This window comes from Typopeltis vanoorti, chromosome 9, assembly GCF_054136105.1.
Source record: "Typopeltis vanoorti isolate ZY-2024b chromosome 9, IOZ_Tvanoo_1.0, whole genome shotgun sequence".
NCBI lineage: Eukaryota > Metazoa > Arthropoda > Arachnida > Uropygi > Thelyphonidae > Typopeltis > Typopeltis vanoorti.
Window position 1 is genome coordinate 7812945 of NC_143557.1, and position 144179 is coordinate 7957123.

General features: G+C 38.3%; 2 protein-coding genes across 2 annotated transcripts; both read right to left on the reverse strand.

Moving 5' to 3' along the window:
- Window positions 1-47087: 47087 nt before the first annotated feature.
- On the reverse strand, window positions 47088-98850 carry LOC150102872 (short stature homeobox protein 2-like). Its single transcript, XM_090397963.1, has 4 exons — window positions 98694-98850; window positions 88735-89012; window positions 53447-53504; window positions 47088-47437 (listed from the first exon to the last, which is right to left on the reverse strand). Exons 1-4 carry the CDS (start codon window positions 98848-98850, stop codon window positions 47088-47090), a joined length of 843 nt encoding a protein of 280 aa, XP_090254089.1.
- Window positions 98851-116900: 18050 nt separating this feature from the next.
- LOC150102873 (zinc finger BED domain-containing protein 5-like) lies at window positions 116901-117473 on the reverse strand. Its single transcript, XM_090397964.1, has one exon. It carries the CDS (start codon window positions 117471-117473, stop codon window positions 116901-116903), a length of 573 nt encoding a protein of 190 aa, XP_090254090.1.
- Between the last annotated feature and the right edge of the window lie 26706 nt (window positions 117474-144179).

Here is a 144179-nt window from a genome sequence, read left to right on the forward strand (position 1 = left end):
ACCAATTTTGGAATGGAAAATCCGCTGTGGATCGAGTGTCGGAATCCACGACACTTTACTTCTTGGCGTTACACACATGTGCAGTTTCGCTGGACTTGTATAGTTCTTCAACTTCCATTTCGTTGTTACTGTTCAGACTTGCGCAGCAGCTGTCGACTACAACACACAGAATTCAGTTAATTAATTAACCTAACTACTTTCACGCTTTTTCATTCATCTCATCTGCATGCAGTTTTTTCCTTAATTTCGTGGGTATGTCTCCCAAATTAGAATCTAGAGTTTTTTAAATCAAATGTAAGAAGTTTCCTTTTCTTTTTCCTTCCTAACCTTTACTCTCTTCTCGGTCTTGATATACTGTAGAGCTCTAGAACACCCCAGTTGATAATAATAAAAAAAAGCAACTGAGCAGTTAAAATATCGCAATTTACTTACCACAGCTTTCAAAAGGAATTAATTGTAATGTCGGTTTGAATTTTTTAAACTTGTTGTTCTGTATACATGTTGATCCCATAAATGAGAGGTTGCACAACTTACAGCACATCAGTGCAGTGTGGGAAAGAGCAAATGAAGCCCTCTCGATGTTCTTCTTGGTCAGTGGGAAATTGCTGCCCTTGAGGAGCACTATACGACGAAGGCTGTTTTAGGCGGGGGGAAGCCAGTGGAATAAAATATAAGTTAATTCGGTTGGTTTGAAGTTGGATTATGATTGGATGTTGACCAGCTTCCAGACACCACTTCGCACCAACCTGAAGTGGGGTTGAAGCAGATGAACCTACGTAAGAACAGAAATCGTGATTTCTGGTCTTTGGCGAAAGGACTAACAAGCAAGTACTACTTTAACTTTAGAGCAGGGAACGAATTTTCGACTCGCTGCTCTTTTAATGTCGGATTTGGATTAATGTACGCTGAGAGTGAAACTCGAGTTTGCTTCAAGTAGTTCGACACAAACTCCAGTTTTTGTGAAGCTACTTGCGACATTCTCGATATTTTTGCTGCGACTACTTTGCCATACTTGGAGAATCTAGGCTGCGTACGGAGTATGGATTTTAAGTGATATGCAGGAAAGGAGGTCCTTCATTCCTGAAGTAATTATTCGATCAGAGCAGAGATTTGGATCAGAACATTGTGAACAGTAATTCGACCAATAGAAAGAAGAGCATAAATTATGGAGATTACCCCACTTACCATTGCAGCACCACGTCAGCTGTGTAAACAACATCCAGCGTGATTCCATCTCAGGAGGATGGTAATCTTCGCGATTCTGCGAGTAAGTACTGAGGGAAGAGCGTTCCGTAGAAAAGGAAGCGTGGACGGGTTACCATTTGAGTTGCCAAGAGTGCAAATGCGAGTATTGGTGAAGATTATCTGATAAACTGGTTGGTAGGTCGACAGTTTATTTACCTGAGGCCACTGTCACAATTCGGACACCTGAACTGCAGAAAATCACACTTCAAGAGTAACTAGATGCAGAAGTTGGAGTAACTGAGAATTCGAAGAGCGACAAAGACAAATAACGAATGTGATAGAAGGGAAAAAGAAAAATTTTGAGACAGAGAGGGCATCGACACAAGGCCATTCTAAGCGTTGCATTTTCTTGTGGTGTTTGTTAGTTTCTGGTTCAGTCTCTGGAATAGAGAATTAGGATCGGATGTCTGTAAGTGGTGGTGCACATGTTTGTATTAAGGTCATAAATATTGTTAAAGTGCGTTTGGAATTTTTTTCTTACACTTTATCAATCAGTTAAGCAATTCTGTCATTCTAAATTCCAAATGATTGTATAAAATTTTGGGAAATCAAGAGTCAGTCAATCATCCTTTTATGCAAATACATACCGAAGAGAAGCGCACATACCATACAATAACAGGATTTTCCTCTGGAAAATCTGATTTTTCGTTTCGCGAACCGACCAGTAGAACACGCGCAATTTACAGATAAAAGAATTTTTACAGGCATAGGATTAACCATCTTATCCCTCGAATTACGGTTACGAAATCCAAGGATACGTGGAAGGTCGTGTGCGCTTAAGTGCCTGTTAGAGCCACTGATGATGTCAATTTCAGTAAACAGATATCCAATTTACTCGAATTATTACCTTCTCACTAATTTATAAATTATTTTGAATAAACTGTCGTTTCAGTAGAATGGCAAATATTTGCTGATCAAGTTCTTATATTTGTTTGAAATGTTTTTTTTTTATTTATTTTTTTATGTGACTCACACAAACTTTGTAAGCCCAGGCTATGTTAGTGCCGTGAGTGAGTTAAGGTTTTTGACACTACGTCAGTGGAGTGTTACTTTGTTTTAAATGTAATTTGCAAACCGTGTATTCCACGCTCTGTTGTCTGCCACAGAAACCAGTTTGTTTACCATTCATATGTTCAGTATCTTCTTTTAGGAATAGTAGTAACATATAAGCACGTACAATTATCTAAGAGGTATTTATTACGGTATGTTTAATGCACGTTGCTATCTTTATTTATATTTAAGATCTAAATTACTTTATTTTGAACCGGAACTAGGGGGTTCCGTGTAATAGAACAGATTTCTCCGCAGCCTAGAACTTTGTGCTAGGAAACAGTTTGAATTCAGGTAAAATATAACATTTTTGACGGTTTTAAGTTTCAAGAAATGCGGATAGTAAAGTGTACTTAACATAACTCGTGCTCTAAACTACATCATGGCGTTTTTAAATAAATACAAATAGTAAGATTTACTCAACCTGCTGTTTTGAGTATATCAATAGCATAAGGATTCCAGTTTAAATAAAACCAATTTCTAAATTAGTTACGACATTCAGAATTTCTATTTCGACGTTTGGATTTGCTCCTCCACAATTCCAATATTTTAAGAGTCTTCGGTTGGAAAATTTCGGTTTTCATTTCGTCAGTTAAAAACTACGTATTATTCCTTTCTTTTTCTTTGTTTTTTGGGAGGACATTTAAACTAAAATTCGACTAGTGGAACCGTGGTCTTCATTTTCCAGAAATGTGCCTGAAGGGAAAATTAGGCATCGTTGATATTTTTTAATTTTTTTTTTTTTACTGTTTAGCTTTAGTTCACAGAAACGATGTGCAATTGAAATGAATACAATTATCTCTAGGACAGATCACTGTGGTACACCATAATGTTTGAAAACGACTATATTTTTATTTTTATTGTTTGAAATTTACCATTTAAGTAACTTTTAAACCAATTTAAGGCAGTGCCTCATATTCGCATGAGCACACTCAGTTTTCTTCTTAAAATTACGATGGGATTGAGGATTTATGAAAATTCTGTTGATGTAAGTTCGCGGTCATCCAACGTCGTATAAACTGGGTTTGTAAAGTTCAGTAAAGCATGCCCAGTGCTAAACTCTTATCTGCACCCAGTCTTGATTCTTTGAAAGCAGCCCCCCCCCCCAAAAAAAAGAGAGAAAGCTTTCATTAGCCTAATTTTTAAAATAATTTCAATTTTCCTTTCTTTATAAATCGGTGGGTTTTCAAATGAAGGCCAGTTAGCCTGTCTCGTACGAAGGGTTTGCCCTCCTGGAATAACGAGGTTTTCATTCTACCAAAGCAAACCGACCAGAACAGTCTACTCGATCAAACCTCATAATCTTGGTTTCTCCTGCCGTAACTCCAAAGAAATCTGAATAAAACGGTTGTAGAATACTACAGCCGTCTTCTTAATCTCCTCTCGAAGCAGGTCATTCATCAGCATAAGTTAAAACTCGTAAAATCTGGCATTCCTTGCCATCGCCCTCTAAGCTGTACTAGCTTTTAGGTTAGTTACAACACTTCTGATTTTATTTTCGTAACGGGAAGAGATGCGCACGGAGTAATTAATTCTTTAATTTAAACTGGAGTAGTTTTAACATTTCCATTCGATTTTCGCAAAATGAGACAAAATCATTACTGAATTCGTCAGTAAATCTTCTGTCTTAATTATTCCACTTTCATCAATATCTCGAAGTGTGTAGGAAAAGTTCTGAGAGCCTCCGTAGCGCGGGTTTCGATGAAGTCTTTTGGTTTGAATCCCGTCTAGGACGCGAATAACCTTTAGCAGGGCTGTTTAGTTGAAGGTGAGTTGGCCGACATCACAGCGTGTTTGCCTTCCAAAAGCTCGGGTTTTTCACCCCACTGATCGGCCAGGAGAATACACGCAATTTACATACAAAAAAATGTATTTTTCTTGTGAGAGTGGTGATGGATATATTAACATATTGCTCAAACAGCACGTATCTCCACATTGCCTTCATTAGCAAGTATATATTTATTTCGCCAGTTATGAAAACATTGTCAAATTTAGTTCTTATCTAGGATACTCCCCAAGTCTTGTATAAAGTACCGCCCAATAACTCGCTTTCCTATAAACGTATTTAATATGATGATAAGGTGCATATTATCGTATTAATTCTCTATCCATAATCTGCTTATGTGCGTGCTTTTTGTCTCGTGTGTGCTTCTTTGCAGAGAGAAACCAAGTTTCCTCTAGGAAAGAAGCCCACTATGGGGCGGTGATTCGTAATATACAGCCTCTCTTGACGTTGAGAAGCATGCCACACCTCCTTCGTGAGGTGTGGCATGTTTCTACCAAAGAGGCTCTGGCATGCGATAAAAGGATATCGTGTTCTAGTTGGAGAACTGCCAAATATATCTACTAGGTGATAGATGAATTTCATCTATCACCAAGATGGTGGTAGTCAAACACCTCCCGTTTACTTGGGCCTGAAGTAGTTGTTACCCCACGTTTGGTTCCCAGAGCAGGGATTCTGGTTTCTGTCGCACCACACGTCTTTCAACATGCCGTGTGAGTTCCAAAGTGCCTTTCATTGACATGCCAAATAAATAAAAAAATAAAACTTAAATCTTACAGAAAAAAAGTTTCCACATTCAATGCACTGCACCAACATTCATGGTATAAACAACATCACCTGCAGACATCCAAACGTGATCTGTTTTTGACCGAACTCATATCTCTGCTACAAACAATCGCCCATGTTAACTGTCCACATTATACCCTGTATGATTCCTTTCACCACCAGAGTAGTATATTTGCGCATTTCTGGGACTTGATATTTCTTTACGGAGGATGCCTAATCTTGAATCTCCGTTTCTACGTGAATTTTGATTTTATACATTTGAAGTTCATAACAGCGAAGTCATCTTCCATGGTCGTTTTTTAACGCCTGCAATTCTAACGCCTGACTCCTGGTACGGTACTTCTTCTTCCATAGAAGAAGAAATACCGTACGACCTCCCCTTCGATTGGGAAGGACCTGAGTTCGATTCACGTCAGTGACTAGAGGAATAAGTATATGCGCTTTTATCGTATATGGAGGTGAGATAAAGGTATATCGGACAGGAAACCACCCTCCATTGGTGGTGTTGGTAGATGACATAATGTATAGTTGGTGGATTAAGTGGAGAGGTGGATTAAGTGGATAAACTATGTGCAACAGGGAAGAATACTGTCCTTCGATCAGGCCTTGGAAATGTGACGTAATAGTAATAAACACGAATGGAAGCGACGGTGTTCACTCTAAGTAAAGATCTAAAACAAATTGACCATTTCCCGCCTAGAATTTATGGTAATCTCTACACAACGAACACCTTGGATCTTTTCTTAACCAGATTTCTTTCCAGGTATATTGTTGAGGTAAATGCTCATCTAGGTAATTCAGATAATAAATCTCATCTAAGTTTCAACTCTCGTGGAGCGACTTCCCCTCAGCCATTCGCAACCTGGTGTATTTGGCATTACAGCCACGCCCAGTGGGAAGATCTCTGATCTCTTTTACTCCTCCTTTCCATGGTAAGATCTGAGAGAGGACTTGAAAGTATTGTTAAAGGTAGCGAAAGAAAAGAGTGACAGAGTTAGAATGGTGAGTCTGTTACCGCGGTATGACAGAGAGGAGTTTAGAAGGAGGGCCAAAATCGCAAATGATATTATGCGCAGGTTATGCGGACGGTGTGGTGTGGAATTTGTGGACGTGTGGAATGAGTTTGATGGGCGAAAGGACTTATACAAGATGGATGGACTGCATTTGAATGGACTTGGTGTGCGGAGACTGGAAAAAGTGTTGCTGAATGAAGTGAAAATGGATGTGCAGAACCAGGGAAACTAGAACTACCAAGGAGGGGGGGGAAGTGGATATCCAGACATCAGTGAGACAGTTGAGTGTAAAAATGTATATAATGTACCTGAGCCAGCAATAAGGACAAAAAATGAGAATGGGATATTTAGAATAACGCATCAAGATAGGGGTGGAACAAAGGGAACACTGCAGTTCATGTATACTAATGCCAGGAGTATTAGGAACAAGAAGGAAGAATTTTTGGCCTTGATTGGCTCTTCCTGGCCACAGGTTATTGGCATTAGTGAAACATGGCTGACGGAAGATGATATAGTTAGTGGAATAGATTGTGTAGGTTATAGTATGTTTAGGAGGGACAGAGAGAATAAAATTGGGGGAGGGGTGTTATTGATGATAGCTGATGAACTGCAGCCAAGGAGAATTGAAGTATTGCAGGATAGTGAAAGGAGCTCATTTGAGGCTATTTGGTGTGAGATTGATACTGGCAGAATAAAATATACAGTTGGGTGCTGCTATAGACCAGGTGATGGAATAGATGGTGGAGATGGTATGCATGAACAAATTGATGAAATGAGTGGAAGGAGGGTAATTAGTATGGGGGATTTCAACTATGGTAACATTGATTGGAAGGAGGAGAGGACACATGTGAGGAAGGAAATGGATTTTATTCAATTATTAAGGGATAACTATCTGAAACAGCATGTAATTGAAAATACTAGGGGTGCGAGAGTGCTTGACCTGGTAATAGTATCTGAGAATTTGACTGTAATGAATATGACCATGTTGCCACCTATTCGTGAGAGTGATCATAAGGTCTTGACCTGGGAGGTGGCTAAAGGTGTGAAATTTGTGATTAAGACAGGGCATATGTGGAATTACCGTGCTGGCAAGTATGACAAGCTTAGGAGATTGCTTGGATCAGTGCCATGGCATGTACAACTGCAAGGGCTGGACGTCGATAGAGCATGGGAAGTGATCAAAGAGCATTTACAAGAGGTTATGGCTGATTGTATACCTAAGGTCCGAATAGTGAAACAAGGAGGGGTTAAATGGATGAATAACACTATTAAGCTTGAGCTGCAAAAAAAGAAACAACTATGGAGGGAATTTAAAGAAAGGGGTGACCTGCAGGCACACGAACGGTATAAAGTACAGGCTAGAAGGGTAACGAGTGTGGTAAAAACAGCAAAAGCTGATTATGAAAGGAAACTAGCTATGCAAGCAAAAGAGAATCCCAAACAGTTCTTTCAATATGCTGCAAGCAAGAGAAAAACTGTACATGGCAAAATGATTTTAAGGAATGACGATGGTAAAGAGTTCACTGAACCAGTCGATATAGTGGAGTTACTGAGCGCGCACTTTGCAAAAGTATATCATCCAGGTGGTGACGTTGAAAAAATGAAGGAACCATTAGTTTATATGGGAATTTTGATGAATGAAGTGGAGGTGAATAGTCTATTACAGAAACTTAATGTGAATACATCTGTGGGATTGGATGGTATACCGGCACGGGTCTTGCATGAAGCGGCTAATGAATTATCAGTGCCCTTGACCATGTTGTTTAATCTGAGTCTCAGGTCTGGTTTAGTCCCGAAGGCGTGGAAAGAGGGGAAAATAGTTCCACTGCATAAAGGAGGATCCAAGACTATGGTTGCAAATTACCGACCGATCAGCATATCAGGAGTCGTTGTCAAGGTCTTGGAGAAAGTAGTCAAGGGAAAAATACAGGAATGGATTGATGAAAATGAGATACTGTACAGAGGATAGCATGGCTTTGTGAAGGGTAGATCATGCCTCAGTAACTTGCTCAAGTTTTATAACAGGGTGACGGCTGAACTGGATAAGGGAAATGGGTTTACAGTGATACTGCTGGACCTGGCAAAGGCGTTTGACAGGATACCACATGGAATTCTAATCCGTAAACTACAACATATGGGAATGGATATAGGGTTGGTGAGATGGATAGCTGGGTGGTTGATGGAGAGATATCAAAGAGTAGTTTATTCAGGAGTAGAGTCCAAAAAACGGCCTGTGACTAGTGGTGTGCCACAGGGTTCTGTTCTTGGACCAATGCTGTTTAATCTGTTCATTAACGATATAGGGAATGGTCTAAGTGGGACAGTTCATTTGTTCGCTGATGATGCAAAGTTGGGTAGGGCGATAGTGAATGCAGAAGATGTCAAAGTCTTGCAAGATGACTTAGATAGATTGGAGTTCTGGACTAAGGAGAATGGATGTCAATTTAATGTGACAAAATGTAAGGTTATGCATTTCGGAGTGAAAAGATTAGCAGCAGTATACCACATTGGTGGAACTGTACTCCAAGAGATTGATGAGGCCAGGGACTTGGGAGTGTTGGTGGATAGGGAGATGAAGTTTAGGGGGCACATTGCAAAAGTGGCTAAATCAGCTCATCAACTCACTTGGTTGTTGAAAAATACCTTGACGAGCAGAGAAAAACAAGTTATTGTACCTCTGTACCTAGCCCTGATAAGACCTCATCTCGACTACTGTGCCCAGATTTGGTCACCTCGGTTCCTTCTTGATGGGGAGGAGGTTGAGAGGATCCAGAGGCGAGTGACTAAGATGATAACAGGTCTATGGAATGCACCATATGAGAATAGGTTGAAGATTTGTGGGTTGCAGAAACTAGTTGATAGGCGAAAAAGGGGAGATATGATTGAGACATTCAAATTGCTAAAAGGATTCTATAGGATTAATTCAGATGATATTTTTGAGATCAGGACTGGTGGTGGGAGAACTAGGGGACACCCATGGAAGCTGGGCAAGAGCGTGGTTAGCAGGGGTGTTAGAGCTGGGTTCTTTACTTTTAGAGTGGTAAATGAGTGGAATAAGCTGCGAGAGTCTGTTGTGGGTGCTATGACAGTGAGCGAGTTCAAGGCAAGGTATGATAGATACTGTGAGAATGTTGAACAGCTGTGTGAACATGATGTTTAGGGCTTCCCTCGATGAGTCTAAGGACTCCTGGAGTAGCCCGTGGTAATAATAATAATAATAAAAAGATTACTGTTTTTATTCCTGAAATCCAAAGACTTATTGGCGTTTTATAGAAGTTGTCCATGTTGAAAGGAATGTTTTCATTCCTCTCTTTTCAAAATTCCTACTCTATTCCTAAGACATGGTTTTCAAAAAAGTTCCAAGGCAGCCTAAAAAAAAAGAAAGAAAACAGCTTATTGTAGATTTGAGACAAATTCCGGTTTTATTCACAGCCTATACTGAAACCCGCCATTCTTGCAAAACCATCATTAATGAGATTAATGATCTAAATCTGACTTTGATTGTAGAAAACTGTGCCAATATTAGTCGAGTACCAGAAGGTCCCTCGCAAAAGCCATTGGGCGTGACTTTTGTCCATCTGTGCCTTTTTCTTATCCAAATAGTAGAATTGCAACATCACCTAAGACTGAACTCCTGATCATTCTTCTATCCCAAATCCTACATAGATGATGAAGACAATTCACTTGCTTATTTACCTAGGACATTGCATCACATGCCTTTTGTAGCCTTCCTCCAAACAAAGACAGGATACCAAAAAAGATCTCTGGTCCTGATGGAATCCCACCAGTTAAGCTTACGAGATTTATCATCTGCACACTAAACTCTACTCATCTGTCAATTCACCCGAAAGCAAGCCAACATACAGCCATTTCCAAAATCAACAGCCAGTTTCTTCAATATTGGGGTGGCAACTAATCAGTGATCTTCATTATGGATTTCGCCAATCAAGATCCTGTGGCTTACATCACTCACCTCTGGACATGTGCCGTGGCAAAGTTTGCAGAAACCTGTGCTGTTGCTCCTGACATGTCTACCGCATTCATTTGTTGCTGCTCATCTTACTCACCCGACAAACCTTGCAATGCTCAAGCTTCAAGGTCATGTGCGATAATCTCCACACCATTCTGTAATGCAGTAGCATCGACTTTGTCACCGTCAATGCTTTCTAAAAGAGGGGTCTCAGGTCTCTTTTAAAAACTTATTTTTTAAGAACTTATTTTTCCTCCACTTAATTTTTGGTAATGCTCAACTTAACTGTCAAAGTCGGATTTCTTTTCTCTGACTGACTCTCCTAGTCATTCCTGCATAATCACATCACTGCTGTAACATCTGCTGTAAAAATTTAGCATGCTTTTTCAAGACTTTACTTTACATCTTTCCAGTTGCTTATGCTTACTTTGTACAGATCTCAAATCCTCCCAGCTCTCAACCTTAGAATACTGCTCTGACGTTTTGGGTAGAGTCCCCAAGACCTCTCTTAAAATTATTGATGCAGTTCAGAGAAGAGCGGTTCGGTTCTACTGATTGATGATCCCTCTCTCTCGCAGATTCTCTTCAGCCACTCCATCATATACTATTAATTTCCACCTTGTGTTTCTTCTAAAGGTATTTCCACGAGTATTGTTCGAGAGAGAACTATCTTCCATTATGGCCTCATTTTTGCTAAACCTACAGAAATAGGAGCAGCGGATGCTCAGCTTCGTTCTACAGGTGAAGTGCTAACTCGCCGAACCTTCCCATCTCCTATTATCCCACGTGTCTCAGTTCTGTGGGACGGTCTTCACTATGAAGTATTCCTCAGTGACTATAACCCCCAGCTCTAAGAAGAATATCAACAGTAATATTACTTACTCTTGATCCCAGCCCACACATGGCATTTGTTTGCTATAGACTTTCATGTGTAGGAATGATATATATATATATATATAAATTGAAAGATCCTCTTTTTCCTTCTGTTGTGTGATAATCTATTTTCTGTTTTCCTTTACGAAAATTGACTTCGCGAACACAAACAGTTTAAGGATGTTTGTTATTTAGGATCACAATTCGAACTGACTATTTAATAGAAAAATTACGCTAAAAAAAGAATGCTCCAGATTCAACTAGGATAATAAATTTCCCCACTTTACCAGATGGTGTTGCAAAATGCAACTTTATTGTCTCCAATAATTTTCTTACTTGTTTAATTATTTTAAATAATGGATTTTTATTTGTGCCATGAAACGCGCCACTAGTAAGACGGTTTTATAAAAATTCGCAATGCACTGCTCGAGCTGATTTCTCCGACAAACTCACGAGTAGGATTTTATTATTTACGGAAACGAAATCAATAATAGTGAATTGATTAACTCCTGTTTTTTATTTATAAAAACTTGATTTCTAACAAAAATTTATCTGAAATTTAAGTTCAAATTATACTCTGCACAAACGGAAAGAATTTCGCTTTTGTAATAAAGCAAGAAAAAAAAGTATTCATACTTCTCATGGGCGTCAGTCGACCCAAAAAAGCAAGTTGAATACTGAAATAATCAAGCACTAACCAAAACTGCTTATTTATTGGGTGAAATTCCTAAAACAATCCAAAATTTGTTTTGCTGTCCTTCTGAAAGACTTGTAGTTATTTAGCATTGTGAGCTCATTGAAACAACTGCAAGAAGCTTTTCCCCTCTTCCATCCACAGATAATAATTAACTAATTAATTGACTTCATTCAATATTTCACCTTGTTTACTTCTTTAAATACATGTACATATTTTATTTATTTAAAAGAAAATGAGCCACCCGTATTTATTTAAATAAATATGGCTGCCTCATCCTCCTTTGAGGATGTGACTGACGGCTCTTACTCTTCATATTACTTTTATTTTTTAAATACGAGGGTGGTCTGAAAAGTTCTCGGCCTGACAATGAAAAAACGAATTTATAATTTCAAAATTATTTTTATTTTTCAACATTATCTCCCTTAACACTAATACGTTTATTCCGGCGATGCTCCAGCACCATTATCCCGTCGCTGTAGGGGGTCTCAGTAAGATCTGCAAAATACCCCTCTGCAGCTGCAACCACCTCTTGATTCGAAGAAAAACGCTGACCAGCGAGTTTTAGTTTGGGGAAGAGATAGAAGTCAGAGGGAGCCAAATCTGGGGAATAGGGTGGATGTTCCAACAATTCATAGTACAGATCCCTTAATTTCCCCATTGCCAAAACGCCTTTGTGGGCAGGTGCATTGTCCTGATGAAAGATGATTTTTCTTCTGCAAATCGGGTCTTTTCTCACGAATGTTTTTGTCTAGTCTGGTTTAAAGATCTAAATAATATTCCCCGGTTATTGTTTTACCGTTTTCAAGCTAATTAATAAACGAAATGCCTTTACCATCCTAAAACACCGATGTCATGACCTTTCCTGCTGATGGAACCGAATTTGTCTTCTTTGGGGCTGAACAACCGGCTTCTGTCCACTGTTTTGACTGCTGTTTGGATTCTGGTGTGTAATGGTGAATCCAGGTCTCATCCATAGTAATAAATCGACACACAAAATCAGTTTTGTTATTATTAAAACAATCCAAGCACTGTTCAGAATTTTTCATGCGAGTGCGTTTTTGATTTGCTGTGAGCAAGCGCGGCACCCTTCTTGCTCAAAGCTTTTTCATTTGCAATTCTTCATGCAAAATATATCCTACACGTTCTTTTGAAATGCGTATAGTCTCATCAATTTCACGCACTTTGACTCGACGGTCATCCAATACTATATCGTGCACCTGATCAGTGATTGCACGATATAGTATTGGATGACCGGCGAGTCAAAGTGCGTGAAATTGTTGTTATGGTCGTCGTGTTGTTATTATTACACTTTTTGGACTTCCTTCACGTGGATCATCTTCAACGCTGGTACGGCCACGTTTAAACTCGGCAGCTGATTTCGTAATTGTCGAAAACGAAGGAGAAGAGTGCTCATAAACTTTTATTAACTTCGAACGAATTTCTTTTGCATTTAACCTTCTTTTACAAGAATTTTATAAACGCACGATACTCAATTTTATCCATTTCAAGGGATACAAACAACACTTTGGATTCTGACAGCTATATAAAAAAAACTATTTCATAGAATGACTTGCAATTTTACAGGGATGCTTATGAGAGATAACAACTTAGAAAAAAAATATCTTGTTTATAGTGTTGCCATCTATGGTCGAGGCCGAGAACTTTTCAGACCATCCTTGTATTAACTTGACCCGCGACACACTGAAATACCTCAGCACATCATGCCGCTTGTAAGCGAATGGTTATGAATATTTGAAGGTTCCAGTCTGTGGAGGGAATAACTGTCTGCAAAAAAGTGTTCCAGTGGAGTAGAACAAGTTTGAAGGTGAGTTGTATGGATGGTCAACACCCATACAACTCACCATCGTGGCTTTACAGCTTTAAAGATAGGTGGTGAGTGATGGTGACCATTTCATTTGAACATTGCCCATATAGAAATACGTATACAAATTGCACCAGGCAGAAAGTCCATTGGAAAATGAGTAGAGTGGGTTTACGAGAGAAGATCATTTATTAAATGATTTTCTTCTATAACGAGACCAGTGGAATTTCCATCACTGTAAATCACACGTGTACCGCAGCGAAAATTATTTATTGCACAAACATTTCATCTTAGATATCGTAAGCCGTCATCAGCATGAGCGAAGAACAGAAGCGAGAAAATTTCTTCCAGAATTATTTTGATTTCCATCATGTGAATCTCCTCAAACTTCCCACGCTGTCCCGAATTTTTTCTATATTTTAATTCTTCTTCACATATAGGTGCATTTTAGTATTGTTCTCGTTTTCTTTTGTTAATGGTGATATTGGTTTTTAATGTTATACTTCGTAAATATTTTTTTCTGGAAATACTTTAACTGTATTTTCATCCACAATATCATCATTAAATTCCTGATATATACTGTCTGGGAAGTGGGGGTTGGTGGTGCAGGATAATTACGAGAGTACTACATGAAAAAGTTACAAAAAGTTTCATCACTACTAACTTTTGATCAACAATTTCTCTAAAATTAATCTGTTACCTGTCAAAACTCCAACTTTATCAGATCTTAACTGTCTGCCTTCTAAGGTACTTTTTACCGTATCCATCCACCTATATCTTGGTCTTCCTCTGGGTCTTTTCCCTGTCAACCTGGCAGAGAACACTTGTTTGGCTAATCTTTCCTCGCCCATTCTGTTTAAGTGACCATACCACCTGAGATTAGCTCTGCTAACGCATTCCTGGATGCTGACAATGTCAAGTTCTTCCCTAATATCCTCGTTTTTAATTCGATATTGCCATTGATGCCATCTGTTCACCCCATAATCTTTCTGAGGACTCTCATATCTGCGGTATCTAGTCTTTGGTCAAGTCTTTTATTTCTAACCCAACACTCTGAGATCCCTAAGATAAAATTGGTTTGAACACCGTCTTGTATACAGCTAATTTAGTGTCTTGGATAATTTCTCTCTTATTCCATATGAATTTATTCAGTTGACTTCCTACCATACCAGCTTTGTTGATTCTGTTGTCTATTTCCATATTTAATTTACCATCTTCACTAAAAATCGTGCCTAAGTAGCTGAAGTGTTTTACTTGTTCCACAGGTTCTCCATTAACAGCAGTTGATATTTTCAATACTTCTGCCTGTTTTCATTGTCTTTATCTTCATATTGCTGATTTTCATACCAAATTTAATACAGAAGTTATTCAATTTGGTAAGGGAAACTTACAGACCTCTAACGGATTTATTTAGCAGGATAACATCATCCACATAAACTAAAGAACGAATATTAGCATCACAAATTTGATATCACGTTTAATACCATTTTCCTTCATAATATGATTTAATTCATGAGAAATGATATTCCTGATAATATGTATGCTAGTCTTACACCTGGGTTTATATCCAACAGTCAAACCCTCTTTCCTTTAGTGTTAACTCATTAGAGCTCAATACTTGGTTTTAATCCTTTACAGAAGGGAGCAAAATAATGTTTTGTACGTGAAATATATTCACATTTAAACTACTGGTATAGAGAGGCTAAACACTTCACATCACTTGCCATAGTATCATCCCCATAAAGAAAAGCACACAACATTTCCGACGTGTAAAATACTATGTATAATGGGAAGGGTCACTACTATGAACGGACTCCACCATTGTTGAGCTCTAATCAGTGGAGGCCAGACCCGGGAGAGATACTAAGTAGTTCAACCGTGAACTTATTTCACGCGTAAAACATTAGTTTTCTTCCTTGGGAAAAAGGATAATTAACAGCAAGTATATAATATAATTCCTTCGTATATTCAATGGGTAATAGAACCATGGTGATAACCTGAAACATCTTTCTATCATCCAGATGTTTTTTTTATTAATACGTTCTACCACCTTTTGGATACTTGTATATGAGATGTCTCTGATTTCTGCTTAACTTCAACTTGGAATCAATCCCTGGTCTAATTTCCACTGATGAGACCTCAAAGAAGGTCGAAACCGGTTTCGGTAGTGGCCCTTCCCATTATACATAGCATTTTACACTTCCGACTGGGCGTGTGCTGTGCATTATGGGATGTACACTATGGAAAGCAAAGTGAAGTCATTCCTCTCTATATACAGGTAGTCCAGATGTAAATATATTTCACGAATGAAACTATGTGCACCCTCTTTGGCGAGAGAATTAAAGCCAAGTTTATAATTTCTTGGCGTCGTCAATATGTAATACAGCCATGTAGAAAACTTGCACCATTTTCTTCATATTCAGGGATTATTTATTAATAAGGTCTTCCACCCTTTCGAGACTTGTATATGAGATGTCTCTGACTTCTGCATAACTTCAACTTTGGTATCAATCCCGAGTCAAGCTTCCACTGACGAGACCTCAAAAAAGGTCAAGGCTGGTTTGGGTAGTGGTCCTTCCGATTTTGTATAGCATTTTACACTTCCGACTGGGCTTGTGCTGTGCATAAAAAGATGCATACTATGGAAAGCGATGTGAAGTACTTTCTCGCTATATACAGGAAGTCCAGATGGGAATATATTTCACGAACGAAACATCGTGCTACCTCGTTGGGGAAAGAATTAAAACCAAGTTTAAAATTTCTTGGCGACTTCGTGTAATAGAACCATGTTATAAACTTGCACCATCTTCAAACCATTCATTAATAAGGTCGCTTTATTAATAAGGTCTACCACCTTTTGGAGACATGTATATGAAAAGTCCCTAAATTCTGCATAACTTCAACCTTGGTATCAATACCGGGTCTAGCTTCTACCGATGAGATCTCAAAGAAGGTCAAGACAGGTTTGGGTAGCTGCCCTTCCCATTATGTAAGGCATTTTACACTTCCGAATGGGCGTGTGTTGTGCACTATGGAATGCATACTGTGGAAATCAATGTGAAGTCATTCGTCTCTATATTCAGGTAGTGCAGATGTGAATATATTTCACGAACGAAACATTGTGCTGCCTCGTTGGGGAAAGAATTAAATCCAAGTTTATAATTTCTTTGTGTCTTCAATGTCTAATAAACCATTTTCCAAACTTGCACCATCATCCTTTCATTCAGGGATTTTTTAATTAATAAGGTCTACCACCTTTTGGAGATTGATATATGAGATATCTCTGACTTCTGCATAACTTCAACCTTGGTATCAATCCCGGGTCTAGCTCCCACCGATGAGACCTCAAAGAAGGTCGATACCGGTATGGGTAGTGGCCCTTCCCATTATGTATAGCATTTTACACTTCCCAATGGGCGTGTGCTATGCATTATGGGATGCATACTATGGAAAGAGAAGTGAAGTCATTCATCTGCATATACATGTATTCCAGATGTGAATATATTTCCCGAACGAAACATTGTGTTGCCTCGTTTGGGAAAGAATTAAAACCAAGTTTATAATTTCTCGGCTTATTCAATGTGTAATAGCACCGTGTTGAAAACTTGTATCATTTCCCTCTCATTGAGAGATTTTTTATTAACAAGGTCTATTACATTTTGGAGATTTATATATGAGATGTCTCTGACTTCTGCATAACTTCAACCTTGGTATCAATCCCGGGTCAAGCTTCCACCGATGAGACCTCAGAGAAGGTGGATACCGGTTTGGGTAGTGGCTCTTCCCATTATGTATAGCATTTTACACTTCCGAATGGGTTGTGCTGTGCATAATGGGATGCATACTATGGAAAGAGATGTGAAGTCATTCATCTCCATATACATGTATTCCAGATGTGAATATATTTCACGAACGAAACGATGTGCTGCCGAGTTAGCGAAAGAAATAATGCCAAGTTTATAATTTCTTGGTGTCTTCGATATGTAATACAACCACGTACAAAACGTGCACCATCTTCCTCTAATTCAGGAATTATTTATTAAATAAGGTCTTCCATCATTTGGAGACATGTATATGAGATGTCCCTGACTTCTATTTAACTTCAACCTTGGTATCAATCCCGGTCTAGCTCCCACCGATTCGTCCTCAAAGAATGTCGATACTGGTTTGGGTAGTGGCCCTTCCCATTATGTATAGCATTTTACACTTCCAATTGGGCGTGTGCTGTGCATTATGGGATGCATACTATGGAAAGATATGTGAAGTCATTCATCTCCATATACATGTATTCCAGATGTGAATATATTTCACGAACGAAACATTGTGCTGCCTCATTTGGGAAAGAATTAAAATAACTTCTGCATAATTTCAACCAAGTTTATAATATCTTTGCTTATTCATGTGTAATAGAACCGTGTTAAAAATTTGTTTCATTTCCCTCACATTGAGAAATTTTTTATTAACAAGGTCTACCACATTTTGGAGACTTGTATATGAGATGGCTCTGACTTCTGCATAACTTCAACCTTCGTATCAATCCCGGGTGTAGCTCCCACCGATGAGACCTCAGAGAAGGTCGATACCGGTTTGGGTAGTGGCCCTTCCCATTATTTATAGCATTTTACACTTCCGAATGGGCGTGTGCTATGCATTATGGGATGCATACTATGGAAAGAGATGTGAAGTCATTCATCTCCCTATACATGTATTCCAGATGTGAATATATTTCACGAACGAAACGATGTGCTGCCGCGTTAGCGAAAGAAATAATGTCAAGTTTATAATTTCTTGTTGTCTTCGATATGTAATAAAACCAAGTACAAAACTTGCACCATCTTCCTCTAATTCAGGAATTATTTATTAATAAGGTCTTCCATCTTGTGGAGACATGTTTATGAGATGTCTCTGACTTCTGCATAACTTCAAACTTGGTATCAATCCCGGGTCTAGTTCCCACCGATTCTTCCTCAAAGAAGGTCGATACTGGTTTGGGTAGTGGCCCTTCCCATTATGTATAGCATTTTACACTTCCGAATGGGCTGTGCTGTGCATTATGGGATGCATACTATGGAAAGATATGTGAAGTCATTCATCTGCATGTACATGTATTCTAGATGTGAATATATTTCACGAACGAAACATTGTGCGGCCTCGTTTGGGAAAGAATTAAAACCAAATTTATAATATCTTTGCTTCTTCTATGTGAAATAGCACCGTGTTAAAAACTTGTATCATTTCCCTCACATTGAGAGATTTTTTATTAATAAGGTCCCACATTTTGGAGACTTGTATATGAGATGGCACTGACTTCTGCATAACTTAAACCTTGGTATCAATACCGGGTTTAGCTCCGACCGATGAGACCTCAGAGAAGGTCGATACCGGTTTGGGTAGTGGCCCTTCCCATTATGTATAGCATTTTACACTTCCGAATTGGCGTGTGCTATGCATTATGGGATGCATACTATGGAAAGAGATGGGAAGTCATTCACCTCCATATACATGTATTCGAGATGTGAGTATATTTAACGAACGAAACATTGTGTTGCCTCGTTTGGGAAAGAATTAAAACCAAGTTTATAATATCTTGGCTTATTCACTGTGTAATAGAACCGTGTTAAAAACTTGTATCATTTCCCTCACATTGAGAGATTTTTTATTAACAAGGTCCCACATTTTGGAGACTTGTATATGAGATAGCACTGACTTCTGAATAACTTCAGCCTTGGTATCAATCCCGGGTTTACCTCCCGCCGATGAGACCTCAGAGAAGGTCGAAACCGGTTTGGGTAGTGGCCCTTCCAATTATATATAGTATTTTACACTTCCGAATGGGCATGTGCTGTGCATTATGGGATGCATACTATGGAAAGATATGTGAAGTCATTCATCTCCATATACATGTATTCCAGATGTGAATATATTTCACGAACGAAATGATGTGCTGCCACGTTAGCGAAAGAAATAATGTCAAGTTTATAATTTCTTGTTGTCTTCGATATGTAATAAAACCACGTACAAAACTTGCACCATCTTCCTCTAATTCAGGAATTATTTATTAATAAGGTCTCCCATCTTTCGGAGACATGTATATGAGATGTATCTGACTTCTGCATAACTTCAACCTTGGTATCAATCCCGGGTCTACCTCCCACCGATTCTTCCTCAAAGAAGGTCGATACTGGTTTGGGTAGTGGCCCTTCCAATTATATATAGTATTTTACACTTCCGAATGGGCATGTGCTATGCATTATGGGATGCATACAATGGAAAGAGATGTGAAGTCATTCATCTCCATATACATGTATTCCAGATGTGAATATATTTCACGAACGAAACAATGTGCTGACGCGTTAGCGAAAGAAATAATGCCAAGTTTATAATTTCTTGGTGTCTTCGATATGTAATAAAACCAAGTACAAAACTTGCACCATCTTCCTCTAATTCAGGAATTATTTATTAATAAGGTCTTCCATCTTTTGGAGACATGTTTATGAGATGTCTCTGACTTCTGCATATCTTCAACCTTGGTATCAATTCCGGGTTTAGCTCCCACCGATGAGACCTCAGAGAAGTTCGATACCGGTTTGGGTAGTGGCCCTTCCCATTATGTATAGCATTTTATACTTCCGAATGGGCGTGTGCTGTGCATTATGGGATGCATACTATGGAAAGTGATGTGAAGTCATTCATCTCCATAAGCATGTTTTCCAGATGTGAATATATTTCACGAAGGGAACATTGTGCTGCCTCGTTGGGGAACGAATTAAAACCAAGTTTATAATATCTTTGCTTCTTCAATGTGTAGTAGCACCGTGTTAAAAACTTGTATCTTTTCCCTCACTTTGAGAGGTATTTTATTAATAAGGTCCCACATTTTGGAGACTCGTATATGAGATGGCAATGACTTCTGCATAACTTCAACCTTGGTATCAATTCCGGGTTTAGCTCCCACCGATGAGACCTCAGAGAAGGTCGATACCGGTTTGGGTAGTAGCCCTTCCCATTATGTATAGCATTTTACACTTCCGAATGGGCGTGTGCTATGCATTATGGGATGCATACTATGGAAAGAGATGTGAAGTCATTCATCTCCATATACATGTATTCCAGATGAGAATATATTTCACGAAGGGAACATTGTGCTGCCTCGTTGGCGAACGAATGAAAACCAAGTTTATAATATCTTGGCGTCTTCAATGTGTATTAGAACCATGTTGAAAACCTGTATCACTTCCCTCTCATTGAGAGATTTTTTACCTTAACAAGGTCTACCACATTTTGGAGACTTGTATATGAGATGGTTCTGACTTCTGCATAACTTCAACCTTGGTATCAATCCTGGGTGTAGCTCCCACCGATTCTTCCTCAAAGAAGGTCGATACTGGTTTGGGTAGTGGCCCTTCCCATTATGTATAGCATTTTGCACTTCCGAATGGGCGTGTGCTGTGCATTATGGGATGCATACTATGGAAAGAGATGTGAAGTCATTCATCTCCATATACATGTATTCCAGATGAGAATATATTTCACGAAGCGAACATTGTGCTGCCTCGTTGGCGAACGAATTGAAACCAAGTTTATAATATCTTGCCGTCTTCAATGTGTATTAGAACCATGTTGAAAACCTGTATCACTTCCCTCTCATTGAGAGATTTTTTACCGTAACAAGGTCTACGATATTTTGGAGACTTGTATATGAGATGGCTCTGACTTCTGCATAACTTCAACCTTGGTATCAATCCCGGGTATAACTCCCACCGATGAGACCTCAAAGCAGGTCGATACAGGTTTGGGTAGTGGCCCTTCCCATTATGTATAGCATTTTACACTTCCGAATGGGCGTGTGCTATGCATTATGGGATGCATACTATGGAAAGAGATGTGAAGTCATTCATCTCCATATACATGTATTCCAGATGTGAATATATTTCACGAAGGGAACATTGTGCTGCCTCTTTGGGGAACGAATTAAAACCAAGTTTATAATATCTTGCCGTCTTCAATGTGTATTAGAGCCATGTTGAAAACCTGTATCACTTCCCTCTCATTGAGATATTTTTTATTAACAAAGTCTACCACATTTTGGAGACTTGTGTATGAGATGGCTCTGACTTCTGCGTAACTTCAACCTTGGTATCAATCCCGGGTGTAGCTCCCACCGATGAGACCTCAGAGAAGGTCGATACCAGCTTGGGTAGTGGCCCTTCCCATTATGTATAACATTTTACACTTCCGAATGGGCGTGTGCTATGCATTATGGGATGCATACTATGGAAAGAGATGTGAAGTCATTCATCTCCATATACATGTATTCCATATGTGAATATATTTCACGAACGAAACAATGTGCTGCCGCGTTAGCGAAAGAAATAATGCCAAGTTTATAATTTCTTGGTGTCTTCGATATGTAATAAAACCACGTACAAAACTTGCACCATCTTCCTCTAATTCAGGAATTATTTATTAATAAGGTCTTCCATCTTTCGGAGACATGTTTAAGAGATGTATCTGACTTCTGCATAACTTCAACCTTGGTATCAATCCCGGGTCTACCTCCCACCGATTCTTCCTCAAAGAAGGTCGATACTGGTTTGGGTAGTGGCCCTTCCCATTATGTATAGGGTTTTACACTTCCAAATGGGATTGTGCTGTGCATTATGGGATGCATACAATGGAAAGAGATGTAAAGTCATTCATCTCCATATACATGTATTTCAGATGTGAATATATTTCCCGAAGGGAACATTGTGCCGCCTCGTTGGGGAACGAATTAAAACCAAGTTTATAATATCTTGGCGTCTTCAATGTGTATTACATCCATGTTGAAAACTTGTATCACTTCCCTCTCATTGAGAGATTTTTTATTAACAAGGTCTACCACATTTTGGAGACTTGTATATGAGATGGCTCTGACTTCTGCATAACTTCAACCTTCGTATCAATCCCGGGTGTAGCTCCCACCGATGAGCCCTCGGAGAAGGTCGATACCGGTTTGGGTAGTGGCCCTTCCCATTATGTATAGCATTTTACACTTCCGAATGGGCGTGTGCTATGCATTATGGGATGCATACTATGGAAAGATATGTGAAGTCATTCATCTCCATATGCATGTAATCCAGATGTGAATATATTTCACGAAGGGAACATTGTGCTGCCTCTTTGGGGAACGAATTAAAACCAAGTTTATAATATCTTGGCGGCTTTAATGTGTATTAGAGCCATGTTGAAAACTTGTATCACTTCCCTCTCATTGAGAGATTTTTTACCTTAACAAGGTCTACCACATTTTGGAGACTTGTATATGAGATGGTTCTGATTTCTGCATAACTTCAACCTTGGTATCAATCCTGGGTGTAGCTCCAACCGATGAGACCTCAGAGAAGGTCTATACCGGTTTTGGTAGTGGCCCTTCCCATTATGTATAGCATTTTACACTTCCGAGCTGGCGTGTGCTATGCATTATGGGATGCATACTATGGAAAGAGATGTGAAGTCATTCATCTCCATATACATGTATTCCAGATGTGAATATATTTCACGAACGAAACAATGTGCTGCCGCGTTAGCGAAAGAAATAATGCCAAGTTTATAATTTCTTGGTGTGTTCGATATGTAATAATACCACGTACAAAACTTGCACCATCTTCCTCTAATTCAGGAATTATTTATTAATAAGGTCTTCCATCTTTTGTAGACATGTATATGAGATGTCTCTGACTTCTGCATAACTTCAACCTTGGTATCAATCCCGCGTCTAGCTCCCACCGATTTGTCCTCAAAGAAGGTCGATACTAGTTTGGGTAGTGGCCCTTCCCATGATGTATAGCATTTTACACTTCCGAGCTGGCTTGTGCTATGCATTATGGGATGCATACTATGGAAAGATGTGTGAAGTCATTCATCTCCATATACATGTATTCCAAATGTGAATATATTTCACGAACGAAACATTGTGCTTCCTCGTTTGGGAAAGAATTAAAACCAAGTTTATAATATCTTTGCTTCTTCAATGTGTAATAGCACCGTGTTAAAAACTTGTATCATTTCCCTCACTTTGAGAGATATTTTATTAATAAGGTCCCACATTTTGGAGACTCGTATATGAGATGGCAATGACTTCTGCATAACTTCAACCTTGGTATCAATTCCGGGTTTAGCTCCCACCGATGAGACCTCAGAGAAGGTCGATACCGGTTTGGGTAGTGGCCCTTCCCATTATGTATAGCATTTTACACTTCCGAATGGGCGTGTGCTATGCATTATGGGATGCATACTATGGAAAGAGATGTGAAGTCATTCATCTCCATATACATGTATTCCAGATGTGAATATATTTCACGAAGGGAACATTGTGCTGCCTCGTTGGCGAACGAATTGAAACCAAGTTTATAATATCTTGCCGTCTTCAATGTGTATTAGAACCATGTTGAAAACCTGTATCACTTCCCTCTCATTGAGAGATTTTTTACCGTAACAAGGTCTACGACATTTTGGAGACTTCTATATGAGATGGCAATGACTTCTGCATAACTTCAACCTTGGTATCAATCCCGGGTATAACTCCCACCGATGAGACCTCAAAGCAGGTCGATACATGTTTGGGTAGTGGCCCTTCCCATTATGTATAGCATTTTACACTTCCGAATGGGCGTGTGCTGTGCATTATGGGATGCATACAATGGAAAGAGATGTGAAGTCATTCATCTCCATATACATGTATTCCAGATGTGAATATATTTCACGAAGGGAAAATTGTGTCGCCTCGTTGGGGAACGAATTAAAACCAAGTTTATAATATCTTGCCGTCTTCAATGTGTATTAGAGCCATGTTGAAAACCTGTATCACTTCCCTCTCATTGAGAGATTTTTTATTAACAAAGTCTACCATATTTTGGAGACTTGTGTATGAGATGGCTCTGACTTCTGCGTAACTTCAACCTTGGTATCAATCCCGGGTGTAGCTCCCACCGATGAGACCTCAGAGAATGTCGATACCGGCTTGGGTAGTGGCCCTTCCTATTATGTATAGCATTTTACACTTCCGAATGGGCGTGTGCTATGCATTATGGGATGCATACTATGGAAAGAGATCTGAAGTCATTCATCTCCATATACATGTATTCCAGATGTGAATATATTTCACGAAGGGAACATTGTGCTGCCTCGTTGGCGAACGAATTGAAACCAAGTTTATAATATCTTGCCGTCTTCAATGTGTATTAGAACCATGTTGAAAACCTGTATCACTTCCCTCTCATTGAGAGATTTTTTACCGTAACAAGGTCTACGACATTTTGGAGACTTCTATATGAGATGGCTCTGACTTCTGCATAACTTCAACCTTGGTATCAATCCCGGGTATAACTCCCACCGATGAGACCTCAAAGCAGGTCGATACAGGTTTGGGTAGTGGCCCTTCCCATTATGTATAGCATTTTACACTTCCGAATGGGCGTGTGCTATGCATTATGGGATGCATACTATGGAAAGATGTGTGAAGTCATTCATCTCCATATACATGTATTCCAAATGTGAATATATTTCACGAACGAAACATTGTGCTTCCTCGTTTGGGAAAGAATTAAAACCAAGTTTATAATATCTTTGCTTCTTCAATGTGTAATAGCACCGTGTTAAAAACTTGTATCATTTCCCTCACTTTGAGAGATATTTTATTAATAAGGTCCCACATTTTGTAGACTCGTATATGAGATGGCAATGACTTCTGCATAACTTCAACCTTGGTATCAATTCCGGGTTTAGCTCCCACCGATGAGACCTCAGAGAAGGTCGATACCGGTTTGGGTAGTGGCCCTTCCCATTATGTATAGCATTTTACACTTCCGAATGGGCGTGTGCTGTGCATTATGGGATGCATACAATGGAAAGAGATGTGAAGTCATTCATCTCCATATACATGTATTCCAGATGTGAATATATTTCACGAAGGGAAAATTGTGTCGCCTCGTTGGGGAACGAATTAAAACCAAGTTTATAATATCTTGCCGTCTTCAATGTGTATTAGAGCCATGTTGAAAACCTGTATCACTTCCCTCTCATTGAGAGATTTTTTATTAACAAAGTCTACCACATTTTGGAGACTTGTGTATGAGATGGCTCTGACTTCTGCGTAACTTCAACCTTGGTATCAATCCCGGGTGTAGCTCCCACCGATGAGACCTCAGAGAATGTCGATACCGGCTTGGGTAGTGGCCCTTCCCATTATGTATAGCATTTTACACTTCCGAATGGGCGTGTGCTATGCATTATGGGATGCATACTATGGAAAGAGATGTGAAGTCATTCATCTCCATATACATGTATTCCAGATGTGAATATATTTCACGAAGGGAACATTGTGCTGCCTCGTTGGCGAACGAATTGAAACCAAGTTTATAATATCTTGCCGTCTTCAATGTGTATTAGAACCATGTTGAAAACCTGTATCACTTCCCTCTCATTGAGAGATTTTTTACCGTAACAAGGTCTACGACATTTTGGAGACTTCTATATGAGATGGCTCTGACTTCTGCATAACTTCAACCTTGGTATCAATCCCGGGTATAACTCCCACCGATGAGACCTCAAAGCAGGTCGATACAGGTTTGGGTAGTGGCCCTTCCCATTATGTATAGCATTTTACACTTCCGAATGGGCGTGTGCTATGCATTATGGGATGCATACTATGGAAAGATGTGTGAAGTCATTCATCTCCATATACATGTATTCCAAATGTGAATATATTTCACGAACGAAACATTGTGCTTCCTCGTTTGGGAAAGAATTAAAACCAAGTTTATAATATCTTTGCTTCTTCAATGTGTAATAGCACCGTGTTAAAAACTTGTATCATTTCCCTCACTTTGAGAGATATTTTATTAATAAGGTCCCACATTTTGGAGACTCGTATATGAGATGGCAATGACTTCTGCATAACTTCAACCTTGGTATCAATTCCGGGTTTAGCTCCCACCGATGAGACCTCAGAGAAGGTCGATACCGGTTTGGGAAGTGGCCCTTCCCATTATGTATAGCATTTTACACTTCCGAATGGGCGTGTGCTGTGCATTATGGGATGCATACAATGGAAAGAGATGTGAAGTCATTCATCTCCATATACATGTATTCCAGATGTGAATATATTTCACGAAGGGAAAATTGTGTCGCCTCGTTGGGGAACGAATTAAAACCAAGTTTATAATATCTTGCCGTCTTCAATGTGTAATAGGTCTGTTGTGACCTAATACACCATTACTGTGTAATTGTGTAATAGGTCACAATTACAATATAATAATATTAATATATATATATATATATATATTAATATAAATATAAAAAATATATATATAAACGTTTTTACTGTCTTTTCCTGTACGCTTGCTTAGATTTTACTTCCCCCTCTCCCTTTTAATAAATCAGTACTATAAGACTGCAATTATCTAGGAATTGACCGTCTGATTTTGATTTTTAAATTATGCAATGCAGCTGCTGTATAACCTTTGTATTTGAGCATTACTGTTAGAATATCATCTACTGAAGATGACATTTTGTGGCCTTTTGTTCCATCCATATTGATGTTTACTCCTGAGTGTAATTGCTGTGAACTTTTTAAATTTTTCTACTTCTGTTCTCTCAGCGCTTGTTTCATGAATTTAATGGTCTTTCAGAGTAATTACTTTTCATATAACCTTTTTAATCTTTGATTCCTTTTACAGGACTACCCTTTCCTCCATTTCTAAGCTTTTGCAATTACTTCCAGAACAAGGTTATGATATTTAATTTTCTAGGTTTAATTTTATGTTTAATTTTCTATTTGCTTCTATGACTGCCTCTTTAACTCCTTGTGTTCACCAAGGAATTCCGCTTTTTATATTCTCGAATGCAAATTCGCCCATATGCCTTTCTGGCTTTACCTTCAGAATAAAAAAAATAGATGGATATATATTTTTTTCATTTTTTTCACGCAGAACTAATTCAGTGTGCTGTTATCATTTATACATTGCTATATTTGTGAGCAGCAAATTCGAGAGATAATTAATTGTAATGTTAATTAAATGGTAGACTCTTAGGACAGTTGATTTTCAGTAAACTTGGTCTTCCTTCCCTTAATGTGTTAGGCTAATTTGTTCGTCACTGCGGTTTATTCTGCATGCACTTTCCGTATATCTGTTATATACGGAAAGTGCTATTACCAAAACGCTATTACATCCATGCGAGGCAAGCTGACTGACTTGAATGGTCTTCTAGATTAATAACCTTATAAACCTTATTTATATCCTATACGGGAATCAGATCTTTCCGATGAGAGGCATTGAACTATGTAGACTTACTTAAAATTAATCATAATTAGTAATAAATAATTTGATTGAGAAATTATGACTGGATATGCTTACAGAAATAATGCGATCTAAATGAGTGTTTAAATTTAGCATTTTTTTTAAATTAGAAAACTAGTGGACGCGATGCATGTTAGTTGGGTTTGCTGATATATCAAAACATCTTATTCCAAGAGGGATGCTTATTTGCCTCAATAAATTGCTTGTATTCTCTGCGTGTTTGGTTTTTTTGCTGGTTGAAACACCCGGGTTTCCTCGAAAAAAAATCCTTCCACCTGTGCATCTGTATGAGGATTGGCTAACTCTTCTTCAGCAGTACAGCTCTAACGAAGTTTGTTTCCGTCCTTGGAGAGATTAGGAATCAGTCCAAAACGGCGTCGTGGTCACTTTCTGCGCTACGAAGGCGCTTTTATTAGTTGGTTAATATTTTTTATTTACAGCGACAGCTTTTAAGTACGAGAACTGTGAATATCTCTTTCTTTCATTTTTGAATATCAACGAAACGCATAACACTCACATTCTGTTGTCCACCCTATGAGAATATTATGGGAATGCAACACTTAAATGTCATTAATTGCAAAAATTGAGTTCGGAATGATTAATTACGAAACTCATCTTTTAATTCAATCACGATAATTAATCTAAGGTTTTATAATTACACCCGGCCTGGTTAGCCGAGTCTCTTTCTCTCTCTCTCTTTCTGTAACGACTATAATTCTGGAATCCCATGTAAATTACATATTTAAATGTTTGTGATTTTCTTTATTAGAGTCCTGAAGTGGATTGAAAAAGTTCCACGTTCGTCTCTAGAGCAGGGTTTCCGGAAGATGTAAAAATATATAAAATTAATAAAAAAAAAATCCTACCCTTATTCAACCGATGATATAAACGAAAGTTATAAATGTAATGAACTATAGATTTATAACCTTTCGTGGATGGGAGTCACACTAAAAAGAATAAATAAAATCATGTCGTTACTGTGCGTGTGTGTCAGATTTATAAACTAACTTACTTCAAATTAGAAAAATAATTGTACTTAATAATATGACAATAATGACCATTCTGTAGGTTCCCCTTCCGTTCATTAGTGGCTGTTGTAATATTTGTATCGAGCAGAATCACATAATGTAATGTTACGTAAGCATTTTGGAAAATCGACTTCTTTGAACAGCGCTTGTGAAGGAGTTTCCTTTCTTTGGAAAGTCGGATTTTTCATCCTCCCCAAACAGGCTGATAGCAGACAATTAACTACTAATGTAATCCAGATCAATAATAGCTCATGTGGCCTGATGCACGCAGAAATCGTAACTGTAAGAGGTGCTCTTTAAATCTGTGTTCGCCTCTGTTTAAGTTATTAAGGTATTTATTTGCATATTTTGCATGTTATTGAAAATCAAAGTCGTTTTTCTATTCACAAAAAGAACGCCAGTTTATTTACGTTCAAGGGGGAAAAAATGTTAGGGGAGGCATCGTTTTCGAAGCAAATTTTTGTTAAAGTTTGTGTTGAGATTTAATCCTATGAAGACGACCTTACCGTTCTTTCCGCTGTTTTTACGTTCTGAGAACAACGAAAAGGATGTTCACATCACAGATTGCGTGTTTATCAAAAACGGCTCGGTCATGATCTTTGTCATTTCTTTCTCTCTATCGCCGAGAAATTTCTTTCCTTAAGTGTCCGAGTGTGAAGCAGTGGTGTGGACACGCCGCTTTCTACTTACCCTTCGACAACGCGAGGATACTCGCAGTACATGCTTCATCTCAACACGTCGGAAACGATGGTCCAGCAGAAAGATATCTCTTTGAAGAAAACCTTCCCGAGGGGTGACGTTACGCACCTGTAGCCACGTGTGCTACATTACTGATATTAAAGACACTCCGCCAGCCATTCCATACGCGGCTTTAGTGCGGAGCTTTCCGTCCCGCTAGAGTGGAGTCAAATGGTGCATATCAGGTCAAGCGTCGCGGGACCTCGCGTAGTCAGCGCATTTGGCACCTCGCTATCGAGGGTTCGGGCTACGGTGGAAGTTTTCAATCTAGCACCACGGAACAGACTGACGTTATCCCAACTCCTCGGGGCCACAACTATCTATTATCGAGTAGAGAATAAATTAAGACCATCCCCCGAGGAACGGGTAGTTTGTGGATTACGTGGCTCACAAGCTAGCGGATTATGAATGTCTTATTTTCTTTCGTTCGTTCGATTCCACCGCTTTCCACGTTACAAAAATATTTTCGCTTAATTTCGTTACACAAATTTAATGTACGGACTAATTGTTACATTGATATTTTCACGCCGACTTTGGCGATAAGTTAACATTATATACAAACAGTATGTATTATATTGCATGCTGTATTTAGACACTTTGGTGTTATTCATCATGCGCACAACATACATAGTATGTATCGACATCTGAGGCTTGGGAATAAAGGTATACACATTTTATTTAAATTAATTTATTCTCAATTCATAAGAAAACACATGTACATGAGTTTCCGGTATTATTTAGAAAATGGCAATAGCAGTTTTGATAGCAAAAATATATTTTTAACTTAGTTTTTCAAGAGAAGCGAAAATTGCATTCCCTTCCCCTTTATTTAGAATTATTATTCCTAACAAATTATTATACATTGTTCACGTGACACTTCGGTCCTTTTTCAGCAAATCAGGCTAAAGTAACAAAAATTAAAAAAAATTGCCAAGTTTTCGATTAATTCAAACTATCTTTTTTCATTTAATTAGTTGAATTAAATTGTAATGAAAGCGCACTTCCAAGCTTTGCTGTGATGGGGTTGCTAGAGAAATTGTTCAGAAACTCCAGCATTTTAATAATAATAATAATAATAATAATAATAATAATAATAATAATAATAATAATAATAATAATAAAATTATTATTATTATTATTATTAATTTCATCTTTACCGAAACTTATAATATGCAGTTGCGCGCTGTAGTTGCTTGCTTTGAACTTACGGCCGAAGATGATTCCGGCGTATTTACAACTGCTGTTCTTTAGGCCGATTTGTCTTTTATGCGGAATGAAAACTCCGAGTTTCCGGGAGTGAAAATCCATCCATCTTCGTACGAGACCGATTAACTCACCTTCAGCTGAAAAGCCCTAATAAAGGTTCTTCGCGTCCTAGACTGGATTCGAACCCAGGTCTTTCAAACCAAAGGAAATCCGGATACTGATTGAGCATCAGAGGATGTCATCTTGTGGAATACTAAACTGTGATCGAAAGAGTTTGTGCTGCTCATTGATTTTTTTTCTTCCCCAATGAACCAGTTGATAAAGGTGTTGTCTGATGAACGTACGCTGGAAGTAACGCTTGGATTCATAACCATTGTAGTAGGTTATAAATAAAACTGGTGGTCGGCTCTGCGAGATGACCAGAACTAGCGTCAAGTACAGATCTTTTATTTAATCTATGATTATTTTTTGTTGTTGTTCTCTTACGCGAATGTATTTCTCACAAATTGTTCAAAGTATTTCAAAAGAAACAAAATTTCCAATAACTTCCTCTCGCTGCTGATGACTAACACTGATTACCCTTTGCTGCACAATCTGCCCCAAGATTGATTTTCGTTCTTTGAGAAAAATAATTGCTTATTGGTCCATAGCGTAATATATTTTTAAATCAGCAATCTGAAGATGCTACAAGCGTCCTTTTTCGATGTTTGAGTTTCATAAATCCAGTTACATTATCCAGATGCGTGGATGTTTGAATAGAATACAAAGGAGTTTGTTGTTTTTAGACGATACTTGCTTGAAATGGAATTCTAATTTATGTGAGAATTCAGTGAATTTCTCTGAGCATACTGACTGCTTAACAAGGAATTCATTTCGTTGTTGTTCTTATTAAAATATTTTGGACACATTTAAAGGATGGTAGCAGGACTTCTCAGAACTGTAATAGAAGGTAAAGATCCTGGAAAAAGAGGAAGGGATAGACCATCAATGAGATGGATGGATGGATGGATGGTGTGTGTGTGTGTGTGTGTGTGTGTGTGTGTGTGTGTGTGTGTGTGTGTGTGTGTGTGTGTGTGTGTGTGTGTGTGTGTGTGTGTGTGTGTGTGTGTGTGTGTGTGTGTGTGTGGAGTGACTGATCCTCAGAGAGTTGAGGTCTTTAGAAAAGCAAACAACAGGACTACATGGCGAGGCCTGGTGTGGCACATGACCGAGCATCGGAGTGACCATGCGTGACCTGCTGATGCCCAGTGAACATATAGATAGATGTAGACAGTTGTTCTTATTCGAAAACAGTGTACACTGGAGACAAAATCGAAATATAAGTTTGATAAAGAAACTGAAGATAATAGCAACAACAAAAGCAAACACTTTCATACAGTTATTATTTATTTATTTTGAAATTCAGAAACACGAAACATCTGGAAAGTCCATTTGACGATTTTGAGGAATTTAAATTTTGAAGTTTGAAAATATTCTCCTGGATTACATTGGTGCCTTGAATGGCGCGTGTAGAATCAAAGTGAATTCCTCGAAAGATGGTAGATCAAAAATCCACAGATCCAACAATCCGCAGTTGTCGAATAAAAGAGTACAAAAATGAGCTCACCAAAGCATCCATTGATTAATATCTGACGAGATAATCAGGGTGAAGTAATGCGTTAATAAAGTACTGCACACGGATTAAGGGAAGACAATATAGTACAGGACTTCAACACGAAATTAGACTGCTACATTCCAGTTGAATCATGTCAAGCATTACATATGTAAATTATTAAAGTGATTGCTCCAAATCTTTTAGATGACGCTGAAGAATAAGTGATAGTCTCTCTCTTAGCTCAATAGAAGATCTTTGTGCGTAAAGGAACAAAAGAAAGCGGATGCAGCAAGGGATTCTTGAGTATGTTTTTAAATTTCGAACGCGTACGAAAACACAATTTGAGGACCTAACTAGGCTAAATCTTGAAGGATGAAAATACTGATGGAACGTTCTTGACACCACCATGATGGTGTGTATACTGAACTTTGGAATCCTGTGATCTGGGTAGGTCTCTAACAACCAAACCACTTCCTATACGCTTTCATGTTGGTGGGAGTTTACGTAGAGAGACCAGTCCGTAACGATGGCGCCCTAAGGTTGGAATTCTGTATTTTAGAATTCCGTCTGGGATATGAATAACCTTTAGAAGGGCTCTTTAACACGTTCGTTGACAATCACGCGATATCGCGCGATGCGAGTTCTCACCAAACGGCCGATCACGCGTTATCGCGTTAACGTCGCTAACTAAATAAAAAAAAATAAATAAAATTTGGCCGCCACACGAAATTCCAATTTTCAGCTTGGCAATGAAAGTGTTAACTGAAGGCGAGTTAGCCGGTCATATACAGGGACTTTCTTCTCGTAAATTCAAAATATTCATCCCTCAAGGGGAAAACAAACTTGGAAGAGACTATAAAGTTGCCTTTGCTTTCATAACCATTCTGGGTTTGATAGCAGCCTGGAATGTATTATTCCACGATTAACAAGCATTACACAGTCAGACTGAATCCAACTCTCTCGGAGAGAACTAACGCAGGCTGGAGTCGCAGTGTGTCATCTACTCTCCTCAGAGGAAAGCCTTTATGGTAATAGGCATCGCAAGTAGTAGATGAGATTCATCGCGCAATGTCATATCACCATTTTGTTTATTGGGGACTTGAAGTGGGCCAAACACGATGTTTAGATTCCAGAGGAAACTTTTGGTTTACTTTTCTCCCACATCTTTTACATGCTAGTCAACTGGCATGTAATCCAGCATACTGTCACTATTTTGCCAAGTGCGTCTGGAGGGATTCCGAGCAGTGGTATATTGCAGAATACTCGATATATTTACAAAGAATCTGTCATTGTCTTTTCTGCTAAACTCGGCCTATTCAGACCATTTTTGGACATCCCGTGTCTGAATGTTCAACTTAAATTCTTAAATTCTGTTGAGGATGTTTTTTTTTTTTTTTTTGATAATCTTTGGCTACAACCTCTGCCTAGTTCTACAGAATTAATGTAAATTAAGGAAAAGAGGTGTGCTGTTTATTTCGTTCTTCTAATGCCAACCCAAGGATTCTGTATCTTTGATTTCCTTTCTTTGAATGATAAATTCTTCCACATATTTAATGTTCGATCAACTTTCGTAATAGTGAAGTTATCTTAGACTTAGAATTAAATTATCATCGTTCCAACTCACTTTCCTGTTCCAACCGCACGGATTCAACAGGCAGAGATACTAACGGATTTGCTATCACACAACTCGGTCACATGTCTTCTATAATCCTAAACATGCTGTAAACACTTTTGATTCCTTTTCCCCACTGGTGGTAGATTGTGTGCATTGTTTGTTTTCTGTACACATCAGATCAGAACCTGGTGTTGATTTCTTTTCCTATGGAGAAGCACAGCTACTCTCATCTGCTTGTTGTCTGGCATTATAAGAATGTGAAATGGAATGACCTTTGTGGCCTCGTTTCTCGATTGGATTAATGTTTTCAGTCTTCGTTTTCAGATGCAAACATTTTTACCGAACTCTTCACGGGTACAATTTTTGGTATTGAAACACTTTAGAGGAGGATTTGGTTTGGCTTTAATATCAATACCGAATCAACTTGGGCTACGAATCCAGTATGTTTCGTAAGTTAATCGCTTGTGTTTTCTTCCGGTTCGTTTTCTTGGAACGAAAAGTTCCTTGGGAATGATTTTATTTATTTTTTTAATTTCAGTTTAAATTTGCTTCTGAAAGATTTTACTCTTCCTTCATGCGGAACTGCAATGTTCGTTATACATTTCATCTGTAAAAAATCTTATAAATGTTCCTCTGGTCGTAGATAGGATTCTGGCCTTGGTGTTTTCCAAACGAAGGGCAAATGTCGCGACATTTTAGAGATTCGGTACTGTGACTTCCCTTTAATGGTATCACACAGGTATTACGAATACGGCGGTTGAAGATGTCGAAATTCTTTGCGGAACAAAAATTGAACTTAGACGAATTGGTAGGTATGTTACTCCCCGATCCCCTTGTAGGTGTAGAGATTGTGTAATAGACTCTGGCGAATGAATTCGAATATTCCACTGTCAAAATAATAAAAAATAGTCTTGAGCTAAGTAGAAAACCGAAGAATATATTTTCTGCATAATTACCGAATCTCGGTGCAAATTTCAACGAGAGTTAAAAAAAGACAGAAAAGAAAAACCAAACAAAATCTTTCTTCACGCAGCCTTAAACAACGAAATGTACTACGAGATAATTTTGACAACTTTGATGTTGCGATTAATTCCTCTTACAGTTGTTTATATAAGAGGTCCAATATACAATATCGGCAGTTTCTTCTCCTGGAAAATAGGGTTTTTATCATGCAAAACAGTAAACCGGCGAGAAAATAATCACATGACATTGCACATGGGATTAATCTCTCTGTCATAAGCATAATCTGATTTCTTCTTGTTGTGCTATCTTCTATCGAAGGTCAGCTACCATCTTGGCGAACAAACTGCGCTCTTGTACTAATCTGAGCAGTTGTGCACTGCTCTTTCCTGTCCACGTCTTGATGTTGTCATACCATGATATTCTTTTTCTTCCTCTAGTTCCTTTGCCATCAATTCTTCCTACCAAAATAGTTTGTAGAAGTTTTGGTATTTGCTATTTCTCATGATGTGGCCAAGATATGATGTTTTTCGTTTCTTGATTATTTGTATAAGATGTTTAGCTTTGCCAATGGATTTTAAGACATCTTCATTGGTAATTTTTTCTGTCCATGATATCTTTAGCATTCTTCTGTATAGCCACATCTCAAAGGCTTCGATTTTCTTGATGGTTGTCGCCTTCAATGTCCATGTTTCAACTCCATAGAGCAGAATAGACTACACGTAGCATTTCAGCATTTCTATCTGATTTCTAAGAAGCCAAATTACTTGGATCTGGCGGGCTCTGCGTGTGTGTCTGAATCAGGGGCGAAAATTAATCTGTTATTAAAAATATTTCAAATGAAGGTAACCCAATCAAAAGGTCGCGTTGGGATCGAGAATCGTGGTTTGATTCGCCCTCATACAATATAGAAGTGATGTTTACCTTACATCTCGGACTATTCAAGAAGCCTTCGTTAGCTCAAACTGCTCCTAAATTCACCGTGGTACTCTCCGACAGCGAACGTAGAAGCTGGAAATAGATGCTCTTGGCATGTGACAGTCGTTAAGTATCTGTTGATTTCTACGTTTTCTATGTGTCCACCGACGAGAATCCAAATAGCATGAAATGTCCACGTAGATAGTGAAGCCCATAACAGGAGACAGGATGCTGATTTCAATCATGTCTGCTGTTACGGCAGATCAGGATCGCTACTTGTTGAAATAATGAAGCTTTAATTGGCTTAAAATGCTATTAAAGTAGTAAATAAATAAATCGCTGTGTGTTCGATGTGACATCTGTTCTGATGAAAGGAAGGATTGCGAGCGAGTAACAAGTTAAATATAAACGTATTTTGTGGATAGAAGAACAGCCTGTTACAAATGGAAAATGCGGTTTGTGATACTTAGTGAAATATCGCTGATTTTTAAATTGACCTCGCTTTTTTTTAGGATGTTTTTGTTGTCAACCGGATGAACACAAACGAAAATCAACATTTCCTCTCCTCCCTACAGCTCATTAACGATGGTGGATATCTCCAACATGGTGAGATAGCAACTCCAGTAGACGTGCCTTCGAAAAACGCACTCGTACAGAATCTCTGGATAAGATACCAGATTATATGCCCTGGTAAAATGTCTGCTGTCCCTGATCGAATATTCACATTTTTCGGGGGTATATGGGGGTGGAATCACTGAACTTGAATGCTTTATCTGAAGAAACCATTTTGTCAGAAATCATTGACCCCCCCCCCCGCTTCTCTTGTGTCTTTGCTAAGAACCCTTCGCCATAAGACTTTTGTTTTAAGTGTTGGCCTGTTGATTCCAGTTTCATGTTGCCTTGTGAATTTTTGGAGTGAATTGCTCTAAAACCGTGACGCATGTCTTAAACTTGTCGCGAAGTCTTCATGATCAGAGTTCACTGATGATTCCCGTTTCCCATTGTCTTTGCACACCATTCCCATACGATTTTGAATTTCCAACACTCTTCAAAATCACTCCTTCTTTTTACACTTTATATTTTATTGTGTTGTTTTTATTGTTTCCGTAATGGGTAAAATAACCTTAAATGGAATACTGAACTCCACCATTGAACAGTCGCTTTCTTTGAAAGAAATTTTAAAATTAAGAAAAACGAAATAATAGAAAATTTCAACATAATTTTCAGCGTGAAATCATAATTTTGAAACCAAACATTTGGTTACGAAATTTCTCGCCATATTGCCACTTGCAGTGTTTACAGATTCGCAGGTTGCAGCGCCCCCTTGTGCGATTTCTTTTACCGGTATGCATTTTCATTACCTTTGCAACCTTGGATGGGAGGGGGGACATATGCATAAAAAAATACATAAAAAATGCATATGACGCTAAAGTGAAGATGAAGACTGTGAAAAACGACACGAGCAATGGCGATGAAACTTGAAAAAAAAAAAGGGAGATTCAAATTTTCAAAATTTCTGAGATAAGAAAAACTGTTTATTGAGTTTTCATCATTCAACTCTCAATGATGCATTCGTCTACCTTTTGTGCTAGAGGAAAAGGTGGGGGTTAATAAGCAGGGAAGGAATAATCTCCCATTATGTAGTCAATAATTGTAAGCTCGATGCGTTGCTAAATCAGTCGATTTTAATTGTCGTTTTTTTTCTCTCGATATTTTGTTGATTTCAAATTCGCCACAACAGAATTTGCCTTCAGAAATATGTCTGCATTTTCTCTTGAAGTTTATTTATTTATTTTTTTTATTTCAGTTTACATTTGCTTCTGAAAGATTTCCTTCGGTCTTCCTTCAATGGTGTTATTGCAGTGTGCTTGAAGCAAGATTTAAAGGGCTCACAACAGGAATTTAAACATGCATTTGCTGTTCGCATGTCTGGTTATCTTTTGTTTCGATTAACTCTGTATATTGTGCAATTGATAATTATATCTATTAGTAGAACGAACAACATAAATATTTTTGTAATTTTTTTATGTGACTCTCGCCCGTGAAAGATTTTAAACGTACAGTATATCAGTAGCGTGGGGAACTATGGATTTTTTTTTAATTTTTATTAATTTGCATATATTTTTGTATTTTTAATTAAATTTTCACCTGGTCCCGAAACGTTGTTGTAGAGACCAAACACTGAACTTTTTCAAGCCTCCAATAAGCGGTATGGTGGGCTCACATCGGGCGATGAAATTCATCCCTCATCTAAAGACAATCACAAACATCCATGTCGATTCTAACCCAAAACTTGGTTGGAGAAAGAAATGCTATTCGCTCGGCCAATGAAATAATAATAGATAATGTAATTACAGCCACAGCAGTTTTTAATTTTCGGGAAGTTGTTGATACTTAATTGTTATCCACTTAATAATTCACACCGTTTTTCTTTGTTATTTATTGGAATGACTTAATGGCTTGTCCGTTTATGCAGTTATTTGGGTATAAGTACGGGATTGTGCTTCATTTCTTCAGAAGTGCATTTCCACGAGAGAGCGTAGTGGGAAATGAATTATAGCTGTCGCACACTGTCGACTAAGTCACGTGCTAGAAGTCTTCACTTTGAAAAAAAAAAGTTGTATGGTAGAGTATACAAGTTTGCAATTGTATACTCTACTATAAAACTGCGAAATGTTTTTTTTTTTTTCGTTTCTTTGTTCCTTGTTCATACATATCAGTACTGTATGTGATGGGTCCATAGAGATTACGTAAAATCGATGATTAATTAATTCATTAATTAATTCAGAGCACACACACACACACACACACACACACACACACACACACACACACACACACACACACACACACACACACACACACACACACACACACACACACACACACGCATTAAAAGGTGTTGTTCCAGTTGTGGTACTGTTAGATAAATTTTCTGTTGCCTTCTTTAGAGAAAACATTGAGGTTGTCAACATTCGCATCACATCACATCCGTAACCTGAAACTCACAGTTTTGTATCCACACTAAATCACTTTTGCTGTTTTCATCTGTTGCAAGCCTTGTAAGAGTGCTAAAAACACGGATGGGAGTCCGCTATGAAAATTATTCGAAACGGTAATAAAAAGGTGTATTTCGCAATGAGTACAGTGAACTTGAATTATGCGCTCTGCACAATGTATTTATTGTCACTTGTAAAAGTTAATTTTCTTTAAATTCTTGTTGCTGCTCAGCTGGTCCAATTTAAACCCAAATTCGAGAGAACACCACTTATTTTAGTAGCGATCCCGAATACCAAACTTACTTAAACGTTGTCCATCCAGGAGTATTTTTTGCAATCACTTCGAAATGTGTAGCTTAATTTCACAGACTTTAGTGTAGACAATCTTTTTTAAGTATACCGAATGCCAAATTTCATCAAAATTCCTCCAGAGAGCAATGAGTTGTTACGTAATTATGGATGGACGAACAAAACAAATCTAACGGATGCGTGTGTATGTTGCAAAACGCAGCTGGTTTGAGATTTTTATTTCAGATGAATCCTCTAAGGTTCCTGCTTATCCCATAAACTTTTGGGGTTTTAAATCTTCAGCCTGAACTCACCTCCTAAACACTTCAAGTTAGCATTTAGGATAATGCAGCGGCAGTAGTTGTATGCCATGAGCAGCGTAGTCTAATCGAATCATCGTTAGCCGAGAGTTTGGCTATCAGTGACGGGCATCGGGTGCCCATCAATTTCCAAAGGTTGAAGTAAAGACTTTTCGACTTTTCCTTTAGAGAATAAAAAGAAGTTAGAGAGATTTTTGTTTTAATTTTAATTAAGTTACCAATCTTGTATTTCTCATTTAAGATATTGCAGTAAAGATCATGCCACCATTCTGCTATTGGCTCTAGTTCAGTCGGTTTGGATGATGCCCTTTTTTGGAAAGACTTGGGTTCGAATCCCATCAATGAATGTGAGTTAGCCGGTCTCGTTCGGCGGCGTCAGGATTTTTCCTACCTGAAAAGTTTGAGTTTGGTTTTTCATCCGGAAAGCGGCCATTAGAACACACGCAATTTACAGCCATAATCCACTGGCCTCACAGCCTGAGTCTTTGGCTGTAAATGCAAAACAGCAACTGCTATTGGCATTCCTTTGCTGCTTTTCCGCACAGTTCGAAAGTTGCTTAAGTATTTTTTGTTTGTTTGTTTGTTTGTTTTCGCTTGTATTCTGATCTGGCCAGATGGAACGAAATTTGGCATTTTCGTGATGTGTAATAAAATTCGTTGTCATCTCAATTTCAGGTTTAAATCTGACCCCAATTTTTAGTTTTTAGTGATGAAATTAGGTGAAACCATTTGAAACGATGCAAGATTAAAATCACAGAAATAAATGTCAGGAAAGACAGTAGTACAAACCTACTGTAGTACACAGCAGGTGTAAATAAAGGTGCATGTAGTCAACAGTTATCACAGTACCGAACTAAAGTTTCTGGTTCGGTCACTGCAAAAATGGAATAAACTTATTACCACAGTAGAATACTACAGCCGAAAGTTCTGCGTTGTTTCGAATACCCTGTATGGACAGGGTATTCGAAACGTGCTTGATAAACTAAATCGAGTGTGACTTCAAAATGAAATCATATTTCCTGTTTTTACTTTGGCCAATTATTATTATTATTAAAATATTTTGTGCATAATTATCGTGAATATGGACTAATGCTGCTGCTTATTTTGTAACTTTAACTGTGATTTAATGTTACGCTTTTTTTTTGGGGGGGGGGAGAGGGAGGTGAAAGGCACGGTAACTGAAATATCGTGTTATTCACTTCAATAATATTTCGTATTCGAACCATTCTTGAACAATGAAGTCTTGTGACAATGGCACGCTGTCTTGCTGGAAGAGTCCAGAGATCCATCGGTCCATGTAAGACAATATCTGGTCTGAGTAATCCACAGGTAAGAATTAGAAGTCGAGATTTGTTTATTGGGAACGAGAAGATGCAGTGATATCTAGGAGAATAAATCGGCCAGAATGCCATCACCACAGGCCTGTTTCCGGCCAGCCGTACAATCCGGTTGGCCCGAAACAGGTTGGGTTGAAATAATGTTTTGACTCATGAGTCACATAAAAAAAAAAAAGAAGAGAGTGAAGCAAGGAGATTTTTGCTTTCAGTTACTTCTGCTTTCCAAATGTTTCGCTTTCGTCAGGGGAAGGGGGATTCATTTTCGCTCCCTTTTTTATTGCTGACACAAAACGTTGTCTCGGCATGGCATATTAATTTACTTCTGTTAACTGATTTGCTAGCATTTGTTAACAAATGTTGCACAATCATTCAGTTTACGTTTGTAGGATTCCCCCCCCCTCCCCCCTCTCTCTCTATGGATGGCTGTGCAGTCTTGAGGCAAATCAACAAATCAGTCACTTCTTTCATGGACTGATCTTCAACAACTACTCCAATGGATCACTCGTGTGTTCCCGTACTTTTTTTCGTACCTTCTGGACAGTCATTTCGACAACGGATAATTTTCAAACAGCACTCTTTGTTTGTTGAAGCTCCAAAAAAGCACTAGTGGATATTTGTTAAGACACATTTGATCGTGTCTTTTATCGTGCATTTCTGTGTAGCAGTCAGCAAACGGCTGACTATCCTTATTATCAGGGATAGTCCGCCGTTTTCGTGGTATGGCAAATTGAAAACCCTCATTGCGAGCAAGAATTCTGACGATTCGAATTATAATATTTCAAACTGAATCTGATTAAGGCATCAGCAGAGCTCCACTGGCCATCCACATTTCGGTTATCTCTACATGGCATCGAAAATGTTAGGAGGTCATAATACAGTTCGCGTGCCACTTATTGAGTTCCTTGGTTAGTTTCCTATTTTTTTTTTTTAATAGAGATATTTTTTCAGTTTTCACTCAATATTAAAAACTACTAAATGGAGGTTTTTTTTTTTTGAGGCTCCTTTTTAAAGAAATATTTTATAAACTTGATGCATTATTAATTCATGAATAACGCATTGGGGAGATGTTTAGGACTCACTGGATGCTGATTCACCAATTGTGATCGTGAGCTACAAAGAAAAAATAAAGTCGGTCCGCTCCACATCACACTCAGCATATCTTGCACACACTCTCTGCTCCTGAAGCTGAAATAGCGCCCAACAGGACCGTGTAAGCCCCGCTATAGTGTGGATGATGTAACGCTTGGTTAGTCAGTTTTGTACAAAAGAAACGACTCCATCCCGATGTCTCCAGATTTGTCGCTGCAGATTTCCTTTTGTGAGGACCATTCGGAACGGGATTTTTTTTTTTTTTTTTTTTTGCCGGACTCATGGAAACATTTCTTAGCCATTCCCCCTTTCGTTGCCTTTTGCATTTTTAACTTAAAAAATTAAAAATTAAAAAAGAAAATATAAAATTTATTAATTTCATACTAATGTAGTCATTTTACATAATTATAATACTGAAGAGTTCAGAATAAAAATATTGATTTTTGTGTATCGATGGAATGCTGTCATTGGTGCCTGGATCCTTCCCTGGCAGTACTGGAAAATAAGGGATGCAGAAACATCCCTTATTTTTCAATTAACTCATTGAAATGTATTTTGTAGGTGCAACTGGTGAACATTTCCTTTGCACAAAACCCCGTAAAAAAGAGCTAAAGAAAAACAAATACTTCCAACAGATTGTGGAATAGTATCCCATGCCATGTGGATGTCTGGCGATTTAAAAAAAATATGAAATATTCTATAATGAAAAATCTTCAGCTTAGCGGTTACAGTGATGTCCTTTATTTGAAAACACGAATTTCGAATTCCGTTTAGGATTCTAAGCACACACTGTTCGGAAAATAAACTTAACCAACAGACAGGGAGACTACGAAGTATTAACTGCCTTGCATTAATATGAAGTCAAGGTATTCGGTCCTGATAGGTTGTTGAGATTAACACTTCAAGGGAATGGAATGGCTGGAAAAAGTACCGTGTTTGGCCTCTAGTACAGTACGATCAGATTATTTAATCCTTATCCCCGTATCGATGCGCAGTGGATTTCCAACCTTTTGTGAGTTTGGATTGTCATGAAAAGAAATGCGAAGCAAATATGGAGTTGCACCGTAAGGTCGATATCTCCATTTTCAACTCCCTTTGTGGTGTAGTCAGCTACTACAAACGGAGATCAGACGTATCTGACGTAATGTGGTTGCAAAATCACACCTTGCCTAGTTGGCGGAAATGCCAACTAAACCTCAGATGTCTTCCATCGCCTGTGCCACAGGCTTTGCTTTTTAGAGCCCTAAATGTCTTGTTTCCATCATTGGTCTCCGTGCAAGGGCTGTGGAGACTTCCACATTCTCTTCTCAAATGCAGCGCGGATGATAATCCTAAATGATATGCCAATCACACTGTAGGGACCCGAACCCTCCTTCATTAACGGTTTCTCAGGCCCCAGTCATATAATTCTGTTGCCACTTTTTCTGCCAGTTCATGCCCGGAGGGAGTGCAGGTCATGGTGAGGTCATGGGTGAACAGGAGACGGGATTCCCGCCGTGTGGACAGTATCTGCGCGAGTCTCTCTCGCTTCATATTGCATACCGTTATTTATCTTTTCTTCTCGGATAGAATGAAGAACAACTTAATGAAGTACAGTTTTACTGAAGATCACAAAAAATCTCCCACAAAAAAAAAAAAAAAAAAAAAACAACGAACAGCAAACCTAAGCTCAAATTCATCAGCATTAATATCTCTTGCATAAATAAAAGGTTACTTATCTACTTTACCACCATTTGCAGTTTGAAAAGCAATATGAAGGATACATGCCACCACAATGCGTCATCCAAAAAGATATTATTCTTAGCGAAACCTCAGTTGGTTGGCAACCTTAACAGCTATGTTCACTTCATCTACCCAAACTACACATTACAAAGTTCATCTGCCACAAGAGCAGTCACCGATCAAAATTGACTTTCCGTATTATTATGCCATCCCTGGTCGCTACCCCGATTGTGGTAGCGATCAGAGAACAAAAAGACTCATAACCCCCCCCCCCGCCCCTTACCACTCCACATGTGATTGGTTTGGCTCAAAATTTACCAAACTATGTCGTATTTATTGCAGGGATATTTGCTATTAGTGATGATAACACAGATAGCCGGTCGTCTACCCACCAGAATATCTGGCACTCATCATCATCCTGTTAACACACTTCTCTCTTCCTTAACAAGCTCTCCAAATACACTGTAGAGGTCAGCTCTCCTTATACTAACTCGTATACAACCTCATCCAAGTTTTCTTCACCAAAATAGCCTATACTCGATAATTCTTAATCTGGTGTCCTTTGGAATTACAAGGGTGCCAATGAGATGACCTCCGTGAGGTCCCGTTTCTGTGGTTCAACTTCTGCTTCGGTTTCAAATGCCTGCTCAGACCGAACAATAGAAATAATCCCATTGGAATGAATGAAGTCTTTGTACTGAAGCAGTAGAGAGGTGCAGAGAAACTCTCTTAGTTGCTCTGGACATTTCCAAGGCAGATTCCAAGATCGGGTCTGGAATAGAGCTATCCTCAGCAAACTACAGCCCTCGTAAGCGATCTGCTCTCACTGACTTCAAAATCCGATCAGTGGCTTTCCTGATGACAACAGTGTCCATTTCTCTTCTTCATTTGACAAACTCCTTGTCGTACGCAATCATTAGAAGCCAGTGTCCTAAACTTGTGTTCTTCAGTGAGGGGAGGATAATCTTTTAAACTTCAGTACTACCAAAACTCAGTTCTGTCATTTTTGATTTTTGCAATAAAGATTTCATGTAATTTCCCGTACCTCCCAATAATACGTAAATATCCAGACATCGCTTGATCTCTCTTCTTGGGCTCATTATACCTCCAGCCTTTCCCGACACATAACTTCTGCAGTGGCAAAAAAGAACTGTTGCTCTCTTCTACTCAAGGCGCTACTTCTCGCTTCTTCCACGACTGCTAATAAAATCACAAAATCCGTCCATTCATGAAATACTGTTTACACATTTGGGGCGGTGTGTCTAAATCTTAAGATTACTCGATGCTGTTCATAAGAGGACAGTCCACTTAACTGATGATTCCTCTCTGAACAGACGTTCAGTTTTTGCCTTGCATTTGTCTTATAGATACTCTCGTAGACAATGCTGTGCTGAAAGTGGCAACGGTCCTTTCCAAAACCACACAAAAGAAAAACAGCTGCTGGTCAACATCCATTTGCACTTTGGCCCCAAACTTACCGAACCAATTCCTCCTCCTGCTCTCTCTTTTCATCCACATCTGTTCTCTTCAGCCGTCTTCCTAACCCTATTTTCTCCAAGGCTACAGTCTTCAGCTGTTCAAAAACACGTGAACAGATTCTTCCTTTACTTTTACCCTCTTTCACATAAACAGCACTGATGTTCTATAGCCGTTCTGAAAAACTGTCTAGAAATATTTTTCTATAAAACCAGAGCTTCGGAAAGTGCTAAAATATCTAGTAGCATCTAATATCTAAAATGTCTAGTAGCAATGTTATGTCCCTAGATTCAAAAGTGAAAACATTTATAATAACTTTTCCAGTGTGTTACGCGATCTCATATGGAAGTGGCAGGAAAATTCCTGTTGTTTATCTCGCCAAACACGCAAACTAGTCAGAGACACACACACACACACACACACACACACACACACACACACACACACACACACACACACACACACACACACACACACACACACACACACACACACACACACACACACACACACACACACACACACACACAGTTAGCAAACATAATGTTCTGGTGTCACAGTGTTAGTTGATTCTGCCTTAATTCCAACAGACCAAAAGCAAACTGTTTAAAGCACGATTCCCACCTTTGTAGAATAAATCGGACTGGGATGCAACATGCCTGAAAGTAGTGGCCAGCATCTTACCACTGATCTGCGGATAGCATTCTTGTTTTCGTTCTCGAGTGTGATGCTTCTAAGCTGAAATACTGACTAGCTACTCCGCTACTTGGCATACTCAAGCAGATTTTATCATTTCAACCGAAAGTTGGAACCTTTGCTTCATCCATGGCGTGAGCGTTGTTGCTCTAGCTTTGCAGTATTCTGATGACAGTGTGGTTTGATGCTCAATTTGTTATTGTCCTTTGATTTTGGAGGTGGGCGATGTGACGGCAAACTTTTGTACAAAGTCTTATCTTTAACTGTGACACGGTTTCTGGGGAACAGTTGGTACCACCTCCCATACATCGAGTAACCCATAGAGTACGTTAGCATTCTGACATATTTCCGGCACTATGTCATTAGGTGTATCTCACGAATGATTTGACCGCAGTAGAGGCCATATATTAATCAAGAGTATGTGAAATATTTTCAAAACTGAAATGACTTTTAGGGTTATTTCGTATCCGGAAGGTACAGTGAAACGTTGACGAAGAAGGGTATCTTTATGCATGACATGATACGGTATTGAAAGAATGCCTTGTTATTTAAAAATCTTTTCCCTTCCCTTGTGGGAATACGTGTCCTTCTTTTAGCCCTTACGCTTTGAAATTCGATTGGCTGTTTTTCATTTTTCACATCTCTTAAGTTAAGTACATTTCCCCCCGCTTTCTTGAGTGCTAGACAAAAGGTTACGAGAGAACAGCTGATAACTGCTCCTACGTACTGTTTCTAATTTCGACTAGCATAGTATATGCGTATATCGTGTGAGCTTTGCATTTTTCTCAGTTGAGGTTAAAACCATAGTTTCCGCTGGGCCAAAAACTTACCTACAACTAAGATACATTAACTCAGGAATTAGTTTTAGAAAAGGTTGTATTAATGACAATGACCAAAATCGAACTTGTAGGTCTGTTCCGCTAATTACGTATCATCCAAGTTACCACGAGGCCACGCAAGAGCGTTTATCATTATTATTATTATTAAAAAGAAAGAAAACAACAACAAGAGCGCCTTGGCACTGTGACTACCATTTATTGGAAGCATTGGTTACACCAATGTCGGGAGTGACAACTAGGTAGGTGACAAACAGTGGTAGCATTCTCCTAGCTCAATCTGTGTTCTTCTCGGTGTAGGATCAGATACCTTATTGCATGTCGAAATTATTAGATCTTTCCTCTTACAAACCTCGTAGAAAAATGCAGTTGGACTGCTGTGAGGAGCAAAAGGAGGAGGAGGAGATTCCATTGGATCTGCACGATGCGATTGTGTGAACTTAGGACCGTACCAATATATATTGCTTAGTCATTATTACTGTTGCTCTAATTACAAATAGGTGGATGTGCAGCCACTTCGCGACGCTCTGCTGCCAGCTTGACCTAGTCGACACTGCTATTCCTAAAGATTTCTGTGGAGGTCTTCTTCACAATGTAAATTCTAAAATTAGTCTTTTTTTTAATTATGTATATATACAGCGGTGTACTAGGAACTGGTCACTCAAGTCCACTATCTCCGCACGGCTCCTAGAGCCCTAATGCTGCCGCATGTTTTTGAGCCTTCAGACGAAGATCTGCGATGCTAGAGTTTTTATTATTGAGTCTTTCTGCTGCCATCAGCGCAGACAGACTAAATGGGTGAGTTGGGGTCGGGTAAAAGAGAAAGCTTGGGTGCGAACTCTGGGCAGCTGCAGCAGCAGCAGCTGCAGCACTGTAGTGTTGAGCGGCAGCTAGAAATGCAGGATCGGCGTATGGAAGGTAGTGCGTATTGGGAACGAGATAACGGTCTTGAGGAAGCCTTGCGACTGCGCTGCTGACGTTGATGTAAGGAGCGATGCGGGATGACTCTATAGGAGTACTAGCAGCCATCATCAGATCTATAAAGAAAGAGAAAAATGCTTTGAGAAAAAGGTCCAGAGGAAGTCTCCCTCCTCTAATATCTGAAGGAGGGTGACAGGCAACATCGCGATGAAAACAATGCATTCATCAAGTTGCATGCAGTTATTGTAATATTAATCCGCATTATTATCAGAATAGCTATTAGGTAACTCACATAATTAACATGCTTCCACTTTTCGGGTTGTAATAAGATTAGAGTATACATTGTGCGTACGTCTCATTTTCTTTTAAATCACACACACACACACGCACGCACGCAAGGCCAGTTCTACTAGAAAGAGAAATGGTTGGCCATTCCCTTCTGAGTTCATTCAGATAATGGTTTGTCTGCTGGTCATCACAATGCTGCGATGTTTTTCTCTCTTCAAACTGCATTCTTGTTTTGAGCATTTTCGTGCTGGAAGATGCAACTGCCAATATTAAGAGTTCTCCAGACATGCTCCAATAGAAGGAATGGATCGAATGGAGGGAATGACATCGCTCCGTACGATCGATGTCATTCCAGGTTCTTCTGTGTTCCATGGTAAAGGTGTTTGAGCTGCCGCTGTTCTTTGAAAATTCGTGACATGCAGCTTTGTCCTTATTGTGGAAGTAGAAATGGAATTTCTTCGCATCTACACACACACACACACACACACACACACACACACACACACACACACACACACACACACACACACACACACACACACACACACACACACACACACACACACACACACACACACACACAGATTCTCGGTGTCTGACGGCGAGATGATAACCAGCCTTCTCAAGGAGCTTCTCCTCCTATAAGTTAGTGTTTTAGACGTACCTGGGCGCATATAGAAGTCACCATCGGACGGCCAGACAATTAGTTGGCATTGCTTCAGCACGTCGCAAACCGTGGACTTGGGAATGCTAAAAAACTGCCGAATTATTTTTGAAAGTCCACAGGATTCATTCTGCACATAACATTGCAGAGTTACTGGCATTTCTGATGTTTCCTGCAATCTTTCATTTCTGTTTCTCTCTCTCTCTCTCGGCATCGTTCACTAATTAACATCAATCCATTAAAATAAATTGGATTATTCTATTATTTTCTGTACTTTCTGAACATGTTTGGTCTGTTTTGGGAATGCTAGAAGAAACGCGAAGATATTTTTAAAGGTTTTCTAGGCGTTCTCGTCTATTTGAGTGGCACAAGTTCAATATTTCTCGCGAACGATTCCCCCTCACCTCACCCAACAACTGCACGGCCCTTTTTCTTTCTTTGCATCTTAGCAAGCACCGCAATGCACAGCGGAGTTCTTAACAATCGGAAAGAAATTCGTAATATTTTAATTACCAATCAACTGTTTACTTTCTTTTCTTGTCGACCTTCCAACGTACGATTCCTATAAAAAAAGTGCGGCTTTCTGATTTTCTGTTCCAAAACATTTATTAAAACCGATGGCTCTGGCTGTCATCCAAGGCATTCTTAATGATTTCCTGCTTCGTACCATCTTTTCTCAAGGTTGATGTCGAGTACCCCCCCCCCCCCGTCTTTTTCGGCATTCTGGTATACAAACCCGCAATATGGCTCCCACTGTAAAGCTTGATTTGATATAATCTTAGTTCAGGTTTTGAACTTGTACTTTCTGTATTTTCAATTTCAAACCCACTTCGAAATTTTATCTCAGCAATTATATTTATATTGCGTATAACTTACATAAATCAGGGACAAAATGCGTGGCGGTTACATTTAATACGAACACCCACTAATGTCTAACGAATTGGAATGTGTGTTTATCCAAAGAAATTTCAACGACCACCGGAGAAGTCTTTTTTTTTAAGTTCTGAAAATGGGGGCCGTATTATGGCAGATGCATGAAATGATCAGCACATTATTCTTAATATTGCATATTGAAAGGGGTGGGTATCTGAATAAATAATCGGACTTTGCCTCGCATGTAACGCTGCATCATAAATGACCATCCTCTCTCTTCCTTCGCGTGTTAGGAATGCAAGGTTTGCACTGAAAAATTCGCGCTGGCACCTGCAAGGAGGCTTTTTTTTTTCGCACATTCCTTAGATGATTCCGAATCTACAAAAACGCTGGAAAGTAATAGTTTAGTTGCCGCTGCATCATTTCTTTTCTGGAGGGAAGAATATTTGAAAAAGACGAGCTCCTCGCAACCAGGCTTTCTTTTTGAGGGGATGTAATTATTGAATCTGCCACGTTTGTTTATTTCTGGGCCGAAAAAAAAAGTTTTCTCCATCTGTGAGCTTCGTCACATGATTGGCCACCAATGGTTTGGGGAAGATCGTGGATTCCTCGCATTGATTTGGTGTGTAAAGATGGAATGACATTCTTCGGAAAGTGTAAGCCAATTTTTCCTGTTGCAGTACTTGAAAGAGCGTGCCTAATGCATTACACAGACGGGTCCTCATAAAAAAGCAGTTTTGGAAACATGTTTGGTCATGTACAATACATTCATTCATACGATTTCGATGTGAATTGCGCAGACACGACGCATGTTCAGGCGAGCAAAGCCTGGAGGTTTCCATATGAAGTATTCAACGTCGATCATGATCGATGTGTACTAGCAGAGCATCGACTGCACAAGTTTTGAGAATTGCAAGAGCGTCGAATCCCAATACCATCTTCAGGGATCTCTCGACTTTCTGATCTAAATCTGTAAAATTTGCACGGATTAGGGGTCCTACCGCTCTCCCTTTCGCCATCTCGTAATGTTTGTTGGTGATTTCCGCAGTTTACCACAAAATTTGACATTCTTCTGTGTTTAACATCATTGCAACGACGCAGCGATGGTTTGTACAGAGAAGCCTTTCGATTAATCATCTGATTCAATGACCTCCAGGGTCCAGAAATTACGTTTCAGTTTGGAGCATTGTGCTACCAAACATTCCGTTTCAGAAATGTTTTCAGTGTGATGAGCAGTGCTGTAACTAGGTGGGTGCAACGGGGATGCACAGGTGTAGGACCCACGAAGAAGGGGGCCTGAAATGGGGTATCAAAAAGCTTTTTATATTTTCATTTTCAAATTTTGCAGCCGTGGGGACTGATTCTGTAACGTTTTTGGTTAAAGTTAAAAATTAATTGATCTATTTCTATCGTATTTGTTTTTTTATTACCCCCCCCCCCCCCAAAAAAAAAGAGGAGGTAAAAATAAAATCTTGCACAGGGTTAAAATATAGTTACGGCACTGGTGATGAGAATCAGACGCGTAAGAAGTATTGGTCCGTAATTCAAAATTTTGTTTTATTAAAAATCATTATAGTAATCTTAACAATCCAATGAAACTTCTATTATTAGTGTTTAGAGCAGGCTTTTCAGGTTATGTAATACTTCACTCACTGACGCTCTGTGTATTGTTCGCCACCTTTTGTGATGGGAGTGTCATAAGAAAAAAAATGGTGGGTCCTGTCCGTATTAAAACGAAACATTCACTTTCATAGTTTGTCGTGTTAATAGGGATTTTCTCCTCTGTCCCCCAAACATGCACGTTCATGATCATGAAGGTATAGCACGCACAGTGAATCATTCTTAATGGGACACACGTTTCTAGACGTGAAACTTCTGAACAAATCCCATGAAGTCAGTACGTTGAGTGCTGAACCGAGAATGTCATCGAGGATTGAACTGAAATTATTGTTTCATCGACTGCATATTCCAATTCACATAGCACAAGAGAACCAGTGGAATTTGTTTAATTCCCTTTTTCCAGTGATGGACTTTCGTTCTTTTCTAGCACATGTTCTCGAGAGAGTCCCGCGGAGAAATGCCCAGCATCACTTTTGAACCTGAGCTGTTGCATTACTCAGTGCATTAACAAAAATAAGCGGAGATTAGAGAAGGAAGGACGAAGTACTTTAAAGCCAAAATATGAAATGCAAGTAAAGGCAGAATGTCTTGCTTTTGTTAGTCATCCTCACTTGCTTTGTTATTTCTGATATTTTTTTTTTTTCTTTTTGACTTTGTAGCTACTTCTGCAATGTCTAGGTTTCTTTTCTCTCCAGACTTCTTCGATATAAAGTTATCCTCTTTTTAACTACAATCCCCGATGTTTTCCTCGTTTGTGTTGATTTTTCCTCTGAACATGTACGAATCCGAAATTCACCACAGTCCTCTCGAGGGTGGGTTCTTCTTCATCCTGATGCTTCCCTTAAATCCCTATAAGAATCCACGTGGCCCTGTGCCGTAAAGAGAAAGCAGGTCAACCTTGTACTCTCGCCTCCTCTCTTCTCATGGATACCTTAACACTTTATCATTAAAAGGGTGGTTTCATTTCCCTTGCATCCCTTTTTTAAAAATATTTCCACGGACACAGTTTATAATTCTCTACTAGCATTAGAACCTGTTTTAGAAATCCAACTTATTCAGAATCCACCTCAATTGATTTTTCTTACTATTCTCTTAATCCATTCTCTGAAACGCAATGCCTGCGCATTTCCTTACATAATCACTTTTTTTTTTTAATCCATAAGTAAATTTGTTTTAGTGAGAGGAGGGTGCGTCCCTGAACAAAGTGTAGCATCTGTTAACGAAAGCACTGTTTGGTCGATCGTATGACTGTTATGTGAGATCTGGTTGACTTTCCATAAGTTTGGTTTTGTGGTTCTTTTTAAAATATTCCGACACTAATTTTGATTTAAATTGGACAACTTTTGGCGTGTAAACGTGTGGCTCCAAGTACACCTAAAAATTCTAAATTATACAATAGCAGCTCTGAGCGTTAAACGTTGTGATAATCAGTCCCATTACCGTGCAACAATCTGCCATAAATTATGCAGTAAACTCAGACTTAGCGGATGCTCTGACTCTCCACACTATCTCTGAAGTTCACGATGTTCGAACTTGGTTATAAATAGACTCTTGAGAAATGTTTCATCCCTGTGGTCAAGAAACGAAAAAGTTTGTTTCCTTGGGATCAAACTTCAAGCTTCATTACAATACTTTAAACACATTGGAAAATGGAATAAAAAATATGTAGAAGAATGCATAAAGATAAGAGATGGGTAAAAAAAAAGTAAAGTAAAGAACTGGATTCCAAAGGGAAAGAGAGGTCTTGCAAGACTAAACTGAAGATGTAGGGATGGTCTTGAAAAAAAAAAAAAGAAAAAAAAAAGCAACTAAACTTAATAGTTGCAAAGAAGAAGAAGGAAAATGCAACCGAGGAGGTGATTTTAGCCACTGTACGTATTCGTGGTTAAATTTCGATTCATCCCTTCACGGAATTGTGCAAACACATCAAGACCTTGTCCTACCGAGTGTTCAAAACCAAAAGTAAATCTTCCAAAAAACGACTTTATTTTCGAGATCAGACTTATTCGATGGCTAAAATGGTCCGAATAACAGTTCCAGGGTAATCTTCCTCCATTCACCCGACACACACGATGATCAACAGGAAAACACCGCTAACCAGATGTCGTTTATTTCTTCTTCCCACTCATTTTCTTTCTTATTTTCATCTACTGTCTCGAAGAAGAAGTTTCGATTGATTTGAAAAACCGCTTTAGTTGCGAATCGTTACTCTGACAAACCGCTCGCTAAACAGGAAAAAAAATTGAATTCCGTGTCTAAATGCTATCGATGAGGAAAGTTAATTCCTTTTTGATGTCATTTAGACATTTAATCAAATTAATAGAAAACATGTCTTCATAAATAATTTAATTTAATAGAAGATAAATTTGAAACAGGAAAGAAGGAATTCATTTTTGAAGACGGAGGTTATCAAAGTGAGATCCGAAACTGGTCGCCATCATTTCCATGTTATCGATTAACATCTCACACCGAGTTTTACACTTTCTGCAAACAGTCAACAGAAAATAATGATAATAATTTGTGTGTGTTATTTCTTCTTCGGACGATGTGCACAACCTTCCCCCTCCCCCCACCCCCGAGGAAGTAACAGTTTGCGCTTCTTTTTAAAACCTGTGCCGCTGCATACACAACTTTCATGTTTAAAAATGAAATTAGACTCGATTACGAGAAGTTGTCTTACTTTTCTGCATTTGGCTCTCGTGTTTTCGGCACTTCGCCCTCCGGTTCTGGAACCAGACCTATTGGAAGAAAAAAAGAAGGATGAAACTATGATGACCTGTGCAGAGCAGAATTCTGTGCGTGCAGAGCAAGTGCAAAAAGCGCAAGTACTGTATATGACTGCAGCAGCAGCAGAATGTTGTGCAGCGCGTATGGAAACAGAACTCAAAGGCCCACATTAATTAATGAGGCCAGTGAAGACAATTAATCACTCTTTTATCTTCGCGAAGATTTAATGACGCCGAGAGGATATAAGCAGTTTTTTCATTAGTAAGATTGCATAAGGGAAGCCACTTAGTGATAAATTCAATCTTGTTAAACGGCAATTTTGTAATGAATAGATTGCACGGCTCCGTTTAGTCAGGAATTATGTAAATCTTCGGCCTTTGTGCCAACTCGGATGGAATACTGCGGACCTAATTGAATCCGCTGGCCTCAAGGCTCACGGCCGCATATCCTCGTGCTTGCTACTTAATAGCATTATCGTCCGAAATCAACATAACGGCCCGCGTTCTCTGGGCGCATGGCATCCACTGTGCCACGTGTTGGGGCGGAGCGATGACGCACTTGCCACGATTGGTGCAGTCGAGATCCAATGCAGGAGGGGATGGCGAGCAGTTCGAAACGGTTGTTAAAACACACCCTAACGAGCTCGACGAAGTCGCCCAGAGCATCGAGGGGGTTTCCTAGGTCAGACCAGCTGCCCAATTGCTTTGATGAAGTTTCTTTAAAACACACTGCTTTCATCCCCCCCCCCCCCCACCACCAGGCGTAAACAGCTGCAAGTCGCACGCCGCTTTGATCAGCTGTAACTTCGCTGAAAATCAGAATGTTTTCGTTTATTTCATGGAATTTGATCCCCCCCCTTTTTTTTTTGAATTAATTTTATGCTGCTGCAATCACTTGAGATAGCTTAGTTTTTAATTTTTTTTATTTTTTTTATTTTAATAATTATGCTTAAAAGTCGAGATTTAAATATATGAATATGTATTATCGGTTAGATTGCCAGGTTCAACACAGCAGATATTAATTAACCTTATAAACAATAACTATTTCATAAGGAATAAGGCCAACAGCTTTTTCTTTTGTTTTCTTTTTCTTTCTTTTTTTTTAAAAGTAGAATGTCTCTAGATAAAAAAAAATCTTTTAAAGCAGAGCAAGAATCGAATTCTCTCTCTCTCTCTCTCTCTCTCTCTCTCTCTCTCTCTCTCAGAAAGCGGTTTGATTCAGGTTCCAGAGGGTAAATTAATGATACGTAAAGAAAATCAGGAGGGAGAGAGAGTGTGTGTGTGTGCAGTCAGACCGAATGTGTCTAGGGAGCGACCCTCTGCTTTACAAGGTCGTGGAGTAGTCGCGAGGAGGCTGATGAAGTGGTAACATGTTCCCAATTGAATAAGCAGGAACAGCCGTGTTTTCGAGTGGGTGATTAAGTTTACTTTGGTTTGGGGGTGGGTGCTGGTGGAGCTGTGAAAAATTATCGTGCGTAGTATGAAGACAGCAGATGTAGTTTACGTCCCCGTCATCTGTTTACAGTTCTTATTTCTAAATTATATTCAATATCTGGAAAGTTATAAATTAATACTCATTTGTACCAATAACTTTAGATTGGAGATGAATTTTATCTCCTGGTGTGAGCCAACCTTCCCCCTTATTACAGGCCTGAAGTGGCTTGCTAGAAGTTCCACGTTTAATCTCAAGCGTGATTTCTGGAGGGTTATTTAACCCTTAGCTCACCAACGATTTTAATATTCTAAAGATTTGCAGCCTTTTATGGAGAAAAATCACAAAAAAAAAAAGTGACAGGGAATAACGTGCAACTGTGCTCTAACACTCCAGAAAATGTTTCACAAAAATTGGAACTCCCTCCTCCGCTCTACTTCTTTCTTTCATACTGTAACGTAATTTTAATTTAGAAATATTCTTGGAATCAAAGATCTGTTTCTGAGATTTAAAAAAAAAATATAGAAATGACTGAGAGATTCAAACAATAAAAGGATCAGTATCGCGCCTACCGTGTTCATCTTGCTTTCATCCCCCCCCCCCCCCCAAAAAAAAACGATAGTCCGCAGCACATCTTTGCCTCGACAGTATCTCTTTGCTGGGATTTGAACCCAAGTGTTTGAGTGTTTTCCAAAAGACACGTTCCTGTTTCTAGTTGCGAAACGGCATATGGTAATGGAAAATGAAAAACAGAGTTTCCGGAAAAACACCGTTCACCTCCGTATGAGACCGGCTAACCCACCTTCAATTGAAAAGTCCTTACAAAGGTTCTTTGCGTCATAGACAGGATTTGAACCCACGTCTTTCCAACCAAACGTTGTCGTCCATATCGACTGAGTTACGGAGGCTTTCAAATAGCAACTGAGTTCATTTTCTGGTTTAATTGATGAAAAGAGCACAGTGCATTATTAAACACAGATTCAGTAGTTCCCATATTTCATCCCAGTCACAAAGGCATCTTCCGGGATACAGTATAAAATTGTAACAACACAGATTAAAACACACAATAAGTGGACGATGTGAGACCAGAGGCTTAAAGTTATTAGCGGAGCGATCTCTATGAGTGCAGATAGCAAGCCTTGGCTACTGGGCCAGAGGAACTGCGCTCATCTTGTTAACACGATATGCGCAAGCAGTAGTCATTTAATGCTGTCGTTTGCCTCTTTTAGAAGGACATATTTCTGCAAATGCATTGCAATACTAGTTCCGTTATGAGTTACCCGTATTTGAAGTGGTGTGCACATCTCGGTTTCCAGTTTTATTTTGCCGCAAATGCACGATCTCTGCCTCTGGTCTCTGATATCTAAGTTCTTGCTAGTCTTCCGAAGACTGGAATTAACTGACGACTCTTCGAATTGCAACAAGTAGCTCTTTGTAGTCTGACAACAAGCCCAACACGTAGCCCGACTTTTCGCCTTAAAATGCTCAGCTTGAACGCATTATTGGCTCTGTAGATTTTGCAGATGACTATGTTGTTATTTGTTTATGCAAGCTTTTAATGTAAGCATCACCATAAATGGGAATTTTTTTATATTTATTATTTCAGAAGAACAATGCGAAATGCAGTGAAAACGCAATACTGTACTAAAGAGTATAAGACAAAACAATTAATCTCTGATTAATTGTTTTTCCCTCTTCAAGCAGCGCGTTTGCAGTGTTGAGAACTTTCATTGGATTATCCCAAACATATTACGGTGTTCCATAGTTACTCCTCTATCTATAAGCAGTAGTTAGTGGCGTAAACACTGCACGTGGAATCCTGCGGTGGTAGGAAAGGAAGAGAGATTCAAGGGATGGGATGCAGAGAGATAAAGTAAGACCTCGCAAGATGACAGAACGAAAGTTGTTGTGGGGTGGTGGCCTAGTGGTAAAATTAAGCAGCCTCGAAGTCTTTATTTTCAATTTTAGGCTTCTCTCATTGGCGAAGCCAGAAAAGATCTCGTGCCTGTCTTACGTACCAAAATGTGTCGCAGTTTCTCTCTGTTAAAGTGCTTGAATGATTTTGATTTTATGGATTCAACAGTAGTTCAAATTAGACATTTCCATCGACCATTAACTGAAATTTATAATGTAGTAAATCCAGAAGAAAAAGGAGGAAAATAAAGCATTTGTTCCTCGTGTTTTTATGTTTTCTGTTGGAAATTAGGAGTATAATAATAATAATAATATGAGGGTATGTGCGCAGCAGATTGTTTTGTGATTGGTGGCTGCATGTTGGGTTTAAGATATATTTAGTTAACTGTATTCAGATATTATCCGAGTAAATTATTATCCCTTGGTTACACATATTTGCATTAACCAACTTACATTACTCTAAACCATTCGAAATATATTATATTCTACTTGCATATACGAGAAAACTTTTATTAACTATAATAAAATAATAGCCAAAATAAGTGTTAGTAACAGAATATGATAGTAATACTTGAATTTTATTTTGTAACATTGTACTGTGCATTGACTTGTATTTTGAAATATTGTCATGATTATACAAGTTGAATAGTATAATTTGTATACGTGATGTGAATAATAAACATAATAATAATAATAATAATAAATATCGCTAATCGGGAATTGAGTGATTAACACAGTGCAAAGTCATTTGACTCTTAATGAGAGTGTACGTGATAAAACCTGCATGAATTCTATTTTTTAATAAGCAAATTCCATATGCCTTAAGGGGTCTGATTAACAATGATTAACATTCGATGTCAATACGAATAGAAATCGTATTGACATCGAATATGTATTTATACTAAAAAAAAAAATGGATTGATATGTAATGAAATTGCAACTGCAAGTTAAATAACACCCGAAACGCAGAGCATTTTCGAATCTCTGCGTGCGCCTCTATTCAGGACACTTCGCCATCTTGTTGGCTTTCTCTAACTGCTACAATAGCAAACATACTGAGGGTATTTGGGGGGGGGGGGAGGTACAACCCAGTGACTGTTGTACAATATAAATATTGTTCTTATCATTTTGTTATTTCGTCGTAAAATAGTCCTCATTGGCTAGTTGATAAGAAATTTGTAGTGAAAAGTATCAGAAGTTGATCGCAATAAATCCTTGGAATGGATCTTCCCCGAAGAAAATGAAATCCCACTCTTGATCCCGCTCTGTGATTTCGGAATTTAATTTTTATAATTACTACTTCAGTTGTTGTTGCTGCTATCGTAAAGGCTTTCGTGTATCCGTAGGTCAAATACTCGTGGTCCATCCCTCAGGTGATTCCATCCATTTCTCCTCCCCCTGCAGTAAGCAACCGCATCCAGTCCAAGTTCAAACTGAACGAGCGAAATGTTCTTACTTTTCATTCGCCTTTTTTATTTCTTTTCTTTTCTTGTTTTTGAACGTCACATCAGAGTTATTTCTATTAAAATTCTATTAAACATCCTTATGGATCTTTTATCTAAGCGATGCTTCTCCACCCTCTCCGTCTCCAAGGTGGAGGATTATCCAGTTATTTGATGACTTTCCCAAACAGCGCAAAGTGCATTTATTTATTTATTTATTTTACTTTCAGCAGGTACTATTTGCTTACAGGGGGATATTTAAGTGTTTGGAAGGAATGTGTGGATTACGCAAAATTATAGCGATAACATTTCTGCTTTTCTGTTATCAAATTATTGTAGCGCCCTTCACAGTGCATTGTTCTCATTCGTGTTGGAAAATATCATTAATTTTTACGGTAATTTCTTTCTTTAAAGACTGTGAATTTTTTTTTTTTCTGTAATGGGAATTATAAGAAAGGGTTCTCGAATGAAAATGTACTTTAGTTACTCAAAACAAACAAACAAACAAACAAGTATTGCTTGAAGAATAAAGGCAATTGCCAGCCTCGTCGCTTCAACATGCACTAGACCAGTGCTTCCAAAACTTATGGATGCCAAGGCCCCCTTTGGAAAAATTAAAATATTTCACGACCCCATCGAAAAAAAATCGTAATATAGACATATATTATTATAATATTTATTGTATTTATATTCAAGATTTTGCATTTGTAATCTTTTTTGTGTTTCTTATCAATCCCTTTGAAATGAAACTTGTACGAATAAGCACAGATTTACTAATATTCATTCATCGCCGAAATACGCAAGAAGCAAAATTTGTGAATATCATTAAAATACGTTTCTTAAAAATTAAATACGTTTCTTTTAAGATTAAAAAAATCTGCTTAGTCTTAAAACATTTTAAATTTGTTTTCATTATTTCACGACCCCCCCCCCCCCCCCCCCCAACAAAACTTACGGCCCCCAAGAGGGAAGCGGCCCACAGTTTGGGAAGCGCTGCGCTAGACGACGACGACATGGTTCAAAGCATATTAAATGTTTATTCACTGGGGGGGGGGATCTAAAAAGAGAATAATATAAATCAAGAGATTGTACCATTGAGTAACCTCTGAAATTACTGGATAACTTACATAGCTTTCGAATTCTCACATTATTTGCTCAGACCCTTTAATTCTCTGCCCTCTATCGGATTCTCTTCATTACGAAATCGCTTTCTGTGCCAAGAGAGATTTTATTAAAAAAGCAATTCGATGTTTGTGCGTAGCCGGACTTAAACTTTTGATAATGATTGCAACACAAAGATTGCAAATTATTATAGCGCCCTCGAGTGTCTTAATTGTTTACCAATCTCTCCTGTGAGCAAACACTGTAAAGTCATCTTTTACAGAATAGCTAATTACTATAAAACCACCAAACCATTGTGTTCGGAGCACAAAGAAATTACATAACTCCTTCCTTAGATGTTTCATTATGATGGCCTGCAAGTGTGGCAACGTTCTGAGGTTCCTGCGTAATAGAATTACTACTTTGAATGCAAAATTCCAAGCTAATTGTTGTTAAAATGAGATTTTATTGATCAGTGAATATGCTACGATTAATCTGGCAAGCAGCCAAAATACACGTCCTTCGTCCTGCAGTTCGAGAGAATGAAAGATCTTTCTTTACGGTCGTCGAAAAAAAGACGGAAACACTGGACTACGTAATCATGGCGTGTTTTGGAAATATAATAAGAGGCGAATGTATTTTCGACTAAGAGTATGTCGACATCATTGGTGGAAAAATAGCATAACTGATTCGTGCTGTGGTTTCGTAACACATTTTCATTTCATCTAAGAAATTTTCTATATTCGTATATATTTTCATATTTAGTTCAGATTTAGAATATGATCGTCGAGTTCATGATGCAGCGTTATATGCGCAACGTACCGTAGAGAGAGAGAGAGAGAGAGAGATCAGGGGTCAAATTTCATCTCTGAATAAAAAGGAATTTCTGGGCCTTTGTCAGTCAGTGCGCTAGTCAGCGAGAAGAATCTGAGTAGTGCGCGACACAGGACGAAAGTGAGTCGAGGAGGAGAATCTGAAGCAACGATCCCCTTTTAATATGGGACTAATCATGTCGTAGAAGCTAACGTAACCGGTCATAGAAGGAGCAAATGTTTTTCAGCTCATAGATGAGCAAAGCAGTTAGCAAAGGTGTTCATTTGGTGGATGTAAAATGAAGCAGGTGAAAAGTCAATTTTGGTCTTATCAAGCCGACCGATTGGCTATTTAAAGTATACAGTGAAAGGAAAAGAAGAAGAATTAAATTCATTGTAAATGTCGCAAAGAGAACACATTTTTTCCCCTTTGGGTTTTTTCCCTGATTAAACGTGGTCATAGTGGAAGTCGAGTCGAGGAGGAGAATCTGAAGCAACGATCCCCTTTTAATATGGGACTAATCATGTCGTAGAAGCTAACGTAACCGGTCATAGAAGGAGCAAATGTTTTTCAGCTCATAGATGAGCAAAGCAGTTAGCAAAGGTGTTCATTTGGTGGATGTAAAATGAAGCAGGTGAAAAGTCAATTTTGGTCTTATCAAGCCGACCGATTGGCTATTTAAAGTATACAGTGAAAGGAAAAGAAGAAGAATTAAATTCATTGTAAATGTCGCAAAGAGAACACATTTTTTCCCCTTTGGGTTTTTTCCCTGATTAAACGTGGTCATAGTGGAAAGTTATAATTTTACCCGCTTTATTTCAGTAACTGCAAAGAACATCTGGACCAGAGTAATACTTTTCCACGGTGATTTCTTTAAAGATCATCTGGGACATGCACTTTTTATGTTTCGATGTTGAACGATCCAGAATGCCTGAGCTCTTGTTATCACAATGGGGTTGTGATGGCGGTCGCGGGTAAGCATAAACGGGGTGGGAAATGCCATCAGACCGAAAGGATGGTTCACAGGCTGAGGACGGTTTTGGTTTCTATAAAATACAGCGCTGTCCAAATGTTGAAATACTTACTTCAAGCTTTCTATAAACAGCATTGTGTGTTGCTTAAATCATCCTGCCTCGCGACGCTTAATTTTTTCCGTCTAAAAGAAACCAGTTTCATTGTTTATTAATAATAATAATTTATTCTTTAAGAGGAATTACATGCACACAAACATAGGCGACAAACACATAATAAAATAATAATAATAATTTTAGCGAGAATTCGTTATCTCTTAACTATTGCATGCTTATGCACAACAACATTACACTTTGTTACAATGCAGATCATAATTAATCTCATTACAACTGGTACAGATTATTCCTAACAGTGGGGATTAATCATAATTTACAGTTAAACAGATAAATGTAGGGCTGAAATGGTGTGAAACGGAATATGTAGAAAATAAATTAACATTCCAAAAAATTTAAAAAAAAAAAATTCACTTCCCCCCCAAGTACTAATGTTCTGTAGGTTAACCTTATAGGTTTACAATCTTTCATGGACATGATTTACATAAAAATTGCATTTTACATTATTATTATTATTATTATATTAACACGCAGCAGAGAATAGTGGAGACTCATTTTTTTATTACCTTAATGTGTTTTTTCTGTGTCAAACAATAGCATTTTAATGATTAAGGCCTTTTCTTTCTAATTTATATCTACAATTGTAAGTTATGTAAGGAACAAAAATGTATGCCCACAAGTGCAGAATGAAAGATGGAGGAGAAACGAAAGGACAGGAGAAATCGCACACATGCGAAAAATACAAGAGGTAACGATAACGATTTCGTATGGTTAGGGACGGTGTTATATAAATAGTATCGAATGTTATTATGACAATACGATTTGCATAATAACATTCTGCATTACGATCTATATTCTCATAATGTAGATCGTTAATATAACATGGATAATAACTATATACTACTGTTATTATGATGATAATAACAGTGGAGCAATTTTAAATGGTCTTAAATTCATTAGATGATTAGCGCGCCGTGATAATATTATATCTTGCACAAGCGATGCGGGAATACCAACTTCTTCAGTTGCCAAGCGAAGGAAGCATCCGTTGCAATTGATGCTTCCTTAATAATGCGACCGCTTTAGCATTTAGACAGGAGACGCTGCTTTTCAGCTTCAGAAAGGTCTCGATGAACGAGTGCTGTTCAGGAGATGGGATTCGTTGAAATCTCCTTGTGTCGTACTAGAGGGCTTCTTCTCACACTCCTCTCTCTCTTCCGTTCTTCAGTCGTACTTTTTCGTCCGTTTACGTTATCTTAAATTGTGACTTTTTTCACTTAGCCACTGCGATTACCGTCTTGAGATTAAAGCGGCGACTGCCAATCCCATGAACTTAGACGACATATGAGAAAGGTCCTGCATCGAAGGTAAAGAATGATGACTTAGATGGCAGCCGAAACGATGAGATTTCGTTTTTGTTTCGTTTTGGGGGTTAATTGGGACTGCTTAAATTGCAACGACGTCATTGCACTAACTTATTACAGAAACGGTTTCCTGTTTTAACATAATTTTGTAAGTTTGTTTGGGGTAACTTTATAAACAGCTCATAGCTTCGTTCTAATCATTGTCTTTGATTTCTCGCTTAGTGAGTAGGACGGAAAGAGGCAGTTTCGCACACACCCTCACTGGTCTTATCAATTCATCTGTCCATCCATCACCTGTAGGGCTGTGCAGCTGACATCATGATCATGTTAGCACAGCGATCATCATTCACCATAAGGTGTTCTCATGCCACAACAATCATCTCTTCCACACGTACCACCTCACTGATATTCTCATTTATTCCTGTCTGTCTCTTTAACTTAAGATTTATAACACAGAGTGCGTGTAAGAAAAAAAAATATCCGAGAGTATCGATTTGGAAAATATTTACCTCCTTCCATCTTTTTTTAGATAATAATTTTGGCGAACATTAAATGTTTCAAATATTTTTAGTCCTTATCTTCTGGACATCAGAGTTTCTAGGTTCTCGTTTTATGATTATGGAACACAGACCGCGTCTTGCTTTCGTGTTTCTTAGGAGGCACCTAAGTTTATTTCACACCAGCAATTGTTTCTCGTTTATTTTTCACACACTTTAAAATAAGTGTAACTTTAAAACAAGTTATTTTGAAGTCTTGAAAATTTCATCACAGGTATTTTTATTTAATTTATCTCACCCCCAAGAAACTTGTAAGCCTTTATAACACATTAGTACACATTGGGAATATCGAACTAAACACGTTTCTTTCTCAAGCCCCTCTAGATCTCCAATAAGTAGACCAGTAAATGGTCTACAATGAGTTATGAAATCCTCTCTCACCTTAAGACATTCGCAAATATCCACTATCACATAAGGGTTCGAATCTACAGCCTTTATTTACCGGGAAGGCAAACGTACTATCAATTCGACTGTTTTAGCGCAGATTTCTGCTGATTTAAACATATATTATAAACCCACAGAAGTTATTTCCTTTGTGTATATTCATTATGGCTTTATATTACACAAAAGCTATGTATAATCTTTCATGACACGACGCCCTTCTGTAGGAATCCCATGAGTTTTTGGACGTCTAAATGCTGGGAACCTTTATGGGAAATTTTCATCTGAATCGTGCTGCCAAAAAACTGGATTTTTCCTCCTACAAAATGGATAACCCGGTCAGAAACATCATGCAACTGATAGACAAATTAACTGATTTCTAGGCTTAGTTACTTGGACTTGTAATTCCGTTTCCTTATTGTCACTGGAAATAAAAGCGCTGAAGTACAATTACATCGTGTGGAACAAAGAGTACGCATTTTAAGCGACTCGATTAAAAAATTAGACCCCATTTCGTGGCCACTTGGAAACCTCAGGAGGAAATATTAGGGCTTCTTATGGATTTCTGCAGAAGGAGCATCACTATAGGTTACTTCGTCCTGCCTAATATCAACATTTTTCTGAAAATTAAAAACTTCATCGCAGTTTGTTGATCAATTTCTCAGTACATAACGTGAGAATATACTAAAGATGTTTGGCTCATCCATTATATCACATAACTAACTGAAAAGCATTCGAAGCTTTTATCTTTTTTCCAATGTTCATATTTGTTTATTTGAAATGCAAGAACAGCTTATTTTTCCCCTGCAGTCATCGGTAATTATCTTTTATGTAAAAATATGTCTTTGCAGAGCGTCACGTTTTTAGCTATGGAATGAACTCATAGCTTTCGTTACGTGCTCTCAAGCAGCTAATTTACACGAAGAGACACTGCTTGTGATTTTTACTGATGAAAACCGCCTTCCCCGTGCAGTTCGGTTCCTTCGATTAGTTGCTTGTTTAGACCAGAGAAATGCGTTACTGCTCACTTCCCAGAAACAAATCTCGCACGTGCACCGTTTGACTTGTTCGCGAGCCGCGGACATTCCAAGTATGTATTTTAAAAACCTAAAGAGAAAGCGTCACCGAAAGATAAACGGTTTTTGACCTTTCTGATGATTTTATGCGAAGCAGTAGGCTATTCTCATCCCAATATCCGAAAATTCGCTAAATTATTATTTTAACCCTTAAGAAAATTTATAAAATATCACTTTGGGTTGTCTTTCTTACATGGAATTGGAACTCCTTCCGTTCAGACTGTACACTCTAGGAACATTTGCATACCTTTGAAGTTGAGTTATCCAACCCCCCCCCCCCCATATTTTTAAGATGGTTGTAAAATAAAATTTAAGAACAACAACAACAAAAAAAAATACGAACTATTCGCGACTCTCCTACAAGACAGTAAGTAGCACAGCAAGCTACTACAAGTAGAAGTTTGGAAATTCCCATCGCGCCCTGTTTTGTAGCCGACTTCATAGACGCATGTTTCAAGGTCTCTGATTTATGCATTGCTAGATAAATTTTACGAAATTTTACAATAAAATTGTGCTAATTGTCTTCAATCAGTTTAAAAGCATGAAAATAGTAAACGACTACCTAAATGAAGTAGATATTCCGTCCATATATTAATTTTTTTCCACCCAAAATTGCGCCGAATAGCTGTGCGAGAAGTCACGACGCACAATCCACCTTGTTCTGAATTGAAGATGGTTTCTTTCTCCACCTCATTCATTGCTGTAAACATTCCAGATCTGCTCGCTTTTATGGACGAACAAATTTGTAATTGGCCCTCTTATTAAAACTAACTTAACTTTTATTATGTGTTTAATTTTATTACATATTTTAAATAGTTTAAAGACAGCTCTGAATTGGGAGTTTTAAGTCGGATGCTGCAATTTTATGATATTCTATTCGGTGTTCAGGAATTGATGAAATATTAGAAGGAAGGTAAACGCTTTTATTTCGTTTTAAATCCAAAACAAAACGCTGACGGCGCAATTTTAGGAATAGTATTGAAAAATATGCAGCCAATGAGGATATGAAAAACATACGCGTTTCCATAACGAATACCCAGAGTTCTGTTTAGCATCCAACTCTGTATTTTCAAGAAATATGCCCACTTCACGAGTGTATAATTGGATTACACACGAGCGTTACACAATGTTCATGGCGTCCTCTTATATCGTATATGAAAAGGAACTATTACCTTAAAAAAAATCCAGCGAACACTCTTACTGATAACGACTTGTAAAATCAACGATCTCCGGGACGCCACGAGACTGTCAAGTACTTCCGAGGTGCTGCTCGAAACATGCCCAAACTCGACCGTTTATCTGAAGACTAAGAAGAACCGTCATGTTAGGCAAACAACGGTATACCCCTGTATTTGACTGGGGGTGCAGCATGTGCTCGCACCGCACTGTGACCTCCCATTAGTGGCCGACACGCACACAATGTGACTCATCTGGTCAGTACACTTCTGCATAGCACGGCTTGATGTACAAGCGATACATGGCACTCGTTCAAAAAAAAAAAAAAAAAAAAATCGCATTGCCGTTCTTTCAGAAGAAGCGGCCACTAGTTAAAACATCTCTCTAAACATAACATGGCAGAATATTGTTTCCGTAAGATCGCATAATTCCGCGAGAGTAACTTTGCTTTCTTCGTTCTTATTTCTTTGATAATTTCACTAACTTGAGATGCGCGAACAGAAAGACGTTTGGAGATGAAATAATTATCCGGGCTCCACACAGTCTCTCGCGTACACACGCTTGCATCCCCACGATGCAATTATATCGATTTTTATTTTTGTTTATTTTTTTCTGTGTGGTAATATTCGGGGGTCAATTGCCAACACGTGGTACAGCGACTGGTCGGATCCTTGATTAATGTCCTTCTGTCTCACCGATGTAAGTAAGATTCCCCCAGTTAGAAAGAAGGAAACGACAGCCAACTTCTGATCTTTTTAAAGTAGCTGAAATTTGGACGTTCTCAGAATGTCCAAATTTTAATTACTTATTATGATTAAGTTAAGATAAACGAAGATAAGCGCACGTAATCCTGAGCCCTTTCGAAGAAATAAATAATACTGTTTTGAAGAAATAAATAATACCGGCAGTTTATTGGGAGATTATGCTGTGCGTGTAATTTTCCAACGTTATGCTTAACTGAGCTCTTGAGGAATTTGCGTACTTTTTTTTCTAATTAAACAAATAACAAAAACCTGCTGCATAGGCATTTATTTTTCTTTCCGTATTCGACGGGGGGGGGATAATAATTTAAAAAAAAAGCACTCCCCTCCCTCGTGCACGCAGAATTTCAATTATAATCAACATGCAAGGGATTTGAATGCATAAAGGCGAATATGTGGCACATTTGGCCGTGAGAATCAGCAGGGATAACTGGGGACAGTAAGTGTAGCCCATCGTGTTGGGGTGGGTAGTTGCAACCCGAGTTGTCCACAGTAGCGAAATGTGCTAGTTTTCATCCTCTCGTGGGTAGGACTGACATAAATTAGTTTTTACTTGTATGTGTCTGAATAATAAGAGATTTCTCTCTCTCTCTCTCTCTCTCTCTCTCTCTCACACACACACACACACGTACGTTTGGAAAACCGAAGTCAGTTGGTGCCCATATCGTTTGATCTTAGCCTCGTAATATTCTGAGAGTGGGTGCATGAAGGCTTCATGCAAAGCCGCATCTTTCCCACACGAATGTGCCCACTACCCTCTCCCTCAAGGCAACTAGAATCCAGCGACTCCCGGCTGGCGTCCACAACCAATTAAGTCTACTAAATGAAAAGGTTCACCCCTATAAAAGGCGCATTACCGAAACAAGGATTTAATCAGCGTAAAAGCCTGACTTAATCGTCATGCCAGGGTGAGTTAAGGCCTCGCGCCCCAACAACACACGACACTGGCCGTTCGCTTCCCCTAATGCTGCTCGTTCGCCCTCTTCCTTCCCGCGTAATTGATATACCTCCGTGGACTTCGGTCGTAATTCCGATTGGTCTCTGCGACACGTCTCCGAGTCAGATCGCCACAGTCCTCGCCGCGACGGCAGCTCCTGCGGCTACAACTGCTGAATCGTCCATTCAACTGCAATAGCCGACAGAAAAATCAATCTCCTTTTTTGACTTGTCTGCACACTATTCCTGCTTGTTTACGTCACTGTGAAAATGTCTTCGCCACAGCACGTCGTGTTATTAGAAGAATCAGGGAAGATATATAGAAGACCTTCGGACAGTCGCATCGTCTCTTCAATGATTGGGTTAACTTGCAATCTCCTATCACAAACCAACAATCCCAGGATGGTTTCTCGGACTCTGACAAAGTAGTTGACAACATCGCCTTTGCTCTCCGTCAACGATGTCCGAGTAATACAGTGCTACACATTGCTCCTCGCTGCAGGTTCGGCCTACGCTGTTCTTTTCCCGACAACAACATTGAGGGGGAGGGAACAAAAAAAAAACAACGAAATAAATACGTAATCTGCTGAAGAATTAAGTCACTGACGGCTTTCAGCTTTCGTATAATTATCGAAATAAACCGCCAAGTTGGTATTTTAATGGAAACTGCGATGACCCGGGTCTAGTTATGAGATTACATAAAACGAAATCCCTATCGAAAATAAAACCATTTGTAATTAACTTTTGAACTTTCGATTATAAACGATTATAAACTAGTCCTGATCGAAGAATATTTGGATTGCTAAGCTGTTGCAGCTGAATTAGGCATTTCAGAAACTAAATTATTGCAGAAAAAAAAAACACTAAAAAAACGGCAACGTCACGTTCGATTGGAATTTGTTATCTCCGAATTTCTTAATTAGAATAAATTTTGTGTGTAGAACCGTAATCAAGATATCATCGGGCCCACGCGAGGGGAGACGTAGAGGAATCCATGGGCGTTGAAGTCTAGTAGGGGACGAATTGCAGCACATGCATCGAAATACTAACATTTTTGCTTTAAAGAATTATAAAAACACAGAAATTTTAAAATTTCAGAGATACACGCGACCTCTTTTTTAAAATCTTCTTTATTGACGATCCACTCGTCATGGCATGCGGAACAGATCCTGTGTCAGGAACGAACTACGTGGATATGTGAGCCGATATCGGTCGCATGCGCTCCGAAATGCACCGAGTAGTTAGTTCATTGCAAACACCCACTGTGCTGAATTCACAGAACACCTCCGATGAGCAAGAATCCCCCCCCCCCTCCCAAGAAGACAGGGTGGGTTCTTTGCAGATTTTCTAGGTTGGTTCCTGTCACGAAAGTCGCCTTCCACCTCTTAAAACTAATATTTGGCCATACTTTAAGTTGATGCGTACAATATTTAAATTTTTCTTCCTTGATTATTGAAGGTGGAACGTCATAAAAAGATGTTTCTCGGTTGCCCTTTGGTACATTTCAAAGGGATTTTCAACTGAAGTTGAGTTAGTCGGTCTCAAGATGGGAGTGGAAAGTTTTTTCATACCAGGAACTTTCACACACACACACACCATATGTCGTTGGAAAGTGCAGAGAGATTTTACATTCGATATATTTTCCCTGAAGAGCTTCAGGAGATTATTTGGTTCATAATCGCAGTTTAATTTAGAAATTTCCAACTGGTCAGAGTTTGTGCGGTGTTAAAAGTAGCAAGTCTTCATTCGTTTATTTCTTCAAGAGTCGTCTCTGTTAACTGAAGAAGTAAGATATCGGTTCGTAGTTACCCCCTCTCACCCACAGTCACGGAGGAGTAGTTTCCATCGATTACGCTGTTTGAGGAATTAAAAATAAATTCCAGCGGCATAAAAAATCCTACCATCTAAGATCGGCATATTTACTTTTATTTATAAGATTTACTAAAAAATCGCCAGTTTTCTGAGTGTGTATCTTTCTTAAGTTTAAGAGTATTTTTTTTAAAGAAAAATCATTTTGGAAAGCGACTCAAAAATTCACGACTCCACGTGCAAGTAATTATGTTGGAAAACAAGCTCCTCAGGTCTAGTTTAGGCAGTTTGATCTCTTTGTCAGCATCGAAATATGAAAAGTTAATAAGACTTGCGAAATCGTATCAACTTGTTTTTAGCTTAATTATTTATTCATATATGTCTTCTTCTGTTCACGTGTCATCAGGATTTAAATATTTTAATAAAATCTTTTTTTTAATGCGTTCTACTGTTTCTACTCTCCACGCTAAATTTAGAATTTACCGAAATTAATTCAGGAAAGAACAAATTTTATAGTTTGTTCGGACGATTTTCATAAATGATGACAAAGAACATTTTGCACTACTTAGTGGCTGAATTTATACAGACCGATCGAGCCTCATGTTGCGACGCAGTTAGAAATGAAGGAGACACACAACTATGGAAATAGAAATGCAAAACTTCAACTGTATTCTCAATGGAGAACTTATAAAGCAAGTAAAACATTTCAGCTAATCAGGCACAGTTTTTGGTGAAGATGGCACATTAAATTTGGAAATAGACAACCGAATTAACAAAGCTGGCATTGTGGGTAGCTGGCTGAATAAATTTATATTGAATAAGAGGGAAATTAGCCAAACCATCAAACTAGCAGTATACAAGACGGTGTTGAAATCAGTTTTAAATTATGGATATGAGAGAGTTGGATTAGAAGTAAAACGCTCACTCAAAGACTACAGACAACAAACATCCCGAGAAAGATTATGGACCTTGAACAGATAGCATCACTGGCAGAATCACATTAAAAATGGGGACATTGGAAAGGAACTTGGCATTGCGAACATTCAGGAAACTGTGAGAAGAGATGCGGGGTTACTCGCTTAGACGAAAGGAGAGAGGAAAGGTTAGAAAAACAGTTGTCTGATGGTAGAACAGTAACCCAGAGCGGGAAGAAAATCTAATTGGGTTGGTTGATGCAATTAAAAGAAATTTCTTAAAAGATTTGACAATATTGGAGTCCTAACAGACAGCAGACTAATAAGGAAGAAAATTGTTGATAGGAAGTTACTACCACATGAATACTTTACATTATTGCTGTCCTACCTCTTGAGGCTAAGTGTCCGGAATTTGATGATCACAATCTGAAAATTACAGAGATTAGGATATCCACCTTACTGCTATCCACCTGAACTCTCAAGAAAGACAAAAATTGCTTCGTTCAGACGAAGCGCCAGAATCAAAATATCGCACGGACATATTTTTCAATCTCGTGCGGTTGCGCGTCATACATTCAACGTTGTCCCTAAACAGAGCCCTGAAATTGTTGAAGATGAAAGTTTGAATGCCCGCGCTCAACTGATATTTGCTTCCCATGGAGAGGCGGCGAGGTTGACTAATGAAACTTGCGCGAAGTAATCAAGGTTCAGCCAGCAGGAGAGCAAGAGTTTAACGAGGAGCGTATCCCGATTTGAGCCTGAGAAATTTGGAACGTGATGCACTCTCCGGAAAGGAATAGCACCGGCGTCTGGGAATGGATTCCTTATCAATTCATCACGGATTTAATTATTCGGCCAAGCACTAATAGTTAGCTGACATTTTATGTGCTGCATTTTGTATTCGATGATTAGCACATACAAGATGAGGATCGATCAGAATTCTTGACGCAGTCTGTTCTTAGGTCAATGAATTCGCCTTTTAACACTTAAAGAAATGATCTTAGGCAATAATAAAATAAGCGTAGTAATCCGTAGTAGTAATAACATTCATCAGCTGAACCTGTTAGGGTCGTGTTTGCATACGTGGTCTAGACTTAAGTTTGTTTTTCCCAGTTTTCATTAAATGATAAGATTATAGCGGAAAAAAAAGAAAAAATATTATTTCCATTTCAAATTATTTTTCTAAATAAATGGAATTATATCGAAAAAAATCTTTCCGTAAGCCGTCTTGAACTGATGAGTACTTTGACAACGGAAATTATTATACTGAAGCTCATTTAGTTCGTTTGTTCATAATGGATAAAAAAATAAAAAAAAACGGTGTGATGAAATCAAACTGTGAATATTTGTTTCTTGAATCTTGAAAATGCGCCGAGGAACAAACCATTTTTGTTTCCTATGAAAATATGAACTAATGATAAGGGATTATTTCGTGGTCATCTTTGCAATGCTGCCTTCTCACTGTTAATGTGGATTGAGTCGCTGCCTGAAATGTAACTGAGCAGAACTTTCTTTAACCTGATTTAAGAATAAGCGTGCACTTCTTTTGCTCGATTCCATTTTTTTTTCATTGCACTACTTCGTAGTATATTTTATGTGTAAGCTGATTTTTCCATTTTAGTTCTGAACTGGTAATGTCTGATTTTTATCTTTCCTTATGCAACATCTGATGATGATGATGATAAGAAATCGAGGGGGGGTTGCATTACAAACAGTTTTGTACTGCCACTTTTCGAGTTATGACTCATTGAAGATTTTTTTTCCCCTTTTGCTCAATATTTATTGAAAGTTTGAAGAACGTCGATTCGGAAGAGTCGAATTTCGAAGGAAGAAAGAAACAGACGAATATCCGTCTAGAATAGAATAGAATTTGGAATAAATTCGGGTAAATTTCCTGCTTTACGGAAAGTATGTAAAAATACGGACAGTTGAGTACATGCCTTTTTATGTTAAGTTCTGCGAAAGTATTGAAATACATCTCCCCTCTCTACCCTCCCCCCCTCTTGTATGAGAAAGAAGTCGCTTTGATTGTTGGGTGTGACATCGGTGATTTCTCCGTGGCCAGCAGTCGTCGATATTGAGGACGGTGTAATAATCAGCTAGGCCAAGAAAGATGGCAGAGGACTGTAACACTCCTCCCCCGAATACAAAAAAAAAAAAAAGATATCTCTACAAAACACGAGATCGATGTTTCAGATATCTGCAGGGTTCTTCGCAGGTATAATCAATGTTGATTGCGTAGCACTGAGTTTGTAAAAGAAAATTTGCTAACATCATCTAAGACTTCACATTAAAAAATGCCGAGATTCAGATTTTCTTATAATTAACTAACCACTAGGCCTGGCCGGCCGAGTGATTAGCGTATCCACTCTCCAGCCAAAAGGCTGCAGGTGCGAATCCCGCCGTGGGCATGGATGTTTGTGATTGTCTGTGAAAATACTAGTGGTGGTCGGCGGTAGATGGCGTTGGTGTAGATGATGAGTGTAGTTGGTGGATTGAGTGGTGGAGACGGAGAGTTGTGGAGTAGGTGCCCTCCCTCGATGAGTCCTTGGACTCCCTGGTGGTGTCATGTAATAATAATAATAATAATTGCACCTCATTGGCAGCGCATAAAGATGACGATTTCCAAGCGTCATCTTCAACCATGGGAACAGTTTCCCCTTCCCACCTTTTGGATGATCTGGATAGCGCAAGGCAAGTCATCTCTCACTTCAAACTTTTGCGTGGCGACATCAGCGAGGAAGGAATCGAGCCACATTCCATCTGCCTGATAAAGAAGGCAGAGCCTTCTTGACACACAAAAGTGCTTCGTGGTGGATCGTTGCTTTGCTACCAAGATTAGCAGCGATTAGTTGGGCAAAGATGTTCCTGTGCGTTCTTCAATTCCTTACGAAGAGTCGGCTTTAATATTACTGGTGCTCGAATACTTTGAGGATAAATCATCTCAAAAGAAATTTAAGAAGGCCTAGTTGGCCATCGAGTGGATAACTTATCCGCACTCTAACCTGTTGGTTGGAGAGCGGGTTCGACTGTCACCCGAGACATGGATGCTTGTGATTATCGTACTAATTCTGGGTTCAGATGGCATCTGCGATCCTACCATTTCTTCTTTTTTTTTCTTATTATTATTCTTCCAGCAGAGGAGACTTCATTCCCAAAACCCACCCTGCGATGACATTCATCGCCCGCCTAATGAACTTATATGGAAGAAAATATATATATAAAAAAGTGCAGAATGGTTCTGGACCACACAACTAGACGCCTAACAACAGTTTGTGTGACCATTTGGCCTTTGGTTATGGATCCCCCCCGTATTAATTTTGAATGTATTTTTTTCACTGTACAAAGAAGCGACGAAACTGACTTACGATAATTAGATCTAAATCTAATCCTGATTATTCCATGCAGTAATTTTAATAGCAAACTCATCTTATTTTAATAGCCCAACTGATCACTAGAACTGACTGCATTGAGACGCATGGAATTTTTTTAAAAATTTAAGTCTCTCTCAAAGTGTTTCACACCTGTGGTACGTTTAGTACGATGGCGGGCAAAGGTTTATATCATCGTATCAAACATCGCTCTATTAAGGCATTACTCAGCTTTAATTAGAGCGGTGGCGGTCTCACTCCGGTCGATGGAATTCGTTTAACCACGCTACCGGCCAGGACGCATATACGTCCAAGTTACCATGGATGCGAAGTGCATATTAAAATTATAATACCATTGATATTACATTGAAATATATGATGGATACGAAGCGTATGAGGATGCGTATTTGATCCATAATGGCCGGTAAGAAAGGCATCCCAAACATTCATGCCTTGGAACTTACAGCTTTTAGCTTAGGGAGCAGAGACGCTATCCAGTCGGTAATCAGTCCGGCGATCTCTCATCCGTGTATTGATCTGTAACAAGGAGGAGGCATAGATAATTTCGTTAATTAATTTGTTTTGATTAATAATTGTTTTAATGTTCATAATGATATTATTTTTATAAATATCCACATGTGTAGGTGTACGTGTGCTTGTGTGAGTATGACAAAATATACAGAGACAATGTATAAGGGCGCATAAATTTTCTTTGCCTAAGGGCATCAGATACTCCCGAACCGGCCTTGGGTGTGTGTCAAAACTGCCATTCCGCAAACGCGACCGTATTCGTCTCAGTTATTTTTGGTTGAATACATTCTTTATATGATTTTCGCACAGTGGGGTTCTCAACAAAGTAGCCGACTCTTTGTTGAGAATTATGTGTAGCGGAACTATTTTTTTTTAAACTGCATCCAGACTTCTGGGTGTCCGTGGCAAATGCATTGCCTCAGGAATATTCAGTCGCTGCGATATTGGTGGGGCTGTTCTTTGACCCTTGATACGACAAAGGTTTCGTTATTAAGTACCTCAATTCATTATCATACTCAAAATACAAGCCGGCTTGAACAATACCTGAATTGTTTCAAAATACTTCTTTTAACGAACGGTTTTTCAAAAACTTAAAAAACTTAATTGCTTCAGAAATACTTCAAACTGACTTTAAAATATTTTATTATTATTTTTTTTAAATCAGAGTTGATGCCATTGCTACCCCTGATAGATTTCTCCGTAATAACGATGACATTACTGTTGATATCATTTCTCTTGAAATTAATAATGATAATAACAATTAGGCTTCAAGGCTAAATACAATTGGTATTGTGCGAATTATCATTAATGTATGTTGAAATATAAGTGGGCCTCCCGTCTGTGGGCTCCATGAAAGGGCCTGCACAATAATAATAATAATAAGCTTCGGTAAACCAAAGAAAGGATCATTTTAATAAATTATGCAGTGTATTTATTGGCGTTTAGCTAATCAAATATCGACTCTTTATAGGCACTACTCAGCTTTAATTAGAGGGATAGCGGTCTCATGCCGATCGATGGAATTCGTCTATCACCTAAAGACATCCCAAACATTCATGCCTTGGAATTGGCAACTTGTTGCTTAGGGAGCAGAGACGCTCTTTAGTCTTTTCTTTCATTTAGAATTCTGTTTTTTGTTTTTAAGTTTTATTTCAATTTTGGTTTCTTTTGGATCATTTGCAGGAACAATATTACGCAAAACGATTTTCATTTGGGGTACCTAACCTCAAAGGTGACCGAAGTTTCATAAACCGTGTTATGTCGTTAGATATATTCGTTGCTTTTCTCACTAAAGTACAACTGGGTAAGCTCTTCGAAGTAAAATATCTGCAGTCGAAAAATCTGTCCTGCGCAGTTTAAACTTGTTTTTGCATATAAAATATTTGATGTGCTGCTCACTTCTGTCTGAAGAGTACGCTTGAAAGTAAGGTTGGTTTAACGACGGAAATTACCCTTTCCCTACTTTCAGCAGACTAATAATAATTATTTATTATTTCTTTGTGACGACATTGGCGAAAGAATCTGAATTTTTCCTCTCTTTTAATTGGACCAAGTTAATGAAAAAAAAAAAACCAGCTTGCTATGTTAATAGTAATTCAACTTCTGCTTTGATGAAATTGAACGAAGTTTGGTATTGAGGATCACCGTGAAATATTATCGAGTCGCTCCAGTGGGACCGTTGTTATGACAAAATTAGGCAAAGAAAAATTCTTTCTACAGTGCATTGCAAGAACGGTTCATTTAATTGGAATTGATAATAGCGCTTCTTTATGAAGCAACGTACCTTTTAAGACTGTGTACGATCATTTTCTCACGTGCTTTATTGGCGCCTGCATCTGATGTACAACGTAAAGAGAAAAAGAAATTCATATTCTTTCATGTATGATACCCATTTAAAAGATGCTGAGACGTGGTCTTGAACACTTGTTTTCCATTGGGTTACCACCGAGCTCTCAAGTTCTGCGTGTTAGGAAAGTAAGAGCCTTCACAACATACATTTCGAATTCACCCTATGGGATTAGTAGCTTTCAGGAATGGCTGTAACAGGGCTTCATTAACCGAAGACATCTACGATTACGGATCGTACGTTGAGAAAACACCAGTTACTTCCCCGTCAGGAATCCCCTTTAATCAGAATGGCATATGAAGTTAGGAACTTCATATACCTAGGGAGCAACATGAATAAAAAAAAAAAAACGATCTTGGATGATAAAAGCTAAAGTAAACAGGCAATGGACAAGAATGGGAAAATGAATCAGTGAGCCTTCCCATAACGCTGAGACTGCTGAAAACATTCATATCCTCAAGTGATCTCTATGGTTGTGAGACATGGGTAATGGTCAAAGATTGAGACGAATCCTGGCTTTCGAAAGAACATGTTATAGAAAGATTCTACGAATGGGATGGATAACAGATAAAGAACCGAATCACAAAGTACGAGTAAATTTCAAAGAAAATCTAATGCAGAAAATAATTCACAGGAAACTAAAGTTTTTTGGACATATCTGCAGAATAAATAACAGAAGAAAGATCAAACCTTGATGCTTGGTGCAGTGGACGGTATAAATAGAAGAGGATGGCCAAGGAGAGAGGAGGCAGATGATGTGAAAGAGTAGTGTGGAAAAAGTTTGCAGGATTTGAGTTATCTGGCAGTGGACAGAGAGAAATGGCAAAGAATGGTGAAACAAGCATCAGACACCAACGGGCATTGGATCCAAGGGTGATGATGATATTGAAATATCATTGCTTGAATGCTAGACCTAAAATCAATGGAGATACCAACAGTCAACGCAACCTTTTTTTTTTCTTTCAGTAGCAGAAAAGTTACCCAAGTTTTTTGTGGACGGGGCTGGTATAAAATATGATTAATACGATTTTGGTGCGTGTAGCCTATAAGAGAAATTTAGTTTATTCTAACAAGTTAGCTTCAGTTTTTCTACTCGTTGGTGATGAAATTATGGCACACGTAGAGCAACTTTGCCGTCCTGGTTGACCGAGTGGTTAGCGTACCACTCGGCCAAACAATAATTACGGGTTCGAATCCCGTCCTGGGCATGGATGTTTGTGATTGTCTTTAGGTGGAAGATGAATTTCATCGCCTGGTGCGAGACCACCTTCCCGGTTATTGGAAGCTTTAAGTGGCTTGAAAGAGTTCCATGTTTGGTCTCAAGACTGGGCTTCCGGACTATGTAAAAAAATTACAAAAAATATATAAAAAATTGACAAAGACGGGAAAAAAATCCTTAGTCGACCCACGGTACAAATGTACTAATTGGGTAACCACATTACAAAAAAAAAAAAAAGAAACTTTCAGCGAAGTCAACTGCTCACTATCACTGATGTCATTATTACACATAGTGTTGAAGATTCTTCAGAAGCAAACTTTTTTTGGTTGGTTATGCTTGGTTAATCACAGAAATATTTCAACGATGTTTCACGACTGCAACTGTAATTGTAGTCGTGGTTATGCTGTTGAGTTATCGGCTCAGCGAACGATGACCGAGCGTGTCGGGCGTGTAACTTTGTTTCGCATGGAGATAAAACTTTTTCATCCACAGAAGACATCCTCATTTTTGAGACCGACTAAAGAAGTTAATCTCTAAATACACCAAATCCTTGCCACTGATTTCCTATAAAATTAACTCATCTCAAAAAATATCTCTTCGATGCCTTGCAAGTATTATTATTATTTTTTCAACCATGTCATTATTTATATGAAGTAAAGAGGCGCTCATTTTATCGCAAACGAGTTTTTGTCACTCTTTGGGATTGTCTTTCGTATTCTTCCTTTCAGAATGAATTGTTACTGCCACGTTATGTTTTGGGCTACTTTTTGCCTCGAGTCTTCTTCTTCTTCTTTCAGTTTTCCTTTGCAATACGGAAGATAACTGTTGATAGTCGATAAGGTCATCGTAATGTTCCGGGAGTTCATAAACCACTCCGATATTTCTTTGCGTGTCTTCGCTGCTTAACCGCAAGCGCGTGTTTTTTTCTATTTCAATTTCGCATCTACATTTTTTATGAGGCAAACCCGACCGGGATAATTGAAAAACGTATTGTGGCATTTTCCACATTAAAGAAAGTGCCCTTTTCGGTCTGGCCGCTGAGATTCCATTTATCGCTTACATCCGTAATTGTTTACGTCGTGTCTCTCTCTATCCATGGTCGTCAGATTAGAGAGCGATCACGTTTGATGGACGGTGACAGCCCCCATAACGGCCACCGATAGCCCTCCCAACCACACTGCTAATGATGAGTACCGTTCATTAGCTAGTAGACTCCCGCCTGGCGGACGTCTGCTTGCACCGGTTTTATTTATTTATTTACTTTTTTGTCGTTTCCTTTTGTTTCTTTAAGTAAATCATAGGCTATTTATATATCTTGTCGGTAAAGCTCTCTATTAGTCACAGTTAGTCAAATTACCCCGCAAGTGGACTTTTGGCATCGCTTTGGGGGATCCCCTTTGGATGTTATGTTTACCCTCTGAATGCGTTTCTTTCGGTTTTCTTCAGGATTTCGAGCAGTGGCTTTACGTTGTCCTATCGCTGTTAAAAACAGCCCTGCAAATTGCAAACTTGGAATTTTTCAATTAATAATTAAATTAATTTTTCGCTTAAATGAAAAACGATAATTGTTTTTCCCCAAGAATGTTGGTTGAGTGCGTAGTTACACAGTTCAACCAAAGAAAATCAAAATATCACGCGTTTCACGACACGTTCAGGGCTCATTGTGATACCGCAGTTAGGCTGCATTTTCAGCATCAGTAGCGGCAACGATGATTGGTTTGGTTGAATCAAAGCTTGCGGGGATTCAACTACGAGAAGTGTTTTAGAAATTCGAAACAGAATTTCCGCAGATAATAAAAAGTAATAACAGTTTCAAAACTTAACTTGCAGATGTTCGCATTTGTTAAAATAAATAAAACTAATTTTCTCTTTAATTCTGATTTTTAAAAAATAAAAATAAAACTGTTTTAGAAAGGAAAGGAGGTCTAAGCAGTCCACTGCTTAGACCTGTGCTTTCCGTTTCTTCTTCGGCCTCCGTAAACATGATTCAGTAATGTATTCAACATTTTCTTGTAAACTTGGTTGTCCCAACATAGTCAATTTCATCTAACTTGATTTTATCGCCTCCATACATTTATCATCGAACCCCCGTAGTTCAGTCAGTTTCAGCGAGGCCCTTTGATCGCAAAAAACTTGGGTTACAAGCCGTCTACGATGCGAAGAACATTTATCTAATCTTTTCAATCAAAGGCCAGTTAGGTCTCATACGGAAGCAGAGGGTTCTTTTCTCTCGGAAACTCGGGTCAAAAGCAGGTAAACCGGATCTGTGAACACGCAGATCTACAGGCGCAGAATACTCGCCCTTGGAGGATGCAGTAGAGTAGTTGCATATCGGCTGCTTATGCACTCCGTAAAACACACAGAATTTATTTTATTTTATTTTTTTGTTGTTGTTGATTTTGTTTTAAAGGTCGCCACATTGACATCTGCTGACTAGAATGGAATTGGCGAGCATGCGCGCGTAAATCACTATCAGTGAGTGCTCGAATAACAGTTCAGTTTACGGATCTGTCATCTGTTTAGTTTGAAAATATCTTCATTTGAAATATCAGCGTTTTATGGAAATATAAACCTTTTATTTTTTTATTTTAAAACCTCTGTCTCACATCCATAGCGTTCATAAACATGCATTTTCCTTTGTGTCAAGGCTCATTGCTTTACTTTTCCATATCTTTTTCTTGCCTATACAGTTACTTTCGCTTTTGTTATGCGTGCATCATGTTGCTCTTCAAATACGTGAAATCCCCATTATCCCCCCCCCCCTCCTCTAGCGCATGCCCATGATCTTCATTCTCTCATTCCTGAATATGACCGTTTAGTGTTTCGGTGTTCATTTTCAACCCGAATTTTTTCTTCTTTGCTTAACTTCCGCACTGTTCATCCTCTCTAGTTCTTATTAAACTTCAATAGTATGTCTTCTTCCCATCTTAGGTTATTGATTCTCGTACCTTCAGTTCAAACCTTCCTTAATTTTTCTTTCCAGTAGCATGATAAGATGCTCCAGGATATTGGGCCTTCTTGTCTGGTGCGTCGTTATCCGGAACCACCTTTCAGTGTTCCACCTTTTCTCACAAACAGCTTCTGCAATATCGTCGATACTCCACAACAGAGACATCAGATTTTTTCCACTCTGTGCGATTTGAGTACAGTCCGTGTACTAGATTTTCTTCCACTTGTTTCCATATTATCTCTATTAATAACGTCATAAGTACTTTCCACACATGACTCGCTCGTCATGGCAATGTTCTGTAACTTTTTTTGCAGGTCCATTCTGCTTCCTTTATTGTGAATGGGTATTACAATTGATAACATCCACGCTTTTGGTACATTTCTTTCCTGCCATCCATCCATCCATTTGAGTTCATCTGTCATCACAGACGAGCTGCACTTCAGCCTCTCCCCAGTGATCCAATCGTTCCTGGGAATTTTATAGTACTATAGATGCGTTACTGCCTTTGCAATCTCTTCTCTCAGTATGTCCATCTCTCTTTCTCTCTCTCTCTTTCTATACACTTGGTGGTGGTATTGCCTTCAATTTATCAATTTGCCTCTTTTCAGCCTCCGCATCTACTTCTGTCTTACATAACTCTGAATAGTATCTTTTCCAGTTCTCTCTCTCTCTCTCTCTCTCTCTCTCTCTCGACTGTTTCTTCTGTGTTCATCACGATTTTATCCTTGTCATCTTTTATGATCCTCCGCTTTGAGCTCCATTTCTTGTTGATGTTTCTGATCACCTTGTATACCTCTCGCCTTCTCGATTCACCATGGTATTTATTGTGTCATTGCATTGCTCTTCTGGCTACTTTGCCTCGCTCCATTCTAACCGCCTTCTAGCAGTGGAAGCAACGGTCCTAGAAACAGAGCAGCCAAGAAGAGCGAGATTCCACAGCAGATATTGAAACTAATTCAAGAAAAAAAAAAGGATGTAAGATTAGGAGAGAGATATTTCCCAGGAAATGGAAGAATGGTGTACAGTGAAACACAATGTTACTTCATTGCATTTCGCTCACTTCGATTTTCATCAGCAGTTCTAAGCAGGTCTTATACAAATAATTTTAAACTGTATATTACCATCTTCGTGATACCCAAACTGGTTCCTATTTATACATTCTACTTGCTCACCTATTATTCTGTTACTTCAACGTTTTAACTCTCCAAGTCGAGCATATTTTTATTCATATTCTTCGATGCCAATTCCTCACAACCCTTTACTGGTTTTAGAAATTGAAGACTTCAGTAGTAATCGAAATAAATGGGTGGTAAGTTTCTATACGATATTGCCCTATCGTATAGAAACTTAAACTGATTTTCAGTAGTGAAATCAGACGCTGTCTGCAAAAACACTATCTGTAGAGTTGAAATCTCCTAGCCTACATCGTTTCCTCCGAACACATACCGCGGAAAGGAAGGTTCAGAGAAACCAGTGTCAGTGCTCTTCACGTGGATGTGGAATCGCCGAATTAAAAATAAACGAAAGTTGCATAATTTTCTATTTCGAAGAAAGCGAGTCGTTTCCCACCCTCTCCTTTAGATTGGAAGAAATTATGGTTAGATTTTTCCTGACATCTTATTAATTATAGCGGCCATTTTTATTTTAAGGATCTACAGAATTTTCGTAATTTTGGAGATCACAGAATTTCCAAGTTGTCATGTTTTACTGTCATTTTCAAGGTGTGTCCGTTATTTATTTCTTATTTGCATTTTCCGGTAAACATTTTTTTTTTTTTTCACGCTGGCGTTCATCTACTTTTCGTTCCGAGTGCTCTTTTTCCCTACCCCAGTTTTCACTTTACCCTTCAGTAGATCGAATCCACACGTCTGATAGTTTTGCATGTTTTGCGCACACATATTAGTGGAATGTGTTCGTCCCAAAGTAACCTTAACCGAAGCCTTTCATCTGTAAGCATATTTAGTACATCCCACCTGTCAAGACAGTTTTGTTAGGATGAGCGAACAGTGTGCCATGTGACAACAGCAAATGGGAGAGTAAAAAATAAATGAACGAATGCTTAAAAAGAAAAAAAAGTAACCTGCAAGAATAGATGCAAAGCTTCGCACTTATAATCGGAGGAAGAACTCCAATTTAATCCATAAAAATGTAGTTTTTTGATAGCTTTAGTGATAAAGTAGTATAGTCGTTGATGATTATATGCCGCCTGTCTGGTTTTAAAAATTTGGAAAGAGTAGGACAGTGATTCTTAACCGGTGGGCCGCGGCCCCCTAGGGAGCCGCAGAAAATTTATAAACGTTTCTAGTTTTTAAAATTTTGAAATCTCTTAAAATAATTATTTTTTGCCACTTATTTTACTTTGTTTCAAACTTGAATCGTTTTGTGTTAGTAATCTGAACTCTTTCTCTGGGATTCCAAGTGTGATTCTCTGAAGTTTCAAACAATACTAGTACGAATGCATAGAACTTAACTTGGTGAAGTGCTACTTGAGTGCAATTACTTTTCGAAACTTTCAGCGCTGTAATACTGATTTGTTATTTCTTAAAATTTACCCCCTTATAAAATGAGCAAACAAAGAACATTAGTTGATTTCCTAAATATAAATACAGTAAAGTTTTTACATAATATTTAAGTGAAGTTGATTTCTGTTTTCTGATATTTTTATAATCAGAAAGTAAATCACTATTTTTTTTTAAAATTAATTATTATTATTATTATGTTACTACAAACTATGGGGCCGCGAAAATATTTTAGGATACTTAGGGAGCCGCGACTACTAAAAGGTTAAGTACCACTGGAGTAGGATATCAACAGGAATGATATACAACACTGAAATTCTCTCTTCCAAACCTCTAAGAATTGTGAAGGCTGCAGAAGGTTATTTTGAACTCATCAAAGAGTATGTTGACGCAGGCTGAGACGGGATTTTCAGAGATTGCATTTTCTTTCTCTCTCTCTTTCAGTAGTAAGCACAAAATGAACTTTGTTAAACAGAATGATGACTTCTTTATTTGCGGAGTGATACGTTTTTGCCACGTCATATGGCATGAATCTATCTGTTGCTGCTGGGGTGGGACCATCGAATGGTTGGTCACAAAGACAAGCTTACAAAGGACTATTAAAGACCACATAGCCTAATAGTCACTGCAGGCGATGTTCAACTTCTATTCTAGCAACACTGCCGGTATACGATTATTTTCTGTATCCAGTGAAGACTTTGAATATGAAGGCAAGATGTTTAAAGAAGCATTCGAAAAAGCAAAGAAAATCGACACCACAAAAGTGTTTTGCTTCAGAGGGCCTTGAAACTGTTGCAGTCACTCGAGCATCAAAGGGTATTTCACCACTGACTTATCATGCATGCGTTTATGATGGTAACTATTAAAATTCACTAACTATTGCTGTTAATAAAACAGCGTTTGGAAAGTTGCATTTAAGTGGCGAGTACCAGTTACTTTTATTAACAAGCTAAGTAAAATTGGTTGAAATGCACTGCAAAAATTTTATAAGTAATTTACACTTGCTGCAGTGCACGTGTTCTTTGCAAACCCCAGCGATGTGAAATTACATTCCCAACAAGCTGTTACTGGTATAAATGTGAAAACGTAGTTTTTAATGTTTTTTTTTAACTTTTACGTTAATGCCGCTGACACGTAAAACTCTCAACGTCTAATTTGCTTGCCTCACATCACGGAGGAAGTCTTAAAAATTGTCTTGATAAGTGGATTAAGTAAATATGCTGAGAGATGCGATAGAAAAAAAAATGTTTTTTCCAGTTCTTGCAATGATGTGTGGGAAAACTAGTACTAACAGAATAGTATCAGTTTTTATTTATAGAGCTGCCTCTCAGTAATATTTCTCGTAAAAATTGAACTTTTTTTTATTTAGTCGTTTTCCGCATAACTTTTTGGTTTTCAACATCAGCCTTTTATAATTTTTTTCCCGCCAAATTTGAGGCCATATTTTTAATAGAGGAAATACGTCGGTCATCTTTATTGCATATACTGTTCTCCCATATGACGAGGATAATCTTTAGTGTGTGATACCGAACAGAGTGCTGTCTTCTCTCTCTCTCTCAAAAAAAAAATAAATAAAAATTCTAATTCACCTTCCCGTACTGTTGCTACTTCACAGATCAACAGAGGGAATCTTTACGTCTAATATTTCCTGACATACACCCATGTCCCATCAACTGCTTCATCACTCTCTCAAAAACTTGCTTTTCTCTTTTCTGCTCAGTACTTTTTCTCCATCCAGTAACTAACAAATCGTAAATTCGGCCGTCATTCTTATGTTTAGCGTGGTGCACCAAGGATCTTCCTAAAATTTCGTAGTGCCGTTCAGAGGAGGGAAGTCCAGCCGGTCAATGATTCCTCTCACTGACTCGTTTCACCTCACAGACTCACTGTTCACATCTGCCGAAACTGGTCCGACATCCATCATTTCTCCGCTTTCCGTTGGACTTGTTAAAACTTGAACAGCGACTTCCCGTTTTTTTTACAGTCCAACTGCAAAACCCACCAACCCGGCTTCTTCTCACCTCATTCATTTCCATCTGCTTCTCTTCTGTGGAACAGACCACCTCACAGAAAATTGTGTTCATCCAATAACTACACCTGCCAGGTTTTTCAAGGAAAAAATCTTCTGTTCCATCTTCCTTAACCCATGTTTGTGCAGTGGTATCGATATGCAATCGGTTCTGCAACCTCTCGTGTGGGACTGAATTTTTTTTTTTCTATGGAAATAAAAATACAGCCATGGAAGCGATCTTATCGAAGTGATTTGTTTTTTATGCGAATCCGTTAATTTGCCCGAATTAAACAGCCAATTTATCGTTATCCGGACATCTGTGTGTATTTCGTTGCTGCCCTTCAGCGACTTATTGGGAACAAAGGAGCTGTCTCTAAAGAAAATCGCATTTCTCTTCTTTGATGTAACCTTTCATAGCATGAGTTTAAGCGACTTTTTCAGCGTTGAAGAAACGACGAGTTTCTCTTTCACTTGAGAGGATCGTTTTCCTCGAAGAAGAACAAACTCTATATTTATCACAACTGTAACTCATCCTAGATTACTGTTCCCATTCGTGGGTCGGTGTCTTAAAAGCCCCTTAAAATCCTTCTTTCTGAAGATGGCAGTTTGGTTAATCCAAGATCCTCCTCTCACCGATTCGCTCATCAAACAATCGCTCTGTTTTTTGCAGAATTCTTCATCTCTGTTGGAGTGATCGAGTCATAATGGAGATGTCCGATCACATTCAAATCTTTAGGAAATGAGGAAAAAAACCAGCGTCTCTTATATAGAGTTTTCACCCGACCTGATCATCATGATCGTCACATTTCTTCATAATTCAATTCTTTATTTCATATGGAAGTAGTAACCCCCCCCCCACTCCCAGCGCAGTTAAAAACAGACATAATACACTCGACTCATAGTCTTAGTTGCGCTTTCGTTATTCCGAACTATCCCTAAACACGAAACATTATTTTTATGTGTCCAGTTTCCTCATTGTCCATCGTACATTCTGCTTTTTTCACGTTTTTTTTTTAATTGGAGAACTTTACATTTCCATAACAACCAGAAAGAAATACTGCTGTTTACATTTAACGTAAAAAGAGCCAATTCCTTGTGGAATCAGTTAAATCACGAACCGATGAAAACGTCAAGAAAGGTTTCTGTCTTTTGAATAATGAATCTGAGACGGATTTGGCACATGCACCCACTCCCACTTAAAGTAGCTAAGTCAAAGTATCATTGCTTCTGCTTGAGTTGCTTCTGACACTTCATGTCTCGTACGCTATTGTTATTTGCGGGCGCTCCGTCCCTGTCAGTCATCTCAACATATTTTTCGCACTCTTCGTGCAGTATGTGTTATGCGTAAATACCAGCAGCAGAATTCTCACCATTATGTGGGACGTTTGACGACAGTGTTCATCTGATCCTGGATTTGGACAGACTTTTTCTTCCTTATTAAGGACGCGCGTGCAATAATCAAGTTTCACGATTGGTTGCAGAAATCAATAAGGAAGACCAAGGCTTGGGAATCCTCAGGGAGGAGGGGATTATGCAGTACCGTACGGCGTAGGGGTTGAATATCTCACTACAGGAGAACGTCGTCGGCATATTCTATTGCTGATGAGTCTGACACTTTGAGTCCACCACTTTTGTGAATGATGGACAGCGAGGATTAGCATGAGATGAATATTCAAAATAGTTATCACGTCACTTGAAGAAGTGGACAATTTCGGCGCAGATTTTTTTAAAAAAACAGATTCGTTGTCATTCAGCACAATCGCGATCTTTACATTTCCTCAGAGAATGTTTTAACAAATACGTTACACCATTTTTATTTTCTTCGGGTAATTTTTCGTGTGAGCACATGATAAATTCGGTTCGGATAATTTTTAGATTGGCACTGATGCAACTAAGAGTGTGCATTATCACCTAACGAGAAAAGCGATTTTTCCAAGAGGAACAAATTCTGTAACCTTCGTGAGAGACGTGAACTCAGCATCGTTTAAGAAAGGCCTAGACAATGTCACTCGTCCATTGACAGGATCTAAAAGTTCCTTACAACCGAAAGGCCAGATTTAGCAGGCTGTAATCACTGAAACCTTTGCCAAGCAAATAAGATTTGGGTAGAAACTTATAAGGTCTTTGTCAACTGTTTTACGTATTTTTTAAGGACAAGTATTTAATTAGAAGATAAGCAAGAATTAGTAATTATATTAAATATAACAGCTGTTTATTGACTTGATAATGCAAGGATCACATATTAAGAAGCAAGGATGGCTTACCATAAACGCTCGCATAAGAATCTAAAGATCGTGAATAATCACATTTCGTTGTATCGATATCGCCATTGATATCGATAAACAGGTGTTTGTCTTTCCGCTAACACTAAAGTGTGTTGGTATTAGCTTTAGCATAAAAAAGAACGTGATATTATCGTCAAATTTGTTTTTTTTTTGTCTCCTTATTAGCACCTTATGAGTTTTGGAAAAAAAAATTTGCAGAGTGGTAGGTCCAGATAGTAAGTCATCGTACCAGTTTCAAACGGAAATTACGCATTTCAAGCCGAGTGAGTGACATTTGTTAAAATGAGTTGACTTCACCATTTCTGTCTCTGTCAAGTTCCTTTGTCTGCATCGCATTTTTATCTACTTTTATTGACAGCGATCGTCCCCCAATGTTCAGACCATTAGCAGACGTTACTCCACTTTTGAGCGACATTTGACCTTCGGTTAGCAAAGACCTTGGTTCAAATTCCATCTAGGTTGCGGGAAAACCTTGATAAAGGCTTTAAGTTGAAGATCCGTTAGCCAGTCCCACCCAGGGGGTGTCAGTTTCTTTCCTCAGTCGTGGATTTCTCTCGCCTGAGAAACACGCGATTAATTAGACCGACATACTGGGCTCACAGTATTCGTTGCTTCGGTCATAATCCCAACCAACTTAGAACTCACGTGGTGACCCTCTCAGATGGTTAAATTCTGCTCATCGTTTCTTCCTTGGAAAACAGGTTTGAATACGTCACTGGTTTCTGTGGAGATTGTAGAACATTATGCGCATGCGCGCTCTTCGTTGAAATCTACAACTGCTTGATGCAGGGCTAATGGTAAGCACGCGACAGCATATATGCAGATGACAACGCATAAATTCGCATCAAAGTTTGGTGAAACTGTCCATTTCGAATGAGACAGTGCTGCAACATCTTAAACTTTGGCTGAAAAGACTTGGGTTGCAGTCCTGTCTAGAACTTTTATCAGGGTTTTTCAAACGAAGCTGAGTTCGCCGGTCTCATACAAGGGTGGAAAGGTTTTTCTTTCCGGAAACTCGAGTTTTTCATTCCGTAAAGCAGGCAAACCGGCCATTAGAACACATTTCTTTCTTGGGAACGTTCACCCGAGTTTGTGTCTTTTATCGTCCAGTCCCTTTCTCAAAAGTATACGAATGTGGGCTGCGTCCAGTTATACTCCAACCGCAAAACTTGATTTCCTTCGTCATATTTATTCCCTTGCATATTTAGAATTTGAAACCTCCCACACCACTCGGCATTCCCCGAAAATCATAGCATGCATTTATTAAAAAAAAAAAAAAAATCAATCTATTCCGCGTTCTTTTCATTTCTGGCTCTGACGCATCTACCCACCCGCCCACATGCGGGTGCATAAACATGATTCTAAGGTACTCACAACAGTTTTTATTACGCTTCTTATAATTGAACGGTATGTTTACCTAGTAAATGCAAAAATAATAATCCAGCTTAATTCCTTTCATTGTGGTCAACTAAGTAAGTACGACTTTGCAATATCGGCACCATTTATGGGGATTCCTTCCCACTCCGTTTCGACACTTATTGAAAGAAAAAAAAATAAAGACAAGGATATTGTAGGCGACCCCGTGTCACTTAGCAGATCTGTTTTATGTAAAAATGCGAAGTGACAAGTTTTCTCAAGAAGCTATTCTAGGAGTGACCCCGACCCCATCGAAGGATATTTCTTGAAATAAAGATAATAATATATCACGAGTAACACACACCAAGAAATTAATATTAAAACAGTTCTTACCTGCACCCGTGCTTCGGAGAGCCCCAGCCTTTGCGACAGCTCTTCCCTCATGAAGGCATCTGGATAGTGCGTCTCATCGAATAACCTCTCGAGCTCGTTAAGCTGCTCCAGTGTAAAGTTTGTTCGCGATCTTCTCTGTTTTACTTTCGGCTGATGGTTTTCTTCGTGGCCATTGTGATCTCGCTTCTCCTTTCTCTCTTCGAGTTTGTCTTCCTTTTCGCTGTCTATCCTGCTCTGCTCGTCATTTTCTGCTTTGACCTCTCCTGGAGATTGTGGTTCTGCAAATAATTACAGCACCTTTTAAAGCCGCGAGCAACATTCAGTTCTTAAAAGTACAACAGCTGACAATGAATCAGGTAACACACAATATTAGTGTGCTTCGCCAATGTTGTTCATTACAGATTTGGAACACGACGCGATTTCACGAGTGTCGTAATGCTTTCATAAAGGCAAGCACAGTCATAAACAACATAGGCTGTGAAATACAAGCTGCTTTCTGTGGATACTGGCATGACATGCGAAAAAAAAAAACACTGTTAAATCTCCGCACATATCGCATCCATTTCTGGGTTCTTTTAATCCAGTGAGATAGACACGTTTGGACAGTTTCAAGTCCGCTGTAGGAATTGTCATGTCATATTTATACTTCTTGCTCTCATTTAGGGAGAGCTTATTATCCACATATACTTACTTGGATAGGCGCGACATGCGTGACAGTTAAGTATAACACACACACACACACACACACGAGAGAGAGAGAGAGAGAGAGAGAGAGAGAGAGAGAATGGATGCATATATTTAGCTGTTGTGATAGCTCAGTCTTGCTTAGATTTAGTGCGGGAGGGGGGACCTTCCGTATAAGTCTGATGTTCGAGACATTCCATGTAGTTCGATATGTCCGCTTTGTCCACTCTCGGAAAGTCATGCGATTTCACCTCGTCAACGCATTTTCGAAAGGTTTTGTAAAACGTAAAACCCGAGAAAACAACAAAATAAAAATATAAACAAAACAGATCTGCTGGATGAATTGGTAAGTAATAATTTAGAATGCAACTATACAAGCACGACAAATTTTAGCTTTATCTATCTCCTATACGCAGTATTATACGTTTTTGTTCGAAATGACAGACATTGTATTTGCAATAGCTTGTTAAAAAAAACAACAACAAAAGAATAATAAATATCATTTCGAGACAAGTTGGCATGAGCACAGAAAGCCGGGATATCAGACAGTACAAAAACAACCATAGTTCATTTGCTGAAAATCGCTTACTTATTACCCGAAATAGTCGGAATAACTCGTGCATCATCGTACACAGCAGACGATCACTGTAACAGACTGCGCCATGCAAGTTTGTACCGCACTTTAATGAGCGAAACTGATTGATTAAACAGGAAAATTAATGACCAAAGAAACGAACCTAAAAGGCTTCGCTTTGGCACTGAAATTTATTAAAACGAAGGATAATAAATATCTGTTATTATTTTATTGCTATTAAAAGTCTAAAAGTTTCAAAAGCGATTGAAAGAGAAATAAAACGTTTCACCTTGAAATGTCGAATGTCAAGATCGTAGATTCGTTTCTTCGGGGTTATTCCCTGTGAATCATCAAATTAAAAGTTAAATGGAAATTGCTTCATTTTATATTTTGATGAAACAGTTATTTGGTTACCTTATTCTTCAGATGAAAACAAATATATTTTTTTCTCTATATCATCCTATCGTCGGCCATTTTATTTTGTGAATCCACCGAATTTTTACAATTTTCAAGTACTTTAAAATTAATCACAGCTTAATTATAGATTGTTCTGTTTCTATTTTTTCTTTTTCATCTGCCAATTTAATGCTCAAAGTGTGCACGTTTTATTTCTAATTTTCATTTATGAGAAAAACTAATTTTTTTTATTCAAGTTGCGACCACCTTTGGTAGTTGAAATCACCTTGATTGGAGCTTTCTTTATATGAACAAAGTTGCTTCAAAGTTTGCAAAAAAAAAAAAAAAAAAACGGATGAACTTTGAAGACCCAAAGAAAATTATGTGGGGAACCAAATAAAATTTGAAAATTTCCAGATTATAGCCACAGATACTTCGATCCGTGGCTATAAAGAAAACTATTCCTGTCTTGTTTTTTATACCTTCAGCGCGTAGGCAGCCTTTCGAAAATGAAGAAAACCGTAGTTATTTGTGTGTGTGTGTGTGTGTGTGTGTGTGTGTGTGTGTGTGTGTGTGTGTGTGTGTGTGTGTGTGTGTGTGTGTGTGTGTGTGTGTGTGTGTGTGTCGGGGATGGGGGAGTTGGGATCGTGAGTTTGTGCCATGTGACAACAGCAAATGGGAGAGTTAAAAAAATAAAGAAATGAATGCTTAAAAAAGAAAAACATGGCATTTATATGCAGGCACATGAGGCTTAGAAAGCGCAATCGAAGGGACCATTATTGTTTTCTTTTTTTATTTTATTTATTTATAAATAAAATGTACAAAATTATAAGCTGTGATTAATTTTAAAATCCTCTAAAATTGTAACATTTCTGTAGATAGGGTTCTCGGAAAACTGATAGAAAGCCTTTTTTTTTTCATCTAAAATACAGGGTGATACACAAAAAAAACTCGCTTTCATCGAAACCAAAGTTTATGCAGCTTCAGTCCCTCGATGATCATTCCCACTTGGAATGACCTTTCGGTAATTATAATATGATGATGTATTCACTGATCGATTCACTGAATAAGGAATAAACGAGTGAGCTCCTTGGCAGATTTCGTGCCTTTTAAATCCTGCAATCCCGCGAGAATGAAGGCGAAGGTTAGTATTTTCGTAAGCCGTCCGTCACTGTCGAAGCTTGTAAAGTTCCAAATACAAAAATAATGTTTGGCTATAAAATAACCGTGAATAATTATTATCTCTTCGTTTCATTAAATTAACGTTGAATACATTTCTGAATTACAAAATGTTGACTATAAACAGCTCACCTCCTGGCCATCTTACGGAGAACTAAGCGATAAGAGAATCCCTCCAGAAAATTTTCAAGAAGCCATCGAATCTACAACAGTGACGTAACTCGTCTCTTATTAACGCAGAGGTGAGAAATAGTCACGTTTTTTGTACGTGTGAGTCAAAAGAAAAGAAATCTGATCTTAGCAAAGCGACATCTTTGTTACAGGAAAGAACACAAGGCCAGTAGCATTAATGTTCACTAGATTAGGTTGAATGAATTCTAACCAGACTAGTGTTGAAACATTGGCTGTGGAAGATCTTGAATAATAAATGATATGAATTACACATGGCTTGTGAAATGAAGAAGAGGAATGGGATGCTAAGTCTCCAGCAAAAGTACGAATATGAAGTAAGAGTATCGAAGGGCCATTGAAGGAAAACTGTAAACGAAAGTGCAGAGTTCAGAGGCACTCGGCATTGGTAGGAAGAAAAATGGAAAGGATGCTGGAGACTCTTACAAAGGGAGAGGACACCATAAGGTGGTGGTAGCTTGGTAAGCAGGTCACGGTACGATCCAATTAAATGCCCCGGAAATGTCGACAGCGATCACAGTAGTTTCTCAAACCGTTTTGATCTAAAGGTGGATCAGGTTCGCTAGAAGATCAACGAGGATCTAGAGTGGGCGGAATTCATATTGGTGACCACTAACTAATTTACTTGATCTCTTAAGTAGTGAAAAAGATGGCTGTTAATGACCTTTTCCCATTGCGTTCGAAAGAATTGAGTTGAGGGTAGTGGAACAGTAGTTCGATCTTTGAATGCGACTCCCTCCCTTTTTCAGGTTAGGATGAATATCGGCTTGCATTCGATATTCGTCCTAACCGACATGTAGGATATGTTTGCCACCTCGTCGTCTCTCCAGTAGGTGGCAAACAATTTGACAGCTGTACGGACCATATCGGGTGGCATTAATTCAGGGACGCATAACTGGAACAAAAGTCTCTTTCTGGACCAAAGAGACTTTTGTGTTTAAACTATTAAGAAGCCTTTCTGCCAGAAGATTAAAGTGGCATCCAGTGAGCCGTTTAAGAACATTGGAATGTGTTTATCTTGGTCGCGTATGCCATACCATCTTATCATTGCTATGTGACATGTTGCAATAGAGCCTTCTGGATGTGGATGGACAGAAGGTGCACTCTGGCTGAGCGCACACACACAGACATGCAGTCTGAGCAAGAAACGAAGTTTCTGAGATTTTTGATCTCTGAACTTTATCTCACTTGGAATAGAAAAAAAAAAATCGGAAACACTAATCTTATGGGAAGGAGGAGTAGGAATCACATAAGCTGCGAAATTTGTCATGGCTGGATAAGGACGTTGCACCGAATGGGAAACGTAGTGAAGGTGATGGGCCTGAGTTGTCAACAGGAGCTGGTGTCTATAGTATATTTAGATGGAGAACTGCTTAAGAAAAGGTCCATGGTGCTGTTTTCCAGTATTCCGAGGATAGAATGACAACTGGTGCCAGCTAATCACCAACAGCTAATACCTGGGACATCTCTTCCTTATTGACGAGCGGAGTTTGAGAAGAGATGCTAACTGTGAACATTAAATTTCCGAGGGTAGATGACTGTGGTTTGGGTATTGGGACTGCGGAAAATCAAGCTTCATACAAAAGTACAGTCATCCCTCGACTTATGTCTAGGTTTCGTTCCATCAGGACGGATGTAAGTCAGTTCGGACGTAAGTCGATACATTAAATCAACAGAGTTATGGGGATTAGGGACTTAACAGTAATAAGTATACTGCCATTTTAATTTTTAAACCTTATTATATTATAAAAGTGTACTGTGCGTTACTGCCACTAGAAAACAAGAGAATAATCACCCAAATCTTCCTCCACAATCACATCTTCATTAACTTCCCTATGTGAAGAACCAGGCTGCGGCTCTTCTGGTGTAACTTTTTTTTTGATGAAAATGTTCGATGTGCTTTGCTTGTTCCTCTTCCTCTTTTCACCATAAATTTGTTCATAGCAAACAAACGCATCATGTACTTTCCTTTCTACTAATAAGTAGCGTACAACATTGGGGTCCATGTCTTCAGCCATTTTGAGAACATCGCTAACTGCAGAGAACATTTCTGCAAGACCCTTCACTGTGAATTGTTTAACTACCTCTCCTTGTTTCTCTTTTTCTCCTTGTTCCTCTTCCTTTTCTTGTTCTTCCTCTTCTGCAACTTGCTCTGCCTCTAGTTCGACCCAATTCTTCGTCGGACAACTCTTCAGGTTCACTTTTTATGAGTGGAACTATGTCGTCATCACTCACTCCGAGATTCAGATTGTTTGCTAGGCCCACTATTTCTTCACTCAATTTACAAAGGTCTTCATTTTTTTCAAAATTTCCAAAATCGAGCACAAACCTTTTTAATGTCTTTTTCCATATGTCACTCATACATTGAAAGGCCACTTCATCCCAAGCCACAAGAATATTTTAATAGCATGATAAATATTGAATGCTTTCCAGAATTGCACGAGAGTCTGGCCGTTTACTTCAGTGGCAGAAATGGCTCGTGAAAAAGTTGTCCGTAGATAATAATAATAAGCCTTAAACACTACAAGAACTCCCTGATCCATCGGTTGGATCAATGAAGTAGTGTCTGGAGTGAGAAACATGACCTTGAACTTGGTGAAGATCACCGATATAAGACAGATGACCCGGAGTATTATCTAGAATTAAAATTTTAAATTCTGCATTTTCTTTCACACAATAGCTTTCCATTTCACTCGCATTACAGTTGATTAAGACATCCGCAACAATTTTTGAGTCACCCACGACTTCTTGTATCTCCACTAATGAGCTGGAAGAGTATGCTTCCTAATGTTTTTGAAGGCTCGTGGATTCTCACTGTGCCATATCACCAATGGTTTCAATTTACATCCAGCCACATCACCCCCAACAGAATCGTAACACGGTCTTTAAGAGCTTTGAATCCAGGCAAAGATTTTAGTTTTCTGTGGATGAATTATCCGCTAGGGCATTTTTTCCCGAAACAAGGAGGTTTCATCCATATTAGATATTTGCTGAGGCAAATAATTTTCCTCCGTAATAATTTTATCCAATTTCTCCACAAACTCCTTAACAGCCTTCTCATCGGAACTTGCAGATTCGCCATATATTTTCACATTATGCAGTGCAAAACGCTGCTCGAATCTCATGAACCAAACCGAAAGAAGCGTTGAATTCGTAGTCGTAATCGGGTCCTGCTTTTTCCTTCAGCATGTTTGAAGAGACTCAGTGCCTTAACTTTTCCAATCACTGGCATGACCTTGTCGTTGCTTCATCACTATCGCTGAACTTGCAACTTCGTTTCAAGATCAATTGCTCGCCACTTTTTCTGTGATTCTTCACTAGGTTTTTTAGTAGGACGTGTGGGGGCCATGTTGCACAAAATTTCGCGAAATAGTTAATGACAAATAACCTATTTTTCAAACACAAAATGAGCAAAGGAGCTGTTGAAGCCACTTGCCGACTGCCGAGGAAGGTTGCGGCTGAATGCGCTGTTGCCACTGCATTTTTGCTAAATAAAAATCTTTTTACCTTACGAAAATGTTATTTATTCCATTATGGAATCACGGACGTATCTTGGAACGGAAGTAACTCGAACGGACGTAAGTCGAGGGATGACTGTAATCAAAAACGTGAGAGTGGTTGTTATCGGAATTTAAATAGCGATATATGAAGCAAATGACTGCAACGAAGTGTGGCCAGAAAAATTTGAACCGGAAAAGATCATAAACTGGGGATGCTAATTTGACATCCTCTCATCTAACGACATCGAATCTGTAATACATCTTTCGGTTTGCGCATAACTGAATCAGCCGTCCATAACCACAGATTTGCTGGACTATTTGTATCTCTTCAAACTTGAGACACTGCGGACCTCTATTATAACCGCTGAAACGCTTCGTAGAAGACTTTCTGCCACCAACATTCTGTCATTTCTGATACAGTGTTGGTGGCACTGTGCTCAGTCTTCTTCCTGGAAGAAGACTGAGTTTATCGGTCTGATCGGCAATTCTTCTCAGCCGCTTCCCTCGTAGCACCTTTGACTGTATGTCATCTGCGGACCTCCATTTCGTCAGCACCTCGTGGACTTGGGAATACCCGATTAATGCCCGGTGGCACGTCGAAAGGTTTTCTCACCGAATGACATCCGACCATCATTCTCATTTGGAAGATCCCGGAGAACTGTTTCGGTATCCTTCCTGAAAATCATTGTGCGGTAGAAGCTCAAAATGATATCAAGTAATGCCAAAATCTCCTTTACAGACCATAATATTTGCGTGGTGGAATCCGTTGATGACCTGCGTTATTCCATGCCTCGTGGTGGGACAGACAGGATGTTAATGTGTCGTCGTGATTTACTGTGAAGTATGCTTGTGTATTCAGCTGCGCTTCGTTTTCCAAACAGTCACGTGATAAATGAATTGCTTTCGAAAAAGAAATTATCTGCTATTCTTTATTCATTTTGACCTAGCAAGATATGATGCACGTAGATATCCTTTTATTCAGGGTAAGTCGATGGCGTTGCTTATTCAAGGGGGTGGGGGAGGGAACCCTTTCAAGTACATTTCATCCGAAGGTGAGTTAGTCAGTTTTATGACAAGGCGTGTTTCATCTCGAAAAAAAAAAAAAAGACCAGAAGAAAGCGTGCAAATACAGCCAAAAATACAACTAGGGCGTCAGAGTCGTAGTTGCTTTGGTCGTAATTCATATCAACCCGACCCAGCTTATAAATGAAGATTTCGATTCTCTCTGTCCTTTTTGTGATGACATCGTAACTCTTATGCACTCCATGCTTTTAATCGGCTACTTTTCATTTGATATAAAAGTCGTTTCGTATTTATTATAACTGAAACATTTCTGTTGGAAAGCTTTAATTTTAAAAACTAAGTAAATAATTAATTTATTGACTTGATGCTGATATTTCGCTGGTATTATAACCAGCATCTTCAGAGCACAAAAACACTGTTTGTCACAATACGCGATACTAAAACAACATGGTGTACTTAACCAAAATTGTAGCAGCAACACAAAGACTAGAGTCCTGATTTTTTGGCGCCCTCTATCTGAAAAAAAAAAAAAAAAAACGCTATCATATATTACTAGAGTCCTAGAAAAGTGCTAGTTTTTTCTTAATATGACTGTCTCCCAAATCTTCGGCAAGTTAATACAGCCATATTTGTTGAGATTTGGGGTGTGTTTTAGGGCTTCTGTCGCCTCTAAGAACAATCTCTCTGATTTATACGGGTTTCTGTGTAGTACTTTTGTGTTTTTCCAGTTGATCCTGTGTGCAGGGGTATCCAGAGCATGGTCTGCTAGGCCCGACTTCCCATAATGATATTTCCGGACGTATCGTTTATGTTCGCTGATGCGGATATTCACAGTTCTTCCTGTTTGACCGTAGTAGGCTTGATTGCATGAGCAGGGTACTTGGTAGACTCCTGGATGTGATAAAGGAGGAATGCTGTCCTTGGGTGAGTGGATGAGGGTAGCTAATTTGCTACATGGTTTGAATGTGGTGCGTAGTTTATGTTTATTGAGGATTCTTGAGATCTTTTCGGATGTGCCTTTAATGTAAGGGATGGTGACTGTTTTGTTGTAGTTCTCTGTGGTGGATGGTGGGAGGGGTTTCTTAAGAGTGTTTAGTATTTTGTTTATTTTTTGTGGATTGTAGCCGTTGGCCAAGAAGGTGTGGCGTAAGTGAGTCAGTTCAGCAGTAAGAGCCTTGTCATTTGAACAGATTGCTCTCGCTCTATGGGTTAGCGTTTTTAATATGCCATATTGTTGAGAACGATGATGGTGTGAATGTTTGTGTAAGTATCTGCCTGTATGTGTGGGTTTTCTGAAAACTGAAAATGATAAGGAACCATCTGGGAGACGTGTGATGAGTGTATCCAGGAAGGGCAGACAGTTGTTGGCTTCCAGTTCCATAGTAAAGTGGATTATTGGATGTTGGCTATTTAAATGTGCAAAGAATGTTTTCAATGTCTCAGGGCCATGTGGCCAAATAGCAAGCACATCATCAACATAGCGTAGCCAAAGTGTTGGTTTGAGAGTGGCTGTATTGATTGCTTGTTTTTCCAGGTGTTCTATGTAAAAGTTGGCCAGGGGGGGGGGAGAAAGGGGGGAGCCCATGGCTGTCCCATCGATTTGTTTGTATATTTTCCCTTTCCATGTGAAATATCCTGCATGTATTGTGAATTTGAATAGTTCAAATATATCAGGGGGGAAGTGTGACTTCAGTAGATTGAGGGTTTCTGTTAGTGGTACATTTGTGAATAGTGAAGTGATGTCAAAGCTTACTATCAAGTCTGAGCTTTTTAGGGTGAGGTGTTGTAAGATGCTTTTTAGGTGTGCTGAATTTTTGATAAAGGAGGGAGAATTGTTAGTGAGAGTGGCTAGTAGCTTCGCTAAATGTCTAGCCAGTTTGTATGTGGGACTATTTATACTGTCCACAATTGGGCGTAGGGGTGTGCCTGGTTTGTGAATTTTTGGTGATCCATAGATCCTTGGTGTTTTAACATGGAAGGGTTTGAGTTTGTTAACTATGTCTTTGGGCCAGGAAGTGACTTTTTTTAATAATTTTCGTGCCTTATTCTTTTGTGTGTTGGTAGGATTGCGATCTATAATTTTGTATGTTGACTGATCTTGTAATAGTGTGTGCATTTTGTTTTCATATTCAGTTGTGTCCATCACCACGGTTGCATTTCCTTTGTCTGCTTTTGTTATGGTAATCTGGCTGTTGTTGTGTAGCTCTTTTATAGCAATGAATTCCTTATGTGGGATATTATTTTTTGGAGGCTTGGACTTGATTAGGATGTTGGCCACATCTAAACGTATGTTGTTAGCTATTGTTGGAGGCAGGTCGTAAATTCCTCGTTCGATGGACGCCATTATTTCGGCTTTTGGAACTTGCTTGGGAGGAACTTGCTTTTAATTTTTGGAACTTGCTTTTGGAACTTGCTTTTAATTTTAAAACTTTGCCGTTTTGCTGCTAGTTCAGAAAGTGTCCACTTTTTAGACTGCTTTGCAACAGTTCGTATTATGACCGTTGCTTCTCCGTCACAGTTATGAAGCAAGAGATTATCAATCAGTGGCTCAGTACTAATTCCCGACTCCATCACCCATTTCAGGCAAATAAATTTTCCACATTCCGTAAATTTATTCCGTATTGATTTATTCGTTGAATAAATCAATTTAATCAAAATTCCAAATTAAAGTGCAAAACTTTCGTAATAAAGAATCGTATGCTTGAACCAACAGTGTCAGCAGCTGGACTAATTTAGAAAAATCCCCTAAAGTTACGGACAGTTATGTTGTAAATCATCATCAATATACGCAAGAGTGCAGACGTACAACGTGGAGTAATCCTATAGAGCACTTTTTACATTTTAAATACAAAACGGGATTCTTACGCGACCTACTCGCACCTTTTCTAGTGGGTTAACCAATACAATTGCTTTCAACATGTCTTCTCATTTCTGTGGAAGAATAAGTGTTCGTTGATCAAATTCTTGTATTTTTTTTAAATTTTTTATTTATTTATTTCATTTCTTGTTGTCGAAGGTTGTCTGCTCAGCGAATCTTTCTTTGTGCGATTTGAGGCCTCGCAATTCATGCTTTGTGGCCTACTAAAGAAAACGCTTTGTTTATCATCCACTTTTTTGACGTTGCTCCCACCCGGGAAAGATTATTTACAATACCTATAGTATATTTTGTACCGTGGGTGGATAAGGATGTTTTTTCTATTTTTATCAATTTTCTAATTTTTTTGTATTTTCAATTTATTTTTACATCATCCGGAAACACTTCTCTAGAGACCAAATACTGGACTTTTTCAAGCCACTTCAGACCTCCAATAAGCAATAAGCAGGGAGGTGGTCTCTCACACCGGGTAATGAAGTTCATCTCCCCTCCCCCCCATAAAGACAATCACAAACATCTATGCCCACAGCGGGATTCGAACCCGCGACCTGTTGGTGATTGGGTACGCTAACCACTCGGAGCCAACCAGGCCTGGAGTAACATACTCATCATTGTCTTTCTAGGCCTGGTTGGCTCCGAGTGGTTAGGAACAGCAGTAATAACATATAACCATGTGCCCTTCCAAGTGTAACGCATTTATTAAATACGTCTAGAATATATTTTTAGCATTTCAAGTGGAAGAATATATGCAACGAATAAAAGAACTTCATGACTTAACTCATACGCTATTAATTATGTGTTATCAGTGATGTTTGCTGTGTACAACTTAAATTGCAATTGCTCTTTTAATTCTAATTAAGTTATGAATGTAACTTAAGTAGGATGAAATTTTTTGAGGATTAAGATGGTAATAGGTAATATTTCTGTTACTATCCTAATTTCGATGCACACGAAATTTGAATTCCACAATTTCGTTCGTTTTTTTGCATTTCGTAACTTGAAATTTACGTAATTTGTTTTTGTGATATTTATGTGAGTGGAACCAGGTTTTATAACTCCTGGAAGATCAGCGTTAAGCTTAGTTTGCATTTCTTCGAATGTGTCCTGAGAGAAAATTAAGATGGGATCGTCCTCAAAAGCGTTTACTTCACTGTTTGGCTTAAGTTCACAGAAGTCGTAGATATATACAACATGATTGGTCCTACCTCGTGCACATCCTAGTGAAAGACCTCAAGCCATTAGTGTTAGTGTGAAATCCGATGCAAGGAATTAGAGCTGGCTTATATAGTATGGAAATGAATCCAAACAGAATCCTGAAGAGGAGAATGCTCCCGATGGTCTCATACGACCATAAACAGTACAATAATATTGCAATAACTTTTCGATCTAAAGAAGCTGTTGAGTGTCAGTAAGCAAAACAATTTATAATAAAGCTGTTGCACCTGAGAAAAAACTACACGGACCAAATTAATATTTAGACAGAAATATTAATTTCACGAATCTGGTACTCGGCCTAAATTTACCCAAGAATCTGCCACTTCGCTTTGTAATACTTCACAGGAGTTTATTCCAATGGCTTGATAATCTAATACAACTAATAAAATATTTTCAGAACTATATGATATGATTTTCGGTATACGTTTAGAACGTGGAGACTAGTAAGTGTAAAAAAAAATCGATTTATTAGCTTGAAACGCTAAAAAGGTTTCGTGTACGTTGTTGTGCACTTCTTCAGGAGAAATGCAAAAAAATAAAAAATAAAATAAAATAAATAAATAAATCGCACGTTATAAAGATATGTTGGCAACATACAAGCTGCCAGCTGTGCAGGAATCAATAGCTGAAGACCAGTACTTATGCACTTGATTTTATCAAGTGCATAAGTACTTGCATGCATTTAATAAGTGCACGCTAAAATGTATTGTGTGTGTGAAGGTACAAGCGCGTGTGTGTTATATCCGAGATTTATGTGGTCGAGATTTCTAATAAATGAGGACCAGAACTAAACTGTGGGCCAGCTTTCCATATAAGAAATGAAGTAGTTCGTGAAGTACAACGAATACTCTATATTGAATACAACAGGTTAGTTAGGGAATTCAAAGAGGCGTCCGAAAGGACACTCAACTTCTCCCTCTCCTTCCCCCATCCGCTATCAAATGGAATAAAGAAAGAAAAGAAGTATTTCTGGATCAAAACCGCGCGGATCTCGAATGCGATACTCACTGCACCTGTAGACGTAACAGCGCCTTTTGTGGGTATGGTTTCACTACGCGCTTTATTGCTGATTCCTTTATGATGGCGTGCTGTGAACATCCCTTTTTTTGACATCCTGTTTAATATTTTGTATTTCTCCTGATGAAGTGTACCACGAGGTACGCGAAATATACGGATAGGAATTCTAAACCTGAATGCAGCATTCCAACTTTCTTGCTGTTTTAGTCTGCACGTGCAGTTTTAATTTACTATCGATCGGAAAAATGATTCGCGAGAGACTGATTGGAATTGTCGCTTGAATTTTGTTTCTATTTACAGCTCTATCAAACACATAATGTGGATGCGATATGCTGCCATCGAGGGGATGTTAAATTATTCTTCAAGGCGATTTATAATAGTTAATAAATTCCACCCTAACATTAAGAGGAACCGTTAATTCTTAAGGAATAATAGTAGTAGATACGAAGTCTGGATTTACATTGTCAATTAGGCGACTATTGTCACATTTAGATCTCGTCTAAATGTTTCTTGTATGAGGTTGCGATTTGCTTACGTAACAGCTCGAACGATTAAGATGATGATATTCTAAATATGAACTGAAGTTCTGCAATGCTGTTATTTTCGTACCATTAGTATTTTTAGCAAATAATATAATTTCATATTCTCTTGTAGTTTGTACATCGATATATATATTTTCAAAACAGCTTTTACTGCAATTCATTTTCTTTTTTATTTTTGTGATATTCCCTAGAAGCAATTTTTAATTTCTTTATTTTCACGAATACTTTCTGTATTCCCACTTTTAATTTCTGGTGCCAGACCAGCGGTGAAAGAAAACAGTCTTTTTTTTTTTTTTTTTTTTGATGTATACTCTGTTGAAATTTGTTTAGTGTATATTCTCTGAAGTCAGCAAGTTTTTTTTTTTCTCTCCCCGTCTCATTATGCTCATTAAATGTGTTATACATACATTACATTACTCGCGTTAGTGATCACCGCAATGCGTGATTCATCTTAGCCTGGGAGGAGTTACCTGCGGGCACCACAGTCACAGACGCAGCGTCTGTCGCAACACAGAGAAGTAACACATGGTAACGGTGCTTTCTTTGTCTCCAAATTTACATACAGTGCATTCTTGTTTTCACTCTGGGAAGTTTTTTTTTTTTTTTTTTTGAGCGCAATGCTCTTCGATTGGAAATACCTGGGTTCGAATCCTGTATAATGCAAAGAACCTTTATCTGTGCTTTTCAAGTGAAAATGAGTTAGCCGGTTTCATATGGAAGCAGCAAGGTTCCCCCCCCCCCTTCCGAGAAACTCGCCTTTTTCATTTCACATACAGGCAAACCGGCCAGGGGAACACGCGCAATTGATATACAAAGTACACTTAAAGGCATAGGGCTAACCATCGTATCCTGGAATTATGGTTACGAAATCAAAGTACATCTTTGATTTCGTATATATATATATATATATATATATATATATATATATATATATATATATATATATATATATATATATATTACCCGAACCATAAATAAGCGAATAACCGAACCACGAATAAGCCCCATATTACCCGAACCAACATTCAGTGGTGTCTTCAGTGGTGTAAAGAGTGTCTACAATGGGACGCAGAAGCTTGGAAAGCTGTGTTATGGAGCGAGGAATCACGCTACACCCTTTATCTGATGGATGGGTGTGGCGGATGCCCGGTGAACGTCTCTTACCAGAGTGCGCAACCCCAACTATGAAATTCGGATGTGGCGGTATGATGGTATGGTCTCGTTTTTCCTGGTTTGGCCTCGGACATCTATTTGTCGTGCCACGAACATTGAACTCCGAGAGGTATCTGAACATTCTGGACAAAAATCGCTTCCTACTTTTCTACGGAAATGACCACTGGCTCTTTCAGCAAGACAACGCCCTGTGTCATAAGACTGCTGCTGTAACTGCCTGGTTTATGGAAATGAATGTCACCACACTTAACTGGCCTTCACACAGTCCCGTTGTCAACCCTAGTGAACATCTATGAGATGAACTGGAGCGTGGGGCGAAATCAAGAGACGTCCGTCCCACAACAGTCCAGGACCTCATTACATGCTTACAGAAAGAATGGTCCAAAATTCCTATTGGAAATATAGTGGAAAGTACGCCCGGTAGGATTGCTGCAGTCATTGCAGCTAAAGGAGGTTCTACATCTTATTAGGGTAGGCGGCATGGCTGTTTGTTTCTCATACTATGGTGTTCGTTGACTTCCAAACGGTGTACTTTTCAACCAGGAATAGTCGCTCTCTTCCTTGACTACACGATGCCAAGATTATGTCTTAAATATTGTTGGTCTGTATGATCGAGACACTGACCATATTCGTGTGGTCTTATCCACATGCTATATTGTACAGTTTCTGATTTTTTTATTTTTGTTTTTGTTTTTGTTTTTGTAACGATAATTTATGTTGGCGTTGCCCTACTTTTTGTCGCAGTCTCCGTCAGTAATAAAAGAACAGGTTTCTTCTACTATTTAACCAATTTTCAGTCTTCCTTTCTATTTGATATCACAATTTCCTCAGTTAGGAGGTGTAAGAACTTCGAAAAGTATTAATTGTTTATATTATTTTAGAAGTCACCCTGATTTCTCAGTCATCAGCAATACCGGTTACCGCCCCCCCCACACACACACATACAGCTTGTTATTACAGCACCCTCGAATCAAGGCGGACATGGAGAGATTGCAGCCACTGACACTCCAAATTCAGCACAGATAGGAAGCCCACTAATGAAAGACACAATCTTTGAGTACCAGTTTAAGTAATACATTCTGGATTGTTCTCTCCGAATTTCAAGGATTCACAAAAGGGTCATGAAACCCAACCTTAAATCAAGAGCAAACCTGTAATAAAAGGAATGTACATGTTCTACGGGAGATATTGTAGAGCATAACTCGAGAGACAACTCTTATTGTTCACTTATTTTGGATAAAACGATGTTATGTTTACATTTAATATTAATCGTTGAAATATGCTATTGAAGTTGCAGAGAATATGCAGTTGAAGATCGTTTGCTAGGCTTCTTCGTATTCTTTTTTAACGATTTCAGAGTTAGTAGGTCGCCAGTAAGTGGGAATTTCCCCCCTTCGGAATATCACTCTAGTTTTTAACATATAACTCGGCAAAACTGACCATAGAACACAAAGAAATAAATATAGTTAGCATTAGGAACATCGTATTCCCAACTGCAGAAATGCAGTGAAATAGGGCGATGATGAAAAATAGACTAGCTGCCTACCGATTTCCGAAACGTTAGCGTGACAAGATTGCTGTGTTCCTCCTAGGAGGATGTGAAGATGTTGGTGAATAATCATTCATTTATTTATCCCACACTGTGGAAACTTTGTTGGTCCCGACAGATACCACGTGGTAAAAGTATCTCATTCATTGCCCGACGTTTAAATGTAGATCATTCCCATATATACACTTTTACACAACTTTATAGAGACGCATCCGTAGCGTTTTTCGAACAAGGGCGGGGGGGGGGGGTCCGTATATCAGGCACCTGATATGCGCTACTGCGGCTGCCAGAGTGGATTTTTTTTTTTTTTTAGTTGCTTTTCCGCAACACGAATCTGTGGACGTTACGTAAAGAATCATTCTCCAGTCGTTTTTTTTTTTTTTCCCTTTCGTATCAACCCGGCATCCTTCCACTGGAACCCAAATTCAGGCGAAGGGTTATGAATAAACGCAGTTTCCCTTAACGCATAAGTTTCTGTATAAAATTATTTTTCCAACTCTCCGCATCGCTCTCTCATCAGCACTTTAGAGAAACTCACTGCTTGCACTTCGTTTAGATGTGGTTTATGAAAGTGGTCACTACATCTCGTGCTAGTCTCTCGAGCTATTACTACTACTGCGTAAATTTTCTCTGCAGTGTTGAATGCCACTGCTCCACGATAACTGCATTCCAAAATTGCAGGTTCCTGGAGCATTTGCTTCCGGAGATGCCTCACTCTATACTTAAGGCGTTTGTGAAATAGTTTTTTTCATTTAAGTTATTTCACAAACATCCCGTCCCATATTTCTATACACATCCAAAGGATTGACGTGTTCTTTTGGTTCTCTTTTTACAAACTGTTAGGAGATCCCCTCCATACCAGAACTGTTAATTCGACCTCCTCATCTGAAAGGTCTTCGTAAAGGTTCTTTGCATCTGAGACGAACCCAGCATTTTACATTTTTATATATCGGATGCAGCGCCTCTGGTCTAAAAGAATCTACTCGCGAAATACCATTCTGTATTGTTTTATGGTCTCATATGCAATCGACATGTGGTAAGTTATTTTCTGTTCCCACCGTGTTTGGTTTGCAGTGTACTCAGAATACATTATTCATTTACCCTGTGAACATGACTGATATTTTAAAATCTCATCGCTCTCCTAGAACAGAATTGATGGCTGAATTATAGCCGAAGCAATTACGACTGTGATTCCAGGTCCATTGAAAAACAAATCGAATTTCAGGAAGTAAAATCCTTCCACCCATGTATATGAGATCATCTAGCATACCCTCAGATGAAAAGCTCTGATCAAGGTTCTTCGTTTCCCAGTAGACGTGATTCAAGCCGAAGTAATTCCAAAAAATAAGGGCATCGTTAGCCTACCTAGGACAGTGTTGTGAAAAATACAAATAAAAGTCAGGGGAAAAAAAGCTCTCAGCTTAGTTTTCTTACGAATGATGGTTTTATGATAAACTAATTGTTGTAAATGGAAGATGGGTGGAAGACTTATCAGACCTCTATGATGATGTGATGATAATGGTAACATGTTAGATGATTCACGACACCTTCAGTTAAACGTAACAGCAGATACCACTTTATCCACAAGAATGGAAGTAGAACACGCAATCAAGAATCTTCCTAATAATAAATCCCCTGGGTGTGATAATATTCCGGCTGAGCTGTTGAAAGCTTTGACTGGCAATAATAACAACTATTTAGTGGAATCCATTCAGGACATCTATAAAACAATACAATTACCTGAAGTTTTTACAACATCTATCTGCATACCAATTCCAAAGAAACATAATGCACGAAATTGCGAGGATTAGAGAACTGTGAGCCTAATATCCCATGCATCTAAAATTATTTTAAAACATTGTTAACAAACAAACAGGAAGAGCCATAGGCGGTGCATTGAGTGAACAACATTCAGAAGAGGAATGGGAACCATTAATGCTATCCTGGAGCTAAAAATATCAATAGAAAGATCACTTGAAAGAAATAGGAACATTTACATATGCTTCATAGACTTTCAGAAGGCTTTTGACCGGATAAAACATAATACCATGTTCAATATATTAGATAAATTAGACATAGAAGATCATGTACTTAAGATTATAAAAATGATTTACACCAAACAGAAAATGCAGCTGTTTAACAATTAGACTTTTGTAGTGAAAATAAAAAGAGGAGTTAGACAAGGTTGCATCCTTTCACCAAATCTATTTAATATCTATAGTGAGACAATGATGAAAAAGATTGAAAAACAAAATATTAGGAATTGGTATCAATAGTATAAAATACAACAGTCTTAGATATGCTGATGATACCATTCTAATAGCAGAAAACAGAAACAAATTCAAATTACTGCAGCTACTAATTGAAGAAGATAGATAATTTGGATCAGATATAAATGCAAAAAAGACCAAATTTATGAAAATCTCAAAAGAAAGCAGATCCGAGCCAGAAATATTCATAAACAATATGAAAATTGAACATACAACAGAATACAAATATTTAGGCACCTACTTTACTGCAGATGGAAAGCAAGATAAAGAAATAAAAATAAGAACAGCTATAGCTAAAGATTCATTCCAGAAAAATAGAGATCTGCTCAGAAGTTCTGTGAGTATCGAGACAAAGAAAAGAATGATAAGAACATTAGTGTGGCCAATTTTCACATATGGAAGTGAGACTTGGATATTCAAGAAGAGAGTAAGGCAACAGATAATGGCCTTTGAAATGTGGTGTTATAGGAGAGCTCTGGAAATCCCATGGACAGAACACGTGACAAATACAGATGTCCTACAGAGAAAGAGAACACAGAGATTTTTATTACAGGTAATGATCCAGAGAAAGATGAGATTGGCAAGACATGTACTGAGAGGTTCAGCAGAACGTAGGATACTAACAGTTTTAGAAGGAAAAATTATGGGAAAAGGATCAAGAGGCAAAAAACGAAGGACATGGCTTGAAGATATAAGATCATGGACAGCATCACATGGCTATGCAGAAACAGAAAGGAAAGCCACCAACAGAGATAGCTGGAATGACACGGTGCTGCACCCTCTCACTGAGGAAGCTACACGAAGAAGAAGAAGAATTGTTGTAAGGGAAAAAATAAATAAAATATGCAAGAAGCTTTCTTCTGACTTCATTTCTCAGAAAGGACCACCACTAAGGACTTGAAAAATCTTTCTGAATAAGTAGTGTCATCTCAAATTAAGGAAGATCTGATGGATGTGGAAAAACACGCTCACGATCAGCACGTGGCCAACTGTCAGGGTAGAGAACGGATGACTCATTCCTAATTGGACAAAAAAAGATGAGTTTTTTATTTTAAATATTGTGTTCATAATTTCTGTATTTCACGCACATCTGACTTCACTATGAGAAAGCCTGATTCGTGTACATTTCTAACAAAAAATACGCTTACATTTTGGTATACTTTCCAGTAATATTAACAAGCGCAGTCCCACTGGAAAAGGTGTGAATTTAAAACATATCGTTGAGCTGTCTCCTTAACACAGTTCTTTTCTTGAAGCATGTTCGGATAGAAAGATTTCCTTTTTATTTATGTGTGAACTTACTTACATCATTTTGGCTGTCTCTTCTGTGAATTCTGATTATCCAGTCCTCGATGGAGAGAGTGAGTGAGTGTCTTTCATTTTCTCCTACTAGTGTGTTTCTACCTCGTTTCGTCAATATTAGTCAAAACAGTCGGAGAACACACATTTATGTTAAGCGAAGTCGAGATACTAATGGATATGCGTTATGCCTTCGAATTAGTCACGTAAACGACGATTTGTTCCTGCAGGCGTGTTGGACAGACTGCCTGCATCATGTGACAATAATACATACCAATCTTTACCTGTTGCTGTCATTCTTGTGGCCTTTAGTTTTGGGACTACACTGGACCAGGTGTTGCTGCTCGCTAACTGACTCTTCCCATTAACTTTAATGTTTCTGTTCTGCTTCGTGTTGTCGATTCCGGATCACAAGGGATCCCGAGGTGCAGTCAGAAAAGCGATCTCTGCTTTAGAAGAAAGTTTCGATCTGAATATTGAATCCTCTGAACGCGAGGATTTAAAGACATTTTTAAGCTGATGTCGAATAAGTCGATCTCGGATGGAGATGACACGGTTTTCCGAAAAAAGACAAAATCAGCTACACTCACTGCACAGACTTCTTCACACACACACACTCCTCTTTCCGAGAAAGTCTTTCACTACCCAAATCTTTCATTCCGACTCCCGTGATCTTTGCGACTCATTTCCTTTGTCCATTTACAGCCTTTGTTATCTTGTTCATCTTTGTACTTGGTAAACAAGTTTCAATGACTCTACCAGCATCCACATACATTAAATTCCCAGAACTCCCTGTTTCTCTTCGTATTCCTCTTTCATGTGAGGACATCACGACATTGCCCTTCGCATGGAGAGACTCGAGTTCGAACTCCGTCAATTACTCTCCGAATCTTCATAAGGCTTTATTATTCATTTACTGAGTTAGTTAATGTAATATGGAGGTAGCAGGATTTTTCATCCCAGGAAACTCGCCGTAACCCAGGGAGGGGACCGAGGGGCCCTGGCCCCCTCCAAAAGAAAAAAAGAAAAAAACACTAGAAAATTTTCCAAAAATCTTTTCCTAATTAAAATTCATTTTTTTAAATTTATGTTGTGTGCTACTTATGAATTAGCGATCATCGCAGATGCTCAGTCATAGGTCGTATGCGATGCGTAGTGTGTATGTATTCTCAAATCGTCTACTCAACTCCTCCCCCCCCCCTCCAAGATTAAACCCTGAGTTCGCTACTGGTTCTGACCGCAGTTGCTTCGGCTGAAATTCTAACAAAATGACACGTTCTTCCTTACGAAGTATTCGAGTATTTTTGTCGCAATATTTTCGGACCTTTTCTTATATGAATGATTATGAAGTCGTATGATGTGTCTTTCTTTATCCGAAAAAATGAAACGGGTGCGTAAAGCGAGGTGAGTTACATGGCAAAAAATGTCTTTACTAAGTTTACACTTTTTTGTCTTAGCGTTATCGCAGCGTCCTTCCTCAGCGTGTATGGCTGCAGAATTATTCACAGCTTTCAGGCACTTTTTAATGGCGTGTCTAAAGGCTTTACAAGCATTGCGATGACATTCGGCGCAATGTGCTACACCCGCTGTCTTTACGAATATCGATGGAGCACAACGCATCTAATTTGGTAACATTTTCAAAACATCCCTCGCTTTGATAGTGCAGGGATTTCTGCTGAAATTCCTCAACATCGAACGGCAATCCGCTTTGTTATTATTTATTTGTTTAGATTGAAAGAAGACGCTGTAATTCACTAACAAATAATGTGACTTATCGGAATCCTACATAATGTTTGTTGTCGCCACGCTAATTTTTATTGCTTGCAAATTTGCCTCTCTCACCTAAAGAAGTTTCGTGTAATTTAATTTTATGGTAAAATTTTAAAATGGTAAAAATTAATGGTAGTAGTAGATGGGTTCCTTGATAATCAAAACTCATAGTTTTAGTGTCTTGTGTTGTCTTGGATTGTAACATGTCAGTGAGACGGCGTATATCATCCCAAGCAGGAGTCAAGAATTTTATTATTATTCTCGATTCGTTGGGTAAAACAACAGCAACAATCTCAGAGCTACGAAGTATATTTTATTAAAAAAATAAAACGATAACTGTGTTGGAAATGCTTAAAAAACGAAATAGTTTTAGTTTATGATTTTTCTCTTTCTTCAGCTCGTCATACAAAATTGGATTTTGTATGACGAGTTATGTTGTTGAATTAAGTTTATTCGATAAAACGTAATCTTCAAACGTATCATTAATAATGGCAATAAGATTGCCATTATTAATGATAATAATGGCAATCTTATTGCCATTCTTGTCATTAGTATGGTACGTATTCAACTAAATACAGAGAGGTAAGCGGACGACATAATAATAGAAATTGGCAACGAAATAACACGCAAGGAAAAATAACATTAATTGCTTGCAGAATTCTCGGCCAGGTCTCCTAGCCATTGTCAATGCATGCAGACAACAAAATAGAACAACACCTGAAATGTAAATACGGGTGACATGCTGTTAATTGCAGGATTGTAGCTCCATCCACAACTACTTGAATCAAAGAATAAATAATTATTAATTCATGATACACAGGAATGAGGAGTGTTAGGAAGACTGCCCCAAATTGTGAAGGCTTAAGACATTCGTTCTTGTCGAAGTTGGGTCTGTAGATGTGGGCTTCACAACTTTCTTTTTGTATAATCTTTCAAGTAAAAAATGGGCAGACTGGTCTTTTGAGCGCAGATTCGTGTGGAAGAACATCAAGATTATGTTCTGCTTTCTGAGTCAGATAAACCTTGTTTAACAAGCCACGCCATAACCACTGGGCACAGAAGTAAAACTAAAGTCTTACGCAAAGTTATATTTTACTTGAAGAATATACTAAGAAATTGTGTAGTGAAGCCCACATCATTAGACAACAAGAACGATTTTCTTAACTCTCAGATTGGGCAGTCATCCTGAGGGCACCCTCACTCCTGTGTTCCTTGAATTAATAATTATTTATTCTTTGAACGCTAATAATTGTAGATGGAATTATCTTACTGCAATTGATAGCATATGTTATTGCACGCGTTTACATTTTAAGTGTTCTATTTTGTTTATATCTGTTCATCTGTATGCATTACAGTGGCTAGGAAACCTAGTCGAAAATTCTGCAAGTAAGAAATATTATTTTTCCTTACGTGTTGCTAATTTTTGTTATGAGATGGCACCTAATTTTAATGCGATGTTGCTTGCGCTCGTGTGCCGAAATCCGATGTGCCCATTGCGAGATTCCATGTTCGGTGGTTTGTATTTGATTTTTTTTTTAAAGATTTTGTTTGTGATTTTAACCTGTAAATGTGTAACATTATTAAGGAGCGGAGAGTTTCTTTGCGTAATATAATAAATGTGTGAAAAACACAGCAACTTTGTTTTTATTTTATTATTATTTTTTAATTTAAATCTACAAAACGTGAGCCATTTTAGATAACACTCATTTCATTAAATATGGGTAAGATTATATGGAAATTAAATGCATGTAAACATTGAAAATAGAACTGCGAAGTGATAATCATCCGTGCGTTTGATGTAATTACAACGCACGACTGATTTTTAAAATACATTAAAAGTCGTGTGAAAACCAATGCTTATATCAGGATGATGAAACCGCATTTCTCATGAGCGTTATCCTTTCTAACATTAAATCTTTCTCGGCGAAACATTAAAGGGTCAAAGGTAGAACACAACAGCATTGTATGAAAATTATGGAACAACAGCAACTAAACACTAAAACTGTTTCAGTGCTGCAACTCATATGGCCTAATACTAAATTAGACGCCGCACAAGCATGCGAAGGAGGAGGAGAGGAGTATTATCTTGTGCTGGTTGCACGTATGGAGCATTTCCGTCGCTGATCGATTCCCAAGATAACTGACTCATTAGGGTTTCGGTTGCCCGACCTCCAGACTGAGATGCACACCACGACTACAGTACTCGAAGCCGAGAGAATCCCCCGAAAGGAAATAAGTATACATATAAAACCATCGTCTGAGGGGGTTTCTATTAATGAGAAGTAAGCGATTTAATCCATTACATTCCATGTGTCAAAGTCTAGTGTAGAAATAGATGCAGGTAAAATAATAATCACATTATGTAGCAATTCCCCCGATCTTAATATTAGTAACGTGTTCAAACCTATTTTAGTATCATAAAAACAGATACAAAATTTGCATTCGTTATTAGCTGGCCCGATCGAAACATGCTCAGTCTCTTTTTTTGTGTTTGTTGCATTCATTAATTTGACATGCATTTTGTGCAGAGAGGATTCGCCTGCAACGGTGCGATCACAATGAATGAATCCCGCATGGAATTTTTTAATGTGTATCACACCCACAGATGGTTGTAAACTTGTGGTATAAATGAGTAACGTGGATGGATTAAGGGTTGGGTAATACCTTGCAAAAAACGCGAGGAACTACGAGGCGTTTTCGATTTATTCTGTCTCATATGGTGGTTGAGGGTTTTTTGCCCTGGAAACTCGGGTTTTTCGTCCCTCAAAACAAGCCAGCCGTCCCCGTGAACACGCAGATCTGCGGTCATAAACACTTGCCTTTAGGGAATGCAGCAGACGAGTGGCAAACCAGTTGCATTAATCCTGCCTAGAAATCCCTAATTAGAGAACTCAATCACATTGGGAGATGCGAATTGATGATGATGAATCCCTTGCAAGATCTTAGCGATCAAACATGGACCTTTTTCAAGGCATTTATGCTTCCAGTAATCGAGGCGTTAATCTCTCACCAGGCAACCGCAACGAACTTCTCATATCGCCTAAGACGGTCACAAACACTCACACCCACTTTGGGATTCGAATTCGCAACCTATTGGTTAGAAAAACGGGTGCTTTATCCACTCCGCCAACCAGGCAGGCAAACGTAACGAGTGCGACCCTGGCATTATTACACCTTTGTGCGATGCGAGAAGCTTATGCATTGCATTTTCAGCTGAAAGCGAGTTAGACCGAGTCGTGTGGGAATAATAAGGTGTTCACCCTGTAGAACAGACAAACCAGCCACAAGAGCACGCACTTAAAGCAGAATACACTGGCCTCATAACCGTAATTGCTTATACTTCAGAAACAATTCAAACTGTTTTTTGCACTTAAAAGCTTCCTCGATGCTATCCAGAAGAAGGAAGTCTGCTTAACAGTATCTCTCTCTCTCTCTTTTACTTGTAATCACTCGTTTTTATAGGCGTTTTGTTGCACTATTTTTAATAGGCATTTTCATGGACCCTGCTCCGGCGAACTGGCCACTCATTCTTCCAGAGACTAGAGGTTTCTTATGGAAGCTGAAGCTCAAATATTTATGGATGTCGACGACCAGCTGCTCATCTTCTCTTTTAAAATTTGCAAAATTTAGAAATGTTATTGTTTCGGCTTAGAGAGTATTGGTTATTGCTGTGAGTGGCTGTTTGAAATGCTTAACAGTTTTGAGTATGATCAACAGATTGTTCCTTATGACCTTTGTGAAAGGACTTTCTAGTAATCTACAAATGTTTTGTGTATTTCTGTGCTGTTTTCTCATTAGGATTTTTAAATTAAAATCAAATTATTTTATTTTTATTTTTTTAATTTTAAGCGTATCTATTACATATGATTTTAGTATTCAGAGCATCGCTTGTAACCAGCATTTAGGAGACTGATTCCTCCATATTTTAACAGTTGCGCTTATCGCCTGTTAACGTACTGGAATGAAAATGGTCTTATTTCAACTTTCCTATATTTTCCCTTGCTGCCAGATATTGTAAATAAAAGTCATTTGATAAATAGGATGCCTGCGCATTTAATAAGGTCTATATTTATTCTGTCTTCTCCAGGGGATTTTCCTGATTTTCTTTTATGTACTGTTTGTTGATTTTTTTGTGATGGCATTTTTTCTTTATTATTATTATTATTATTATTATTTCTTATTAGAATTGGCAATGAAAAATCCCACAGCAGCGGGTTTTAGAAAATAAAAGGAAAGCTGAAAGAATATGAATGAAACAAATTATCCGAGAAAATGGAGGGGGGAAAGCTTCAGCAATAATAGATATGAAGAGTTTCTTAAGTTGAGAAGATCATCTTACAGACTAGCAAAAGAACATCTACAGAAAAACTTAATGCACGTACACTTGATCTAATCCCAAAAGAGAAAAATTAAGGAACAGGAGACACGGGAGAATATGGGATTTGTAGAAATGTCAAAGTTAGTTTTAAAAAAATCAGTCAGAATCACGTAAAAATATAAAAATAGCAGAAAACAAAAAATCACCGAAATGGATGCAACAGAGAAAAAAATAATGGAAATATGCAGTACTTTTTATGGGACTGTACAAAGGCAGAGAAACAAAAATAAATCCTGTACTGTTTAGACGAGGGTACGTACTGAACCACCAACCACAACAGAATAATAAGGAAAAGTCCGCGAATCAGCAAAGAATAATAAAAGTCGGAGAAGGTGATTTTTTAGAAGAACACATAAAATCAGGAGGCCCGCAGTAGCATAAGATCACACTAGATATGTTCAATGAGTCCATATTTGTATACTTTTCCTGCATATTAATTATGTGTAGATTCAGCCTTTGCTTCTTTATATCAGTCAAAAATAAACAGCAGGCTATCCCAGCAAATTGTATCAAGCAATTGGAAAATATATAACGGGGGCTAGCCAGAATATCAGGGAAACAAATTCAGCATTCGGAGAGGGGTGAGTGAGGCAAGGAGATCCGATATCACCCGAATTGTTTTTGGCCAAGTTAGAGGTCTTTAGGAAGTTATCATATGGGAAAACTGTGGAATTGAGATCAATGGAAGTTCCAATCAAAATTATTTACGTTTGCGGATGACATTATTCTGTCAGCAAAAAAATAAAGATGAAGCTCAGAAAATGCTAAGTGACCTTGACAGAGAAAGCACAGAAAGGTTGAAAGATCATAACTAAAACAAAATTTATAATAGATTCAAAACAAATCGAACTATATTAGCAGATGATTCTATTGAAATTGCGGTGACTATATTTCCTTCGGACAATTAGTTCGCTTTAAGGAAAAACATGAATAAATAGAAGAATCGCGCAAGGAAGCAAAGCATTTGACTGTATAAATGTTATCTCTTAGGAGATTTACCCGATTGTGCAAAAAAGTTATTTAATGTTTGCGTTATTTCAGAAGTGAGACAAAGAAAACGATTGGAAAGCAGGTTGCGAGTGGCCCAGAGGACCTCTGAAGGAAGAATGCTCCGAATAACAAAAAAACAGATAGACCACATAACAATAAAGGAGTAGAATTAGAGATAATAGAATTACATGACCAGAGTAGAGGATATTGTGATGCTCCTTTGTGTTGCGCGCATTTGGGAGTGGGGGGGGGTAGCTTGGAGTTGCTGAACAAAAAATTAAAAAACAAAACGAAGGAGGGGAAATTGTACATGAATTTGGAAGGCAATTTGGATAATTTGGGCTCATCGTAGGGAAACTTTTTTGATAACGGGGAGTAGAGGATTGGCAGAATTATAGGAGTTCCGTAATACGAAAGAATTATACCCTCTGTGAATCAGAATGTAAATTGAATCGCAACTGCGTCCCTTGGCGTTGGCTTCGATAAATAACGTTGCTGTTTTAGAGAATAATGGTTTCGTATAGAACAGTAAAAGCAATATTCGTCCATAATAACTTTTTTAGTATTTTTGGAAAGGCTGTTTCGGAATATGTTTACGATCGACCACTACACGATGTTGTTTATCCGATTGAATGTCACGATAGAAAAGCTATATATTGTATATATATTACGAAATTCCACCCACTAACGTGCGTATCCTTTCCTGGGTGGGATTCACAGTTATTACCGTCGGTAGACTAAGGATTAGATAATCCGGAAACTCTACTCTAGGAAACAGTGTGGATTCACAAGCATCGTGGCGGACTCAATCCTAGCAATGAAATTCATCCCATCTGAAGACAACATCCCTGTTTGTGAATGCCTGGGTGGCGTCTCCGGTCTCTTACCTAACAGGTAGAGACAGTGGGTTTCAAACGGGCAAATGTACTTGTTAACTTTCTCGATTTCGGCGGTAGATTTCAGGTCATTTATCTATTATCACGATTAACTGTTTTTCTACATCTATTTCAGTTTTTTTATGTTGAAATTACAATCGAGCTATGAAATTGTCGGCATAACAACTTCTGTGGCCCCAGAAGCTATTCGATGCTGAGTGACACTGTTGTCATCCGCTGGGCAATGACGTTGGCAAAAATATATTGCACATATTTGATCTTCCTGCATGATTTTGAATAAAAGAACATAAAGGTGATATAAAAATGAGGATAAATGTATCCTGAATATCTGGAGTCATTCCTTTGAAACATTATTAAATGCCTTACAGCAGTGGGTCTCAAATTTTTTATCTCTGAGCCTCAGCTCACAAGAGAAAACACTGTCACCCCCCCCACACACACACACCAGTTTTATTTATCAAAATAGAAGTCATACTAAGTTTGGCGTTTTATTCAATTTATTTTGTGTTTTCTACATACTATTTAACAGTTTTTGGCACAAAATAATTAAAGTTTCACAATATTAGGCCTACAATAAAAATTAGTTTTAAAACTTGCAATTAACCAAAATATGTATTGAAATGAAACTATATTTAACTAACAAGGATTTAATTTTTCCCTGTAAAAATAATCAAACATTTAAATATCAAAGTGTAATATGATGGATGGGCCTGCTTTTGAGAACAAAGTTTATCAAAACGTGGTGTAATATCAGAAATGGCCACTCTAAGTTCTTTAGCGACATTTAGTCTTGAACGATGCTTTGACTTCATAGCTGCCAAAGCAGAAAAGCCTTTCTCGCATAAATAAGTTGTTGCGAAAGGAATAAGGATCTTCAATGCTTTTTGGCTCAAAGTTGGGAATTCCTTGCCAATATGTATCCAGAACTCTGACAAAGACAATTCCTTAAATTTACTTTTCAGTGAAGTATCACTAGTGAGATCAATGAGTTGTTCTTGCTCATTTACGTTCAGAGATGATGGCCCAGGTGCATTTCCCAATGGGTTTTTAATCCAATAAAATTCATCAAAATCATCACAAAAGTATTTTTTGAAATGAACTTTCAACATTATGAGATGATCAAGTGGGCAGCTTTTTATCTCCATTGGAAGCACTGGATTATCAGTGTCTTGTACCATTGACACTAGAGTAGGGAACATGTCTAGCGTGTCGCTTTCCATACTGTGTCTCCAGAGCTCTAATTTTCTCACGAATGCCTTAACTTTGTCATTCCAAGAAAGTACAGTTGTTATTTTTAAAACTGATTTAGGGCAGTTTTAATTTTTATCTGTAGGAAAGTATGCCGCGTCCCCCTTTCAAGCTATTCGCTTTCCCTGGGGGGGGGTCGCGTCCCACAGTTTGAGAACCACTGCCTTACAGTGATAGAACAGTGGTAAAAATATTCGTGAGTAATGCAGCAGGAGTTACTCGAGGTAGATAAAGCCGTTAGAAATCTGGAAAGGTAGCTCGAGTAGTGGAATATCCCTTAGGTGATGTTAGAAATGCCCAATACAAGGAGGAAAACTAGTTAAAACACTGTCTGTGTGCTGAGGGGCGGTGTGGTCTGTCTACGTTAAGTTGTAATTCGGAGAATGTATGCTCTGCGATGGTCATGCAGAAGGGAAGGATTTAAAATAATCCATTCCGTCATAATATGTGACGCACTTCTTTCGTCTATGCACCAATAAATGAAAGCTAAAATATCACTTTGAATGCTAATTTTCATTTAATATTTATCTTTTATTTTATTGTCTTGCTATTTGAATGCAATCCACATATTAATTATAACCGTTTACAAAACTCGTTTGAATGCAATACTTAAACTGGAAACTGCTACTTTATTTCTGTGAAAAAAAATATAAAACAAATGCATCCAACTTCACCGTGTTCAAATTTCTGTAGCCATTGAAGTCACTCACGTCTTCTTTTATTTTTTTTTCTGGAGAAAAAAAATAAAAGAAGCGTAGCACTGGAATGCGATAATTTACTAACTAAATTAATTGGCGTGTTAATTATTTAATTTAGTTATTAAATTATTTTCATTCCAGTCTACACGAATACCCCTCCCCCCCCCCCCCCCCCACAAGAAATTCGACATTGATAATGATGTGCCGTAGATTTCTCTTTTGCTGCCGCCAAGAAAGAGGAGCTTCGGTCATTAGGGAACACCATAAAATTATTGCGAAATATTTTAAAGACGTCAAGTGTTATGTTTCGGTTGAATATTTGCAAAACTCGATTTTTTAGGAGATCACTCCTTTCTGCGATTTCAATAAATTCGCGCCCAGCGGGCGACCGCTTGCTTGGTTACCGCGTGTAGTGCTACAACGCCATGAGTTGTGCTTAGGCTTAGCTTTGTCGCTCCCAATAATTCCTGTAAGCGCCTTTCAAAGGCAAATCCACAAAGTTGGCACGAGAAATGGACGATGTGAACATTGGAAAGTATCAACAAAATGCACTCGCACGTAATAAAATAAGTTGTGTCTTTTCTTTGCTTTGTTTTTCCGCTAAAGAACCCCTAAAGGTTCTTTAGGGGTTCTCTTGCAGGTGACGATCACTTTGCAAGGTTTCCATAAAAAAGTAATAATTAACGTAATTTATGTTTTTTATAAACTTTTTATCCATTTTAGAAGTGCCTACTTAAGAGTTTGTCAGTTCAAGAACGAACTTGTGAGGCAAATTTACTCATATACAAATTTACTATTGAAAGGGGTCTTCAGTTGTTTTTTAAAGCTTACTAGATTAAAAAAAAAACTGAAGACCTTTCAAATTTGATATCGGATGATCTTCAACTTTCTCCATTTTATTTGCATATTTACCAACTTTTAAAAGTTGGCAGGCGATATGTGTGCACAGAGGACGTGCCACTTTGGCGCTCCTGAATACTTCTATCCGTTTCGCATTTCCCTGTCCTCACCTGCAGTACAACAAACACATTTCTCGAAACTGAACATGCAAAGGAACTGAGCAGCTCATAACTGCAGAAAAAGCAGATCCTGAAATTCTACTGAGCCATCATCGGACAAATTGAACCACTCAGGATCTCCATGAAAACCCTTAACATGAAAGCTAAACAAAATTTCTGGGACATTTTCCAGATTATTATTTTTGAACCCATGTTTTTTTTTTTTTTTGTCTCAGCAACTTCTTAATTTACTTTGATAGCGCGAGCGCTTTCCTGATATGTGCTAAATGCATCTCATGAAAAAACCTGATCAGTTCGCTTTCTCATTCGAAATCACGATGCAGCTACTGCTACTAAAGCTAGATATTCTTTTTCTTTTTTTACCTCGTCTTCGTGACTAACCTTCCCAGTGGCGCACTCAGGATTTAATTTTGGAGGGGGCTGAGCGCTCAGGATTTAACCTTTGGGGGGGGGGGGAGAGTTGAGTAGACGTTTTGCGAATACACACTACACATCGCATACGACTTATAACTGAGCATCTGCAGTGATCGCTAATTCATAAGTAGCACACAACATAAATAAAAAAAATGAATTTTAATTAGGAAAAGATTTTTGGAAAATTTTCTAGTGTTTTTTCCTTTTCTTTGGGGGTTTCCCGGGCCCCTTGGCCCCCCCCCTCTGGGTGCGCCACTGAACCTTCCCCACTTAATTTCACCGTTTCCTAAATGCGCCGACCCCCGCTGTGCAGTTGGAAGGTCAGTTATGCATATTTGCGTTAGGCAGCCAAGAGACTCAATTGTAAAGGACTGTAACATTATATTGCATTGTTAAATACATTAATTATATTAAAATAACGTTGTAAATCATGTAATGTTATTTTTATGGATCTTTTAAATAAAAATATTAAATATTTCTCTTAACAACAACTACGTTATGAAAATTGTGCCGTCTATTAACTTTTTTTTTTTACTTTCGGCCAAACCAGTTTTACAATTGTTAAGATATTTCCAAGTAGTTTTATGTTTAAAATCTTTTGCCTTCCTGATTACGATTATTGCTTTCTGCTTGACTTAAGTTCGTATCACGTTTTAGTTTGTTTCCATTTCCGAATTCACACGTAGCCTAGCGACCATCGGTAAAGGACATATCGCTGGTCGCTCTCATGCGTTATTATTGTTCTCATAGGGCAGGTATGCATTGTGTGTTGCAGACGGATCAGTGGAATAGCTTTTTTCAAAAAAATAAAACATTAAATGTTCAGGTATGTATTTAATGCATTCTTAATTTCTTGGCAATTCTGTGATTAACCTTAAAAAATTATACCTTTCTGTCTTTTATCGTTAACATGAGAAAACTCTTGGGGCAACCTTATTACAATATAAGAAGAACTTGGTTATTTTGTATTAGTACTATTTAAATACACCTTTTTATTATGCGATCCAAAGTTCTTCGGTATAGTTACTGTTTAAATTAAATAATTTAATTTAAACAGTAATTAGATTTAGTAATTAAAAGGAATTAGGTCGTACAAGGGCGTTACGAATCAAGCAGCAACATACTGTATTCACAATTGATCTGGGGGGGGGGATTTGTATTTTATGGATGTCCGGTTGCAACTGCTTATTATTATTAAATTATTACGTACAAAGAATACTCAATTATCTGTGTAGTATAACAAATATATAGGAAAGAAAATTGATTTAAAGAAGGTGATAAAAATTCTTCACAGTTTTTTTTTTTATGCTCAGAATTTATGGGTCTGAAAACAGTTCTGCTCTTGTTAGGTCATTTTCTTTCCTCTCCGAAGTTTTGGACCCCGATCACCCCCCTTCAAATGGTGATATTTTAGGTTTTTGACCCAAGGAAAGGATAATACTGGCGACAAAAAATACCCCTACGAACAATCAGAATACCGTTGGTCAAACCGGTTGAACAATTTGTGCTGCAAATCTTAGCCTGAAAGTGAAAATGCGTTGCATTGATTTATGATCGCAAAGGTTATTATAGTAAATTTAGTGTTTTCAGCTCTGTTCTTCAACAACACCGTGAAATCATTCTTAATTCAATAAATGATATACAACGTGGCATACCGTCAGAATTGTAGCTGGACCTGCTCATTATTTTGGGAATCAGCTTGTGAACATGCATGGCGCAAATGGTTGACAGTTTAAGCCCAATATACGCGTAAACAGGAGAAGTACAGTATAATCAGTACCCCCCCCCCCCAAACACACACAAAATAATGCTGTTGACTGCCGTTTTGAATTTCTTTACAGCATTGTGACATTCTTTCTGTTTTTAAGATATCGGGTTCAGTTCGACATTGCCTTGCTGCACAAGCATCTCGGATTATTCAAAGGTACTTTCACGATGGTTTTATTTATTAACTAGCTGTGTGAGTGCAACAGTGTAAAGCTCCTTATCTTGGATTCCATGAAAACAAAACATTTTTTAGTTCACTGAGACAACATAGTGTTATTCACACAGCACACGTTTCCTCTCTAGTTTATGACTAACGATTTCACAAACCCTTTAGCCATGCTTTTCTGTTTCCATCCTCAGGTTAGAGCAACTCCAATTAATTTATAATTGCCCCCCCCCCCCCTTTTTTTTTTCTTCTCATGACAGGCACAATTGTAAAGCTATAGCGTATTTGTTCTGCAGGTAGAGTAAGTGATGAATCGGGTTCAACACTTCAGAGCAAGCGTGTTTGTTTTCAAGTAATTTTCGACTTCTAATGAGCAAGGTGAACTGATACGGATAGGTTTGCTACCACTTAAGAGGAACGATGTCCTCTTCTGTTTCATTGCTGTGTGTAAAACAAAAAACAATGCTTTAACATTACTCGTTACTATTTTAGGCTGGGAACGCATAACATCCTATTTTTCTTTAATTTTTCACCCGTTAAAAATCGGGGTATGAAGATTTATCACTATTACATGAACACTGCTCATCTGTCGATTAGCAGCTTTCTAGAATCTGCTATTGGTAGTTAGTTTAAATAAGGCTCCCTTTTTAGCTTTATACTATTCGTTTTTTTTCCCATGGGTATTCATGTCCAGTGTTAATTGCCTTCACTGAAGTTCTTATGTCTCAATCATTGATTCAAATCTTCTGTCTTAATACAGAAGTAAGATTTGAAATTGACGCCCTTTTTCTGTGTGGGGAGGGAGGGAGGAGCAGACAGGAAGTTGATTCAAGAAGTTTTCAAAGTTGAGATTGAATGCTATGTTTTGAAGAAGTTCAGTCAGATGAATTTTAAAGTTCACAGCAAAAGGGAAAATGAACATTTATGTGACATGCAGGCTAGAGAAGTGACGCTCAAGCAGTTGGGTGGTGACCCCCCCCACCCCTCGTCTTACTCATACGCGTTGTTGGATGCAACTAGGTTGGCAAATACTTTTTAAAAAGAATACGTAAACAGCCATATATTACTACCTGAAATAGTTTTTTTAGAAATTGTTATGGTATACCCGAAGTGTTTTTTTAAAATTTAAAACTCATTGTAGCAGTTCTGGATGTGAAACATTTAAAACCTGTTGAGAATGCGCAACACTTCAATCAACACTAATCCCGCACTACCGAGGAGAAATACCGGCGTAACATTTTTGTTTATTTTTAATTTAAAGAGAATTCAGATGATGTTCACTTGGCTTCGTAGTTAGCATTATTATAAAGCGGATCGAACTATTGCAGGAAGTTTGATGCCCGTTCTCACTGACAAAATGAAGAGAAATTTTAACGTTGGTTTGGAGAGCACAAAATGAGACTGCTCGCGTTTTACAGGAAAGATATGAGATTTTAATCTACTTTCCAAAACAAACATTTGAAAGATTCTGAAATAGCTTCGTTCGATTGGACTGGCGTGAAGAAATCGCTTTTTTATACAGTTAAGAACAAAGAAAAACCAGAATTTTTTTCTTCTTCCCGAAGTATGACTGAATTCTATAAAAACTGCACTACATCGTACAAGCTATGAGAGGAATCCCCCCCCCCCCCCCCATGGACCGGCATGGATTGGTCGGGAATGTCTTTTAGTGGAAGATAAATTTACAACATATGACAATCATAAGTGAGAAGAGTAAATTTCGCTGCAACTTATCCCATTGGCTCATCTGAGTGCAACTATGTAATTGCATTTTATCACAAGATGAAGCCAAAATATATATTTAAGTTTGGCCTCGCCATATAAAATATCTTAACAGATATTGTATATATGCGGCGTAGCGCAGATAGAAGGATGGCAGACTGTGTCCATCGATTGGAAAACATCAGGATGCGATTACCATCGTGATAAGAAGAATTTTATGTGGGAATTTTCAAATGGAAGCTGAGTTACATCTCACTCTTAAGGCGGTTTTCTCTCACACATACAAAACTTGCCAGAGAACACACGCGAGTTATCTTATGGTGTGATTCCTTGGAGTAGTCATGTAATAATATTCAGATATTTGGTTACAAGACAGTGTACGTAAGAAAGCGAGTCGTGTGATCATTGACAACACTTTAGGTTTTGTTAGGCATCTATTAAAAAAAAAAACTAAGCCAATATAGAATTCTTGGTCCTGTTTGAGACACCAGAAGGATTTGCTGAGGCATTCGAAGTTCAGTTCAGTTTTCATGTTTATGATATGTTGGTAATGACGCTCATATCTCATCTGTGGGAGGAGAATCTGGTGAACCATTTTCTGCTCAAGTATTCCACTTTTGTTCGCATTCTGGTGATCAACGATTGCATTAACTTGAACCGTGTTAATACACTAAGAGAATCGTAGATGTCTTTCATTTCGACTATATTCACATGTCATTTTGTACGTTCTCTTCTTAATATCTTAAAATTGATTTGCACGAATTTAACATTTCGGTTGGAGATGCTTTTTCATGATGTGGAATTTACTGTTTAATTCAGATAAACTCATGAGAACTGACACATCACGTGTATTACCCCCCCCCCCCCCCCCCCCACAATACAAGGCACCAGTACACGTGGAACCGGTTTGCCTCTTGCATTAAGTGAAACTTCGATTACTTTTTAGTTACAAGACGGTTGTTATTCCATTCGAAGCGCGTTTTACCAATATTCCGTTTCTGTTCAGCATATTTTCGTATTTAAAAGCTTGGCAACTGCAGTTGATGCTGGTGGCAGCAGCGAGCACAGCGCAGCATTTTCAGTAGTGCTGCAATTTGCGCAGCTTAATGATTATGATCCATCTCGCGGCGAGATCCTGAACTGTGCTGATATTCGCTGCTGCCCCACCACTGTTGTAACGTTGCGTAACACGGCATAAACTATTGTGAAACATCATCGCCGTACCTTTCCACGCGTTCATATGCCCGAACAACAGTTCCTTCGCATCCCACTTGGCAAAATATGTTTCGGCTGTTTATAGCTCAGCACATCATTCCCAAGTCTTCAGCCAAGCGGCGGAACATGATCAAAACTGCATTAAGTTTTAAATCCGCGAAAATCTATTTCAAGTATTCTCGGCTTTCAGTGCATGTGAAGGAATTTGGAATCGCCGCATTTTGTGGTAGTTGAGCTAAATAAACTGTAAGCTGAGAATGTTTGAAACGCCTTTAGCGGCTCGATGGCCGCAACCTATCACTTGCAGAAGTTGTAACTGTAGCGCTTTTTCAGCATCGAGAAGCCATAAAAACGTTCCTTGTATTCCGCATTTCACCCCCGTTTCCAACCGACGTGCTAAACTGATTCGGGCTTCTACAAACACCCTAGTAGACTCATTAGTTCACCGTTGTAAGTAATTTGTCTTATGTCTTAAATGGCAGCGTTTCACATTCTGCGCTCTGATTGTCTGTTGTTCGTGGCCGAACGCTGCTTACCCCGCTAGCAAATCACGATATAGTTCCAGGTAGCGCCATAATCAGCGAGCGCTCTGGAAGTCATTCGATGCCCTGGTTTGACCCAGCACGTTCACTGCGTGCGCACGTTTCCCGCGAAACTGCGGCCACCATCTGCCGTGTCCCGACACGTGCCGCATCCCATAAATTACAGCCTGCTAGGGGGCGCCAAAAAATTCGGCGGTTATTGGAGAACATGTGCAAAGTTTGAAGGCTAACGCAATTATTCTCATGCAATTTTGATCAGCCGTACAGGTCCAGCAGGTTGCGGTCGACCATGAGTTGGGGATGGAGTGGCAATATTAGAACGCCCTAAGGACCGAGAGACGTCAAAATTCCGATACAGCGTGCAAGACCAAATGGAAAAGCGCCTGTTTTTATGCTGGTCTAAATTTGTAAAACGGTGCTTCCAGAACAAAGTAAGCCTGCAATGCACTTGACACGTCACAGAGGATAACGTACCAATCTGCTTTTTATGATGCCATTGGCAGACCGCAGCAGCGTATCTATCACTGCAGACGTGTGCTCTACACTTTCCAACCTCTGTTCATACGGCGTTTATAAAAGACAAGAGTGTTCGACATATCCAAAGCTACGCATCTTATCTTTCTCAGTCGAAAGAGATGATAATACGTTTTTCCAGCTATAACTCGAAACTTTCTGCCAGGCGAGTGCCATAAACGTGTGCTTACGTGGAGATTAACTAACTGTTCATCCTTATTCAAATAAAACGCACGCAGAACAGATCGCAGCGTCGAGAGTTTATTAATTTTCACTCTCGCGCCTCTTCTTGTTAATAAGTTACCTGTAAAAAGGATATGTACGCATTTTTTTTCCCCAAGTAAATGCTGATTGTTGTTTCATTTCCTACACTTTATCTTTTAATAGCGCCTGCATTTTACTTAGGATTGGCAACTGGAATAATACGATGCTTTAATTTTGTTCTCGAAGCCACCTCATCTAAATATTCTCCTTCTACATATCTGAATGTTGTACTTCCATCTGCCTCACCGTTGCAGCGATTGCAAGTCTGAATTTCCAGTATTACTTGCACCACCGACTTTGAGACGTCTATAAGTACAAATACTTCCACAAAACATTCTGTTAAATGCCAATCTTTATTGAAAAAAAAAAAAGCTACAAGAATATTTCGAACAGCTGTTCGGAATGTCAAGTTTTTGTTTGGAGTGATGAATTTCAGCGGGAGCTCTTTCATCCTGCAGCTTAATTCTTACCGGTAACGTGCGCTCCCTCAATTATGTGCACGGATAGTAATTCTGTTTGTTGTCGATTTCAGTTTTGTGTGCCAAATTCTGATCCATGTTGCGGATCACAGTTGGAAAGGAATGTTGTGGCCCAACTCGGTTTTTGCTGACTGCTCCTTATTCTTTATGCAATTCTCCCCCCCCCCCCTCCCTCAATTGAAAACGATGCAAAGGTGTAAGAAACATGATTTTGAGATAATCAGGAAAAGGGACTCTTAATTCAAGTACCGATGTGGGGAATATGCGCCGAAACTAAGTTTGGGATTTTCAATCGACTTAACTTTTTTTTTTCTTTTTTAATTAATCACTCCATACGTTTCTTTCAAAGTGAGCAAGTCCATAATAAAAATGGAATTGGCGCTCATACGCAGTTCTTAGTAGATGGAGAATTGTTTTAGGGAAGTGGTCTGATTTGATAAATGCTTTGAGCTCAATTAAAATTTATTTAAAAAAAGTCTTTTGTTGAAACCCCGAATCTCTTTTCTGAAGACTACACATTGATGGTCCAATATTTAACCACGCTGCGGGTTAGAGTTGAAAAGGAATGTTTTTTTTTCCAGTGTTATTTAAAAATCTTTTAAATATACAGAAATAATGAAAAAAAAACATAATTAGCGAAGTATCCTTCTCGCAAACATTAAACATCACTTGCGCCAGACATACAAAAAAGGGCGAAGAAAATTTGTAAAATGGACTATTTCTGGAATAGTTCACCGCAGCTTAGAAAAGCCTTAATTCTTATTAAATCCGTTATGGAAAACAGTGTACTGTTCTTTAGTGGGGGGAAAGGGTTCGAATAAGAATACTGCATTAATGGCGGTTGTGTAATACCAGAAACAAAATGGGCGCTTTGATGTACATCGCACTGTTCATTAACCCAGACAGTCTTTCAAACGTACTACAAGCGGTATTTCTTATAATGAAGAAATTACTAATTCAAATTTAGCTTCAGACATACAGGTGCGGAGCGTAGTTGCATTCATGCTGGAACTTCGTGAACCTGCTCTCATCACTGTCAAAACATTAAAAATGTTGTTTCTCATTACAAATCGTAATTATTTACAATTGCCCATAATAGAAAAAATTGCGAGATAACTTTATTCTTTGTTATACGATCACATGCGTCCGTGAAGCATATTTAAATCATGTGGATGTATGGTGTGTGTGTGTGCCAGATAGAATTATCTATTTATAACGATGTAAGCCACATCTGTCGAGTGTTAATAAACTAGTTCTTTCTTTTTCGAAAGTTGACAGCCTTATGTTTTCATAAAGAAGAAAGAAGTGTAGGCCTACGTTAAAATAAAACCAGCAGGCCTTGTACAATTTGTGCGCATTCTCATTAAGGCAGACAGGCAAAAATGTAAAGATTTGTTAATCGTTTTATTTTTATTGCTTATTTTCTCGAATTAATTTTCCTTTAAGTTTTTTACCTTAGCTAAATGTAATGGGAACCTTTTTAAGCCTTTTTGAAGATTATTAATAAAAAGGATACAACTGAGCTAATTTTGATCCATCTTTTCCTCCCTTTTTTTAAACATTGTTCTTGTTGGTAATACAGTTTCCTGTCTTACTAGTCATTGTTCTTCCTTTTGATGAAGTTAGAGAAGGCGAGTTACTTAAACCAATTCTTTGTTTCTGGGACATTCAGAAATGTTTATTTTTTAGGAAATTCATATAACAGGTTCAGTATGATTAGTCTTCTCAATTTGCGAAGTTGAAATTTCAGATTCTTTCATTTTTGGAAACCTTTTTAAAACAACACCGCCAATATGGCGGTGGCGTCGTTTCCATTTTGATCGAATGAATTCCTACCGAAATTTCAGTTCTTGTTTTAATCAGATAGTTTATAAATCCAAAATACTTTAGTGTGCGTCTAAAAGTATGCAGTCAAGTCTCCCAGAAGTGGTTTCGGTTTCTAGCCTGCTTCTCTTGAATCATTTTTTCGGTGATTAATCAAGAAAAGTAATGCTGAAGAATCGAAATAAGAAAATAAAAATAAATAAAAACAAAACCTTTAAGTGTACTGGTCATTTCAGTTTTTATCGTTGAAGTAGACCTTGACCATAAATTTCGTTGTTTTTTGGTTATTTTTAAGCAGCCTCCGTCGAAGTGCCACAGATGATTACAATGAGCTCCTGGTTGGCTGACTGCTCCTGCAAAGCGTTAAGTGGAAGCTGAGTTAGCTCGCCTCAAAATAACGGAGAAAACGTCTGTAACGCTTCCCTAACCTAACCTTGCTTGGTTAATAAATGCCGACAGTTTCATCAGTTTTACAGTAAATACTTATTAAAATTTTGAGTTTAAAAAAAACTAAATGCGCATTTTTCAAGATAATTTTAAATAATATTGACAGCCATTATGATGACGTTGAATTATCACCGAAGCTTCATCACAGATTGAACTCCTGTTGCGTCTGATTAATCGAAATTTTTTTTTCTCATCACAGAACCTCTCAAGACAATTTTGAAGTTTTGTATACAGGAGGCCTTATGTCTAACCGGGGTATAGTCCTTGAATACTGATCTTGGGTGACATTTTTTATGTAGGTTTGATTGAAGAGATGTGTTTACAGCCTTCTAAATATTATTGAACTTCTCTCTTGTGTAATATAAAACTGTCATTAAAACCGTCAAAATTACGTAAATGTTGTTATATTACATTGTATGTTGTTATTCACCGCAAATCTTTTCATCCCCATTTTACTAGTGTGAATAATCATTTTCCAAGTGGGCTCGTAATAGTTTAGTAGCTTCGGCTGTAATCCCGAACAAATCCCATTTTATTCTGCGAGAGCACACATTTTGGATATTTGATGGGAGGATTATTAGGTTTGGGTGAACGTTTGGAATTCGTGTTCATAGGTTGAAAAACTATATACCATTAGTGTCCGATCATTGCTAATTTATTAGTCCGATCATTGCTGTTATTAGTCTTCTCTTAAAGAAGGAAGAATATTTTATTTTAAAATCTTCACGGTCTGCGTAGTAGTAATTAGTAATACAATTTAGCAGGCTGTTTTTTATAACAAATAAGGAAATGATTTGTGATGATAAAATTAGTGTTACCGAGAGCATTCTTTTCTCGGTGACGTAGTTTATTTAATTCAAAATTAAGCTGCCATGACAAACGGTATCTTATATATGAATAGACCAGACCAGATTTTTCTTGTATTATTTTTAAAACGTTCCACCTAATTTTATCCTGTCCATGCATATTTTCAGGTTGTTTGTATGGATCCAAAATCGCGTTTTAAATTCCTTTCAGCAGAGATACGTAAGAAAACGAACCAAATAGGTGCTTGTACTTTTTTTTGCAAAATGCACCTGGAAATTATACATCGAAGTTAAGATAAGGTTGACAAGTATAGAATACTCTCGACTTGGTATTAACTAGAAAGAACACCACGCATTCTCCCTTTTTAAAGAGGAGAGAGAAAAAAACAGTTTTTTTTAAAATGAGAGCTCTGTTGAAATCCATCAAGCCGCTTTACGCTTGATTAGTTTTTAGTAAATGCTTTTACTAAAACATGCACTTAATATTAATTTATGGTCCACGTTTGGATCTACTATTTTACATTCATTGAAGTTTATGTATAATCTTAAAATTTTTATTGCAAAAGTCACTCATACACACCTACCTCATATGCATTCATTATCAAAACATTTTGAATCTACAGATGCTTTTTCCTATTAGGCAGAACAAAACTGTTACAGTTTTGTTCTGCCTTTTCTCAATAAATTTTAATATAGTCTAAATACCAAATTCCAAACAGCTACGAAAATATTGTTTGGCTTTGTACAATTTCGAAATGTTTTGTCACATTTTATCCCTGCAGTTAGCCCGACTGAAATACTCAACAAAACTTTCGATTCTAATATAACAAATTAAATCACACTGACCAGACAGATTTTTCTAAACTCGCCCGATATGATGCACCTGTCCATTACATTCGTATTTTAGTTGTTAACAAGCGCACGTGCTATCTCTACTCGTGCGCTATCTCGTGTTCTCGAATTAGGTTGCTTTCATGTTATGGTATATTATGAATTGCTTTGAAATATTGTAAGTATTTATGAGAATTAATATCGTAGTTTTTCCCTGGTTGCTTTATTAATTAAATTTTAATAATGTCTTTGCACAACGTGTTTTTACTTTGGAATGTATTAATTAAAGAATTTAATCTCCACGATTCATGTATTGATTAATACAAATAAACAGACTTCCTTTTAATGGCTTTATTTGTCTTACAAGCAACGCTTTAGTATCAGCTAATAGGTGTTGAATAGATATTTCTTGCGTTTATAATTTTGAAATGTATGCGTGTTTTGCGAATATAATTTAACTAAGGCGATGTATCAAGTATTGTATATCACTGAGAAGAAATCTGAGTTAAAGATTGCATTTTTAAAGTGATTTAACATGACAAAGAATTTACTTGTGGTGACTCTTGTCATTTAATTATCACTTATCGGGGTTGTTGTTTTGAAAAGCTCTGCAAAACTTTATTCATCATCGAACTCAACTGAAAATCACTCGGTGATTAACATGGTGACCAACTGTTGAGTCCGCATTATTTATTAAGAGGAAATGAATTTCAAATGATGATCGATGGCTTTGAGGCTCAGTATAGTTCAGGTATAAGTTCTAAAGGCAGTTCAGATCTGAAGCTCGCGTTCAATAGAAATACTGTTTCAAGGGAGAATATATCTCGTAAGTTCAGTGGGAAAAGGACCAGCTGTGCTAAAGGTATTTAGAACAAAAATTCACGGTTGTTAGTTCTCGCTAGAGTTAACGTTTACGTAGCTACGGATTAAATGGTCAAAACTTTGAAAATTATATAATAGAAAGCGAACGCCAGTTTGATTAGAGCGGGTAATATCAGCTGTAGATCAGAAACCTTCCCAGGGTAAGTTTGCATTGCTTATGAGAATTGTCATGTACAGATCACTAATTGTGCTGAACTGCACACGTTCACTTGATTTTGTATTTTTACATATTATCGTTACATCCCAGCCAGATGCCGGTCCTGAGCCCGGATAAAATTGAGGGTTGGGAAAAGCAGTGGTGAACCACCCTGAAAAAATCTCACGAGAAATAGTTTGTGGGCAATGCTTACAAAGTCACCTACGGTCGGAAACAACTGAAAGGGAAAATCATATCAGATCATTACAAACCTGCTGTGAATAGTTAGGACATTAACGAGAAGCTTTGTACTCACAATTTCAGTGATACTAGCTGCTCTGACTGAGGTAGCTGGTTTATAGCAGTTAGTTTCAATGAACGAAAATTATTAAAATGATGATGCACTATAGTGTATATGGAAAAATTGATTAAAATAGCAGATAGTGCGCTACAAAAGGACTGACCTTACAGGGATAACTCGGAAAATTCTGTGTTATTAAGAATTATTTCAAAACTTAAAGAGCAAAGTAGGCTGTGACGGTGAATCATGATAGTACGTTCTAATATAAATACCATGCAGGACAGATATTACACTACATCCATCTACCAACTAACCATATTTTAATTTCAGGAATCCGCGTTATTTTAGCGTAATTATGAATCTGATGAATTCGCCCAAAATGTATTTTGTTCACTAATTTTTGTGAACAAAATACATTTTGTTCACAAAATGGGATTGACAAGTGAGAAAAACTATTTTTCCCACTTGTCACATTTTTCTATATAAGAAATGTTGCCGACATTTAAACGTCGTATTTTTATAGCACTAGAAAAATTTTAACAGCGATGCTGCTAGAGCTACTACCACAAATGCAAATAAGCAAATCTTACGTTAATTTAGCCATTTAACCGGAGGGTAAATTAAATAGTTAACTTAGTTTAGAAAAAATGACTCCTAGTCTCAAAGGATTTCCAGTAGAGGGCAACATTATTTAGAATAGGAGACTCTAATCGTGTTTGGAATTATGAAATCTTCATTGGAGGATAATGTTAAAATATCAATATGTGAACCTAAAGGTGGATTTTGTTCCCTTTTTATTGTTTGTGTAGGAAGGTTCATCATTTAATCTCTAACACTGATTAGCAAAACGCTGAACACTAGACATTTTAACATTACACAAATGAAGATCGGCGAAAAATCAGAAGATCTTGTTATGTTCTTAGCGTTAGTTGAAAAAATTAGCACTCCTGAGATGACAGTTTATCTTCCTAGTCCTGCAACGAACAACCCAGCGGAGATTTGCTATATTATGCTGCTCGTGGACATAAAAGGGGAAAATAAAGTAAGATGAAAACGTAAATTCTTTGTCATATTTTGTTAACGCTTTTTGCTGTCTCCAAAAAGAGTACGTGTCTCTTGTTTGTAAAATCAGGTATTTACAATCAAGGACGACTTTTTTGTACGCTGTTTCATTCCCGCGAGGTCGGTTAGAGACGCAGTTGGCAGATTTTCCGTGCATTGAAATACTTGCTCTCCAAGGGAATAAACAGTTCGGCTCGAGAATACACGTAGTTGATAGACTCGCCTTCATTTATAATAGGGTATATGAAATCGATTATCCTCCCACCCCTTTCCGCTAATAGGCCTAGTGGCATGTTTATGACCAATTTAATTAGTTTCGAAATCTAATCACGGCGGCAAGAATCCCAAATACAGTACTCTATTCAGCGTGACAGAACTCAGCAGTGCGCAGAGTTAATACACCGCAATAGTCGATCCCTGCCGATGCGAGTAACTTCGGAATAATCTAATAGCACATCGTCATACTTTCCAACATTAAACTGATAATTAGAGTGTGATATTCTTGTTGTGCGGTATTATTTTATTTGTTGTTTAGCTTGTGAATAGTTGCATTATCAGTAATTTATTTCAACGTTCGACTGAATTCTTATTAGCATAAGATGGACGTCTGTTATAACACGTTACGAAAAGAAGCAGATCAGTTAATCTTTTTAACTGTACATTAATGTGGTCAATATTCAGGCTGAAGATTAATAAAATTATTCGCGGTATTCAGTTTAAGGCTACTGACTTTTAAAAAGCCATCCAGTCTGAGGGATCAGCTTATAACGGGTGCTACTTCTGGGTAACGAGTGCAGTACAGGCTTGAACAGGACATCTCTCTAGCTTTGTTTTGTCTTCCGCTCACGCAGGGTTGTAAATTTTCAGTGCCAAGTGGAGTTTAAGGATTTCTTATCATTATTTATTTTTTATGGCCGGTAAACCATGCTATAGACCCTGAAACTTTTTCAAGCCATTTTAGGCCTTCAGAAAGGGGAAGGTGATCTCTAGATAGGTTGCTAACAACCATCCAGAGCGCGAGTATAATTTAGTCATTTCGTGTTTGAACGCAGTCCGCAAAAATATATAATGCACAAGATTCAAAAATTTGTTTTTAATGCTTCTTGTAAGATTTTTATTTGCTTCATCGAGAAAGTAAAAGCATATTTATCTGCGATTTGAAATGTTACCATTACAACCGCTAATTGTGTAAAATTCTCAGATTCTGATGGGATATATTTCAACCCGTTTAGGATAAAACCCGAGTCGAATCCCGTCTAGGACACGAACTTTTTTTGATGAAGTTATTTATTTTTTACGGCTGAAGGTGAGTTGGCCTGTCTCATGCGGTGGTGAAAGGGTTTCCTTTTCCTCAGACTTTTTCTGTCATAAAACAGCAAATCAGTCAGAGGAGCACACGCAATTTATAGCTTTGATATATTGGCCTCGCATCAGTGTCAAACAACGGAAATTGGGAGGACGCGGTGTTTTTTTTTTTTTTTAATAAAAAAAAACCGGATGCTCTTTCATCTAATTTCTTGGCCATTATTTCATGGAAGCATCCACGACTTCATTCACAGAATTTAACTTACTATATCAAACATGGGGGAAGGTGCAAATCGAACAGAATTCTTATTTTAAAACCTTTATCACTACTTTTCTTGAGCATTTTTGATGTACAAATTTATGACTCTTCGATTTTGACGGATCGGTTCCTTTCATTTGCCTAAGATTTCACTCATTCATAACAATCCAGATCGAAAGCCTTCACACAGGCACAGATGTCAGTAATAGTTCATTACTGTTACGCCACTCTCATTCAGAGGTGGCAGGGTTTTATCTCCGAAAACCTGGACTTTTCTTCCCGCAGACCAAGCGGGATAAACATACGCAACTTAGGTATAACACTGGCAAAACAAGGAACATTTATAAACACTTTTTTCATCTAAAACAAGCGGATAAATCCGGTTTCATTCATATATTCCCTTCATTAAAAGGGAATATATTTCACCATCCACTCAAAACATGCCTGAATGGAATTGACATGCACTCGTTTCTCGGCTTTAGCTGTCTCGCGTCCCAAATAATAGCACAACAGCAACTTATTATTGCTGTTTCAGTGTTCAAATTATAATATAACGTGTTCCATCTGGTCATTTTACCAGAAACCACGAGTTGATAATTCCACGGATAACTGGAACATGACGCCAATTAAGTTTCAGAGCAGTCATTCGCCTGGCATTGCTTTGCATTGTTGTGATATTATTTTTACCGACTGTTTATGCGACAGATATCGCATATGTAATGATGTGAAATTAGGAAAGCCGCATTACGTAACTAGAATGCTTTTTTATCTCAATATGGAAACGTGCTTTTATGTAAAGGTTGGTTTGGTTAGTTATTCAAGTGATGTTATTTGACGCCGTAGGGCCACTCCCTCCTTATCTCATTGGGAGTGAAGCCCTCTGCTAGAAGTGTCGCAGATGCCCTTTCCACAAAGAATTAGGATAATCACTAGCATCTGTATCCCTGGCGAGATTCGAACCCGCAGCCTCTTGGCTGGAAAGCAGATATGCTAATCACTTGGCCAGTCAGCCCGGTGTTATGTAAAGGGAAATTAAAGGGAATATTTTAATTTAGTTTCTGTGTTGTACTTTGAAAAGTGTTAACTTATTTTAACAGATAAAAGTATGCGAGATTCGGGTATCTTCTTCATCGATCTCGTCGTGCCGGAGGACTCGTGACCTTGGCAACAATGTTTCTCCATCTACTTCTATCTCTTGACATGGCAGTTGCTTTTGCCAAGGAAAGTCTTGAGATCCTTGTGTTTGATCTATCCATCTCGCTCTTGGTCTTCCTTTCCTGCGTTTTCCTTCTACTTGCATGATTTCCTTCTCGATGTTATCACCATGTAGAATTGCGTAGGCCGTTTTCCCTTTATGAAAATTTAACTTGTTCATCCACTCATTTTCAGTATGACGTAGAAATTAAATGGATTTCATGTGTGAATTAAATTTCAAATGAAATATCCGCTGAAAAAATTTCATCGCGTTCACCTCCTTCATCTGAATTGGTTGATGAAAGTATTGTCTAAAGTGATACCTCTTTCGAAACGGTAATGGGTTCCATAAATATAATATAATAATGAGTACTATTGAGTTACATCGAGCGAAGAAAGGATCCTATGAATGAACTGTGTAGGCGTAGTCAAACTTCTCATCTGACAGCGGTCTTCTCATGGATAACTCGTTGGCACAATGGTTTCCGTATCTCAGTCAAAAGAATTTCAAATGTCAGGGTCACTTTTCTGAACTATGAGTTTTTTTACGAAAATAATATTCAGTGAACTCGAAGACATTTTTTAAACACAAATGCTTTTTCTGCAAGACACTGCTAGTCAGGCGATTATTTTATTCATTTATTTTATTATTATTGTTATAATTATTTTATTATTTTTTTTGGAAGAGTCTAGATTTGGAAAGCTTTAGGGTGCAATTTTACGTTTTTAAATAACTCGGTAACAAATATTAGGACTGAAGAAAAGTAATTTGTGCAATACTTTATACGCAGACAAAATTGGCATTTGAAATGATTTGGGAAAATTTCTGAAATAAGTAAGAGACAATGTCCCTACAGATAATGTGATATTTAAATACTGAAACCTTCTGCAATGAGTGGCCATTTCATTAGGTATACTCACCTAGCAGTAATGTTAGGTGAATCCTAGTAATTTGAATCTGAAGAAGCCTCAATTTGAGCCTGACTCTGAGGTGGAAAAGAATTTGCAGTTTTTTTTAACCTTTCACGAATAACGTATTTCGTCTTATTCGAAGTATTCTTCTTTGAATTGAGAGCCGATGGCTGAAGCGCAATAAACTCATCTTTATGAAACCATTCTGTAACGGTTATGCTGCTAGTATAAAGGCGTGCACCTAATCTCGGCAGTGATGTTGAAGTCCCGTACAGACATGGCTCCACTGGTATTAGTTGACAAACTGTTTGCTGTGGAAAAAAAAAAAAAAAACTACTCGCACAACCCAGCAGTAACAGCCCAAGTGGTGGGCGTCGTCTCGTGGTCTCACTTGGGGTCATGTTAGTTCGTGCTAATGTCGCCAAAAACACTGGTCCTACAGTCAACGTCACTCGCGATTCCTTAGACCAGGGGGCTTATTCCACTCCCCAGATATTTTTATCACTTGAAGGGTGTTCACTGTACCGCGATAGCTGCGTTATTTATTGTTTTTCATTCGAAGAAGTGTTACTTGTTGCTGTCATCTTTAGATATATTCCATGCATAAAAAACATTGTGGGTTCAAGAGATGCTTGTTCCCTTGTAAACTATTCAGATATTATAGTGTGCTGTGGTGCATTCTACGACTATGATGGGTTTGATAGACTATGCGATTCTTATGTGCCTTAGTCCGTATCAGCGAAGTAATTTTCATCTGAAGGGGTGAGTTTGCTGGTCTCATACAAATGTAGAAAGGTTTTACTACCGGGAAACTTGGATTTTTAACCTCGACAACTATCAAACAGGCCAGATAACACACGCAATTAGCACAATGTTACACTGAGCCAATAGCCTTAATTTGTAATTCATTGTCAGCGTCTCACTTACGAGCATGTTCACATTTAAGGACTCTCGTTGGCTGGATGATTTCTGATTGTCCGTACACTACTTGCTGTTGTGTTTCAACGACCTAGCAAGACGACAGTTCTAGTGATACATGCATGTCTGGCACCGACCATGCTTTCTATCAAGCCTCGTTTAAAGTAAGTTAGGTTGTGTGTTTTATCCATTACTGAAACCACTTTGCGTGTTTTATATAGCCTGGAACGATCACGCGGCATTCTGACAAAAATGTGGATTCTGTGGATAATGAGAGATGGGTGTACATAATAAGCATGCTGAAAATTCCATGTTAAAGGAATAAGTTTCTGGAATCATTCCAGTGTGTTATTTGTGAAGGATGTTCCACCTCCATATATTAAAGTATTTGTTGTGTTTAAAATTACTATAATTTATCGGTCAAATGGAGTGTGGGAAATTGAATAACTCAGCTGAGATTAATATTGTCTGGATGATATGATGAATTAACTGCAATTCTTATTGCTGCTAAGCAGCGAAGTATTTGGTTTATGGCGCCTGTTATAGATCGCCTCTTTCTGTCAGTGCAAGATCGAAATCAGTTTGAAACACTGGAGAACAGAGTTTCAGTAGTATGAAATACTTTTTCTTTGGTTTCATACTTTCTCACAGTATGAAACCTACTGTGGGAAAGAGGATTATGGTACGTGGATTGAACGTAGGATTCGTCTCATGTGTGCTGCATGAAAACACAAAAGATAAATAAAAGCTTAGGTTATCATTTTGTTTCGGTGGCTATTATCAGTACTCAACGCTTAATTTGTTTTTGAGTAAGGAAAGTGAAATCGACATCAAAACAGTGCCAACTTGTGAGAACCCGTATAGGACTAACCAAAAAAAAACGTCTCAAGTGGAATCGTATACATTTATGGAGGTGTTTCATACATACTTGCAGTAATTAATTCAGTTACAGAACAGGTACATTCTTGAAGTTTAATACTATTCTTACGGAATTTATTATAGTTAATAGGGATCCTGGAAATTACGTATCCATCTGTTTTATATACTTCGAAATTACTATTTTAAAATGTGTAGAGGAATTGGTGTAAAGAGAAAGGAATAATCTGCATTCGGTCGGATACGTGAAATTTAAAAACAAATGACATCTCTCTCTCTCTCTCTCTCTCTCTCTCTCTCTCTCTCTCACACAGAGAGAGAGAGAGTCATTAGAAATACAAGCTGCAGGAAATTAAAAGTTCTGTCAGGTAATGGTTACTAGATATGCTGAGTTTTCTGCATCATCGGATGCCATTGTGATATTATCAGCCCTTCTGGAAGGCATTCATTTCAATACACTTTTTTGTGTCTTTTGGATGCCGATTAAAATGTTACGATTAAAATATTGTGTATGTTCCCCGGCTGTTTTTTTTTTTTATAAGTCTTCTGAATTGTTTCTTTCCGAAACGATCAGTATTGTTGTTATTCGCATCACTTAGCCTAAGAAGGATCTCTCTCTCACAAAATCATAATTAAGGCTGAATTCAGTACACTGGATTCAGTAAACTAGTCTTCCGATAATCCGACTGTGTGAAACCCTCTCAACTCGCTGTGTAGTAAGATGGGAGGGTTTCAAGTCCGTTGTTATCAGTGCCGATGGTTTCACACCGAAATCAGTTGTTCTTACATAAAGATGGGAGTAATCCTGACGATGCAGAGTTGCAGAGCACATGACAAGAGCGACTTTTTATTCGTCCCACAAAAGTTGTTGTGTTTATGTGCAGCTGGCTTCACTCCTTTCTCCTGATAGATGTCTTTTAAATCACTTGCTCCTTCTATATCTGTGACATGGTTTGTAGGCGAGAGGGTCTGTTTTATTTTACTTTATCTATTCACTCCAGTTATGCTTGTTTCGTTAAACGTCTGCTATATTAATGATGTTAAATATGCATTTCTTGTTGAGTGGTGTTTTTACACCATTGTGGGATTATCACTATAGCTGTTTTCACACTTTGAGTTTTAAGCCAGCTGTATATTATATTATATTATTATATTACTAACCTTGTTATTGAACGTGGCTTAAATTTTATATTTTATAAATAAATATTTAACACAAGTATCGTGAATTATTTTTAACTCTTATTTTGGATTCATAAACGTAAAAGTAGTTTTACATGATTTTGAGGAATGCCATCCAAAAAACTGGGCGTTTGAATTCATTTTGAAGCGTTCGCGAGAAATATGCGGCATTTAGAGAAAAGACCTGTCTCTTCTTCTGGCATGTGACACTCCTTCTAGCATAGGGCTTCTCCGTAATTGCGTGCTGCCTAGCATGCTTGACTCCGCCTCTGATGCAGGGATTATAATCAATATTGCCCTCTAGGAGCGGCTCTGTTTTGGAACGTTATTTCCGCAATATGTATTCTTGTGGTGAGTTTACTTTTTGTTTGTGGAGAGGTGGACATTCCGCTCTGAGCAATAGCACAACGCTCGAGTTGGCTTCACGGTTTGGCCAGCTTCGATAGCATCGTTTTAGGATCGTTTAATAACATGACATAACAATAACAGTTCAGAAACACAGACGTTAGTGTGAATACTGTACGTGCAGGCTGTGACGGGGTCTTTAATTGCTGCAGTTGCTGCTATGGAGCATCGCTGCCTATATTCTGCAACCTTGTTGGACGAAGACCAAACTGCGCTACCGTCCCTTTCCACAATTGGTTGGATACAGTGTCATGTGATTCAACTGTGGATTAAGCATCTTCAGACACCTACAGGAGGTCTGGGCTTTCGTTTCAAAACCACCGAACATTACATTCTGTCATGTTGTACAAACAAAGTTAACTACCTCTTCTGTTCTAAATCATTCACCATGTTTCCTTTCCGAGTTATGCATGTCGCTGTCACTGCTGGATCCACCACAGATTAAATAATTACTGCGACGCAGGATTCAAAAGAAGGAAGCGTGGTATGCTAGAAATGAAGAAGGAAGGTCGTGTCGGTCTTCACCTTCACAATACGTGATAGGCAACTGCAAAGGCTCCTGCATCGCTTCATTGTGATGCGTAAAATATACAACTCCGAGTAATTTACCTAATAGGGGTTCTCAGACAGACACTCCTGTCACAACGGAAAACAAACACTTTCGAATGAAATGGTGCTAGAACGTCATTTCAGTAGCAGAATCGAAACGGAGTTACTTTTAATATATTAGAATTGAGATCTTACTTTATTCTTGATGATCTTCGCCGTGTATCGAAATAATCGGTTATGAACTGAAAACGCAGTCCATGACAGCGCTTCTATTATCTTGACGGATTCACCTGGCTCATTGAAACAATTCATAAAGGCAATCCTATTCCTATTTGTTGCTATAAGCTAGTATATGGCATTGTAAAAATCTCTGGGTGGTATCTTCGTAATGTCTTAACATTTTTCTGTTTCAGCTCTTTTAAATAACCATAATATGAAGGATTAAAAAGTTAACAAAATATCTGCCGATTAATTATTGAATCTAATTTTAAATTTTAAATTTCCTTTACTGAAAAATAAAGCAGCATTATAAATGCACACTTCATTTCTACAATTTCAAGAATATTTCCAGTTATTTATTTACGTTACGTGCATAACAAATTTTTGATTTTCTTTCTAGTTCACCTTACATAAGTTTGTCGGTAACGAGCTTAATTAATTAATTGTATATAATTACGCTTCACACATTTTGGATTATGCAAAATTGATTGGGCCACACACGATAACAAATGCATTCTTACTTTGGAAATTTTTTCTAGTATTTTATAGTTTTTTAAGGAGCATATAAATGGAGAATTGATAACAGCATAGTATATAAAATGCATGCTCGGTTCTGCCTGTTACAAATATTGTCAGTCTTGCTTAAGACTGACAGAAGAGGGGAGAAGTTTTCATAGTGCTCACCATGCGTTACCGGAAGGATTCAGCCCGTCAGGGTAAAAAAAAAAATAAAATAGTAATTATTAGGATTTCTGCTGCTGTGGTTCTGCGTCTCAGTTCAAGGCCTTTGGAAATGGTATTGCATAAATTAATAGCAGGGGAGTAAATATTCACCCATGAGTGTTTGATTCCATGCGTTGTGAACTTCATCTGAACCCTCAGAGTAGAACTCCCAAATGATTCTCATCAGAAAAAATAAAATAAAGTTAAGATTTTATATTTTACATCAACACATGCTGAACACGTGATTAATTTTTATGTACAGTATTTGCTGTGACTTGATGATATTGTTGTCGATCTCTGTCGTATGAAGTGAATTTGAGACAGCCTCCCTCTCTCTTCTTTACTGGTTAGTCATATTCCCTGCACAACAAACAAGCATATCTGCAATCGTTTCTTACAGTGTTACGGTATACAGCCTTAGTTTATGCTCTGCAATTAGAACTTTTCAGAGAGAGAGAGAGAGAGAGAGAGGTGATTTATGAGTCAAACAGTCGACTCAGGGTCCACCATGCGTTGTGTGTGTGTGTGTACAGTAAGTTTGGATTCATACGAATATTTCATCTTAGGTCAGCATCGTCTTCTGTCTATTTTTGTATTTATTAAATTCATTGCTCTGAAAGTAATAATAATTTTCTGACAATTTTATCAGAACAATCCAAAATCTGATATTAGGGTATTATTTCAATGTGCCGCAGGTTAGTACGAACAAAAGCACATAAGAAATCACCCTTGGCATGGAATGTTTTGTTTTTATAAAAATGAACTCCACTATTGATACAAAGGAGATCCTTTCCATTCTGATATTCGAAATGCGAATTCTTCTGTGAATCGTGCCCTTCCACGGATAAAATTAGACTATTTTAATTGCCGTTCTTGTGACGGTCTGTTAGCCGACTAAGGTCAGCTACAGGATATTTACTATTTTGACATGGTCAGAATAGTTTTCATTTACAGCCGCTGGTAATAAATACAGTCAAAAGCTTGAAGAGATTTTCTAATAAAGTATAATAGTTAATGCACAGCAGAGTAATACATTTTAAAATTAAATCGACCTGATAGAAGAAAAAAAAGAATCCGAAGTTGTCTTTTCAGGTCGAAGTGGAGATGTAAGTTCATATCGATTTTATTATGACGAACACACAAATTGAGAGGACCACTAGGGACGTTTTCCGCACGAGGACTTCATTTTGTTATGAAACACTTAAGCCCCCCCCCCCCCTTCATAACATTTTCTTGTATATCCTCTGATAGGGCAATTACTCGCTAGGCGCGCCTAATTATCATTACATAACTCACTTTTAGAACCCTTCTTTAACGTGTGTGCGCGCGTGCGTTTTCGGCTAGGTTGCATGTTTTTTGTCATTCCATCTCTGCTGTCTTTGTGTAATTCGTTGTTTTTCCGCCAGCAGTACCAGTCGTGGAAAATGCTAATTACAGTTTTGAAATGTGAAACTTTTCATAACGTTGTCCAGATGTGGCTGTTTGTGCATTTTTCATTTGCGTTCCACTTTTTTTATTTACAAGGGCTTACCGACATCATTCAAATCACCGCATTTTCATAATCCTAGAGGATAACACAGGAATACGGTGATTTGAATAGTGTTGGGCAACTCTCTCGGAAGAATGACTTCACCAATTCAATAGTGTTCGTTACTCAGGAAGTCAGGATTCTAAGGGAGGTTTGCGAGCGTTACCGAAATAAAATTTTACGTTGAGACCATCTAGGCGCCACTTTCTTATTTTAGCATAAACTCCAGAATGTTGTTTCGCGTCAGCCAATACACCGCAGATTTCCTTGCTATGGAAAGAAAATGAGGGTGAAAAACGATTCCTTCCACCTATTCAAACACCATCGGGATCGGCTGAATGACCTTCTGCGGTTATCGATGAGCCCATGCTGATCATATTAATGTTGTTTAAGCAGTGCATAAAAGCATTCTTGCCTTCCTTTTAAATTAGGTTGCAACATTTCGTCACTTGCCGAAACCAACCGTCCTCCAACACACACACACAGCAGTGATATCTTCTGTTGAACACCAGTCTATGTAAAAATGCTCTTTTGTTGCTCGTTGAGAAGTCCTAAAATACCCCAGTCAGGCAGACTAGTTAATGATTACATAAAGCTTCACAGCAAATGACATTTCTTAATTTGAACAACATTTAAATAAGTGGATCGAGTCATTTTCGCATCTTTTCTTAACCGCCAAATTTTCTGCATGTTTGTCGACGCAGATTAGTATTATGGTGTAAAACAACATTCTGTATGCTGCTTTAAAAAGAATTTGCGAAATAAAATTTAATTCTGATAACAGCTCGCAGATCTACGAGTGCAATGTCCCATTGAAATGCTCAGGATTCGTAATGTTATTTTTCTGTTTCTTTCATTCTGTTCCTCTCCTGCGTTGCACTTGCCTCCGTTGCTGCTCTGTTTATATCATCTCTCCTTCCCTCCAGCCTTGCTGATGACAGTCTTGTCTTATTGTGCGGTATAATTCAGTTAAAAAGGTGGTTTAGCCAAGCCAGAACAAAGCGTTAAATTAGACTCCATACCTATTCAAATAGCGAAAGGAAGACACCGTTGCGTATATGCGCATGGAGGCAGCAATTTTTTCCCCTTATTTTTTAAAACAATTTCCTAATCCAATTAGACAGGCGTTCGGCAAAGTAAAAAGTGGTAAAGCACAAGGAAGGCACGCCGGCTATCTAATAAAGATGGCCGAGCACTAAATCACAGAATTAAGACCGCTGGGAGACAGTAGCTACCTGTCGAGGCGAATGACGAACGTCCACTGCACCCGCCGCTCTGTATGCATAAGTGGAATTAATGTTCTCATTTTCCAATTTGGTTTACAGCAATGCAGAGCACGTTTCTCCGTGTTTATGCTTACTACATTTTTATTTCGCTTTTAGATTAATAACGGGAATGTTCGAGTGCTGTGTCCTGTCCTCTAGCCTAACTTCTTCTTTTTAGTTCCCGTTCGAGTAACCTAAGAAGCTTGTATTAATTCAAGCAAATTTCCGGTCACTTCATCTGATTTTTCGTGTGTTTAA

Excerpts from the sequence above, each read along its gene's own strand:
- LOC150102872 (XM_090397963.1), bottom strand. The coding sequence starts at position 98,850 with ATGGAGTCGGGAATTAGTACTGAGCCACTGATTGATAATCTCTTGCTT. Across the intron at positions 89,013-98,693 it reads GCAAAGTTTTAAAATTAAAA|AACCACAATCTCCAGGAGAG; the intron begins GCAAGTTCCAAA and ends AATTATTTGCAG. Across the intron at positions 53,505-88,734 it reads TCTCCGAAGCACGGGTGCAG|GTCTGGTTCCAGAACCGGAG; the intron begins GTAAGAACTGTT and ends TTCTTCCAATAG.
- LOC150102873 (XM_090397964.1), bottom strand. The coding sequence starts at position 117,473 with ATGGAAAGCGACACGCTAGACATGTTCCCTACTCTAGTGTCAATGGTA.